The following is a 141921-nucleotide window of genomic DNA, read 5'->3' on the forward strand; positions in this document are numbered from 1 at the left end:
CTCACTTGGGTATCACGGGGACAGAGAGAGAAAGGAAGGACAACGAAGCTGCACTTAGGGATGAGATGGGGCTGTCAGGGGAAAAAGCGAGGAAGAGAAGAGGAGAGGAAGAAAGAGGGGAGGAGAGGAGGGCAGGGGAGGGCAGGGGAGAAGAGGAGAGGAGGAGAGGAGAGGGGAGAAGGGAGAGGAGAAGGAAGAAGACAGGAGGGGAGGGGAGGGGAGAGGAGAGAAGACAGGAGGAGAGGAGAAGAGAGGAGAGGGGAGAGGAGAAGAGGGGAGAGGGGAGAGGGGAGGGGAGGGAAGAGGAGAAGAGAGAAGACAGGAGGGGAAGGGAGGGGAGGGGAGGAGAGGGGAGGGGAGGAGAGGGGAGGGGAGGAGAGGGGAGGGGAGGAGAGGAGAGGAGAGGAGAGGAGAGGAGAGGAGAGGAGAGGAGAGGAGAGGAGAGGCCCATCAACTCAGGAAAGAGAAAGCTGTGATACCTGTGAATTCTAGAAGCAGTACCAGCTGCAGAGGTGCCAGCCACTCCCCTTCCCCATGCCCCCTGGCCCCTCTTCACCATCTGGACTCAGTACTATCATGGTGAAGGCCCACTCTCAGCAGAGGGATTTTTTTTTAAAAACGTTAAAACTCAGATTTATTTTTATCTAAAAAAAAGGAATTTTTTTCTTTCTACCTATTTCCTTTCTCTTTTAAAACTGTTTTTGTTTTCATTTGAAAGGCACAGTTACAGAGAGAGAAGAAAGAGGGAGAGTCTGCATCCAGATTTACTCCCCAAATGGCTACTGTCACCATGGGGGCTGGGCCAGGTCAAAAGCAGGAGCTACGAGCTTCTTCTGGGTCTGCCACCTGGGTCTTATCCCAGGTCTCCCACATGGGCGCAGGAGCCCAAGTACTTGGGTCATTTTCCACTGCTTTTCCAGACAGTTGGAGATTTAACCTGCAGCCACCACAGGGCAAGCCGGAGGTGGGATCTTCGAAAGTGATTAGGACACGACAGCAGAGCCCTCATAAGAGAGGTGCCCCGGGGGCCAGCATGCGGTGCAGTGGGTAAGGCTGCCACCTGCGAGGCCAGCAGCCCATAGCAGAGAGCCTGGCTCAAGTCACGCTGTTCTGTCTGCCATCCAGTGTCCTAATACACCTGGGAAAAGCATCCCAAGTTCTTGGTCCCCTGCCACCCGCGTGGGAGGCCCAGAGGAATTCCTGTCCCCTGGCTTTGGCCTGGCCTCGTCCTGGCTGATGGTGAGACTGGAGAGTGAACTAGCAAATGGAAGTGCGCTCTCTCTCTCTCTCTCCACCCCCTCTACCACTCTGCTTTTCAAATAGACAACATAAACCCAAGGAAACGCAGCAGCACCTAAGAGCTCCCTGGCATCTCTCTGCCATGTGAGGCTACAAGTAGACAGCCATCTGCACACCAGGGAGCCCTCACCCAACACTGACTCAGCCAGCACCTTGACCTTGACCTTCATGACTCCCCAGGCTCTGCGCTGTAGAAGTCATCCAGTCCAAAGTCTGTGCCACTGCATTAGGCAGAGCAGGATGAAGCGAGCGAGACTCGGCCCTTGCCACTCAGCACTCTGTGCCAGGGGGAGAAGAACCGCCAGTGGTGGCGGTGCAGCCTGCTGGGCACCCCGGCCCAGCCGAGACCTTCACACACAGACCAGGCTCCCACCTCCACACAGGGGGTTTCCAGAGTCTATCTTCTCCCCCCAGAAGAGGAAGTAGCGGCTCCCACACACTCTTCCCTTGTGGTCACTGACTGCTGGGTGACAGGCCTGTGGGGCTGGAGGGAAAGGGCTCAGAGTCAGTGCTGGCTTCTTCCTCCTTCCAGGACTTGGGCAAAGAAACTGGAAAGCTACAGGCCTCAAGCCTGGGGGATGGGGAGGGGAGGGGAGGGGGGGAGGGGGGGGGAGGGGAGGAAGCCGTTCATCTCCACGTCACACCAGTCCTCTGCTGAACCACATGAGGCAGAGAGAAATGAAGTGTGACCTCTGTACACTTGGGCAACCGGAGCCACACACTGCGCCTGGGGGGTTCCCTTGAGCTCTGCCCCCAAACGTCCCAAGTGCAGGCCCTCAAGGACACAGATGGCTCTACAGAGAAGTGAGCAGGCTGGTAAATGAAGAGGTGCACTACACGAACGCAACTCAAAAAGGTTTCAGAATCACACGAATGACCAGCCATTGCACAGCCCAGAACAGCATTGTTCTAAAGGCTGTGGACATCCCAAAGTACCTTAAGCCTTACCATCGCCTGTGATTCCATTGAGAAGTGAATAAAGAACTCTCTGTGACCTCGACGTAGACTCTGGCTGTGAGAGAAAGGTGGGTATGGTAGAATAAAGCTGGTGATGTCTACTGATCACAGACTCTGTTATGAGAGTGTGAAGGCAAAGCACAGAGGGGAAAAAGATATTGAGAAGCACATACACCTAAACGAGCATGTGAAGGTTACCCACACCACTTTAGAAAAAAATCCACTCACAAATAAGCAATGGGCTTGAACCGAAAGTCTGAGAAGAAGATGTCAGGATGGCAAAAAAAAAAAAATTGTTGAAGCATACTGACCATATCAAGCGCAGGCACAGATGAGGGGGCACCTGGAGCCCTCCTGCATTGCTGGCGGGGACACGGATGGCCAGCCACCCTGCACAAGGGTGGGGCATCATCTATCCAGACGCAGACACTTCACTTCAGATAAATACAGAGGACTGATCAGAGAGGACCCCACACACGACCCGGACCCAACATCTCATCAGACCCAGAAAAGGCCAAACGGTGACACATTGCAACAGTGCTGCAAGGTGACATCAGCACAGACACAATGACAGAAGCCAGAGTCCAAAGCGGCCATACACATGGGGTACAGGGTTCCACATATAGAGGATTGCAGACTGTATCTAATGAAACTCTGTTCTTGGGATCTAATCGCAGGTGGAATATTTATGAGCAAAAGCAGACACTTGCCTCTGAATTGTGAGGAGAAAGGACATCATGGCTGGGAGAGACACCTTGTATGCTTCTGGGCAGCAGGGCGGCATCGAGGCTGTATTTTGTTGTGGTTGTTCCCTCAAGGTCCTAAGTACTGGAGGCTGTGAGCCATGCCACTGCCCAGGGGTTTAGCATCTGGAGCTTCCACTGGCTGTTGTGGATGCAGTTTTGCCCAAGAAAAGGCACCAGGAAGACAGAACTGTGGGACCACCCCCTTGCCCTGCTTTTGTCCAGCACTGGTTCTGCATTCCACCAGCATCCGGTTCTCAGCCTCAGTGTGTCCACCTGTTACTGGGACATGCAGAGACCCCTCACACTGAGCTCAAACAGGAGCCCTGGGGGCGCTAGGGTTTAGCAGTGTACCCCTAGATTCCTATACAGGGAGTTTGGTCTTCAAAGAGATGATGTTGGATGGTAGGACTCATGGGAGGCACCTGATAGAAGGGTGAGGCCCTTGAGATGACTCAATGTGGCTAGAGAAGGAGTGGGCTCATTCTCACGGAGATGGATCAGGTGGGTGACCAGGACGGACCCCCTCTTATCACTTGCACTTGCTTGCTCCCCGCCCAGGTGATGCAGCAACCTACACGTGACGTCACTCTTGGACTCCCAGCCTCCGGAACTGTGAGGCGAGCCAACTTCCCTTCTTTACCAGAGACCAGTGTGAGGTATTCTGTCGCAGCAACAGAAGGTGGCCAAGGACAGTGGGTGTGGCCCAGAGCCACAAGGCGAGGGCGGGAGAGTGCCACCAGTGACCACAAGGGCAAAGCAAACAGGGAAAGGGAGGCCCAGCTAGCCACTCCGACCCCCGCCCCCAGGCTGGCTATCAGTCAGTGGGCTTCCGGGTACCTTCGCTCACCAGCCAATGAGCTGGGACAATAAAGCACTGAACATACAGCTTATTTCCTGTTTTCAAACAGGGAACTGAACCAAGCCGGCAGCCACTCAACTGACTGCCAGGAACGGAGAGCTGAAAGTACCATGTGATGCCCACCCTGGACCACTGGACCCACACAGGGTCTCAGGTCAGTGTTGGAGCCCCAACCGGGTTGGCCTTTGCCCACTGTGGCCTGTTTGAGGCCCGATGGGACAGGGAAGACTGGGGACAATCTCTGGGGGCAAGTCTCTGGGGGAGGGTCCTTGGTAGCACACCCTGGCAGAATCTGGGGCCAGCTCCTTGAGCCGCTCTCACCTGGATGCCAGCACCCCTGTGTTTCTCACAAAGTGGTGCCCTGGGGAACTCCAGGGCAAATATGGACTCCAGTACCCTCTCCAACCTGTCACATGGGACTCTCCGGGTGCTGCCAGCCAGGACCTCTGCCCTGGCACCCTCTTCCCCAGCCCCCTCCCCAACCACCTCACAGGTGATTCTGATACACACTCACATTTGGGAGCCTGTGTCCTTGGCCAGACTGCACAGATGAGCACCCAGGAGTCCAGCAGCACCCACCCCTTCCCTAGCTAGAGGGGGTGGCATAGCCAGTGTCCTGGGATCTTCGTACACAAGATGCAGGTCAAGGTCATTCCATCCTGCTGGAAGCTAGTCCCTGCGGATAAGTCCTGACCCGCTCTCACCTGGATGCCAACACCCCTGTGTTTCTCACAGAGTGGTGCCCTGGGGAACTTGAACAAGCAAGGACTGACCAGTGGTCCCAGGTGCATGTCCTTTGGAGGGAGAAGGGGTGGCCACAATATCTGTGAGATGAGAAGAAGGACTTCATTTACACAGGCCAGGGTGGGAGAGCTGGGAAGTTACTCTGTGGCCAGAGTCAAGTGCAGGCCCTACACTAATAGATTGGGCCTTTGTGGTGTTTTGTTGCCAAGCTTGGAGGTCTTGGCCACAGAGGCTGTGGAGGGAAAGGCCCACAGACTTCCAGTATGGCTATCCCCAGAGCTGCTTTCCCATTTTTCAGATGAGGAAATTGAGGCCAAGAGAGGTATGGGAAGCTGCCCCAAATACCTCCTACTTACTTTGTCATGACTCCCTCCCTCCTCTCCTCCCTAAGTGGGTGGGTCCCAGCCAGACCCACAAGAGAAAACCTAGGGGATCTGCCTGTGGCTGCTACAGTTAGTGCTGGTTCTCAGTCCAGGTCTTCCTAGGAGTGACCAGTCAGGGGATTATTTATGGGGTGCTCCAGGGCCTCCATCAAACAGCTCCCTGTTTCTTACACACTCAGGAAGCAGAGCTGGAAGGGCCAGGGCCATCGAGGCCTTGGTACCCACAGACGAGCTGATGATGGAGGCAAGTGCTTAACAGTGCACACAGGAAACACCAGGATCTGGAAATCTCCAACACCAAGAGCCCATTAGATAGCAGAGTCTGTGGTCTACCTACCTCTAGCCTGGCCACTTACAGGAATGATCCCTGGCCAGCAGGATAGGGTTGTGGGCACACTGGCCAGCCACAGAGACAGGAAGTCATGTGACTAAGGACCCATGCTGGGTCAGCAAAGACTGAGAGGCCCAGGATGTGCTCAAGCCCATGCAGCCCTGGCCAGCTGGGCCCCCACTCTGGCCCTGTTTGTCTGACCAGGAAAGGGGAAGATGGATGGAAAGGCCCTTGGGGGTCACCCCTGGACAGCTGCACAAGACCACCTAGAGAGTGTTCCAGGCTTGTTTTCATCTGACACAGCAAGAGCTGCCCACCGAAGATGGACCGTAGGCCCTGGCTGACCTCACCTCTCCCCAGCCAGGTTCTCCCCCTGCACTGGGGGACAGGCTGTGCTACCATCTACCCTGTCAAGGGACACAGAGGGAGTGGTGTTGGGGCAGCAGGAGTTCAGTCAGCCTAGAGGTTCAAACCTAGAGCCATCACCCCAATAGACCAGAATTCAACTTCATAAATAAAACAGTTATAAACATCATAAAACAGTTATAAACACAGACGGCGGGCAGATGAAGTGAGCAGACAATAAACCAAAAGTGTTCACCAGCACACTATATACACAAGGGACAAATCCAGTGCTGGTCCGTGGATAGATGTCAACGTGGAGGAGGGTATGAGGAGGCCAGGTGAGTGTGAAGTGAGTATAGGAGTCATCAGGAAATACAGATGACAGACAGACAGACATTATGGGTAGGTAGATTACCCAGATAAAACAGATGAGATTAATAACGAGGTGCTATACAGGCAGATGACCAATGATACGATTGATAAATGATCAGTATAAGAGTTGAGATGATAGGTAGATAGATGACATCAATTAAATATATAGATGAGATAGAGTAAATAGATAGTGTGATAAATACAGATAGATGATAGGTAGGTGTGTTGGATAAGATACGGATAAAACAGATGACATACATATATTATATACAGATGGTATGATATAGATGACAAATGTGACAGGTAGGGATAGAGATGGGAAGATCATATGGATAGGTGGTATATGCATGTATCCCTGAACACAGAGCTTTATTTGCACATATAACGTAAGCCTGGCTTTGACCTGGGCAAGCCAGCACCTTTCTTCCATGTCCTCACGAGAGCAGTACTTGAAATTGCCTCACTCAACACGCAGAGTAACGAAGTAATGCCAGGGTCAGAGCCATAGCAGGAGGCCCTGCCCTGCCTCAAAGTGGCCTGGCTGGCCAGGGGCAGCCCCAGGTTGGCATGTGGCCTCTGTGTGGACAGCTAAGGTGGCAAGGAGCCTGGCAGGGCACAGCAGTGGGACTGCACTCTTTCCCCTCTGCTTGGCAGCAGGCATCCTCAGCACCCCAGCAGTCAGCAGGTACCCCAACACGAGTGGCACTTACCATTCTCTCTCTGGTCTCCCTGGCAGCCCGGCAGCATGGCGAGTTCCGGGCTCTCTGGGAGCCCCCAGACAGAACCTAACAGCCAGTGTGCAGCAAGGCCTGAGCAGGAAGCAGCAGCCACGGGTCCACGCCTCCCACATCCAGGACCCGAAGGGCACACAGGTGGGCTTGAGGCATATGGCTCGATGAGGTGAGGGCAGCGGGGGAGGGGAGAGATCTGAAGCCACCTGAAGTTCACCTGTGGTGTGACTTCAACAGATACAGCTCTCTTAACCTTGGTTACCCAGGTAGATACCAAGCCAAGGAGTACGGCAAGCTGGCTCTCTGGGAGAAGATCCCAGATGCGTGGTAGGGGTTCAGGAAACCAAGCAGGTGGACAGAGCAGCAGCAAACAGGAGGTAATTGGGCCTCCGTCCCAACAGTCTGCAGGATCCAACAGAGTTGTCTCATCTGAGGTGCCGGCTGCTGTACCTAGTTCTTTCCCACACCAGCAGGGGATGCTCTTGATCAGTGCCAGGCCCTGAGAAAGCCCCCAGGGTGATAGTCATGCTCGCTTTGGGGAAGAAGCCAGCAGAGTGTTCTAGAACAATGAGTGCCAATGGGACCAGCTACAGTACCATCTCCCGGAATAAATCATTCCTTGCGATTGTCAAGGAGGTGCCCAGTGGACACCTCCCCCTTCCTGTCTCTGTGCAGGTTGCTGGGGAAACAGGCACGAATCAAACCCTCAAGCTGGATGGGAAACAGAGCCGAGGGAGGGGTTGAAATGGACATGAAAAGGGGTTCTAATCCCAACGTCAGGGCCAGTTGGGGGTCAGCAGTCAGAGGGAGCATGGTTGGGCACAGGTGTCCGGCTGATGCCCTGATGGGATCCATAAACATTAGGGTGGGGAGAGAGAGAGAGACATCCACTGCTGTCCCAGGACTCTGATGTCCCACCCCAGAAAGACCCAGCCACCTCACCCAGTCCTGGATTGGCAAGGGCACTGACCCAGTGCAAATCCTGTCTGATCAGATACCCACTGCAACCCGAGCTCCAACTCCAGCATGACCACACGGGAGCTGCAGGAGTACTGGCAGAATGAGAAATGCCGCTGGAAGCCTGTCAAGCTGCTCTTTGAGATCGCTTCAGCTCGCATTGAGGAGAAAAGGCTCTCCAAGTTTGTGGTAAGCCAAGATGGGAAAACAACGGAGCCCAGCCTCAGCCTTCCCCACTGCGAAGTGGGCTCACACACACACTAACTCCCCGAGCTCCACTGCAGAAATAACCAAAGAGCTGGATTTTACACCCGGTCCCAGGCTAGGTACCAGGATGCTCAGTAGGAAACAGCCCGGCATCATCCCATGTTAGCAGGTGTTAGTCGTCTAAGTCCTTATTGACTGATTTTGCCGGTCTCTGTAGATCACGGAATATTATTTTTTTCTTGATGCTGGATCATTTTTAGACACTAGATGGTTTCAAAGAGTAGACCGTAAGTGGAAGCCAGGATGGCATGGCATAAAGAAAAAGCAAATATAACAATAAATGGAAGGAAAGCTAAGGGTAGCTACAAAAATCCCACCTGGGGTCCCATGCTGGGGGCTGCTGGCTTTGGTAGATGGAATTCTAGCCTGTGCCAGGGAGATATGAAAGACCACTCAAGAGCCACACTCAGCCATCCTCGATCGCTGCCCTTGCACCAAGACAAGGATGGCAGCTACTAGCAGGTGCCACCTACCCATGGGGCAGCAGCTCACTCATCACCTAGTGACCTGAGCACTGTTCCTTTCTTTGTTTTGTGGATAAGAAGACTAAGGTTCAGAGAGGTTAGATTGCTTAGCTAAGACCACACAGCAAGACGGTGTGAGGGCTCAAGTGCCAACCCAGCTAGCCTGGCTCTAGAGTGAAAGACGGTAATTTCTTACAACATCATTGCCAGGATAACAGTTACATGTGAAGGTATACTTCAAACAGTTTGTGTAAAAAGAAATTAAAGGATGATTTTTGTGCAAGACATTTTAAAAATCCATTCATACAAGGGTGCTCCCAAAGGTCATGAAAGAGTAAACTGTTTAAAAAGCCTGGATTTTAAACATGTTTGTGTAAAAACAAACACCTTTTTAAAAATTTTACTTTTTTAAGAGTCAGAGAGAAACAAAGGGAAATGGGCAGAGTTCCTGTCCATTAGTTCAATGCCCAAATGCCCACAGCAGGCAGGCCAAAGCCAGGCACTGCATCTGGGTCTCCCACGTGGGCGCAGGGACCCAAGGACTTGAGCAGGCACCTTGGCAGGAAGCTGGAGCCAGCAGGGGACTTGGGACTCAACTCCAGGCACCATAGTATGGGATGAGGGCATCCTGACCCCAGGTCATAAATCTAGTAGTATCAAAAGAGGCAGTGATACAGAGAGATACTTACTACCACCACCATCACCACCACCCTTTTTTTTTTTTAAGATTTTTAAGAGGGATTTTTAAGATTTTTAAGAGGGAGATCTTTCACTTGGTAACACACTCTCCAAGTAGCTGTAATAGCAGAGACTGGGCCAGGTAGGCGCCAGGAGCCAGGGACTGGCCACCCTCCGCTGCCTTCCCAAGCCATCAGCAGGGAGCGCATGGGCAGTGGAGTCGCTGAGTCGCCAAAAGGGTTCCTAAGAGATGTTGGGTCGTAAGACATGGTTTGATTGACTGCACCACAGGGCTTGCCCTGTAATTCCAGCTCCCGCAAACTTTTTGAAGCACCTTCCTAGTAGCTGAAACCAAGTTCCCAGGTGACCCACACTTGTCCAGTACAGAAAGCAAGGCCCAGCTTTGAGGGACCCTAGTCTCTGCTGGGCGCCCCGTGGCTCTCCTCCCAGCCGCCTTTAAGTCCCCCACGCGCGCCATGACGGGGCTGCCAATGGTTAGTGTCACGGTCAAGGAGGCTCCCTGTGCGCGGCGGTGACACTGACCTACAGCCCAGGCGCTGGCCACGGACCCACAGCATCTCCCTTGCTCCCTTAGATGTACCAAATCGTGGTCATCCAGACCGGTAGCTTCGACGGCAGCAAAGCCGTGCTGGAGCGACGCTACTCTGACTTCGAGAGGCTGCAGAAAGCCCTGCGGAAGTCGTTCCGGGAAGAGCTGGAGGACGTGTCCTTCCCCAGGAAACGCCTGACCGGCAACTTCACGGAGGAGATGATCAGCGAGCGCAAGCAGGCGCTCAAGGAGTACCTGGGGCTGCTCTACGCCATCCGCGTCGTGCGCCGCTCGCGCGAGTTCCTGGACTTCCTCACACGACCCGAGCTGCGCGAGGCGTTCGGCTGCGTGCGCGCGGGCCGCTACGCACAGGCGCTCGAGCTGCTGGCGCGCGTGCTCCCGCTGCAGCAGAAGCTCACTGCGCACTGCCCGGCGGCGGCCGTGCCCGCGCTCTGCGCCGTGCTCGTGTGCCAGCGCGCGCTCGAGCGGCCGGCCGACGCCTTCGCCGCCGGCGAGCGCGCGCTGCAGTGCCTGCAGGCGCGCGAGGGCCACCGCTACTACGCTCCGCTGCTCGACGCCATGGTGCGCCTGGCCTACGCGCTGGGCAAGGACTTCGTGGCGCTGCAGGGGCGTCTGGAGGAGAGCCAGCTGCGCAAACCCGCGCCCCGGGGGCTCACGCTCAAGGAGCTCACGGTGCGGGAGTATCTGTACTGAACCATCTCGGCCACAGCCCAGGCTTCACCGGAGCTCTGCACAGGCTCCTCTGCACTTCCAGTTCCCCCATATACACGAAAACAGAGGTGCTGCAGAGACTCCGGGCAAGTCACCCTATTGGTGCCTCGTGTACCCTCACCACCGGGCTCGCCTCACCTCAGAGCACAAACGCGGCTGCTGGAACTTGCGACAGTAGAATGGGCCATTTGGCACAAGCATCAAATGGGACGCCCGCTGCCCATGTGGGAGTGTGTGGGCTCCAGTGCTGGCTGTACTCTGGAACCCCAGCTCTCCGCTGATGCCCATTCCGGGAAACAGCTGGTGATGGCTCAGATACTGCCACACACCTGGGAAACCTGGATGGAGTTCCAGGCTCTTGGCTTCCACCAGGCCCAGTGCTGGCTGTTACAGGCATTTGGGCATTTGGAGAGTGAACCAGCAAATGCAAGATGCATATTCTCTCTCTCTCTCCCTCCCTTCCTCTCTCTCTCCCTCTTCTCTCCCTCTCATGCCATCCATCCGCATCTCTTCCACTTTCAAATAAATACATGGGGTTCACAGAAAATTCTATTTCATAAAGAACTCTTTGAGACTCAGCGCGATGGCTCAGTGGCTAAATCTTCCCTTTTGCAAGCACCAGGATCTCATACAGGTACCGGTTCCTGTGTCAGCTGCTTCCCTTCCCTTCCCTGTTTATGCCCTGGGAAAGCAGTGAAGGATGGACCAAGGCTTTGGAATCCTGCACCTGCGTGGGAGACCCAGACGAAGCTCCTGGCTCCTTGATCAACTCAGCTCCCACCGTCACAGTCATTTAGGGAGTGAACCAGTGGATGGAAAGATCGTTCTCTCTTCTTCTCTCCATACATCTGATCTGCCTTTCCAATAAAAATAAATCAATCCGAAGAACTCTTTGGAGAGTAGTGTGATCTCACTGTGCTTTTGTGGAAGGCTGGAAAAGACACTGTAGACCAACCATATTCCCTCCCCAGCAGGCAGCTCTCCGCAGCCATCCAGAGGCAGACCCTTGTGTTCCTGCAGACCCTGCATTGCTGATGGATGCTCCTGCCGTTAGTCCAAGAGTCTGACTCTTCCAACTTAGCATGTGGACCCCAGCCAGCAAAACAGAAGCCCACTGGCGGCCCCTCAAGAACAGCATCCCCGACTCACCCTCCAGGAATCGGAGAGGAATACTGCCTCCCAAAGGCTGGGAGAATACAACCAAAGCACACAATTCTCCATCAATGCCATCCAGGGCTCCTGGGTGCTGGACTTGGGCCCCACTGCAAGAGGGGCTGGGTGGGGAGGGAGCCAAGACAGCGGAGTGATGGGGCGCCTTCAAGTCAGGCCAGCACAGGCCTTCCTTCCCTTGAAGGACCATGGGGAACAGTCCCCTGCTGTGAGCAGCGGTGGGGGGGAGGTGGGGGGGGACTCTTGTGAACATGTGGGTCCAGACCACGCAACTCCTGAGCGAGCCTGAGGCTCTGCATTTCTCATGAGTACCAGTCAGGGCTAATACTGCAGGTCCCCATCACCCAGGGTGGCCTGTGTTTGTCCAAGCCACGTGGGGTCTCAACAAGGCACACCAGAGATGGGTCCCTGTGACCCTGCTCTCCCAAGTCCCTCAGCCCTGTGTGGTCTCATGGACTTGGTTTTGACTTGGAGTACCCATCCTGGCTCTCAACACCACTCTCCCCACCACCACTCCGTAGTGGGCAGGGCTCAGGTTCTGACCCCAGGCTCCACACCCTGGCATCAGAGAAGACCTCCCAAAAGAAGGAAATGCTGGGGGAGGGAGGTGTTGTTAAAGGCTGAACCTGGCCGTGACCTCTAGTGGGTGTGTGTGTGGGGGGTGTCATTGCATGCATCAAGCCCCGCCTTCCCAATCCGCCCTAGAAGCCCCTCCCCACTCCCTCACTGGCCCTCCATCTCCATTCTCATCTCCATCAGCAAGTGTCAGAGGCCCTCATGCTGTATCCGAGCCCCTCTGAGAACACAGCAGTGGCCCTGTCCTCAGAGAGTTGATGTCTGAATCCCAAGCAGAGCCAACAAGAAGGCATTGGCTTAATGGCACAAGGAGGCCTCTCAGAGTTTGTGAGGAGCCTGGCACGAATGCGGGCAGGGGAAGCTGGGGCACAGCCATCATTGGGCAAGACCCTCATCTGTCCCTCAGGGCTCAGGCTCAGTGTATACCTGAAGGGGGACAGGCCCAGGATTCACCTGCCTAGCTGTGTCACCCCGGCTGTGCTGGTGGAGTGAAGAGGTTCCAGGAGGAACCTCACATCTGTGCCGTGCTAAGTGAAGGAGCCAGGGAGCTGGTGTTTGGGGCATGAAGACCCTTGTTTCTAAGCATCAAAAACTCAAGTTACTTGGTGGGGCAGGACTTCATATCTGAAATATAAAGGGGTAGATGACAGCCCGCCTCCATTTCCGATCTAGCTTCCTGCCACTGCACCTGGAGGCAGCAGATGTTGGCACAAGCACTTGGGTCCCTGCCATGCATGTGGCAGTTTTGGCTGAGGTTTCTGGCTTCTGGCTTTCATCTGGCCAGTCCTTGGCTTTTGCGGATATCTGGAGACTGAACTGACAGATGGAGATCTCTGTCTCTTCCCCCATCACTGTGCCTTGTCCCCCCCCAAAATAAATAAATAAGCAACAAAAAATAACTTAATAAGCTTTTTTAAAAAAGGTGAAAAGTCCAGATGTAGATTAACTTCCCGCTGGGTTGGTTCCAGGGACTTTCTTGGCCCTGGGGGGATCCCTCTCACCTTTGGTTTCTCCCTCTCACTTCTGCTCTCCTGTCTTGCCTTTCCTCTTAAAAACTCCCTCCAAGGTGATAAGACGATTGTAGCATCACCAAAGTCACACGGCTTCTTGGCCATCCCCAGAGGACTCCCCTATTCAGAGTTCCTATGGGCCCTCCTGCGCAGGATGTGTGGGACCTAGGAGGGCAGCTCCCCACCCACCGACCTACAGGGGGACTTCAGAAAGCTCACTGGAAATGGAACTGAAAGGTAAGTTTATTTTGGTGACAAACATTTTCGAAATCCATGCAGTTTTTTTTTTTTCATAACATGCTTTTCCATGAAATTACAGAATACCCTGATATACATTGTTTTTGATGGTTTCATTGCATCCCAATGCATAGTTATTGTTTAAAATATTTATTTTCATCTACGTAAAAGAGCCACAGAGAGAAACACACACATACACAGAAACAAAGAGATCTTTTGCTGTCTTATTTAGTCCCCAATGCTCCCAACAGCCAGGGCTGAGCCAGGAGCCGAGCCAGACCTCGTCTGGGTCTTTCCTGTGGGTAGCAGAGACCCAAACACAGGAGCCACCTTCCATTGCCTGCCAGGATGGATGAGCGGGAAGTGGAGTACCCTGGACTCCAACCCAGGCACTCCTATATGGGATGCTGATGTCCCACTCAATGGCTTAGCGCTCTGTGCCCCAGCACCTGCCCTAATGCATTTTTAACCGGTTGGTAATGTTGCGAGTTTCCATTTCAGGCAACATTGTGGCAATACCTTGACAAGTGACTTTTTTTGTATTTGTGCACTCATGGCTATTTCTGTATAAAAAAAAAATTTTAGCTTTTTAGCTGACCAAAGCTGCAAGAATGTAAGAGCTGTAACTATTTCTCCATCGTTTTGGATGCTGTGACTTGGGCCCTGTAGGGACCCACTCACCAAAGCCTGAGAGAGGAGGGATGCTGCCCTTCACATCAGCCCTGCTTTGACGACTTGGCGCCGCGGCTTCCCTTGTGCCAGCAGGTGGCGCTGCCCGCCCGGCCTCAGGGAGCAGACGAGAAACCCGATGGCGAAGGGAAGGCTGGCCGCAACTCGCGCTGGCAGGGCCTCCGCCTGGGGCGCAGCGACCCCCTTTCCTTTCCTGCCCATCTGCCCTCCTTCTGCAGTCTTGAAACCCCTAGAGGCCTCTGCATGTGGAACCTGAGACCATTAAAAACAAGGGCGCTAGGAAAAAACGGTGGCTCTCCCCAGTCCCCAATACCCTGTATATGTGGCCCCTGGCTGGCCCCTGGGCTGGGTTCCTGCTGCCCTGAGACTCAACATGGGAGGCAACGCTTCCCTGCTCCCCGGCACTGTGAACTGAGGCAGCCCCACACCCTTTTGGAGGGTCCTCATGGTGTGAGGGAGGCTGGCTGGTCCCCATCCATGTGCCTACTGAATTGGGAAATACACAATTTGACTTCTTTCAACTTTTTAAAAAAAGCTTTATTTACTTATTTTTATTTGAAAGGTAGAGTATGAGATATTTTTCATCCACTGGTTCACTCTCCACGCAACCACAGCAGCCAGGACTGGGCCAGGTCAGATACAGGAGCCCAGGAAGCCCCCTGGGTCTCCCGCATGAGCAGCAGGGACACACACACATACACACACACCCCTTGGCTTGTTCTTAGGTGCTCCGTAGGTACTGAATACAGTGCCTAGGCTACCCCTGTGCAGGACAGGTGGGAAGACTGGCCGGGGAAAGAACAGAGAAATACCTTGTTCTGAGTTGGAGTGTTTAAGTGGGTACACCCGCCTAGCACGGCCTCCGGAGCTGTCCTTCACCACGAGGAGGACCCTCGGTCCTGAGCCCTGCCAGCAGGTGGCTGAGGCATGGCAGCCTCGACTCCAAGTGGTGCCATTTCCAGCCATGTCAACACCAATGGCTTGTCACATGTTGTTCCCTGTTGCTGTTGTGGCCTGGGCTAGAACACAGGCATGAGAGCACCTTGTTCTTGACCTTGGGTGCTGGTTGCTAAGGTGTTTGCTTACTGGGCTCCCCGGCATTCAGAGTTGGAATTTGAACCCAAGACTTCTGTCCCCTGTCTCTGCTGCCCCCTGATGCTGTTGTGGGGGAGTGGGCAGGAGGGTGTGATGGGAACAGGCCTGGCACTGGTAAATGAACTGGATTCTAACACTGCATACTCAGCAAGGTGGGCGGGTCTAAAATCCACTGCGAGAATCAGCCCATGGGTCCTGGGTCCTCCTTGGGTCCTGGGGGACCATGCCCAGGCCCTCGTCCTGCTCCAGGCCTCCTGCCCACAGGCCTCCACTGCTGTCACAGCCAGGCCGAGTTGGCATCTCCACCTGGCACATCCAGGGCCAGGGGAGAAGGGATGCCTTTGTCATCACAAAATCAGGTTAGAGGTGTCCTGCTGGGGACACGAGATGACCCAGGGCCCAGAGCAGCTGTGAGGGCCCAAAGCAGCCAAGTCCCAAACAAGTGGGCAGACTCCACCAAGATCAGCCAAGTCCCGGTTACATGGCCTGTGAGCTCACATCAGAAGCGACTGCTGTGGGAAGCACCTGAATCTGCAGAAGTACGAGGTAATTGAATGTTTGTGGGAAAGTGAAAGTACAGGATCGCTTATTTTGGTGCAAAAGAAAGCTGATCTTCATGCATAGTTTTTTCATAATCTGTTTTCTCTGGAAACCAAAACACATACCACAAAGGGAACTGTCAAACTGGTTTCTTCTTAAAACCCATTTTCCCAAATTGTCCACCTGGCTTCTCATTCCATCACTATAGGGGAGCATTCCTCACTCGGTGAACCTTAGAGTCCCAGTTACAGCATCGTCATGTTAGCTTGGGATGTGACGGGACCCTGCCAACACCTTCCGTGATTCCCCTCCCTCTACCTGGCTCCCTTGCCTGGCAACCACTTCCTGGGACTGCTGTACTCCTAACCTCCTCTCCCGCCCAGCTATCTGCAGATGGGACAAGATGCATACTCCAGAACATTCCATGCATCAGGGCAGAGCCTTCCTGGCTGTCTGGAGACAGTGCTCACTAGTTCTCCTTGGCTCATGTGGGCTGGAGCAGTGGCTACCCCAGCCCAGTCCCTAGCCCCGGCATTTTGAACCCCCATCTCTCTGTCCGTTCTACCTTTATGTCTTGGGCAGCCCTCACAAACCCTCACTGGTTGGCAGCTTGAAGCAAGTCTTGCAGGCCGGGAGCCTGGGGTGGAGGCGAGGGTGGTGCCACGCCCCCTCTGAGTTGTTTGGGAAGTCTTCCCTGTTCTCACGCAGCTTCTGGTGACGTCCCACAGCTTGCAGCTGCGTCACTCCAGTTCCTGCTTCTGTCTTCACATGACCTTCTCATTTGTATGTGTGTCTGGGCCCCATTCCCTGCCTCTCATCCATCCCCTGCTTATTGCAAGTGGCCCACCTCTCATGGGGGGCACCCACTCCAGGGTGACCTCACCTTCACTTGTTACATCTTCAAGGACCCCAATTCCAAACAAGGCCACAGACACAGGGTTAGGGAAGGAATGTGTAGTTTCGGGGAACATGATTCAGCCCACGGCTGAGGAGCACCGGACGTCTACCTTCCTGACTTTCTAGAACTCCATGGAATAGAACTGAGCCAGTGACAGCTGCCTCAACTGAATGCCCAGAGGCCAAGTTCTCGCCCCTTGGTGCACTGTCCAGTCTTCTCCGTTCATGGCCTTTCCCTGTCAGGTGGCGAGCAGGGGTCTGTGGCCTGGATCCATATCTGTGGGTGGCCGAGTAGACTCAGGCCTTTGATCCACCTGCAGGTCGTCAGCTTCCTCCTTTGGGTATGCCCCCACCTGTCAGTTTTACGCCACTGGACCCTTCTTCACACCTCCTGCGTCTCTCCCTGGCCCAAGGCCCATCACCTCTCTCTTGGATACCTAGAACATCTTCCCCCAGCTCCTGGACTATCTTCTCCAACCCATTCATACAACTTCAAACCACAGGGGTAGGCTGGAATGAGGACACAGCTGGGACCAGTCACAGCTCTGCTCCCCATTCCAGTCCCCTGCCGATTCACACCCTTGGACGCAGCCAACAATGGCTCAAGTAGCCACGTCATTGTCACGTGGGAGCTCCAGGCTCATCCCGGTCAACCTAGTGCAGACTGGAGCAACAGCCCACTCTCCCTGCCCCCTCAGCAGCACCCTCCCCTTATGCCCTGAGCCCCTCATCCTCCGCTGCCTGCAAGGAACAGGGCTGGCATAGACAGCCCCTTCCCCACCGCCAGTCCCCCATGCTGCTCCCAGCCTCCCTTGCTGCCCTCCACCTGCAGCATCCCAGTCCTGTCACTCTTCCCTGGGTCTGTTTTACATGCCTTCCTTGCTTGTTAGGCCCCTGTACTTTTTGTCTGTGGTAGTGACAGGGAGGTCCCTCGCTAAGTTAGCGCAGGCACAGGGGGTCTCTGGGAGAGCCAGGGAGATGCTGCTGGATGGAGCCATGCAGGAGGCTCCAGAGCTGCTCAGAGCCCTGCAGTGGACAGCAAGGGCCGAGACCCAGCCAGAAGTCCTGCACAGGGGGTCCGCAGTGACCCTGTCCTCTTGATTTGCAGCCCAGTGCTCCCTCTGCCAGCTGACCACTTCCCAGCCTGGGCTTCAGGAAAGTCCTTGCTCCCAAGTCCCCTGGGGACCCCTATCTCAGGTTTCCTTTGTCCCGTGTAAAACCCCAGGCTTCCTGGAAGGAGTCAACAAGGCACCTGAAATCAAGTTTTCGCGTTGAGAGCCGCCTCATTCTGGCTTGGCCCCTTTCTGCTTCAAGACCGTGTTTGAGACACAGCTCCTCCTTTTGCTGAGATCAAAGGAATTGCTTGTTCCCCTGATGGGTGACAAAAGACGTCAGAGAAGCTAAGGAGCAAGCACAGTGGCCGCCCGCTGCCTTTCTCTTTGGAGGAAACCTAATCCTCCACTGGGCACCTGGGCCAGGAGGCTCTGGGGGCGGGCATGGGGAGGGCTTGGTGGGCACAGAGAGAAGGGGAAAGGAGGGCCCGCAGGCAGGGTGAGAGCTTGATGCTGGTCGTTGATGTCATCAACAGGTTGGGCCCTGTCTGCATCTCCCCTTGTCCTGGGGAAGAGCATCCCACTTCTGCATTGAGGTAACCAGGCTGCTGGGGGAGGAGGGTGGGACTGGCTGGTACTCCCAGCTCTGGCTACACTGTTGACCACAACAGTTGGCTCTTCAGTGGGCAGGGGACCCAGTTCGAACCAGGAGAAGCAGCCTGAGACAGGACACCTTTCCCGCCAGCTTTAGGGGTAGGCATATGGGCCTGGAGCTGTTGGCACAGCATCCTCTGAGGATACCCTAGAAATTCACATTCCCAGCCCCACTCCAGCTCATCCCAAATTGGAAACTCCAGGTGTGGGATCAACACTAGGCCTCCAGGTGGCTGAGGGACCTTGAACAAGCCTGAGACAGGCACCCGCATGAGTGACCTCTGCCCAGAGGTGAAGCCAACGGCAGACTATGCCCCTGGGGACACTGATCCCCATGCCTCTCCCAGAGGGCCTTGTCAAGTAAGGTGGCAGATCAAGGAGAGCCACCACTTCTCCCTGGGGATCCCTCTCCCTGTTGGCATCCCACAGAGCGGCTATCTGGCCAGGTCCACAGAGAGGAGGGGAGTCAGAAGGCAGGTGTGGACCCAAGACCTTGAACCAGACAAGCTGGGGTCATGTAGCACCTCCACATCTGTCCCCACCTCCCCTCTCTGGCCTCGGAGTCCATCCCTCTGCCTGGGACTGCCCAGGTGCGGCATGGTTTGGCAGCAGATCGCTGCAGCTGAAGGCAGAGGGTGTGCCGGATGCCTCTGCCTGGGACTGCCCAGGTGCGGCATGGTTTGGCAGCAGATCGCTGCAGCTGAAGGCAGAGGGTGTGCCGGATGCTTGGTGCTTCTCAGGCTGAGCCAACCTGGCTGTTTCTCTCCTGCAGCACAGCCTGAGGCTTCAGGGGCAGGCTGACCTGGGAGGAAACTGCTTGGCTCTCCCATGCCTGCACTCACTCAAGGGCCCCGGGCGGCTGCAAGGGGTGGGATGTATTGGGAGCTGGGGGATAGATAGACTTGTCTGCTACCCCTGCTGCACACGGTCAGGGTCATGGCCACTTGGCTGTCCCCTGGGGACTCCCTCATTCCCCTACCACTGAAGGCTGAGTTAGCCCCGGGCACCACACACGACACTGAGTCCAACACAGCAAACAGGACAGGTTTGAGTCCCAGGCCTTCAGGAGCTCACCACACACTCAGAGAAAAAGGAGAGGAATTAAGTAGAGCTCCGCTAGAGTCCCAGGGAGCTGCGTCTGATGAACCCATTTTGTTGCTCATGGCATCAGAAAACTCTCCTGCCTCCCAGTCCTTGTTTATTCAGCTTTCAATCCCCTTCTCTCCCCCGAGAGCCTCAGTTTCCTCATCAGTACAACGAGGAGGGCGGAGAATGAGAATCCATCAGGGATTGTCCGCTGAGAAAGAAGGGAACTTCAGCTTGGCGAAACAGCGCCAGAACTCACACTGCATCCTCTGATCCAGAACTTCTTTTTGACCACTCTTCCTCTTCCTCTTCCAGGGTGGACAGGCCCTGCTGAGCTTTCCTGAAACCTCTAAGCCTTCTGCAAGCAGCAGGGGGTGTGAGGCCAGCCTCCCTGCCACAGCTAAGGTCAGCTGAGCTTGGCGTTGAGCCAGTGGTGCCCCGAGCCAGCCCAATCTGACCTCCGAGGTGTCAGGTGCCTCATGCCCAGCGGCTGCCCCACCCCCTGCCCCCTGTCCACTCTGCACATGCAGATGCTGAGAATAAGCCATCCAGGGAAAGGCCACCACGGTCACCAGGAGAAACTTGATCCCGAGTGGCTGAAGCAAACCAGGAGGGGGTTTTAATCAGCCAGACCATATGCTGTTTAACCAAAGATGAAAGCGCATGTGATAAGAGCCGTCTCAGCCTGCCGTTCAAGGAGGGGCAAAGCAGCAAGTGGCTTCTTTTATCATCCCTGCAGCCCCTCGCCAAGCTCTTGTTAGGGGGCTTTCGGCAACATCTGGGCCCTGCCTATGACGCAGCACTCACAATGTCATTGTGTTCGTCGACAACGGCAGCTTCACAGCCCAAGGCACCATGCTAGACTTCTGAATTCACAATGAATGCCTATTAATTATAGTTTTCAGATCAGCAAAATGATCCTTTATTAACTTAATCTCCTCGACTGTTCTATCACGGAATTGCCTTCTCTCTCTTCCAATGCTTGCATCTGAAAATACCCACAGGCGGAGGTTTGAGGGGAGGGGAGAGGCGATGTCCTATGGACAGGCCTGCTGGTCCTCCAGCTGTCACCAACCCCTCTCCCCTTCTCACACACACATACTCCGCCAGGCATCCTCCATGAGCTCGGAAGCCCCCTGAGGACTGCTAGGGTTGTCTGCAGGGTTGGTGGAGCAGGCATGGGGTTTGGGAGACGATGAAGCAAGAACCCAAGTTCCTGGCTCTGAGACCAGCTGCAGGTGGACACTAACATAGTGTATACTGGGAGGAGCTGGCAGAGAGGTCATGGCCACCTTCTGCATCCCTGGGTGCCCTGGCCAGCCTTCATGCTGCCTGCTGGCTACCAGGCAGCTCACTCTAGCAGATGGCTGATAGCATTGTAACCCCAATGCAGAGATGGGCAAACTGAATATTTATTTATTTTTATTGGAAAATCAGATATACATAGAGAAGGGGAGACAGAGAGGAAGATCTTCCGTCAGATGATTCACTCCCCAAGCAGCTGCAACAGCTGAAGCTGCACCGATCCAAAGCCAAGAGCCTGGAGCCTCTTCTAGGTCTCATGTGGATGCAGGGTCCCATGGCTTTGGGCCACCCTTGACCACTTTCCCAGGCCACAAGCAGGGAGCTGGATAAGAAGTGGGGCTGCCAGGATTAGAACCGGATTAGATCCCATATGGGATCCTAGCGCATGCAAGGTGAGGACTTTAACCACTAGGCTACTGCACCGGACCCGGGAAGTCATTTCTTTAGGACTGCAGAGCAGCAAGTGAGCAGCAAAGCTGAGCTGCTGATTCAGCTCATCTGACCCTTCAAGGACTGGGCCTCACCTTACATCTGTCCTGTGATGGGCAGCGTTGCTGTCCAGGGCTCCTTCTGTATCCTCTCTCTCCTCAGCAGGCCTGGAGTAGGCTCCTCTACCCAACTGCTTTTGGGCTTTGCTATCTGACTTGCTTTGGCCAATGGGATGGAAGTAGATGTGACACATAACATAACTTACCCTGCTTCTTTCTCTTCTTTTCTTCTCTTTTATATAAGATTTATTTGTTTTTATTGGAAAGGCAGATTTACAAAGAGAAGGAGAGACACAGAGACATTCCACCTGCTGATTCACTATCTAAATGGTCACAATGGCCAGAGCTGCGCCGATCCAAAGCCAGGAGCCAGGAGTTTCTTCCAGGTTTCCCACGTGGGTACAGCAGCCCAAGGATTTGAGCCATTCTGTACTGCTTTCCCAGGCCACAAGCAGGGAGCTGGATGGGAAGTGGAGCAGCTGGGACATGAAGCAGCCCCCATATGGGATGCCAGTACTGCAGGCAGAGGATTAGCCTGTTGAGCCACTGCAACAGCCCCAACTCCCTGCTTCTTGCGGGGTCAGGAGATTCTAAGAAGGCGGGGAGAATGACACCAGGCACAAGCCTTTGCAGCTGATTGGACCAGATGCCTTAGACAAATTGCGTATGCTCTGGGTGTGGCCATCTTCATCTGGAAAATGGCCATGACCACAAACCTGCCTTCTTGGACTGCCGAGTTGGTTAGGCGGTGGTGCTTTCCATGCCCAAACTGTTCTTTTGCCTCCCATGGGCTTTCTGTGGCTTCTCAGCAGACCCAGAGGCCAGCTGTGCTGTCCCCCTTGTCCAGCTGCAGGTGCTCCCACTAGAAGCACTAGTTCTCCTCCCTCCACTGCAACTTGTCTTCAGCAACCTTATTGTCCTCCCCACACCTTGCAGCCTTGTGGGAGGGAGGGAAGCAGATGGGCAGGCACTGGAGGCCCAGTGGCATCTGCCCCAGGCTGGGGGTGGGGTGGAGCTTCCTGGGAGGGAAGCTAGGCAGGTGTAAGATAGAACCACGGATACCTGGGATACCTGCAATTCTAGATGCATCTTCCTGCCCGTTCCCAGGGCCTTTCCCAGCCCTGCAGGAAGTGGGGAGGTGTCAGCACCCCCAGAGGCACCAACCAAGACCTAAGTCAGGATCTGTGGACACACACACACACACACACACACCAGCCTTTCATCCTGCAGGGTGAATGCCCTCCGCCCCTGCAAGTGTTCTGTCCTCATTCCTGACGCCAGAGTGATCTTAGCAACTTGCTCTCTGCCTCGCTCTCCTGCTCACTCATGCTCTCTCCCTGTCCCTGACAGCATCTCCCCCACAAGCCTGGATCTCGGGCTGTGTCTTGGGGGAGCCAGGTTAAAGCCAGGAATGGCTGGCTGAGGGGCCAGAACAGGCCTGCAGGGAGCAGGGGCAGCATCTCCTGGGAGCGAAGCAAGGGGAGCCCGCCAGGGTTGAAGGAGAATCAGGAAGTGCATGGCAGAGGGGGAAGAGACAAAGCCATGAGTACCTTGCGGGAAACAAGCAAGGGTCGCTCACAGAGGGGCTGGAGGTTGGGAGCTGGGACCTTATCCTGGAGGCCACGCCAAGGATAGGTTTCTTGTGTGGACAGTGAAGTGCTCTGTGCCTGCAGCGTGGAAAGCCATGGGAGGCAGGGACAGCAGAGGAGCCATCTCTGGGCTGGCAGTGGGCATGGAGGAACTGGAGAGGCCTGACATGTCTTTCGGGCATGGCGCCTAAAGGTCTGGCTAGAGGTGGTTTGGAGGCAGAAGAGTGAAGGACCACACCTGGGCTTGCTGGCTGGGGCCTAGGGTTGAGCTTGGATGTGCTGTTGAGGTTTTTTTTTTGGGGGGGGGTCATGTGGTTGAGTCCCCTTCAGCAGCCTGGAGATGGCCAACAAGGGCTTGCAAATAGCAGCGATCCCACCAGAAGGGTCCAGGGAGAAGACTAGAGCACCAGGGCTGAGCTCTGAGCAGTATCCATCATGGAATCAATGTATTCTGGGAAAAGACGGGCTGATTTGAAAGGCAGGGTTAGAGAGGGAAAAGAGATGGAGAGACAGAGAGAGAGGGAGAGCTCTTCCATCTTGCTGGTTTACTCCCGAAATGGCCGCAATGGCCAGAGCTGGGACAAGCTCTAGAATTCCATCGAGGTGTCCCATGTGGGTGCTTTCCCAAGTGCATCAGCAGGGAGCTAGATCGGAAGTGGAGCAGCCTGGACTTGACTCAGTGGGTGCTGGCACAAGTGACAGGTTGATGCTGTGCCGCGATGCCAGCTCTTAAAGAAAACTTTTTTTTTTATTTTGAAATAATTGTAGAGTCTCAGGAAGCTGCAGAGACAGCACAGAAGCCTTCCTGCTCAGGTTCAATGCCACCATTTTTAAAGACTTAGGCAAAGACAGCTGCTAAGAGTAGCTAAGAGAGGCTGGAGAAAGTCCTGCAGGGCTTGGTGTTTGGAAAACAATTTCCTAACACTGGCTGCGAGTGGAGAGTGATTCAGACAAGAAATTGGTTTCCTCCCCCACAGAACAGTCTGTTTGTGGATGTCCAAGTTTGGAATAGCCCTCACAGACACAAGCTTCTTCCAGCCCCTTCACCATCTGTAAGGAATTATAGCTTTGTCCTTATAGGCCAGAATGGTGGCTAGAATTCCAGCCATCATATTTGCTTTCCGCACAGAAGACAAGAAGAGAAGAAAAGAGATGGTGATGGGTTGTCAACCAGCTGTCTTTGACCCCAGAGCTGCCACAGGACACCTGCAACTGACCAGGAGTCAGCTGCAAATAAGTCTGAAATCTATAGTCTTTATTCTTCTATATAAAACCAGAGATCCTAGTTTTATAGGGAAAATGAGAGGATCCATGAGCAGCCTGGCCATGGAGGAGGATACGGTCAACACCAGGAAAAGTCAGCCACCAAGTCAAGAACAGTGGCTGCTGCTGTACCGAGGGCCTGGGGGACAAGAAGGCCAATGGTGGGACAGGTGCCATGGCACAGCGGGTTAGGCCACTCCCATCCCAGATCCGAGTGCCATCACTGCCTGGTGGCTACTCCACACTTCTGTTACAGCTCCCAGCAAACGTGCCTGGGAGGCAGCCAGGGATTGGCCAACTGCCTGGGTTCCTGCCCCTGACATGGGAGTCCTGGATGGAGCCTGTCGCTGCTGGCTGCAGCCTGGGGCCGGCCCTCGCTGTTGCATGTTAGCTGGGAAGTGAACCAGCAGGTGGGAGATCTCCTCTCCTTCTCTCTCTCTGCTGTTCTGCCCTGCAAATAAATAAATGAGTCTTTTAATAAGAAAAGAAAGCCAGGGGCCATTTGACGATGAAGGCATTCGTCTGACCCCAGGGCCATTGGTGCCCACCACTCTGCTTTGTCCAGAGCCGCTTTTGTCAGATGGGCGAGGTGGAAAGGGGGAGGTGATGGAGGTGAGGGCAGTGGGTGGAGAGCAGCACAGGTGCTGGTGAAGAAGCAGGAAGTGGAGGGGAGGGAGTGAGGGGTCGCCAGGGCGCTGCTGCATGGGGCACAACCAAGAGGGGCTGTGAGAAGGATGGAGGGTGAGGACAGGTTCTGTCACCTTCAAGAGGCCACACTGTGACCCAGGAGGAGGTGGCTCCAGCACGGAGTGAAACAAGGGCTTCATGGGGTGCAGGCAAGCGTGGACCTGCCCGGGATGCTGGCCATCACCACGGAGTCTCCATGGAGTTCTTGGGGGTTGCCGGAAGAGCCTGTACACTGCCCCCTCCCCATCTCCAGGACACCTGCCCCAAGCCTTGCAGGGCTCCTCGGGGGTTTCCAGCAGAATGACCAAGCCCTGGGAGCCCTCCACCCCCTCCCCGACCTGGCATGGACAAGGATGCTTCCTCCACTGTAAGCAACAGACACTCCAAGTTCAGTCCTGCCAGGGCCTGGCTGGCTAGTCCAGCCTCCAGCAGGGTCTTACGCAGAGGGGGCAGCTGGGAAACCCCTTGACCCAGCCTCACTGCCACCCCTCAGGCCCATGCCCGTCCCATCCAGCCTTAATCCAGGTGCCCTGTCCTGCCCTGAATGGACACTACTAGCTCTTGGGAGTCCTGTATCACTGTCACAGGTGAGGGAGTTGGTCTTGTCTTCCCCAGCAAGGGTAAGGCCTCCAACAAGGGGGTTGCCATGTGTCCAGCTCTGACCCACAGCCTAGGCCCACCTGCCTGGCTCTAGTCCCGGCCTCTGCACCTGCCCTGCGGCTGCCTCTTCCTCTCCATGTCTCTCCCACCAATTTCTTAGTTCATAAGAATCAATTTCTGCCCCATGTTTGCCATGTACATAAAAGACTGTGGCATCAATTAGCCTGTGTTCTTTCTCTCTCTCCCACCCCCCCCCCCCTTCTCTTTTGCTTCCTTGTCTTTTTCGGAAACCTCTTTGTAGGGGAAAAAAAAAAAATCTCACATTTCAGCAATTTGCATTATCCACACACTCAGCTTTGAAGTTCTAAGTTATGGTAAGAAAAGGATCCACTTATCTGCCCATAAAAAATGTTCAAAGCTTATAAATTCCCTGAAACAGATGTACATTATCATTGGATTCGCCTCTCTTTTTGCTCGAGCATGCCTAATAGAGTGGCGGCCACCCCCTGGCCCCTGCCCCGGCCCCCCTGAGCAGCTCAGCTCCACACACGCCTGCTCCCCACTGGGCCACACCGACTTCAAAGGTCCCAGCCCAGGGTGGAAACATTGGGCCTCCTCCAACCCCCCACATGTAAGCCATGTCAGGCCTTGCTGCCTTCCTGTTGCCCAGCCAGGGGACCGGAGTCCGGACTGCCTTCCTTCTCAGGCCTTTCCAAGTGCCAGCACGGCAAGCATCACCACCCAGAGGGCCTCCTTCTCTCCCCACAGCTCTGTCCGATTTTTCTTTGTGTTCTCTCCCCACCTACCTCTGAGGTTCACCGGCAAGGAAGCTGCTGTGGATCCAGAGATTTCTATGGACTAGAAGGTTGTAAACGACTTCCCATCTGTCAACTCGGCGCCGGAGCCCGCAACCAGTGTCCCCTCTGCAGGCCACTGCTCCCAATCACTTGGGCACACAGTGGCCACAGGGTCACATCCTGTCTGACCAGTGAGCACATTCTCCACTGTGACCGTGGGTCCTGCCCTGGTCCTGCTCTCCCCACCCTCCTCCTTTTGCCTTTTGCTAAGCCATGCTGTCAGTTCATCCCCCCTCTCTTACCAAAGTCTCTCTCAGGGACTTTGCATCAGCTGTCCTTCCTCCCCACACCCCTCAATAATCGCTCAGCGTCCTTGAGGTCCCCATTTCCACGTGACTTCAGGGAGAGTTTCTCACATGTCTCCCCAATGTCCTGTTGGAGAGATGGCAAGCTCCGTGGAGCTGGAAGGATGCGTGCAGCATTTCGGGCTGATCACAGTAGTGGATCACACGTGAACTATTGACAAGGATGGCCTGGACAGAGGCTGGAGTTGAGGATAGAATAGGGACAAGTGTGACCTGCAGAGAGGCCAGTGGGACCTGAGCAGGACCTCTCTGGGAAGTGAGGGCCAAGGCTGAGGCACTCTTGGCTCTTTTCCATCTTGCTCGGAGGCTGGAGCGATCATGTCCCAGAGACTGACTTCCAGGGAAGGAGAGAGACGACGGAGAGGGAAGGCGGGCGGGAGCAGGGGTCAGGTACAGCATGCTGGAATCTGCTGGCCAGGAAGCTCTGGGCCAAATCACAATCAAGTGCTACCTCCTGAGGAATGGAGTCAAGGGGAAATGGAACCAGGTGACCTCAGCAACTGTGGCCGGTCTGGGGGATGGTGTGCAAGGGGGCAGGCTCTGGCCAGGGGAGCTGAGTCCCTCAAGGCCCCTGTGCCTGGAGCCCATGGACTGCAGGCCAGCCATGCCGCCACCAGAGAGGAAGGTTCCTGCAAGCTGGCTCCCTCTAGAGGCGGAGTCTCTATGTTAATGAGGTCAGCTCCAAGATCCTCCAATTCCCCCTGCAGGTTTACAAAGCCAATCTGCAAAGGCTCCACTGGGGCTGGGCGGGGCTGGGCGGGAGCCCAGGAACAGGCTGCTGCTTTTGCTGGGCCTTTGGGATTACTGGATGATCCCTGGTGCCCCAGGCAGAGCTCTGATAGGAAGCAAGTCACTGGGGGAGGCGTGAGCACATAGACTTACCCATAGTGTCATTGTTCACAGATTTTGGATGTGTGAGTTCGCCTACTCACTGAACTCCATGTTTAATCCCTAATATGTCATTGTGATTCTTTTCAAAATTATGTATGTATTTATTTATTAAGACAGGGGGAGGGAGACAGAAAGATTGTCCATCTGCTGCTTCACTCCCCGCTAGAGCTAAGTCAAGATGAAGTTGCGAGACATACATTCCCTTCGAGTCTCCTGCAGGAGTGGCAGGGGCCCAAGGACCTGAGTCATTATCTGCTAAATCTCAGGTGTGTTAGCAGGAATCTGGACCAGAAGCAGAGGTGGAGGTGGGACTCCATTCTAGGCAGACACATCTGGAACACATCCATGCTGTTTTTTGTTACTGCTGGTGACTTCCTGTTGAAAAGGGTACCAGGCACCAGGCTGAAGTGCTGGGTAGCGTTCGTAAGGAGAGAGGGGTGCGTCTTGCCTTACAGGTGAACCCCTGTGCCAAATGAGCTTTGTTTCAGATTGAGTTACCAGGGCCTGTAGGCGGAGCTCCGTGTTAGCACAGGATACAGAGCAAAGTCAGGTGCCTTGCAACAGAAACACCCACAAAGCTAGGCTGTGTATGGATGGGCGGCTGAGGTGTCCACCACAGGCTTGCAGGAGGCTCACCAGGGTGCGGCTCAGGCTCAGGCTGCCACTTAGCACTTGCCCATCTTTGCCTGACGAGACTCCTCTGTGATGCCCAGCACAGTCAGCTGAATGTGGGGGACCACAGGGGACTTTGAGAACATGGTATCATCTTGCCAAGGCAAGAAGCTAGGCAGGACCTGCAGTCCCCCAACATGTCTCCAGGGATCTGGTGGGAATGGTGGAATAGGACATTGGGCTGGTCATTATGGGTCCTTGTCAAGACCCATGGGCACCAGGGAAGGGAGGACTATGTGGCCACCAACTTGTCCCCAGGGTGCTGGTTCTAATCCCACCTGCTCCAATTCCCATCCAGCTCTCTGCTTGTGGCCTGGGAAAGCAGTCAAGGATGGCCCAAGGCCTTGGGACCCTGCACCCATGTGGGAGACCTGGAAGAAGCTCCTGGCTCTGGATCAGCCTGACTCCAGCCATTAAGGTTGCTTGGGGAGTGAGTCAGCGGATGGAAGATCTTCCTCTCTGTATATGACTTTCCAATATAAATAAATAAATAAATAAATAAATAAATAATCTTTTTTTTAAAAGTGAGGATTTTTGACACTCTGAATGGGTACCACATGGCATGTTGGTGGCCATGTTATGAATGACCACATCAGAGGGGTCTGGCAGAGGTTCCAAGGGAGCTGGGAGCAGAAGGGAAGCCGAGGCCTGCTCCAGACCCCCGCAGCTTGTCAGAAAAGGTGGTTCTGGACAAGGCGGGCTGGCCTCCATCCAGCCCTTGCACCATGCACCCACGAGAGACGCAGCACTAGGCCAACCACTGGTCAGGTCAGGCTGGGCCTCCGATGCTCTGGCTGCAGCTGGGACTCTGTAGGGACTGACAGTGACCGAGGCCCTGGGCAGTCCTCTCCCCCGGTAGCACAGCCTCCAGTTCACCCCACTGTCTTCTGGCCAGCAGCTGAGGACCTCAAACCAGAACAGGCTCCCAGAGCGCCCGCCTGGACTTCAGAGTTCAAGGAGAAATATCTGTTTGGACAACAGTGTGTCCAAAAACACCATGAACATTTGACCAAATGCTCACTGGCTTCCAGGAGTCACAACAATGTCAAGACAACACAAACAGAATTTTCTTCTTTTAATAGAAAGACAAAGTATGCCCTTGCTCTTTCGTTTGTTTTTCTTTTTAGTAAACGGTATGAAACTGCAGTTCTTTAAAAAAAAAATTCTTATTTAGCAAAATTAAAAGCTGGCGACACTATATTGCTTTTCCAAACTTTCATTTGAAATGTTACTGTTTTGTAAAATTCCAAAGGCAAGACTCACAGGCAGGAGGATGTCATAAATCCAAAGGAAGGGATGCGAGCTACTCCTCCCCTGTCCCTCCTCCCCCATCCTTCCTCCCTCTGTCTCTCCATTTCTTAATCACTCCGGAGGTGCCAGGCCCTTAGGAGCAATCCTTGCCCATCCAGCAATCCTATACACCAGGAAAGGAGCCTCCAGACCCAGGGTCCCATTTACATCCCTGCACATGTCAGCTGGCAAGGGTTTGGGGAGGGAGACTCCAAGGATGCTAGACCTTGCTTCCCAAGAGGAGACTGAGAAAAGAAAAGCTACTTTGGTAACTGCACTCAGAATTCTGCTGTCAGAAATCCAAGGGGGCTCCAAAATGTTTGTGGAAAAGCAGAGTAAGACACATTTCTTTTGGTACACAGCATTTTAAGATGTGGGCATAGTTTTCTTCATAATATGCATTTCCCATGAACTTTTGAAGATCCCCTTATATCTAGAAGAGAGTGATTTTAGGGGCAAAGCTCGGGGAGAGGGGAGAGGTGATCTTTTTGGGTCTAGGGTTCCTTCAAGCCTTGGCCCCACTCTGCTTCTCACCTTGACATACTGGGCCATGGTCCAGGGTTCTGAACTGCTCTTCCCTTCAGCTGCCCATCCCTGGACCCTGATGCTCCTCCAAGCCTCAGATGCCACATACTGCCCTGCCCACCTCTCTCCCCTGACACAGGGCTGGGGAAGGGCTGTCTGAAGGGTGTGCTTAAATGTGATTTCTAGGAGCTGTGGCAGCTTAGAACCAGTGCAGGGGGCAGCTGATATCTGCAGCTGATCACCACAGCTAGCCTTGACCACAGATCCCAAAGCAAGTGCAAGACTGGGAAAAAAAAACCTTTCTAGAAGCCCCTGACACCTCCCTAATTCCAGGGACCTGTGGTGGCCACAGCAGGGTCACAGTGGGGAGGGCAGCATCTGGCCAGAAGACTCTTAGCATCTCACTACATGGAGCTCTCTTGGCACCTGCAGTTTGATGGCAGGAGAGGAGAGGAGGGGTGGGTAGTTCATGGGCAATCCTGCAGTTCCATCCTGCCATGCAGTCACAGGGCCAGCAGCCTTTAGGGGGTTCCTAGTGTGGCAGGTGCTTGCCTTCCCACACGGATGTACATGTCCTAAAGGCACAGTCGCTGGCTTCCACCCCACTTGTGTCAAGGCCCTGGCCACTGGGGTTTCTCAGGAATCCAACAGCAACAGCACTTTGGCCACTTGTTCCTGGGTGTCTGCACTGACTATGCCCCTTGGGAGATCCTTACTGCCCTAAGGTTAGGCGATTCCAGCTCTCTGAGGTCAACTGGGAGAAACCTAAGGCTCTGGGAACACCCTGGCTGTGGAGGAGGTCACCTGGGAAGCACCCCAGAGCTGCAGATGAGCCTCTTCCCAAGTGGGACTCACTCACCGTGTTTTGAAACCCCTCCTAATGATGCTGAAGTGCTCCTTCCTCCCTGACCCCCAGCAACAGGCCAGTCCATGCCAAGGTTACGTCCAGAACACCAGGCATCTGGATAGGGGAGCCCCTCATGTTATCCAGGCCCATGTGACCCTACCAGGATTCTACTGTGTAGGAGAAGGTGGTGGGAGGAAGAGGCCCGTCAGACAGCCAGGAGGCCCGGCACTGCCAGCTGACCCCTCTCACCACCACTGGGCCACCTTCTGCTATAGAAAATGAGACCACAGCCACTTCCCTTTGTGGGGACGCTGCTGCCCAGTATCAGCCCCAGGCAGGGCCTGGAGGACAAGACTGCCTTAGTGTTTCCGGTACGTGCAGGCTTGGGTGTCTGCAGCCCCACATCTTCAACAAGGAGGATTGGGCGGCGGGTGGGGCCAGCACCAAACCCCGTCAGGGTTGCCTTTTATTGCCAGGAGTGCTGACAGGTCTCGTGGAAGCAGGGTCATTAGTGGCGCTGTCTGACAGGCCCCACGTTGAGGCATGAATGCCTTCTCCCCTCCCTGCACTCCCCCCCACCCCCGGCACCTGCCACCCCTGAGCCAGCTTCCCCTCAGGCCCAGTAATGATCTGAGATCTAAACATTGAGACGAGAAGGGGGAGGAAGTTGAAGAAAGCACTCCTGGCTCTTGCTTTGCCAGAACGTGTAATTGGAATGGCTGGGTGTGAAGTGCATCCGCCTCCCCCTTCCCCACCCCCGACTTCCTGCCCGGGATCTGGGACCCCTGTGCTCCCTGGGGAAGCGGAAGAGCAGACAGCTGGGGACCTCCCCAATGCTCTCAGCCTCCAACACAGTAGGCTTCCCCAGTGTCCAGCAGGAATGGGGCATCCTCCTGTGAGCAGCTAGGGCTGTGTCCATAGTGCTGGAGGCCAGCTGAGCCGCAGGGCCCACCTCCACCCTGAGTAGCAGTGACTGCTCTGTGGGGCTGGGGAGTCAGATCTGCAACCACCACCAAACTGTGGCTCACACCCGTCTGCAGGAAAACATGTGTAAACCCCACCAAAAAAAACATGACTTCCACCCTCTAGTGGGCTTTATCTCCTTTCTTACCTCCCTTCCTCCCTTCTTCCTTTCCTCCTTGATCTTTCAGTTTCTAGCTCTCTGATACAACCACTTTTACACTTGATCTTAGCCAAAGGCCAAGAAGTGAATGGTATAACCGCTTTTTAAGAGAGGTCTTTCGGGACAGCATCAACGTTAATATCACACTTGCTCTTGAACTTGGCAGTTTCACTTTGCCCCCAGCATTCTTGTTGGTGGGTGCCAAGACAAGTCATGTACAAGGACCATCCAGGCAGTGCCTCCACCCCAGGCCTGCTGGGGGGGGGGGGTTGGGCAGGGAGATGTGGGACAACTGCCACAGTGACAGGCCTCCAAGCAATGGTGGAGCAGCTGCTAGAGAGAAGGGGCCAGGGCTGGGTGACCCAGAGTGGAAGATCCCCAAATAGAAGAAGTCGCAGAGAAAGAGTGTGTGAGTGCAGATACCGCGGTCTGCCTCATGCAAAAATAAAAGGGCGGGGAGGGAAGGGGATTAAGCGGTAACTGCAGGGTTTCATGTCTTAAAAATAGGTCTGAGAGCAATGCCACGCTCGGAGTGGGGAGTCCACAGGGACAGGGGCACAACTTTGTGGATCAACAGAGTGTCATGGTGACAGCTCTGTAACACTCTGCCTCTGGGAAGGAGAGCTGGCCAGTTCTGGCTGGCGCTCCCACTGCCATGCACCTGCCATATTCCCACTGCCACTCTCTCACCACCACATAGCCACCGACTGCCACACTCGCACTGCCGCGCATCTGTCAAGTTCCCACTGCAACACTCCCACCACCACACACCCACCACCATGCACTGCGCTGGCTGAGTGCTCAAGGGGGAAGCTGAGGCATGGACTTCCACTTAGAGCACACGGTGACTGGCAGAGCGAGATGCCCCCAGGGAGCCCCTGGCTATGGGATCTGGGTTGGAGGGACGCTAACTTTCTAATGCATGAATGTGCACAGATTTAAAACATTTTTTTTTGCACCAAAATAATCTTACCTTTTAATTCCAATTTCTAAAACCGCCCTTACTATTTATACATGTGCACATTACTCTTTTTAAAGGCGGAGTTACAGAGCAGGCCATTGGACAGAAATCTTCCACCCACTGGTTCATTCCCCGAAAACTTACAAGGACCAGGACAAAGCCAGGAGCCAGGAGCTTCATCCTGGTCTTACACACGGGTATAGGGGTCCAAGTACTTGGAACATCTTCTGCTGCCTTCCCAGACAGTTCAGCAGGGAGCTGGATGGGAACTGGAGCATTTGGGACATGAACCAGCGCCCACATGGGATGTTGGCATCCCAGGTGGTGGCTTAACCGGCTATGCCAAGGCTGGCCCCAGGCTACTATTTTTATAAATAATTTTAGAAAGGGTAAATAAATCGAGTCATCAAATAACAACAGAATATTGACCAGTGTGGGGTTGGGAAAGCAGCAGAGGAATTCCACTGGAAAACCAGCTGCCCATAATTGATGTTCATTCTCGTGAATTCTGAGACTGTCATGGCTCCTACCCTGAACCCTGCTTCATACAGGTGTGTGACCCCAAACGGGCTTTGATGATTGGTCTACCCATGGGCCCTGCTCTCAGTCCAGCCAATCAAAATCCATTCAAGGGCTCTCCTCTGGGGGAAGAGCCATTTCCCATGGGCGTCATGACCCTCACAAACCATAGGGTGCCAGTACTGCTTCAGAGAGCGAGGCTCCATGCATATCCCTGGTCTTCAAAGCCAGCCCCCTCTTGCCTTCCTGGCTGGGTGGATCCTGATGGAGCAGAAACCTACAACCCCTTCAAGGGAGACTCAACCCTGGAGGTGGGGTCTCTACCAGGGCCTGCAGGATCCCACGGGACACTAGACATTTGCTGGTCTCCAGCAAATGACTTCATTCTCAGCCTCACATGAACTACCACCGTCTGCCTGTACAAATCCTGTCTCAGGCACGCCAGCACTGTATAAAATCACTAAGATGATGACAAATAAACCCTCTTTCCTTCAGAAATAACTCCTTACCAGCTACACTCAACTCGAACTCAGCGCCCTGCAGAAACAGATCCTGGCATGGCTGACACAAAGCCAAAGAAGAAGGCGGCTGGAACCACGTCCCTCTGCCATCCCTCCAGTTGCACCCCACTGTTATCTACACTGAGCTTCTCAGTCTCTGGCATCCAGTGACTTCAGAGTGGGCAGGGTTCCTGTGGCTGGCTGCACCCTTAGGAGAGGCCCCAGCACTTCCTGGGTGTCCTCCCCACCCCTTCCTGGGTGTCCTCCCCACCCCCACGTCCCGCCTGCTGCTGATTCCCTCCCCTCGGCCCCCCACAAGACCGGCCCAGAAATCTGCATTCTCTCTGGAGGCTTTGGCCCACTCTATCACGATTCTCCTTGTCCAATTCATTTTAAGAACCTAACGCGAGCCTGTAGCCCATTTTTCATGGAGGACTCCACCTGGCCAGCCCAGCCATCCTCCTGGCCTCCTAAGATGCAGGGCAGACAAAGAACACTGATCCAGGATCCCAGTGCTGGCCACTGGCCTTGGTTCCCAACCAAGCTTCTGCATCCCAACTGGTGTGTAAAATGTGCTGGATCCCAGCCATTGGTGAGAGGCAAGCGGCTTATTGGCATTTGGAGGGAGACATGCAGGGTCACAGATCTAGGCTCAGGAAGCAGCCAGAGAAGCACATCACTGATTTGTGCACAGCAGAGTGGATGCCTGCAAGCGTATATTTACAGGACCGGACAGAGGGCGTGGACCTAGGGATGCCAAAGCTTGGAGCATGGCATGTAGGGACAAAGATATCGGCTGATGGGAAAACCCCAGGCTCCCAGGTCTTCCATCACAACCAACACCACACAACTGCCCACTCCTGGAAAACCACGCTGCGGTTTATGTGGCTGGTTGTCTCTCCAGTCGTTTCCCAAAGGAGAAGGCTGGTTGTTGATGGCTCTTTCAACAGGTGCAAGTGTGTCTTTCTAAAGGGGCGAGTAGCAGGGAGGGGAAGTCTGTCCTTGTGCACAGCAGCGAAAGATGCGGCTGGTCTGGGGCAAGGGCATGAGGCCCCTGGAAAGGTGTGAGACAGTGAAGGCTTCCAGGCTGGGACTTAAGACGAACAAGAGCGAGAGAAGGCAACGTGCCTGCAGCCCGCTGAACTCCTTACAGCACGTTACAATCAGAGGAGGGTGAAATAAAATCAGAGTTAAGACTAAGAGGTAGCAGCTGTTTATCTTCTCGGAGATCTCAAGGGGCTCTGGAAGCCGGGCCAGATCAGGGCATTTGGATGGGGCAGAGTTGCTTTTTTTTTTTTTTTTTTTTTTTTTGGCCAGGGTTCTCATGGCGCTGGCCGGGGTGGGAGGTGATCTGTGGTGGAGGGAGGGGGTGGGGAGGGGACACTGCAGCTCGGAAGTCTCTGCCCCCTATAGGCCAAACCCACTTCCAAAACCCACAGTCAGTCATTCATTTGGGTGAGTTCTGCAGTCCCCAGGACATATAAATAAAAGTTTAGTTCTGTGTTTCCATATATCTTCTACATGAAGGCTAGCTAAATATTAGTGGAGTAACAATAATTATTAATAACAATAACCATCATAATAACAATAATTAATAGAATAATAATGCCTTGGGAGTGCTGGGGGCGGGGTCCTTCATATGGTGGCCGCAGGGCTGTACGGGGCTCTAGGTCTGGTAGAAGTGGTGGTAGTGGTGGTGGTGTTCGTGGTGATGGTGGTGCTCGTGTCTCTGGATCGTCTGCCCAGCCTGGCTCTCGTACACCACCACTGCGGGCAGCTCCCTGGCATGTTCCCGCCCCACCATGCTGCTGCCTGCACCCAGGGGAGCCTGCAGGCCCCGGCAGCCCTGCTGCGTCTCCTTGCTTCGGTGCTTGTGCTTCTTGGGCCCAAGAGGTGCCAGAGTGGGGAAGAGGGCAGGGCTGCTGGCCAGGTGGGTGGAGGGGGCCACCGTGGGCATGGTGGTGATGGTGGAGGCGGCTCCTGGAAGGGGCTTGCTCCTTGGCCCCCTGGCCGCATGGCCCACCCCTGTGCTCTTGCCCTGGGCCTTGGGGGACCTCACAAAGTGCTTGCTCCCATCCTGGGTGCCCCGAAGTCGCTGCTGGAGCTCTGAGACCTTGGTGAAGGGGGTGTCCAGGAGGTGAAGGGAACCCGTCTCCGCACCTTGGGGCTTGCGGTGTGGGACGTGCACGGCTTCCGGCTCGTGGGAGCGAGATCGAGGGGGGTTGGAGGTGCGCGGGGGCAGTTCTGACTTCGGAGCCACTGAAGGGGAGCCTGGGAACCAACAAATACTTGGTGAATGGCAACAATTATGATGGTGCTGGAGTCTACACAGCCCAGGGTCACCCTGACCTCCACATTGCCAAGCCAGCCACCCTTGCACTTGTCACTGCTCTGCGAGAAAACTCTGCAAGTGGGGCTTTCCCAGGTGCTAAGTGGGAAGAACTGGTTCTTTGGGGGGTGACTCTTCTGAAGAAACCAAGAAGCATGAAGACAGTGGTGAGGCATCAACATCTGCTCAGGGCATTGGCAGGGGTGAGCTCTTAAGGCCATCACCAAACACCAACAGAAGTTCCCAATGATGGAGACAGAGCAGGCTGTGCCTGGTACAGCAGAAAGCAGCAAATGGAAGGCCACGTGGCTGCCTTGGGAACAGGACTGGCTTGGACCAGGTTGAGCTGAGGGCTGGGACCCATGAGGACTATCTGTCACCATGCACAATGCCCCCAATGACAGTTGATTTGTGTCTGATTTGGGGCAGGAATGACTTTCCATTGGAAAGCATTTTCACATCACCTCCTCAGAGGTGGGGCTGTCCAGCAGACACCACCTGACATCCACACCTTGCCCGCCTCAGCTGGTGGATGCAGGAAACACTTACCGGGCCCAAACTGGGACGTGTAGTTCTCTATTCCGGCGAGGTCTAAGTAGTGGTTTCTCCTCTCAATGTTTTCATCCACGTAGTGGTGGTAGCAACCGGCCTGCTCCAGGCGGCTGTCGCCCTGGAATCTGCAAGTGGGGCAGCCCAGTGAGTACATTCCTGACCCCTCATCCGTCTCCTTCCAGGTTTTGGGTAGGGGGCAGAGGAATCATCTTGTAACCCTCGCCCCTGGTTTCTTCCTTGCCATCAGAGATAGCCTTCTGGGCTTCAAGCAGCAGTGCACTGGGACTCTGCTCTGACCAGGCCCAGAGCAGATACAAGAGGATTCTGGTGCAAACCTAGGGGCTTACTGAAGACACTTCAAACTGCACATGCCCACTGCAGGCAGGTAGGGGCCAACTCCCAGCCCAGCACTGCAGGGAGGGTAAAGTGTAGGCTGGCTGACTCCATGACATGCACCAGAGCCCAGAAAGAGGCTCATCCGCATGCATATACATGCAGGTGTGAGTGTGTGTCCGCACACATGTGTTTGAGTGGAGGGAAGAGTACAGCAAACACAGGCACTGTCATGGGCCTCCTCTGTCCCCTTCATGAACCTCTGATCTGCCTGCCAACTTCCTATATAGCCCAGTTTCACTCGCATCCTGTTCTAGCTTCGAATTGTTAGGCCTTGGCACGCTGGCACCTGCTGCTCCAATGAGCTCCTGTCTCCCAAGAGAGCGCTAATTTCAAATGCAGTCGCTTCCTTACTGCCTGCATCCCGTGTTACCACAGCCTCACACCTGCTGTGTACTCATTTACTCAATGTTTCTCCTTAAACAGTCTCTTGCCCTTTCACTCCCTTGCTTCCTTGCCACTGAAGAAATAACAGCAGGTGCGACATAGCTGCCACCTTGCCCACAACCTTGAACTTCAAAGAAATCTGACAATACTGACTCATCACAGCCCACTGGATGGCCAGGGGCACCTCAAGGCAGAAACAGTTGTTGGTGTGGTCACTTACACAACTCCAGGCAGAAATGTCCATGGGCTAGACCCTGTTGCAAGCCCCACCCTCTTCCCCAGTCCCACCGAGGCCACCTTCCTAGGTGCACCTGTCCCAAAACGTAACTGCACAAAGGGACAAGGGCATTCAGGCTGTTATGCTTAGTCGTGGAGGCCGACTGGTGAGTGCTAGGAGCCCTTCCTCCCATCCCAGATCTCTGCAGCCCTGGGAAACAGGACCAATGGCTGGCTGTACCTGAGTGGGGCACGCTGTTGCTTCTCCCAGCTGCGTAGCTCCTCAGCAGGCTTTGTCTCCGCTCTTGGCCTGGTACTCTGTAGCTCTGATAAACAAGCATGAAAAGGCCCAGGTGAGCCCCCGCAGCTCTGGGCTGGCTCTGTGGAAGGCCAGATCCTGCAGCCAGGGACTCAGTAGAGGGTCCCACCTCTTTCCTCCCCCAGACTCTGTAGCTGGTCTTGTGCCACCACCTTCACCATCACTCAGTCTTCACCATGGTCCCTGGCACACCCATGCTCACCCCTCCTCCTCTTCCCTGTCTCAGTTCTGTTCCTTCAAGGGTTCTTCTCCAGCTCCCAGGAAAGCCCCCACAGGCTCCCAGCATGCGTCCCAAGCAGGCCCTGACCCTCCCCGCCTCGCCCCTGCAGCCCCTCACCAGCTGGATGGAGGACGACACTCCTCTTGCTCTGGCTGCCATCAGGGGCCACGGTGAGTTTCACCCGTAGTGTCTTGCTGGATGTTGGGGAGTGGTTGACAGAGGAGTCAACCACCTCATAGATGGTGTGCAGCAAGCTGGTGATGTCCTGTGTGGGGAGGGAGGCAGCCACACACATGTGTGTCAGCCACAAAAGTGCGCACTACTGTGTGTGGGCAGGGCCAGGTGGAAGATGAGCCCAGAACCCCTCTGGTGTGGCAGGAGCCCTGCCATCAGAGACGGTGGTAAAGCAAGGACAGCCATGAAGAAAAACTCAAAGGAAAACAGGGAGTAGGCTGGGCCAGGGGAGCTGGGGGCCTGGAGGCATTGGGGCCCTCTGAGGTCAGGGTTCTCCTCTGGACGTGGGGGAAGGGTCGGTAAATGGGCTCCCATCCTTTCCCAGCTGACTGGTGCTCCAAGATGCTGCATCCCCCATGCTTGCAAGAGCGGTCAGTTCCCAGCACTAAACAAAGTTCTCAGGCCCGGCGCCATGGCCTAGCAGCTAAAGTCCTCGCCTTGAACGCGCTGGGATCCCATATGGGCGCTGGTTCTAATCCCGGCAGCTCCACTTCCCATCCAGCTCCCTGCTTGTGGCCTGGGAAAGCAGTCGAGGATGGCCCAATGCATTGGGACCCTGTGCCCGCATGGGAGACAGGGAAGAGGTTCCAGGTTCCTGCCTTTGGATCGGCGCAGCACTGGCCGTTGTGGCTCACTTGGGGAGTGAATCATCAGATGGAAGATCTTCCTCTCTGTCTCTCCTCCTCTCTGTATATCTGACTTTGTAATAAAAATAAATAAATCTTTTTTAAAAAGAAAGCTTTCGCAGTAAGCAGGGTCCCTCATTGGGACTGGAGAACTCATGGGTGGACTCAGGAAATTAGGGGTGCGGGGACACAGCGGCCAATGCTTCGCATTTGAAGAGCACCACATGCATGAAAGCTGGATACCTTTCAGGCACTGACCCTGGTCTCTGGCCAGCCCCACCCCAAAAGGACTGTGTCCTGAGGACATGACGAAGGTTAAACATGGTCAGGAAGGTAGGGCCCTAAGCCAGTCAAGCTAGTGCCCCTGCAGTAAGAGGAAGAGACCCCCAAGCCCTTCCTCCACCTTGTGGGCACAGAGAAGGCAGCCGACCACAGGCAGCAGGGAGGAGCCCTTCCGAGGGGTGACATGAGTTGGCCCCCGGCCTGGGGCTGCCACTTGGCAGAACTGTGAACACAACAGCACATGTGCCAGCTGTTCCCACCTCCAGCCAGCGACAGCCTGAGCCCTTTAAGAGACTATGCTGCCCAAACTGCGGCCATCTCCTCTCCTCTGGGGGCTGCAGGCACCCCACTTCCCATTCCCCAGCCCCAGCAGAGCCAGCACATCTTCAAGCCCTGCTCTGGGAGGTCTGGGAGAGTCCTGAGTGCGGGAGGAGGGATACAGATTTCCCTTGGCTCTGGGCACTTGCTGAGGTCGCTTACCAGAGGGGTGGCTTTCTGGGTTAAATGACATTAAGAACCCCTAGGAAAGAGGTTTTTCTATCTGTCAGGTCCTCTGCTCTACCCGTCCATTATTTGCCCAGTGATTAGTCACGGACACCTGCAGACTCGACCTTCCCTCCTCGCTTGCCGGTAAGCCTCTTGACCAGGGTGGCAGGGACAGGCCCAGCTGCCTCAGCCAAGCAGGGTGCAGGTGGGAGACCTGCAATGCTAGGGCAAACCAGACTTGGGCACCACACAGCTCGGCTGACGGCCACACCTGAGAAGCCAGAAATCCAGAACTCTCTGGGACCGACCATCAGATTCTTTGACGTTGGAAATTGTTTAAGAAAACCCTCCTGGGACCCAGACCAGAGGATCTGGAGGCCAGATAGGGACTATGGGGTCACCAGGTTCCAATCGCTCATTCCCGGGCTCACTTGGTGGTCCCAGCAACATGGGCCAGGCCCACAGAGGATCAACACTCTCCTTGCTGTTCCTTAAACTTCTTTGCAGAGCCCCAGGGGCTCCCAGTCTCTCTTCACCTTGGGAGGTCCACCAGGAGGTGGCAGGGAGCAGGCGGGTGGGGGGCCACCAACACCCACCCTGACAGCGTACACCTCACAGTCCAGGGCTGACTGAATGTGGGAAGGGGTGTGCTTTATCAATTTCTGCCTGAATGTCAAGGACTGCGGCTTTAACAGGGCCAGTCTCACGGGGTGGAAACCCATGAATGAACAGGTGTCCATCGGACGAACAGGGACAATCTTCCAAGCGGGGATGTTGGCCCAGGAGTACATTCTGGGCTGACGGTGGGAGCCTGTGGGTCTTGGCACATGGGAACGGGTATGCCAAAGGGGAGCAAGCATGGTGGTAAGTGGGACTGACAGTCAGATGGTCTAAAAGTAGACCCCACACCAGTCCCCGGGGCTCCTTGTCAGTTAGGTGACACTGTTCAGGGAACTTTTTCTCGGGGGCCTAGGTGAACCCCTGCCTGGGGAGCCCTCGTCCTTCCTCTGCTTCCCTGGGTGGTTAAGGGGAGCATGTGGGCAGGGGCAGCAGGGGCAGCAGGGCAGCAAGGAGAGGCAAACCCTTCGTGGGCAGCACATGAGGCTCCCCCACGTCGGGCCCAGGTAGGAACAGCAGAGGCAGCGACATGGGGAGAAGTCATTTTCAGCACTGCAGGTGCAATCAGAGGATGGGAGCATCTGACAGCAAAACACCGGGACGCTGAGGAACCTAAGCGTTTTCTGCTTTTGTGATTTCTGCCTTGCTTGCTTGGCTGGGGGCTGTGTGAACTCCAGGCCTGACAGTCTATGTGACACCCGGCAGGTCCCACGTAGGCAGAGCGCTCCTCAGGAAGGGGAGCTCTGGTGTGCTTGTTAGATAAGACTTGCTCACTACTCTATAGCTCACCAGTTTGTACTATTTGAAAGCTACTTGACTCAAACCCAGGATTAGAAGCTTGCTAACATGTTCTTTTTAAAAGTTAACAGTTAAGGGCCCGGCGGCGTGGCCTAGTGGCTAAAGTCCTCACCTTGAACGCGCCGGGATCCCATATGGGCGCCAGTTCTAGTCCCGGCAGCTCCACTTCCTATCCAGCTCCCTGCTTGTGGCCTGGGAAAGCGGTTGAGGACGGCCCAATGCATTGGGACCCTGTGCCCGCGTGGGAGACAGGGAAGAGGATCCAGGTTCCCGGCTTCGGATTGGCACAGCACCGGCCGTTGCGGCTCACTTGGGGAGTGGACCTTCGGACGGAAGATCTTCCTCTCTGTCTCTCCTCCTCTCTGTATATCTGACTGTAATGAAATAAATAATAAATCTTTTTTTTAAAAAAAGTTAACAGTTAAACTGACCCATCTGACTGCATAATTGTGTGGAATTGTCCAAAAATGTATAAAAATCCTGTGCTGTCCAACCTGGGCCCTTCCGCTGCTTCTGCCGCCCCTTTTTGCCGCTGCTACTGCTTCTGCTACTACTGCTGCTCAGCATCCCGCTGGGCTGGGGTGGTGGCTGGGAGCCTAGAATAGTCCAAATAAACTGCCCTTAGGTGTTTGCATCGACTTCAGCCCCCTGATGATTTCTGGGGATCGCAAAATCTGGGTACAATAACTTCCCTGTGGGTATGTGTGAGTAACCCCATGACCAGCGCAAGAGGGGCAGGTGTGGAGTCCAGCAGAGCCCAGCTCAGACTTCCATGCCCATACACAAGGCCACATCCATGCCTGCAAATGAGGGCCTTCTGTAGCAGGGAGCAGGAGTCCTGTAGTGACCAGGGAGGAAAATGACCAGGAGTGGCACCAGCGTTCAGGGCTTCCCTTGAAAGAATCGAATCCAGCTAACCAGGCCCCAAAGGCTCCAGACCATCTCTCCTGCCAAGTGGCCACCTCATCAGCCTCTGAGCGCTCTCGTTTCCATTGCTACCCACACTCACTTCCCTTTTCTGCATACCAGCTCTCGTGTGCCTCCTCCAGGAAGCCTTACATGCATGCTCAGGCCATTCTGTTTCTTCCCTTCCCCAAACACATCCCACCCACGGTTATTTCCTCCAACTGTTTGGAGCTGCCACCCTCATCCAAGAGAGGAGCTTTCTGGTTGGTTCCCGCTGTGTCCTCCCGCCTGGTACAAAGCAAGTGCTCAAATGACAAAGACTAATGCACTAAGAAAGGAAGGGAGGAGCTCAGGGTGTGGTAAAGGGGGCTCAGGGGCAGAGGGTGGGGAGGGAGAGACAGACATGCAGGCATGTAGAGGGGGGAGGGGAAGGAAGGGGGAGGCTTGGGCAATGGCCATGGCCAGAGCTGACTGAGGAGTTGTGGGCAGGACCATCTGAGCTGCTGGAGATCACTCTAACGGCAGCAGCGCCAGCCCCCATGGCTCCGAGCTCCTAGGCAGCGTGGCTAAGAAGGGACATGGCTTGGGGTGCTCCAACCCCCTCCCTGCCACCCTGCCCCACTCACCAGCACTAGGTCTCTCCAGCAGCTTTGTTCCCTATACCTGCCTCCCTCCCCCACCCCTCCCAAGAGCAGGACCTATGTCAGGGAGACAGGGTCCAGAGACACCATGACAAGTAGCAGTGGGCCAGACAGTCACACCCACCTCACGGGTGACCTTGCCGTTGTTGTCAAAGTCGTACAGCGTGAAAGTCCACTCCTGCCGGCTGTCCTCCTCCACAGACACGTCACACTGCAGCTCCTGGGCACAAGTAGACAGAGATGATGCACCGTGGCCAAGAGTGGGGTGCCAAGGTGTGCTCCTGCCCTCTGCCCTCTACCCTCTGCCTTCAGAGGCCCTGAGGAGGACCAAGGCAGCAAGGGAGCCAGGCCCCAGGAAGGTGGGGAGGCCCAGCCTGGAGGGGTGCCAGGTAGCCTCTGATCTCCAAAGACAAAGGACACACAACTATGAACACAGCTCCTGGGGGCTGGAAGTGACTAGGATACAGCAGGGGATGCGATTTAGCAGCTACTTCTTCAAACCGCTGCCAGCAGGACCCCACGGTGGGCTGTGGGACTGGTGGGACTGGAGAGCTTAACTTGCACTTGGCAGGGATGGCCCCAGAGTTCAGGCCCTTTTTGGCTCTCCATGGCTGCAGGATCCTGTTTCCCCTTGCACAGATGGCAGATGGTGGTGATGAGCTTGTCAGGGAGCTGACCCGCCCCACCCCACAGGCCCTGAGCCCAGCTTGGAGTCGCCCCGTGGCCGGCAGCAGCTGCATCCCACTCTCCCATCTCAGCCACCCTCTTCTCTGTTCCAGCGCAGCCCTGCAGAGCCAGGCCCAGGCCACCTTGACAACAGGGTAACAGCCCCAGCAAAGACCACCAGGGGGCATTTCTGTGCACCTTCTGCACAGCTGGCTTTGGAGGACCTCTGCGGGATCAAGCCTGGTTGCCTGGCCAGTGGCTCATGCACTCTCCCTCACCTGCCCCGGCCTCTCTCCATCTCCCTGGCATCGTCTCCCAAACTCACCCACTGCTTGCACACCCTCATCTAGGAGCAGGGGCCTGGGGAATGGGGCTGAAGTGAGGTCAGCAGTGCAGTTCAAGCATAAAATACCGGGGACTTGTGTACCTAGCTCCTGCCAGTAGCTGCTAGCTTCTGCTATAATGAATAATCCAATACCAACCTCAACTCCACTATTCACCAGTGACCTAGGCATCTGAGTGGGGAAGGAGCAAGGCTCCCTCCCTGGGGGGTTGCTACAGGGTTTAGTGGAGGGTCTAAGGATAGAAGGTTCTAGAAACGATGGTCATCTGTGGGAAAAGGTTTCACAATGTGTTTGAGAGCTGCAAGAATGGATATTCGCAAGCCATTCTGTTGTGGCCTGTGTCTCATCCCACCTCTTCTGCTATGGAGATGTGGGACCCTGGCTCGCAGGCATGAGGACAGGCTAGCGCCCCAGAGAGGCCAGGTGGACTCAGCCTGCAGGAGTTGGTGGAGTGTGTGTGCGGAGCACAGCAGGCCTGCCCCCAGCTTCTGCGGCTCCAGTCACTTCCTTCTAGCACTTGTCAGGCGGCCCACGCTGAGTTCAAAGTCAGCCTTCCCTCAGTGGTGATGTGTCCGCCTGATACCTGCCAAGTGCCTGTTCTGCTCTCCGAGGCAGTGCTTCATGTGGCCTGACACACACGCTGTGCACATGTGCCTGCAGCCATACACCTCTGCACACCTGCGCATGTGCACGCACACCCCACAGAGCATCTGTCTGCTTCTAAGGCAGCTTGGGTTTGAAGTCACCCCTGTCACGTGTGGCTCTGCTGGGTCCCCACAGCCCCATACAAGGACTTCTTGGTGCACCCTCTTCTGGAACCAGGGCTCAATTCCCAAGGGACCATGGCTTGACTGACCTGCACTTCACAGAGGCAGACACACTACCCAGGCATCTTGGGGTGCCACGTACCCCCTAAGACCCAGCTGCACCCCAGGCATTGGACTCCAGAAAACAGCTGCCACCTTTAGCTTCTCCAGCAGGTACTTCCGGGCCTCAGCTCCAATATGCAGGGCCCCGGGATGGGTGTGGCCTCTTTCCTGAGTCCCCTCCCCTTTACCACAACGCTGTTCATGCTCCCGCCCATCACTCGCCAGTCCAGTCCAGCTCCCCAGCCTTTGTGCCTGCTGCTCCCTCTTCCTGAAATGCCTTTTCTTATGTACCAGCTTTTGCAACTCCTACTCCTGCACCCCAAGCCCACCTCCTTGCCCTCTCTCAAGTCTTGCGAAGGGCGCTGCACAGTTTAAGCCGTCAGGGTGTTGACCATTCCACATCCTGACGGCCTGATTTAGTGCCTCCCTCCACCCCCTGTGCTGCCAGGTCCCCACTCGCAGTGCAGTTGCTGGGTGAGGGCAGCATCACAGCCTCTTGACCACATCAGTGAGACAGAAGGCAAAGAGTGCCCTCTTGTCCTTAGGAGGTCGTTACTACCCCATTTCACAGGCAAGGTGAGGAAGCAGGTGGCTGAGACATCAAGGGACACAGGACAGGGATGGGAGCCCCGGGTCCACGGACTCCAGAGAGGACGTGGGACAGAAAGCAGAGGAAGGAGGGGAGGAAGTGATATGGTGACTTCTGTCGGGGCAGGCTGGGCCCTTGCTCCCAGCAGCTGCTACACAGTTGAAGTTAGATGGGCTAGGGTGGGTGGAGCCGGGGCAGGACAGTCAGTGGGCTCTCAGAGGGTGCAGCTCTTGTGCTGACCACGTGGGGAAACTGAGGCTCAGGGATGTGCCTAGGGCCTCCTTCCTCTGAGCAGGTGGGTGTCAACTCGACCTGTGATTCTCAGGGGCCGGAAGGGGAGGTTTCCTGGTGGACATTGAGGCCCCATAGGAGACGACAGTAGCAGCAGCAGCAGCATGGGCTGAGTCCAGAGTCCACTCTGCTGTCTGCCTCCCCTGCAGTTGTGGGGTCCCAGCCCAGCAGGATCCTTGGGGTGCTGTCCCACACGCAGGGGCCCAAGGCCAGGCTGGGAACAGCAGGTAGCACTGAGTGCTGGGGGCTGTTCACACAGGAGAAGAAGCAGGGAAAGAAAAGTTCCAGCCTGCCCCCCCACTTCTGTATCCCACCCCAAGAAGGGGAGCTCACCTCAAACTTGAGCTGCTTCTTGGAGCCCGGACAAGGTTCACTGGCTTTCTCCATCCTCTTCTCATCTCCACTGCCCAGTGCCTCGGTCTTCTCGGGGGGCAAGGCCACTGTGGGGAGCAAGGGAGAGAGCGGGAGGCAGGGGATCCAGTTGGAGGCTGGCGGGGGGCGAGGGGGCTGCTTTGGCTTTGCCCCTGGGCATGGAGGAGATCTTACTAGAGAGTGGGGGCGCCTCTGTCTTATCTGTGTAAAGCTACTCTTTGGCCCCTGGGGGTGCCTGCGGCAGGGTACATTTTTACCGACCACAGGGGTCCCCCACTCTCTGCCACCCTCTGCCCCATCTTTGAGTGTACAATACACATGTGTTCAAGTCCTGCACAGGTGCCAGTTGGGCTCTCTGCCCCCACCCAAGGGGAGGCAGATGACAGCTTGGGGAGCTTTCAGAGATTGGGGCCCACGGCTGTTCTCTATAGCCTCATGGCCAACACGTGGACCTCCCCCAAGATGCTCCTGTCCAGCATGTGGCACGCTGCTTGGCAAGGGGGGTCAGGAGGAGAGAGAGAGTCCGGCCCAGGTGGTGAAGTGCATACACGGAGGTATACACACACACTCTCTGTCTCTCTCTCTCTCTTTCTCTGCAACTTCAGGCAGCAAGGTCATCTAGGAACTCTCCCTCCTCCAAAGATCAAATGCCTTTGCGTGTCCTGGCAAGTGTAGCAGGAAACAACACGCAATCCCGTGTCCCAATGGCACCATTTCACCATGAACACCGCCAACAAGTGTCGGGGAAGGGAGCTCAGAGTCCCACACAAGGACCTTGACCTGGACCGACCCAGCTGACAAGGCTCCATCCAACCCAGCAGGTATCCCACATGACCCTTTTGGACCTTTCCTGACTGACTGACAGGACTCAGGTGCGCCCAGGGACGCACTTTTCTAGAACATATTTACAGCTCTTGAATCATTAGATTCCCTTTATCACCCTGGGCATGCTGATTTTTGCTGTCCCATTTCACAAGTGAACAAGCTGGATCTGGCTCCTTCTTCAGGGAATCCTAGGTCACTCTGAGGCTGCCAAGGAAGCCACAGAGGGAGCTGTGACACCCAGATGGCCATCCCTGGAAATTCAGGAATCTGGAGAAATGAGGGCCAGACCAGGAAAGCAGGAAGGCACCCCGAGCCCTGTTACATTTAGCCAGCCGGCTCTGTACACCAGGACCAGGGGAAGGTTTGGCAGACTGATGCTCAGCTTGGCTCCTGCATGCAGATCAGAGCTCTGGGCCCAGCTGTCACCCAAAGTCCCTCCTAGGATGCCCCTCATCTCTTGGTGCCACTGTGCCTCAAGCTGAGGAAGCACGACTTCCTGGCACCAGGTCCTACCTGCTGCTCACGTGCAACCGTGCAAGGCAGCTATTCTCAGCAGCTCCACTTCCTAGATGGGAAAACCAAGGGGTGGAGGGGCACAGGGCTCTGCCAGTGAGTGATAGAGCTGGGATTTGAAACCTGAGCAGTGAGAATCAAGTCCAGGAGCACTCCAACAACTGTCCACCCACAAGATTCTCATTTCAAATGAGTCGTGAACATGAAGGACTCGAAGCCAGTGCAGCACTCATGCAGCACGCAGGTGCCAGCTGGGGGTGGCAGGTTCAGGGCAACAATGACCCTGACCTGCTCACCCCGGGGCAACTGGGGTGAGGCTAAGCCTCCAAGTGGAGGCTTTAGGATCCCTACCTTGCTAGGATGGGAGCAAGGCCAGAAGGGGAGATGCTAGCAGGTGGCCAGGTTCCTGGTGCAGACCAAGGAAGGCCAGGACAGCAGCTCCATCCAAGGCTGTCCTACCCACTGGGCTGGGGCTCTTTCCGTCTCTTCCCTCTGAGTTCACAGGAAGCTGCTGGTTCTCATGGCCCGCGCAGCAAGGTGATTGATAGCTCCTCAGGGCGCCAGTGGCTCCAACTGGAGAGCCTGTCTCAGGCACTGACCCCAGTTCCTCTCCTGGGAAGTTTCATGAGGCCAAAGTGGTGGGCGGGGGGAGGGGTTTGGCAGCCTCTCCACAGGGCTGGTTGCTGGACAGGGTCCAGCCGACTGCCCCCAATGTCTCTCTAACACAGACATCTAAATGACGGGAGTGTCCTACTGCACAACTCCCAAGGGAGCCAGATAGGCATTAGCTGTAGACACGGAGGTCGCCAAGCAGTCAGCCTGTGCTGCCAGGATTCTTCTACCCCAAGTCACCCAGGGCCCTGTGGTGCCAGAGCTGCCACCATCACAGGACCAGAGGTCACCATGTATGGCCATGTCTATCCAGCCAGCAGGTGCTAGGCACTCCTGTCACCCCGAGAGGGTGAGCCAGGGCTATCTCTGTTCCAAGCATTGAGGAAAGCCTCCGGTTTCAGCAGTTTACAGCATCTCTAGCAGGTGCAGCAGAGCTGGCCTTGAGTGTCACAGGGACAGGGCATACTCAGAGTCACCTCTGGGCTCAAATTCTGACTTTGGACCCTCATCTCCTCATCTGTAGGATGGGAAAACAGTGTCCAACCCCCACCTCTGCCCTTGGCACACATGGGCTTTACACCGTGGCTAGCACACAGCAAGAGCTCAGGAAATGCTAGTTTTGCAAAAGGATGTCAGTGAACCATGGTCCTAAGTGGCACCCCAGATCCAAAGGATGCTCCATGCCCTAAAATCACCCCACTGCAGAGACCAGAGGTCTCCCAGCTGCCATCACCATCACCTTGTCTTCACCGCCGCCGGGGTGAACAAAACAACACAAAGCCTCAGTTCCTTCTTCAAAGCCGCTGCCTCCCTCTGCAGAGGTCCTGGCCGGAGATGCAAGCGGCCAGGCTGATCGGCAACAAACTTCAAGTTCAAAGGAAAGTTATCAGAAGAGCACCTTCAGGTTTGCTGTTGCCTTTCATGTTCCACTTCATAAAACCCAAAGAAAGAGAACTTCTGTCCATTTGTCTTTCTCTTTGCCCTGCCACGCATGTCCTGGACAGCCTGACTTCCCTCGGGTCCTCTCTTGCCTCCTTCCATTCTTCTTGCCTGAGGGGGCTAGGGATAGAAAACATTCCCCTTGACCCCATCTCTGTCTCCCCCAAAGACCACTGAGGCCTGGACTGTCCTCTAGCTGCAGGTCCTTGACTCTATGCTGGCTCAGCAAAGCCTGCTAACCCCCACAGGGCAGTCATGGTCAGAACATGCCAGGGTCTTCCGGCAGCACGGGACTGGGCACACTTAGGTAGGAGGGTTGTGGTCCATCCCTCCCTGTTGCCTTGGGGACCATTAGCACCCATAGCAGCCATGTCAGAGGGCCTGTCATGTACCTGCTGTTCCCCTTCCGAGGGCCAGTGGAAGTGGCAGAGGTTGTGGCTGGGACTTAGCAGATCCACATCCATATTCACGGACAAAGCCTCTGTAAGCCAACCAGGGCAGATGCCACAGCCTCGGGCCACTCCTGTGTAGCCCAAACCACCCTTCCCTGTCCATGGGCAGCAGGTGTGGGAAGGGGAGGGGCAACATGCTCCTGGGGGGGCTTCCTGGGTCATAGCAGCTGGCAACAAAGCAAAGGCCTTGGTGGCAGCTGACCTGGCAGGTCCCGACTCCATCCTCTGTGCCTTATCCCTGCTGAGCTCAGGGAGTCTCCCATGGAGATTAGCTTTTCAGGAGACACTCTTAATTGACAAGAAATCAGTGAAGCAAAGGAAAAGTTGGAACACAGGGAGGCAGGAGGCAGAGGAAGGAGCAAAGTGAAAACTCTTCACTGGTTTGAGGGCGCACCCCTGGGTGACCCATAGCGGGAGGCTGCAAACTTCATCCTATGAGCCAAATTCTGTCCACTGTCTGTTTTTCTAAATAAAGTTTTATCAGGACACAGTTCACACACATTCTACAATGTACATTATCTGGCCTTTTACAGCAAAGCTTGTGGGGCCCAGCAGAATGGCTCAGTGGCCAAACCTTCACCTTGCACACCCAGGATCCAATATGGACACCGGCTCATGTCCCGGCAGCTCCACTTCCCATCCAGCTCCCTGCTTGTGGCCTGGGGAAGCAGTCAAGGACGGCCCAAAGCCTCGGGACCCTGCACCCACATGGGAGACCGGGAAGAAGTCCCTGGCTCCTGGCTTCAGACCGGCTCAGCCACAGCCATTGCAGCCACTTGGGGAGTGAACCAGCAAATGAAAGATCTTTTTCTCTGTATCTACATTTTTAACAATTTTTTAATAAAAATAAATAAAACACAATAAAAATAAATAAATATTTTCCAAGAGAGAGAAAGAAGCTTGCAGTTTGCTGCTCTGGGTAAATGCACTCCTCCACTCCCACCAGACTAGGCTTGCTTGGAAACTCTGGTGCGGTACACAACCTGCCCAACCATACCAACACAGCAACCACAGAAGACCAAAAAAAGGCATCTCTGCTTCTCAGTCAAACCCGTCTCATCGTCCTTGGATGCTGCGCCCCGTCCTGCACCTGCACACGCAGCAGCCCTGAGTGGTCGGCTCACTGTGCTTACAAATGCTGGTTCTCTCCTGCACACGCTCCCAACCTGGCAGATCTCCACCCCCAGCAACTGCCAGATTAAATGCATTACTTGACCATCTTCACCCGGCTCTCTTTGATGTTCCCTTCTCAAGCTTCAAAATACCTTTTGGAGGGAGATCAGACAGCATTAAACAGAATTACTAATTAATTAAGCAAAGTTAAATTTTAAACACTGTTTGTTGTGTTAGCCAAAAGCCTGAACAGAACAGACTTTTTTCCTCTGCTGAGATCAAAGCCAGTCTCTTCTCTTTCCCCTCCTCCAGTTTAAAAAAGGGGGAATGAAGGAGGAAGAAGGAAGAGGGAGAGAGAGGTGAGGAGATATCTGCATGGTGGCAACTTTATAAGAGTGTCTGTACTCCCAGCTCCCGCCCCTTCCCCCGCCACGACCACGCGGGCCCAAAGGAGAGGCTTCCAGGCTGTCTTGGGGCTGCATACTGAGACAGCCATTGTCACTTTCTCAGGACTGTGACTGTGGACTCTGGCACACAGCAGGGACCAAGGGTGCAGGCTGGCGTGGCTCACAGGGCAGGGCTGCTGACAGCTGGCGTCACCCAAACAGCAGCAGCAGGAGCGGCTGAGACACACTCCAGGCCCATCCCTGGGCAGCTCCACCCTGCCAAGCAACAGGGCACCCCCTCGACATGGGGTCACTTGGGGTCACAAGGCCCCGGGCTCAGAGAAGCCGCTGGTGCACAGTCCAACCCCAGGGGGCGCCACTCACCATGGGTGGCTACCGCTCAAGACATCTCCCTGAACAGACGGAGAATGTGTCTTCCTCTAATTTGTACAAATGCGTGTGGTGCCGGCAGGGTCCTAGCTGGGACCTCCTGATTACTTCAAAGCAGCCTGCACACGAGGTACCTGCAAGCTTGGGCCCTGCTGGCTAAGTGTTCCTGGGTGGCACTTGTCTGGCGTGGCCCACCCCCACCCCCCAACGCATGTGCAGAGGATCGGCATTCTGCCACCCACCGGATCCTATAGGTGGGACCTAAGGAAAGCCTTCCGTGGAGCAAACACACCAGAAACCCTGGCTGGCTCGGGGAAGGAAGGAGTCAACTTCAGGCTAAAATCCAAACCCTGGGTGACAGCAGCCAGGGCCAACTCACTTGAACATGAGGCAGAAAAGTCTGATGGATAGTAAACTTACAGAAAAGAGACAGACCCAGAATGAGGCTAGGGTTGAATCAGCCCCACCAAAGACCAAAAATGACTCTCACTTCAAGTGCCTCACGGACGCCTCAGCCAACCCCACTACCTGCAAGTCCTTCTCCGCTGATAGGACATGAGATTAAACGCAAGCCGGAGCTCCGCAACACGGCCACACGGTCCCTCTCAACTGACCCGCCACGTTCTCTGTGGCAAGTGTTTCAGTTTCAGAACGCTTCTGAGGCCCCGACCCTTGGCCAGCAGCTGTTACAGGGAGTGCAGATGAGTTTTAATATTAGCCTCTGCCAAATATAATTAGGCGGGGGAACCTGCTGCCTGCCAGCAAGGAGAAAGGTATTGAGTGCACATTCCAGCCAAATGGTTTCTCACATCATCTGCCTTGGGCCCTCACGGAGAGCCAACGTCCTAGAAACGTATGGTTTTGTTTGTCAATGCCCTCACCCGACAGGCGGTCCCAGGGACATGCAGGCACTTGCCAAGTCCCCATGATAACCCCACACAGGACCTGTAGGAAACGAAGCCATGCGGGTCCTCTCCTGCCAGGGGCCCTTCCTTCCCAAGGTCAAGTCCAAGGGCCTCAGCCCCATCTTGGGAATTGCTTTCCCCTGGATCGATTCCACCCAGGGGACTTTGTCTCTTTGCTCCGACTCTGCTCATCCTGCAGGCAGCCCTTCCTCCTCCAGGAAGCTCGCCATGATACCCACGGGAGCTGGCATGTCACCTGTATCAACATCACCCTCCTTTAGCTGCCTGGGCCCTCCAACTGCCATGCCAGAAGACACTGCGGGCGTCCTTTCCACATACAGGATAGCTACAGCACAAGCAACAAAATGGAACAAGGGTGAGCAGGCAGCAGAACCAGGGTTTGAACCCGGGGGTGCACACTTACAACGGCCACTCTGCCCTGTCACACCTGTCCTAACAGCTGTAGGCCAGCATCCCATGTGGGAGATGGTTCAAGTCCTGCCTGCTCCACTTCTGACCTACTTCCCTGCTAATGCGCTTGGGGGAGCAGCAGCAGATGGTCCAAGTCCCTGGGGCCCTGCACCCATGCGGGAGACTGAGATGAAGCCCCAGTCAATGGGACCATCTGAGAGCAAGCCAGTCTCTCTGTCTCTCCCGTGTCTCTGTAGCTCTTTCAAATAAATAGTTTTTAAAAAGGAAGGAAGTACCTGGTATGCCCCAAAACGCACCCTTCTCCCTGTGCTCTCCCAAAGCCTCATCCTGTGACAGTTCACGGATGCCCCAACATCTCCAGGGCACACCCCCAGCCCTCTCACGGGTCCCACGGTCTCTGCGACTAGGCCTGGGCCAGAATCTAGGGAGAGGGGGCTGTGGGGCAGAGGAACGGGCCTTTTCAGCTTGTGTTTTTATTCTGTTTTTACGGTTCAGCATTTTAGCCACAGCTGGGTAAGATGGTTGTCTGTTCAGACTCTGCAGGCTTCCCCAGAGGCGCTTGGGGGGAATGAGCTAGAGGGCGTTAGGGCTGGTGAGCTCTGTGTTTAACGGCCAAGAGTCTCTACAGCTACCACTCATGGTCATAAAAGAATAGGCTTTTTTTTTCCCCAAGAAGGGCCCCTCAAAATGGTGTAAGCTTCAGATCCCACAAAACCTAGATTTGTGCGAGGCAGTAAAACAAGAACTCTGCTTGTGCTGGAAACAGAGCAACTCAGGAGGGACCCTCTACCTTGCAAAGCCTTGAGCTGGGAGAGGCGACCTCAGGGCGGGTTGGGGGAGGCGCCAGCAGGAGGGCAGAACAAGATGATGGACTGGGCTGGGGTGGGCAGCAGTAGGTGGGGCGTGGGGAGAGTGACTAGCTGGTGTGCATGTGAGCTGATGACATGGTTAGAGTGCCTGGATGCAGCCATACCTCTAAGGGCACACGCTCCACCCTGGCATGTCTCAATTTCACACACCCAAAACTTAAACATGCTTGGGTTGAGTTTGTCAAAGAACCCACAGAAGCCCGACTTGCCAAATCCGTGGCTTTGAGTTCTTGCTTTTCAGGAAAACTGGCGGCTTCCACCGCCCCCATAACAGCCGGTGGGTGACCCAAGCAAGGCAGGGCTCTCCCAGGGGGCTTCCAGCTTCTGCCCCTGGGAGCCCTGCTCCTAGCCCTGCTTCCCCCGGTGGTTCAGGACCAGCTGTGTCAGGGCCTTGCTGTAGGATCAGCTGTGGCTGGGGAAGAAAAAAATGAGCTTTCTGAAGGAAAAGCACCCTGGTCCCTTTTCTCCTCATCACACCGTAAGGATGCTTGACCACTTTGCTTTGAGCCTGAGATGAAACATCTGTTTCTGGAGGGATTGGGGCAGACTGGGAAAGGGGAGGGTGGGAGGGAAACCTCAGGGCCCTTCCGCTCCCTGCCCCCACCCCGCTGAACGTGGGTGATGCAACTTGGCTTTTAGGGTCTAGCCCCGAGCTACTTGAAGCTAGTAAAAGCTCCTTGGGATCGGACACAGAGTTTCCACTGCTCCGGCTGGCTCTTATGAAGAGCAGATGGGAGAAAAACCGCAGAGGTAACAAACTCCACTTGTTCCCTGTGTCCTGGTGGAAACTCAGCTCATGGTGGTGTAGCAGGCTGGCTGCTGAGTCTCCCGACAAGCTCTATCAGGGATCCCTGCTGCTTCCCAGTACATGTTCAAGTTTGGGATCTCCAGGGAAGCAACCCAGACAGCCTGATGGATCACCCTGGACAGCCTGGCGGATCACCCTGGACAGCCTGGTGGATCACCCTGGACAGCCTGGTGGATCACCCTGGAGTCACGTTCCCCTCTTTGTGCTGGCGACGCTCATGGAGGAAGTGCCCATGTCCTAACCCTGCCAACCCCAAACTCCGGGATCAACTTGTCAGGCAGCCTGATGCCCACACAGCATCTCCATGTGGATGTGCAATGGGCATCACAACCCAGCACATCCAGAACCAGAGGAGGGTGGATGGCCACCTGTCACACTCTCTACTTGGGAGGTAACTTGGCAGCTCCTCCCCTGACTCCCAGGTGCCCATGACCCCACCTGCTCCCTGCACTCCTCTCTAGTCCCCACACACGTCTACACTGCTCCAGTCTTGTGGCCTCTGTCCTCCCTCGACGGGGACCGTCCTCTATAGAAGCTGGCATTATCTGGTGAAGCAGGTGGCACAACTGGATGCTCCTCTACCGGGCCACCCTCATCCTCACTGCTGGTCCCACTCTCATGCCTGCCATCTCCTGCCACCCCTGTCACCCGGACAATGGGCTCCTTTAGCCTTGGGCTTCCTCCTCACTCGCTACTCTTCCTCCACATCCTCCTGTGGCTGGCTTCTGCCCCTTGATCGAGGCATCCCCTTCTCACAGGGGCCTTCTCTGCCCTCTTCACAAACTTGTGTGCCCAGTCTTGGGCTTATTTACGTATTGACCACCTATCTCCATCCGGGGAATGCCCTGGCAAGTACCACACTCATGGCTGTGAAGCCTGGACCCAGAAGGGCCTCTCAGCAGCAGCAGGCACTTGAAGAGCAGGAGTGGGAGGTCTAGATATGTGTCTCAGTCTGCTGTGTGACACTGGATGGGCCCATATCCCTCTCTGAGCTTCAACTTTCTAGCTACAGATGAAGGGACCAAAGGCTTCTCAGCTGTGTCAGTGGCCGTGACACGTGTCACCTGGGAAGCTGGCAGGGACATGCAGGAGCCACCACCTGACTACAGTGCACAGCTGAGGGGTTTGCACGCTGTCCAAGACCGCTGAATCTGCAGTAGGTCTCAGCTCCAACACAAACGACAGAACCAGCTCCCATGGGCACCTGCTCCTTGAGCCGAGGAGGGCCTGGCCCCCCAAGAGGCACTGGAGGTGAGAGCAGCAGGTCAGACAGGAATCTGCAGAGCCAGCTTCTGTAGTCAAAGCCACAAAGTCCACAGACCAGAAATGAGCATGCTGGTGTGGAAGGATGGTGGGGCCAGGCTGGGGGTTGAGACACAGACAGGAGGGCCAGGGCAGGACCAGTGGGAAGGAAGACCAGGCGGACCTGAGGAGGTCTTTCACTCCTGTAGCAGGGACAATGCTGGAACTGTAGCCAGCGACGGACGTGGGGGATGCCCCAGGATCCAGTGATTGTTGGGAGGTCCCAGAGGGTGACGTGGAGATGCCCAACAAGCTTGGCACCAGGTTCTACTCCAGGGTACAAGCCACAGGCTGCTTGCTGCCCCTTGGCCTCCTGCCCTGTTGGACCCTGGGGTCACCTCCTCATCCTGAGCCTGGGCTGGGTCAGCAGAGGGAGGGTCCATTTCCCCTTCCCCCATCCCTGCCACACCCAAGTGGCTCTGGGGCTCAGGACTTTTGATGTTTACTTTGTTCTCTCCTTGGTTCAAAAGGAGCTCTCAGCAGCGGCCCGCATGGAGCCCAGCCTTAATCTCCCATCGCTCCCGCTCCCAGCTGGCCAGTTAAGGCGGTTAAGACGCTGGATTAGGGCCGGCTTTACATAACAGCGCAGGAGCTTCAGCCAGCCTCTCCTGGGATGGCTAAAAGACTTCTTTTTATCTTCACGCTTCACATGGCCTTTTTTTTCTCTCTCCTAAAGAGCTCTCCAGCCCGCCAAGAGGCAACAAACTTGGCCAACAAGAAGACAAAGGAGAGATTCAGGACTCAGCTTGTCTTTCCTTGGCCAGCAGCACAGAGGGACAGACACCCGCAGGCCAAGGGCCAGGGCAGGTGGATGGTCCCCAGGTCACATTCAGCCCGCCAGCCTCAGCTATGTCCCCATCCTGGGGGTTGGTCAGAGACCCACAACTACTACAGACAGAGGACAGGTCCAGGTACCCACCTGGCCCAAATCAGCATCCCCACTCTCTCGACCTGACTTAAAATTTGTTCTCACTTTCACATCTTGTTTTCTTTCTTCTTTTTCTAAAAGATTTCATTTACTAGAAAGTCAAAGTGAGAGATGGAGAGACAGGGAGATAGAGGGATTCACTCCCCCCAAATGACCACCAAAGCTGGGCTGGGGCCAGGCTGGAACAGAGTCATGAATTCCACCTGGGTCTACCTCATGGGTGGCATGTGTACTTGGGCCATCTACTGCTACCTTCCCAGGCTGTATGCAGGAAGCTGGATTGGAAGCAGAGCAGCCAGGATTTGGCCCAGTGCATATGGGATGCTGGAAGACTCAGACAATGATCTAACTCAGTGTACCACAACATGAGCCCCAAACTCCACTGGTTCCTAATCTTGCAAGAAACATATGACTATGTGCTCGCTTTGGCAGCACATACACTAAAACTGGAATGACAGAGAAGATTAGCACAGCCCTCGCACAAGGGTGACATGGACATTTGTGAAGCATTCCATATTTTTTTTTCCAAAAAAGAAATATATGACCACACTTTTCTTACAGGAGTGAAACAAGCAAGTACAGCAGATAGCACAGCCTTTTCTGACGACCCTCTCCAAAGCAGTCTCCTCTCCATCCAGAGGGAGCGCAGGCCATCCAAGCCCATGTCCACACAAGGCATTCACAGGAAGACTGCGGATGAGTCTGTGTCTTCTGCTTGCAGGGACACCGTCACACCATGTCCACCCTTCAGGAGCCTGTGGTCACATGTACACGTGCCACTTCTATGCATGTTTTGGTCTGCAGGAAAGGAATCATGATGCTTGGCCAACAATTGAACCCAGCCCATCCTCTAATTGGGAAACTGAGGCAGGTTAGTGGTACCCAACTTTCACTAGACACCCCCAGTGACTGGTTAGATGCCTGATAAGCAACTGGGGGGCTGTGGGCTCAGTCCAGGTGACACCACTGTCACTGTTGCATGCTCTGTTTGACAGGAGCAGGGCCCTTCACACAAGTCACCTGTGCCTCCCCTATCCCTTGCCACCAAGACTCAAAAGTGCCACCCCTGGCAAGGTGTACCCTCTGTACAAAAGGTATACACTCCCACATCCCAAGTGCCTACCGAGTTTGACTCCGTGTCACCATCCTTCATGTTACCAGGAGGCAAGGGGGACCCAGAGAGAGAGAGAGAGACCTGCCCAGGATCACACAGCAAGTCATGGCCAGAGCTGGGAGGAAGCAGGGACTTTGGCTCATTTCCTGTTTGTTTGCAGGCAAAAACATCTCAGTGGAAACCAATCACATGATTTTAGGTTGAGCGTCAAGGCACAGAAATGTCCCTGGTTTTCTGGCTTTAAGCAGAGACCCAATAAACGATGGGCATTGCTAATGAGTGCATGCTGATGGATGGGTAGAAAATGGAGGGGGAGGCAGGACTAGAGTGATAAGGCTAGCTGGCACATGGGTCAGGACCAGAAGAATAGGCAAGTGAATAAACTCACAGTGGTGGAAGGATGGGTGGTGATAGGTATAGCAGCAGCTGGATGGATGGATGGATGAATGGATGGATGGATGGGTGGATGGGTGGATGGATGGATGGATGAATGGATGGATGGATGGGTGGGTGGATGGATGGGTGGGTGGATGGATGGATGGGTGGGTGGGTGGATGGATGGGTGGGTGGATGGATGGGTGGGTGGGTGGGTGGATGGATGGGTGGGTGGATGGGTGGATAGATGGATGGGTGGGTGGATGGATGGGTGGATGGATGGATGGGTGGGTGGATGGTGGGTGGGTGGATGGATGGATGGGTGGGTGGATGGGAGGTGGGAGGGGTGGGTCACAGGTGAGTGGGAGGATGGGTGGTTGATGGACAGATGTGGGTGAGTGACAGGTGGATGGGTGGGTGAACAGTGAATGGATGATGGATGCAGCAGAAGCAAGGATGAGTGGATAGAGAATGGACCTGGTAGTAAAGTTACCATACAAACGGACAAAGAAGTAGCGACATGGATTGGATGCTGAAGCAGATGTCATGGGTGTGTAGGTCACCTCGTTCCCCAGGCCTGCATGCTGCAGACCCCTGGGTACCAAGCCATAGGATCTCTCCCTGGAGCCAAGGATGACAGCTACACCTTGGACAGCTGAGTCCCTGTGCGCAGGCACCAAGGACACACCTGCACACAGCTTTCTGTCCAGGCTGTTCCATGCCCCTGAGTCAAGTTCGACAGCTAGCTGGGTCCCCAGGCTGCTGCCACCTCCAAAACAACTAGAGTCCCTTTACAAACAGTGCTGTTTAGCACCTCAGGTTACCCTGGAGGTGACTTGAAGGGACAGTGGAGTCTGTGGGCCTGGCGTGGAGCTGTGATCTAACACACAGGACAGCTCCCAGGCCGGCTGCAGCCATGGCCTTTGGCTCTGGCCCCAGCACCTTCTGACATCCTCCTGGTCCTGTCTGCTCTCTGCTCAAATCACACAGGACATCTTGAGGGCTGCATCCTGTCCAGACTCCCTCCTTCCAACTCTGTCTCTCCCACCGTCAGGGACCCTTGCACCCCAGCCTGCCAGCCAGCTGCTGCGATGGCTCTCCTAGGATTCTACATCTAGGAACCTTGTCACCAACTCTGAGGGAGAACCGAAAACACTCTCCTGTCCAGCACACATGTGTGCTCTGGCTTCGTGACGCCATTCACTTCTCGCACCCAGCACAGGGAGCCACAAAGGGGAAAAGCAGAGTGTCTCTCTACTCTTCAAATTTTGCTACAAAATGGCAATCTTCCAGGCCCAGCACAGTAGCCTAGCGGCTAAAGCTTCACCTTGCACACACTGGAATCCCATATGGGCACCAGTTCTAATCCTGGCAGCCCTGTTTCCCATCCAGCTCCCTGCCTGTGACCCAGGAGAGCAGTTGAGGATGGCCCAAAGCCTTAGGACCCTGCACCCACGTGGGAGACCTGGAAGAAGCTCCTGGCTCCTGCCTTCAGATCGGTTCAGCTCCGGCTGTTTCAGCAACTAAGGGAGTGAATCAGTAGATGGAAGATCTTCCTCTCTGTCTCCCCTCCTCTCTGTATATCTGACTTTCCAATAAAAATAAACAATAATTAAAAAAATGGCCCCCTCCCTTGAAGGGAGGAAGAGGTGTGCTCTAGATGCTAGAGGTGAGGGGCTGAGTGTGTGCGCCCCAGGTGAGTGACACATATGGGGACACAGGGAAAGAGGACAGCTACAGTATGCAGGGTTTAGTCTCAGCCTGCTGTTGTGTGGGAATGCTTCCCACAGCCCCAGGGGCTGCTTCACTGACACCTGTCCCAGGTCACAAAGTCCACAATCCCTGGCTCTTCATCCCAGCCCAGCTCCCCAAGAGCCGCAGCGTCCCAAGAGTAGACAGGGTACACGGTGGACCAACAGACACTCCCAACCCCCTCACTGTCATAGGAAGGAACCAGGGATTCCAAGTACCTTCCAGCCGGAAGTCCTCCTCTTCCTCCTCACTGAGGGTCTCTCTGAAAACCTCGCCCACGAGCTCCTGGAGGAAGACAAAGTAGGGAGTTGAAAAGGGTTGTGCTGCAGATGACAGGGGCGGGAAGGCCCCCAATTCTGAGTTGAATTGGGTCAGTGGGGAGCACCTTCTGGTACTTGAGAATTCAACCCCTGGGGTGCTTTGGGGCTGGGGGCATGCTTCTGCTTCAGGAAGTGCATCCCACCCTGGAAGTATAAACACCAGACAAGAAAACCATCTCTTATGGATGCCACTGAGCCAGCTCGACAGACAGGCGAGCTGCAAGCCTGCCCCACCAGCCTCCAGCAGGAGTCCCAAGGGCTGGCTTGTGGCTATGCTCCACCCTAAGAGCCTTTCCCCCCAATGTGAATGTGCAGCACAACATGTAGGACTCACTCCCCAGGCCCCGGCTCATGTCAGCCCCCCATCCTACAGACCACCTCATCAACACACACTCAACACACCCTTTCAGAAGGCAGCCAGCTCCTTGCACACACCATGCCTGTTCTCCCCCCGTGAGGGCAAGGTGTCTGGCGTCTTGCCCCACCAGGCCCACCTGTGACTCAGGGCATGTCCGGTTAGCGAAGGGAGTTTGGTTGAAATGCAGGCTGGGAAATTCCTGGGATGTGAAGAGAGGCCCCTTCCAATCCCACAGGGGGATGGGGCTAGCCACCAGGAAGATCAGCTTAGGGTTTATCGGACAGCCCTGTGGCCTTATCAGCATTCTGCCAGGAGGAGTTCTTTGATCAGAGAAGGTGGTTTTCAACAAAGTTAAGCCAGGTCGTTGGCCACAGGACTTATCAGAGCTTTTATGATGCTTATAAACACCATGAATCTCCCAGCATTGACGTACCAGGGTACTTCAAAAAGCTTACTGGGAAATGGAATGAAAAGATAAGTTTATACTGGTGCCAAACCAACTGAAATCCATGCAAAATGTTTCCATCATCCACATTCTCTGCGGCCTTTTTGAAGTACTTTGGTGTACTATGTTCTGCCAATCTACTTAAGCCACAGTTCTGCGGGTTTTTTTGGTTTTTTTTTTTTTTTTTTTTTGGCCTTTTGAACACATCAGGTGTTCCAAGGAACCCGCTTTGGGAAACACTCCCCTTCTGGGGGGACAAGCAAGGCTTGGGGAGCTGCACCCTCTTCATTCCAGCTGTACCAATAAGGATGCTCTCTCTCACAGCGTTCCTCAAGCCACACAGTGACGAGCAACACAAAAGCCCCTGAGCAGCGGTTGCCAAACTTCTCTTAGTGGAAAGAAAAAAGAAAAAAAAAAAATAGGAAAGAAAGAAACGCTCTCTCCTTGGGGGAAAAAAAAAAACCTCAAAACCCACAGCTCCGTGGCTTAACAGGCAGTGTAGATGAACTGAAGGAGGCCCCGCCCAGTTGGTCACACAGCAAGGGGGCAAACTGTGGGGCTTGGGGTTTGATTCAGAGACAAGTGGATCTATGCCTCCCTCTGGGACAGGGCATCCTCTCTGAGAAAGGTTGTTCAAAGGTGGCTGTTCGCCCTCGTTGGCATCCCCTTTCCTTCACAACCAGGCCACTTTATTCCAGGAGTCAGCCGCGCTGTGTCTCCTCCTCTGCCAATTACTGTAATCACCCAACATTTCCCAGGCTTGTAAACTGGCTGCTTGTGTAAAACAGAGCCCGAGTTGACAGGGGAGCTGGGAGCCGCTGACAGGAAAGGCACGCGCACAGGTGGCATCGTCAGATGGCTGGGACGTCCTGGCAGCCAATTAAAGCTCATCTTTCAAGCGTTTGCAAAAGACGCAGGCCGCCTGCCCCTGTGAGGCCGGGAGGCGGCGGCTCCTGGCAACAGCAGGCGACAATCTTCAAGGGATAACACACACCTCTCCACGCAGAGTGCTTCTGCAGAGGGGGGCCCTGCCCTCAGCCACCATCAGACTGTGTCAAGCCGCCTGCACCCGTGAGACTTCACACCCTTGCAATGCTCCGCAGAGAGGAACTAAGTACACACATCACTGTGGACAAGGGCATCCTGTGTGAGATCCCTACACTGCAGGCTGCCCACAGCTTACAATGCACCATGGCCCACGGGGAGGACCAAGCTGTCTGACATACTCACAAAAGCGGGCTTCCAGCAAGCTCTGCGTTGGCTTCTTACTGCTACACATCAGCCTGCCCTGTGAACACGACCTGCTTGTCCCTGGTATCACCATGGTGAAATTACCTCATCTACTGAGCCGCACAGCCCAGGGGTTGTAACGAGCAGTGTCTGAGGTCCTAGCTTCCTGTCCCTAGAGCAAAAGGCAACGAGGGCAGGGAGATATGGAGCCAGACACAGAACCAAGCCCTGTCTCCACTAGCTTCTGTTGGACCTCAGTCTACTTATCTGTAAAATGGGCACAGGGATAATTCACAACAATAACAGAGCAGCAGACATGCATGCATTTGCTGTCTGGCACAGTGCAAGCTGCCTTTTACATTCAACAAACCCTTTACATTGTCACAACAGCCCTCCTCCAAGAAGGAAGCCTCCTAACATGAACTGCGAATTGTCAAGTGACCAGGATCACTGTCACCACTGTTTGTACACAGGGACCTTAAAGATCAGGAAAACAGCGCTAAGGCAGTAAGGCAGTAGTGGGGCCACATGGCGGGGTGGCCATGCAGTGGGGGTCCTGGCAGGGATCCTCGTGGTGAGAGCTCCTCATCACTCCATGCTTAAGTGAGGAGGTGGCTCTGAGAGGCGGTGTCAAGAGCAAGCCCTGGGCTACCCTGGCTCAAGCCCATGGATTACACGGTGACTGGGTTAAGCTCCCATCCATCGCCACTGTGACAGAGAAGGAAACTGAGGCCAACTGGTGGGGTTGGGGTCTGAGGCAGGATTTGGGGGAGCGATTGGGATTTGCGAAGATCATCAGGGTGGAACGCCTGTGATAGAAGCCTAGTGGCTCTCTAAGGAGAAAGACCAGAGGGGACACACACACACACTTCACACACACACACACACACACACACACACTTGATGTCTCTCCTCATGTGACATCCTGCTTCACCAACAAGAGGGTCAAGGTCGTATGCAGACCTCAGACCTTGGACCAGATGCCAAGTCCATGGCAAAGTAAGCAGGACGCACTGGAATCACGATTCCTGGGACCAGGCAAGGGTCACATATAAAGCAGTGCTACACCACCAGCCCAGCCAACAGGCCAAGCACTCAGTCTATCCAGCAGGCCTCAAGGGTCCCCACGGCTCATGGCCTGTGAACCTGGTCACTGCACAAGGCCCTACATGCCAGGTGCAGGAGACAGGCCTTCATCAGCTCCTGCAAGAAGCCAGGTACTTGTAATTGGAGTTGGCTCTGACACCCATGGGCCTTGCCCTACAGGATCCCTGGCTCAGAGGGCAGGGAGCTGCAGTAGAGCAGATGTCAGTTCAAATCCCAGCTCTGCTAGAGGCTCCCTAGGTCAAAGGAGTGCCCTCACCATACCCACTTCACAGGAGAGAAAACTGAGGCTCAGAGAGGGACTTACATGAGGTCACACTGCTAGTAAAGGCCAGGGCCAGAGGCCACACCCCTCATTCACTGCTTCTGCTTTCCACTGGGCCTTCACCCTGGCTCCTCCTCTGTCCTGGCCAACTTAGGCTCAGAGCAGCAAGTCACAGTCTGACCAGAGCCTTGCCCCCCAAGACCTGATGCCAGGCTGCCCCTGTTTGGTAGGATCTCTGAGACCACACAGCCCAGCTGTGCTTTCTTCCACTGCCCCAGCACTGCCCCCTCTGCCAGTCCTGGGCCCCAGGAAGTGAGGCCAGCTCCCACGGGCACTGGATGTGCAGCCAGGGCCAGCCCAGAGCCCAGAATTGCAGGCACAATGCCTTATAAGGCCTCCGGGGACGGGAAAACCACATCAAAGAGGGGCCTTGGGGAGCAGACTGGAGTTGGGCTGGGGCTTTTTCCTCTTTGTCTTTGTGACTTCAGCCTCCTGAACTTAATATCCCCACCGCCCTCCGCCTGCCCCCACCCCCAGCCGTTCTTTGTCAATCTTTCTGTTCCCTGAGAGCTAACAGATGTTGGTGCCGCGGCCTCAAAGCAAACTCCGGGTGCCCACAGAATACAGCCCAACTCACAGATGCCAGCAATGTGCATGGCTGGGGCATGCTGAGGGAAGAGAAGCGGGGGCCAGGGGTAGGACCCAGCCACCCCCAGAACCCTACAATCCATCCATGCAGCCCGCCCTGGAGCCACCCCAGGAAATTCCTGGCAAGTTCTCTCTTCCCAGCAGGCTGTATGGATGTGGGTTGGCCACGCCTCCCAAGGCCTCAAGGAAAGGGAGCTGGGCTGCTTATGCCTTGCCTGGGAGGTAGGCCAGGTACTCTGTTGCCCAACCCCCACACAGGCCCCACTCAGCCACAGCAGTTGCACGGCAGCAGGCACGTGACTTGATGCAATGGGGATTTCATTGTCAAAGAGGAGTGGGCAAGCCAGGGTTGACCAAATACCTGGGCTCACGCCAGACGCACATGTACAGTCACGGACACAGAATGTCAGCTTCCCTCCCACTTCATCTACTCGCAACACGCATGCCAGAACATTCTCACATATCACCCTGGCAAGCACCATGACACCCAGCCATCCAGTGCCTCAGTCTCCCCGAGTCCTCACCCTCCCCCCCCACCAAGGGCAAACTCAACACAGGTGGACCAGGAGACGCATCCAGTTTCACAGAGATGTCAACCGACAGCCAGTAACACCTGCACACCATGGAAGGCCACAGGGTCAGCGCACATTGCAGGATACAAGGCGAGCACATGGATGAGGGTGACTCCAAGCAGCAGAGGCAGCGTGGAGAAGGAGGGACAGTGGAGCTGGCTGACACGCAGTGGGCCCACGCCTCGATCTCCAGGCTCCCCATGTCTTTCCTGTAACATGGCATCCCAATGCCACATAACCTACGGATTGGACTCCACTAAGTCTCAGCCCCTGGTGTCTTGAAGGGGGCAACTCCAGGCCAAGGCGAGGTCTGTGGTGCCCACAGGCACTGCCCTGGGGTTTCAGTCACACCCCTCTTCAGCAGAGCAGCCTCCCCTGGGGCTAGTCCCAGAAAACAAAAGGGACAGGGTCAGCCATTCAGGGGCCTCCACCTGAGTGTCTCTAACCTGTACCTCTCCTGCAGGCCTCTGGTCCTGCCTCCACTACTTTCTCACCCACCTGCCTCCAGGGCCCAATGTACCTGTGGGCACAGCAGACCAAGCCCCAGCCTGAGCGTATCAACATCGAGACCAACCATCACCCCAGGGAGCAGGGGCAGGAGGAAGAAGGAGCTTGGATATCCCCCTCCCCAGGGATGGGAGGAAGAGTGGGCCACTTTTCTCAGGAAACAGCCTCAAAACCCAGGCCTCACTGGGCAGCTTCCCAAGCAGATGTCATCTGCTCTGTCACTCATCTAGCTATTGGTGGCCACTCTCCTGAGGAACCCTGAGCTCCCTGCCATGGCCACAGCCACCCACTGGTACCTTTGGGACCTAAGTGCTCACTAAACAAGTGTTGACTGCCCCAGGACCAGGCCTGATCCGCCTCATGGCTACGGAAGCCACTAGCTCTGACACTTATAGCCTCCCAAAGCCATCTGCAGTTTCCAGCCCCACAGCCAAGCCCGGGGGCTGTGGAAGGAAGCCCCAACCCCCACTCCCAAACACCAGTTTGGCTAAGTGGAGGAGAAGAAGAGGCTCCAGGGCTGGTGCTCAGCCTACTGAGGAGCAACAAAGATGTGGAGCCGTAATTAAAATTCCTCACATTTCTCCATGCCTATTTCAATCTGCTACAGATGCCATCAACATGTTCCCCACAGCAGACCCAGCCGGCAGATCCACATGGCCTGGGGACCCCAGCCTCACCCATTTCCTGGACATACGTGACACAGGGGGCTGGCATTCAGACCCCTGGCCTTCCCTTTCTCGGCCTTGTGGGGTGCAAGTAGTCCTAGTATTGGACTTCCCTCCATCTGGAACAAGCCAGTTCTAGGTAGCAACAGGTCAGCCAAGTCCACTTCCTGGGCTGTCACCCCAGCAAGCCACCGTTGTCCATGTGCCACTGTCACTACCTCCTCCACTGCCAGGTGTGGGGACGCAATCCAGGCGTCCCACGCATGTGTGGCAGTGACCCAGGGACGTGAGCCATTGCCTGCTCCTTCCCAGGGGTCTGTGCCAGCAGAAAGCTGGAGGTCGGAGCCTAAGGCAGGGCTAGAGCCTAAACCCAGACACTCCAATGTGCGCTGCAGGCATCTCCAACAGTGTCTTCACGGCCAGGCCGAACGCCCACTCATACGTTTTAAAAAATACATTATCTACATTTCAGAAACACAGATTCCACCCCTGAGTCTAAGTTCCAACTGCCCTGAAGGCAGACCATGCTTTGGGAACTCTGGGATTTAAATAAAACCTCAAAGCTTCTGGTCTCACCTGTCCCACACCCTTCCCAGGGCCAGGCTGCTTCCAACAGGTGGATAGGACATTCAGGAAGACAGAGAGAGACAGGGTGAGGCCAACACTCTTCCCATGTGGCCACTGGTCCTGCTCAAAGTCTCCTATTTTTAGAATATGATTTGGGGGTATGCGGAAAAAATGGTTAATGGTGAAAAAAAATTGTTATGGCAAAACCAACAGGAAATGGTAAATCCCAGCCTTCCCCAGAATGTTCTCTAGTCTCCAACAGGTGACATTTCAGAGGACCCGGTACAAAGTGGATGAACAGGGCAGGACACGGGGCTTAGTGGCTTCACTGCTAGCCTGGTGGGGACCTTTCCACTGGACGGCATCCACAGGCACCGCTACAGAGGAAAGCAAGACTCCAGACTTGGTGGGTGGGGGAACTCAGTGGCAACAGCTGGCACAACATCTGCCAGGCCCTCTGCAGAGTCTTCAGGGTGCGTTTCTAGAAAGTTCACTACTGTTGATAGCCCATAAGGAGTCAGGAGGAAACAGGCACTCTGAATGAGGAGTGGGGAGGAGTAAAGCAAACACCTGCTGTCGGTCTGCTCTGGGAATGAGCCCTGGCCCTGCCGCTCTACCGGGTGACTGCATACAGGCGATTTCACCCTGTCCATTCCTCAGAGTGCCCCACTGAGAATGGGAAGGACAGCCTGACCCGCACACCTGGGAGGGCACCTGTGAAAGGGATGGCAGAGCATGCGTGTGAGACCCTGGGCCCGTGGCTGGGTGCAGTCAGCTCGTGTAGGGCGGCAGCTGCTGCTCCAGGGTCTTTGTGGGGAGCTCAGACTGCCAATCAAAGCTGGACCCGGCACTGCCTTAACCACCCCAGAAGGCCTCGGGTGCCCCATCACTGCCTGCTTTCCTATATCAGTGCTTGTTTGTGCTTCTGCTGTCTTACCAGGCCACTGGCATGTCCCACCACCGCCCACCACACCACTGCCTGGCACGTGGCTGACCTGCCCAGCTGCTGGCCTGCCTCATGGCAAGACCAAGTGCTGATGGCAGGAGCGGCCCTAGGGGCCACACAGCTGTGTGGCTGCTTCTGCCAGCCAAGTCCTGGCCCTGGGACAAGGTCTGCGTCTGTTGCCAGGGGCCAGCGCGTGTGCCCTGCTGAGCAGGGTGGCCATGAGCCAGGCACTTATGACAGACGGCACTGTCAGCTACTGACCAAAGAGCTGTGCCCCCACAGCCCACGGTCATCTTGCTGTGGGGGAAGGCCTGGCTCTCTGGCCTGGGGCCGAGGCCATCTCTGGGTGCCTGGGGCCCACGGGAGCCTGGAGTCATCCCTCCCAGCCTTGCATGTACAGGGTTCTGGCTTCTCACTTCAACAAATTGGTGGAATAAGAGTCTCCTGTCTGTTACGACCCTGATTCCTCACCTGCTGCAGAAGACACAGAACAGTAGTCTGGACTGGGCTCAGGGGCCTTCCTCCTGTATGTGTGTACATACATACACACAACCATGCGGTTCTACACACACACATGGGCATGCACACACAGGAGCACTCGATGCATATGTGTGCACGCAGCACACACATGTAAGTGCATACAGAGCTATAGACACATGCACATAATACATATTACCACCACACAGATACATGACACACATACCCATGTAATAACCAGATACATCTATGCACCCACACATGTGCACAAACACATGTACATGCTTGGATAAACCGCTCCCTTGAGCCCCACACCCTTGCCTGAGCTATACTCTTCCCTTTCCTAGGGTGATGGCTCATCCCTCCCCCAAGTTACTGTGACTCCTCACCACCCCAAGACTGCACCTGGGCTCCCACATGACAGCCCGTCCTGACGACTCAGCAGTTACATGTCACCAGAACTGTGCTCGTGGGCCCCAGGACTCCTAGCTGGAAAACGGGGGTACCTCTGACTCCCGATCAGTGGTCTGGGGTTGCTTGAGCGTCACGTAGTAGGGAAGACATGGAAGAGAGCAGAGGAGTGAAGAGAGAGTCCAGCTCACTGTCAGGCGGGAGGGCCAGCTAGGACGGCCCGCAGCATCCATCAAAAGCCTTGCATATCACTCTGCAGAGGGGGCCCCAGGCTGCGCCGGGACAGAGCCTCTCTGGGAGGAAGCAGTGCCTTTCAGGACGTGGGCTCTCTGGACCATTCAAATGTGTGTTGCCTTTTTTCTTTTCTCTCCTTCTTTTTAACCAAGAGCATGCAATGATCTCATAGGAAAAAAAAGAGCTTATTTTTTAAACAGTAGCTGCTTCATTGAAAAGGACACTGTGGCTCATGCCTGGCTGACGTCACCAAGGTGTGCCATGGGCATCTGAAATCTTGTGTGTTCCAAACCAATGCCTGGTGCCCCCCCACACCTGTCGCCCAGCACCTCCTAATCCACATGGCTCAGGCTTAAAGCCAGAGCTCATCATGACATAGTTCCTTCCAGCCACAGGCACAGCCTATAGGCTCCACCTTCCAAACACACTGGAAACCAGCCATTCCCACTTCTGCCAAGCGTTCCTGCCCCTGCCACAGCCCAATTCCTCCCCCATTCTCCCCAGTAATCCCAGCAACGCCCTGCTCCATTGTCGCCCCAGTCCCACTGACCCAAGGCCCTCACTCACTTCTTGCTTCTGCGGGAGCAGCTCAGGCACAGGCTGCCTCAGGGCCTTTGCACTCAAGGCTCCCTTCAGCCTCCAATGCTGTTGCCGTGACGATGGTGTTTCTTGTTTCGCCAGCTGTTACCCAACTTGTCAGTGAGGTGATGTGACCAAAAGGGTCCCACAAGCTGGGCCTGGTGTCCGATTCTGGGTCATCCACTTGCTAGTTATGAGGTGTGTTATTATTTCTATAAGCTGCCATGCACCGAGAGGTATGGCATCATCACTGGTTCTAGAATGATCCACTCACAGGAGGTGACCAAGAGAGCTGGGGCCTTAGTAGTTCAACTCGTTAGTAAAACCTCAAATCAAGTGCTCAACTCCCCAGTAAAACCAGAAGGTCTAGTGGTTCCAGGTGGGGGAGAGGGAGGCACCAGGCTTCTGTGCCCCTCAGACTGCATGTGGTCCTCTGCCACACTGCACACGGCCACCCAAAGCCCCCACCAGGAACTATCTGCTCCTAGCTGTACCTGCTCAGGAAGCTGGGTGTGGACTGTGGGTGAGAGGGGACTGCAAGACCTTTTTTGTGCTCAAGTAATACAGACAAGGCTCTGAGCACAGAACCAGTAGCAAGCCAGCTGGGCCAGCCACCATCCTCCACCCCTACCCTTGGGGCTGTTGCCGGGAGCCCAGGGCAAGAGGACAGGCAGGGCAAATTTCAATCTAAGAACCATAGAGTCCAGACAAGGACATTGTTGCTTAAAATGAGAAGGGACAGGGCCCAGCATGGTAGCCTAGCGGCTAAAGTTCTCACTTTGCACAAGCCAGGATCCCATTTAGGCGCCGGTTCATGTACCAGTGGCTCCACTTCCCATCCAGCTCCCTGCTTGTGGCCTGGGAAAGCAGTAAATGACAGCCCAAAGTCTGGGGACCCTGTACTCATGCGGGGGACCCAGAAGAGGCTCCGGGCTCCTGGCTTCGAACTGGCTCCACTCTGGACGTTGCAGTCACTTGGGGAGTGAATCAACGGATGGAATATCTTCCTCTCTGTCTCTCTTCTTCTCTGTATATCTGACTTTAAAAAAAACTTTGAAATAAAGAAAAAAAAGATGGGATGAGGGTCCCAAAGCCGACAAACTGTGGGTCCAGATTTCAGCCCACCGGACCACAAGGCTGCAGTCAAAGAGCCATCACACCTGAGGAGGTGGGCAGAAATAAAGGACCTGCTTCCCCAACTTTAGCGACAGCCAGGGCACACGTGCCTCCAGTCTCGGTGGGCAATGCTGTGGACAGGGGCCTGCCATCATGACTCGGGGACATCCCATAGACTGCGATCCCCAGCTTCTTGAGCCTGGACCCCCAGGAAGGGCTCAGCACATAGGGGATCTCCTGGCTTCCTCCAGACCCTGTGACTATGGCCACCAGAGGCAAGGCACATGTACATGGACCACTAGAGTCCCTCCCCGCCTTCCTGTGTCCACTGTCCTGACTCCCTGCAGCCCATACCTGTGAACTCCTTCAGAGTCCTGCCCTCAGGCACTGCCTGCAGGTTCAGAGAGCTGCAGATGCCTGCACGCAGCTGGCCCCAGGGCCTGGTGCCAGCCCCAGTCCTCCAGGAGGGATAACCTCAGAGGAGGATTACGTTACAGCTAGGGCTCGGTGCGCGCTGTGCTCCCCCAGCAGCACAGGAAGCCACTGGACCCTGCCTGCATCGGCACCTTTGCCTGTGGGATTCCTCCCCCCCTGCCCAGCCTCCTCTCCTCTCTCCATTACAAGCCTGCCTGCAAGCAAAGCCCTTCATCAATCACTTACACACACACACACACACACACACACACACACGATCCCTGCCTCAGGCCCTGAGTCTGGGGAACCTAAGACAGCACACTCAAGCTGAGTCCTGGGGACACTAACAGACCCATGGAGATGCGAGGTGGTTTACCTCGGACAGGCCGGATGGGGCAAGGGCCCAGCTCAGGAAGACCAAAGCTGCTCTGTGACTGCAGCAGCTGGATGAGGCCCTCCCGCAAGGTCAGGGCTCAGGCCTGATGGACAGGCCAACAGGCAGGAACATTGTCTCGCCTTTCAGTGCATCTCACCTCCATTCTGGAAACCCTGGCCCCAACTTCTGGGGTCTCATTCAGTCCTAGAAGGCTCCTTCTGAACCCCACCTGCAAAGAGCCTCTCTCCCTGAGCATCCCCCCAGCACTCAAGGCTGACCTGCAGGAGGAAGCCACAGCACCTGCAAGCTCTCTCCTCTGCATTCCTATCTCAGCCTCGGCTGGGGATGCCCAGGCAGCACAAGCCCAGCCCCTGGCCCCATTCTTCCATCTTCAGGGAGATACTTTGTCTTCCTTTTCCAATGTTTTTCTATTTGAAAGGTGAAGAGATATGGAAAGGTATTTCTATGAGCTGGTTGATCCATCTCATGCCCACAAACAGCCCATGGTTGGGGCATGATGAAGCCAAGAGCCTGGAACACCACTCGGCTTACCCACGTGGTTGGCAGGAACCTGAGTCTCGATGGATCATCACCCAAGGCCTTCCAGGCACCTTGGCAGGCAGCTGAAGATGGAGGAGGAGCCAGGACCCTCACCCAGGCACTCCGAGGGCTGACCCCATGGCTCCAAACACCTGTCCCTTCAGGTAACATGTGGAAGTCTTCCCTCTGTGGGCTTTCCAGACATCACAAACACAGGACACTCAATGAAATCTGAGTCTCTATAAACAACCGGTACTTCAGTACACGCAGTGATACTGAACAAAACTGGGCATACACTTGATCTCACATGAAAACGTATCAAGCTGTCCTCTGCTTACACCACCCCCTCTGCTATTATCATCCACACGGAGTGGGCAGGGCTGACGTCTCCCCTTAACCCTAGCAAAGAAAACATCCAACGCAGAGGAAAACAGGGTCAGGCAATGCAGTATGGCGAAAGGTTTGTGACACCATCACTTGGGCCCCTGGATCAGGCCATACCTGAAGCTCCTGTTTCCCACAGAACTCTCAATGACATGAACTTCCAAATTGTCCCCCGGTTCACTTCAGGCACTCTGGGGTGCTCCAGGACCCCAGGGATGACTACAGAGGGGCCCAAGGTTGCCTCCCCTTAAAGAATCTGTGCCTGCCCGCCCCCTTAACCTTCACTGTACACCTTGGCTGCCCCTGACCAGGACGTGCTCCTGTTGGCTAGTGCGCATTGCCTCCCGGGGCCACTTCTCCAGTCTGACCAGACAGGCCACCCCGAATCCCCTACTGTGGCCCCCCTACCAGCAGCAGCCCTCATGCTCCTGTGCCTCTCAGGTCTCTCTACTTGGCTACACTCCTGGAGGACAGGGTCTGTACCTTGCTCTCCCTCCCTGCTGCAGCCCTTAAGAACTGGCACAGGGCCCAGAACACACAAAATGGAAGACCAAAAAGTCAGCGCCAGCCCTCCCCCGGGCCTCCTCCCCAGGACCCCTGGGTTTGCTCTGTGTCTCCACAAAAGCCTCCTGGATGAGCCATGGGCCCCACCCAGCTCAGCAGTCCTCAGGCGGCTGCAGCAGCAACACACTGGCCCCCAAGACAGCGCTCACTGATCTGAGGCCAGCGTGGACTGGACCTGAGCCGGCGGCCTGTTCCAGCCTCCAGCCCTGGCTCCTGCTCAAAACACAGGCCCGACATCTCCCTGCAGCCTCTGCCAGCTCCAGCCTCAGCGGCAGCCAAGTCACTGCCCAGAATGCAAATGGGGCAGGTGCAAAGGGCCTCTACACTCCGAGCCTAACTCCTCCATCCCACACACAGCCCCGGACAGCCCACCCCTGAGCCGACAGCGGTCCCCTCCCACGCAGTGCTCCTGGCCTGTGCCAGGCCAACCTCCCTGCTGGCTTTCTTGGTTCAGCCAGGCCCATGGCCTGAGGTCAACTCCCTGCCCTGTACCCTGGTCCAGATGGCACGCTCCTGTCTGTTCACAGGATCCCTGCCCTGCTCCACCCGCCTCAGCAGCTCCTAGGCCAACCAACTCAAAATGCCCTCAAGCCCTGTATGCCCTGCTCTGCCTGCTCACTGGGGAGACGGTGGGGAGAACAGCGAGCCTGGGAGCTGAGCGTTCTGACTCAGTTTACCCATCTGTCAGAGGGAACAGGCAGGGCAAGAGGAGGATCTGCAACAGCTGTCCCAGACTCTGCTCCTGACTCTGGGTTCCCGCCAAGGCAGACCCCAGAAGGCAGCAGGTGATGCCTCCAATGATTAGGTCCCTGCCACCCACATGAGAAACGTGAAGTTTCCAGTCCTGGTTGTTTTGGGGTGTCTGGGGAGTGAACCTGAAGACAGCTCTCTCCCTCCCTTTGAACATCCATCCATCAATCACCACTTCCTATACAGGAATGTATGGACGCATGCGGGCATTTTTGCAATGCTATTAGTCAGTTTTTTCATACCTGTCCCCAAATGCCTAAGACGAGCTACTTATGAAGGGAAGAGTCTCACGCTGGCTCACATTCATATGTGTTCACACACCAAGGCAGGTTGGATCCCAGGAGCCAGGCCATCAGGGGAGGCCTAGGGTTGGCAGACTATACATGGAGGCAAGCAAGAATGCAGAGTGGCTGGGCCCAATGTTCTCCCAAGAACTCCCTTCCTAGGGAGACGTCCCTTAAGGATGTCCCGCTTGGCCCACCCCTAGACACCATAACTGAATCAAGACCCTACCCCTTCCACACCAGCCCACAACCTTGGGTTTAGCCATCTACAGGAGTACAGCAGCCAAATCCTGCCCAAACCACAGCAATGAGGTGTGGATGCATTCTAGGATATGATCAGGACAAGGAAAAGCACGTCCTGTTGGGTCGTCTCTTTCATATATGGAAGACCAGACTGGCAGCAAGGTCACCTATGACACAAGGACCAAAGGGCATTCAGGGATTGGTTCTGTGATATAGCGGGTAAATGGTGCCACCTGTGGCACCAGCATCCCATGTGAGTGCCAATACCAGTCCCGGCTACTCCACTTCTGATCCAGCTCCCTGCTAATGCACCTGGGGAAGCAGCGGAGGACAGCCCCATGCTCGGACTCCTGATGTTGGAAATTCATAAGAGGCTCCTAGTTTCGGCCTGGCCTGATGCTGGCCATTGTAGCCATTTGGAAAGCAAAAAAGCTGATGAAAGATCTTTTCTCTCTCTCCCTCTCTCTGCCTTTCAAATAAATTAAATAAATCCTTTTCAAAACAAAGGGGGGGGGGTGATCAAACATTATCTACTGGCCCCAGTATTTCCAGAAGTGCAAGAGCTACACAGACTGGGATCTCTGGACACAACCCCTCCAGCTAGCTTTGTAGATGCTGGGTGGAGTCCGCGAGTCACGGTTCTGTTGCAGCCGTGATCTGACCAGGCTGACAAAGCAGGCTGCAGGTGCTGGCTGCACCAGGCTTTCACCATGCAGCCCCTCTGAAGGATGCGGGTACGGGCACTGGGGGCAGCAGGAAGAGCTGCCAAAGCTCTAACCACACACACAAACAGACTGACTGTGCGCCCAGGGGCCTGGTGTGAGGGGACACACTTCCGTGTGCTCCCTTCTTCCGAGCTGAGTCTGAAACATTCCATAACAAACAGTTGTTGAGAAGGCATGGGAAACTAAGGCCAGCTGGAGTGTTTCTGGTGAGGCCAATAGAGGCTCATCACCTATCAGCAGACCAATAACCAGGTGCTGTGGGGGTGGGCCTGAGGTTTCCTTGTGGGTACCCCTGGGCGGCAGTAGAACTGAGGGGAGGGAGGCACTCGCTGGGGAATAAGCTGCTGCCCAGGACACCTGCATCCCAGGCCAGAGCATCAATTTGAGTTCTGGCTGCTGTGCTTCCAACTGAGCTCTCTGCAAATGCACCTGGGTCCGAGTGTTGGAATGCCACCCACATAGGACACCCAGCTCAAGCTCCAGGTCCCTGGCTTTGGCCTGACCCAGACTTCACTACTGTGGTCATCTGGGGAGTGAACCAGAGGGTGGAACATCTCCCTGCCTCTCAATTGCTCTGTCTTTCAAATAAATCTTTCTAAAAACAGAAAACAAGAGAGGACCACATGAGGTGCCACACTGACTACGGACTAGTCAGTGTTCACAAACTCCTCTTATTGTCCTAGTAACTGTGAGCGGTCACTGCTTCTTCCCTCTTCTACACAGGAGGAAATGGAGGCAGAGAACAATTAAACGGGCACAAGTGGCAGCTTCAGGATTCAGACTCAGCCACCTGCTGCCAGAGGCTGTGCCCTAACCCTCATGCAGAACTGCTGCTCCACCCCAACCCAGACACTGTTTCAATTCAGACACTGAAGCAACAAAACAACAGGCGAAAGCTTCAGCATCAACACCTAACTTGGCAACAGGTTTAATGGTATGTGTCGTGGGTGGCTGATCACTACTGTTATCAACGATATCTTCTTATATTGTACTTTATTCTCAACCCCAACTACTTCTGGGAGGGTAACTTGAAATTAACATTGAAATATTTAAGAGCAATCAGTGCAGGTAATCCCTTTTCTCCCTAAGTGTTACAATGTTAGGTTACATAACCAGCAGTATAAGGTCTGTATCATGGGAGGTGATGAGACCTCACCTGGAAAGGGACGTTCCACAGGGAAAGACAGACACAGGTACACGAGCCCCTGCCGTGCACAGGGTGGGCTGAGGCCCCATCTGACCTCGGACCCTGCATTTGCACACGATCCCCACGTGATCCAAATGCACATTCAAATTCAAGAAGCCCTGGTTGAGGGCTGATGCTTGAATGACTGACATTTGAAATTCTGATGTATAACAAGTCTTGGCTTGCATACCTGTGATTACTCGACACGTAATGTCCATCAGATGTCTAAGGTGGGAATCACTGCCTTGGCTACCCTCCATATGAAGAGGCTAAGAGCCAGAGCAGTTCAGTGTCTTGCTGCAGGGCACACAGCTCAGATGTCGTGGTGGGTAGAATGACGGTGAGGGGTGGGACCCCATGGGGCCCTAAGGCTGAGCACCAGAGTACTCTGGATGACTTGCGAGGAAGCAGGAGACGCCTTGACCCCAGCAGAGAGAAGTCTGGGGGCTTCTGGAAGGCAGGGTAGGACTGATGGCTGGGCAGGCTGAACTCTGCTCTTGAAGCTACAAGGATAAGGACACAAGGTAGTGACCTCCCTGTCACAGGAGCGGCCACACAGAGGCCAGGTGGCCTTCACTACAGAGTGTATGGAGCAAAGAATGTGTTGGGCAAGCTGGATTATCCTCTGGGGGCCCCAGGTCAATAAGATGCTCCTATATCAGCTGGGAATCCCAGAAGGTAGGTGTGCCCTGCTTCCATGCCCACAGCCGGCCACGGGCAGCAGTGGCCCCTGGTCTCCTATGGAGGCTCTGCAGCTTTATCTGATTAGACAACCACAGGGCCTATTCTTAATCCTGCAGCCCAAGCACCTCCTAGAATGTGGCTTTCAGACACGTGGCACGTAGTGGACCTGAGACAAAAGACCTGCAGGTAGGGTAGAAGGTGGAGAGATGGCTGCCCCACCCCAGCCAGGGAGATGCTTGGAACTCAGGGACCCCAACTTTCTGCAACAAAGTGACCCTCCGGAGAAGTTCCCACCCCCCACTTGCTCACCAGTAGGCTACAGCTTTGAGTAACCGGACCCCATGGCCCAGCATCCTTAGGCTGCTCTGCCCACAGAGGAACAAGATGGAAATGAAAAGTCCTGGTGGAAACCCATCCTCTACAATGTCCTCTGACCTCCACAGCAGTGCCCGGGTTCAAGACCTGGCTCTGTTCATGACTTGAGCTCGCTGCTGCTGAGACATGCATGTGAACTCTCAGAGGTAGCAGTGATGTCTCAGAGCTGGGTCCCTACTACCCATGTGAAAGACCTGGATGGAGTTCCTGGCTCTGGGCCCTGGCCTGTCCCAGCAGGCACTGGAGGAGTGAACCAATAGATGGGAGATATCTCCCTTCTTTCCTCCTTCCCTCTGCTACTCTAATAATAATAATTCATATCATGTCAAAGACCAGGGGAATTTTGTACAGGAACAGAGTTGGCCAATGGAGGCAACACAACTGAGGGACTGGTGGCCAAGAGAGCTCAAACCCCAGTCCACACCAGGCCTCGGGCTCCAAATGCACTACTCGTCCCAGGCACTTGGTATGGCTCTGTGCCACATCTGATAAAGGAAGAAACACAAAGAGGGCAAAAGTACGCAGGCACGTCCTCTTCATGCAGAAGAAGGGAACCCAGCGTGGGTCACTCCTGATGCTCAGAGCATAGACTCCAGAGAATCATGCACTCGGCAGCGCACCCGGCACGCCTACAACATGTGGGCATCTACCATGGCCGTTAATCCTGCTGTTCCTGCCCTCAAAGCAGAGGAGAGTCAACAGAGGCCCCAGTGTCCAGCCCTGAGGGCTGCGGAACAGAGCTGGGGCTGCAGAGGACTGAGCAGGGCAGGGCCAGGGGCCAGGGGGCTGTCCTGTCTTCAGAGGCCAGCTCTGGGGCCTCAGAAGTGAAGCCAGCTCTCAGTTCCCGGCATTCCAGCCCAAGTCCCCGGGCGGGCGGGCCGGCTGCCCAGGGATCTCACATTCTTCCAGGCCCAGGCTGCGCTTCCAAAGCAGCTCCATCTCCGAGTCAGCCCGGAATTCCTTGGCTGGCAGGGACCCTGTCTTCTTGGGGCTGACAGAGCCCAGCTGCGGGAGCCTGCTCTTCCACTCCCATTGAGCTCTGGCCAGCCCCCCAGCACAGGAATCAGATCTGCCCAGGGCTTCCTCTCCCAGCTCCTGCTGCATTTTGGGTGTAGATGTTAGCGAGGGATTTGGCCCTCCCTCCTGGGCTCTTGTACCTGCTCAATGGCAGGTGGCAGTTGTAGAGAATCTATGCATGACAGGTCCCTAACCATGTCCTTGGAGACCTTCTCTGTCACCTTACACACAGAGGCAAGTTTTTAGGCAGAGCCATCAAAAAGGAGCCCGTCTTGCAACAAGGTGGCACCCCAGATTCTTGGCACAGCTCAGAAAAATGCCAATCCTGGGTGCTGATCCTGTGACTAGATACAGGTGACAGCCCAGACCCCTGGGGACACAGGTACTTTGGGGCAAGAGGAGGGCATGAGAAAGCCCACTCCACACACAGGCAGAGAGAGGAGCCTTAACAGGGCCCACCCTGGACAGCGCCAATCCATGTTTAGCCCTGGGGGCACAAGAGAAGGAACCCGAGCAAGCAGGCTGATGGTGATTGTTCACACAAGTGCCCGTAACCCAGGGGTGCTTCCCAGTTGGCTGGATGAAGATGATGATGATGATGATGATGAGCCAGGCGCTCTGTGCCATAGTTTACATTTCTCCTCTTTCTAAACTCTTGCAACACCCTCTATTAGCGTAGTCATTTAACACACAGAAAATAGAGACCTGGGCCAAGGCAGGGTTCTGGCCAGGCCCTGAGCCCGTGGGCATGGAAACATCCCCTCACTCCAAGGGCAGTGGTGTGATCACACAAGTGTACCCTCAGTCTAGATGTGGCTTCAGGCTTGCTCTGGCCAATGGGACAGCAGCAAAAGTGACACAAACAAAGTTCTCAGGATTCCCATTCTGTCTCAGACCTGTGAAGAGAAGTATCTGGACTTGTCTGTTGGGGCACATGTCAAATGCATGAGGGTGGTGGAGCAACTTATGCCAGGCAATCCTACTGCAGCCCGGCACCTCCAGCCAATCTGCCACCCGCCTCTGAAGCAAGCACCAGTCCCAGGTGGGTCAGCCCCACCCAGCCTCACCACGGCACACACATGCGAGGACATCCAACAGCTAAGCCTTGAAGTCTACAGCTGGGTTGTCACACACGCAGCAGCAGCCAAGTGGTCTACCACTTCTGCCACCTGTTCTTGCTGAGAGAGAGGCAGGAGACAAAGAGAGAGAGGAAGAGACAGAGGTCCCATGCATTGGTTCACTCCCCAAACACCTGCCACGGCCGAGGCAGAGGCTGGGAACTCAATCCAGGTTATCCACAAGGGTTACCCATTCTCTTTCGACAAAGAGATAGACACTCTGGGAGATGAACAGGATAAGTGGGCTGACACTTGGAGGCTCTCAGTGATTTCATGGGCTCAGACTAGAGTTTCAGCCCCAGACTTACTCAAAGGAACTCACCTCCACAGTCACAACTCTGCTGTTGCATCCCCTACCTCCGGTGCACGGGGTCCTGCAGCCTGGTTCTCAGACACACTCATGCAGCCACGTTTTGTACAGTGAGCACCAGAGGAAGCACAGTGTCTTCCTGACACAGGGGGGCGGGGGGAAGACACCCTTTGCTTTGGCTATGTTCCAATTCAGAGGCACAAGATGGCCACTTTCGCATCTCCCATGAGGCATGGGGCAGCTCTGCCACTTACACCTGAGGCTGCTGCCATCCACAATACACACACCACACTGTGTCGGATGACTTGGCAGGGAGGCTAGGACCTGCTAGAGCCAGGGATGCTCGGCTTCTTGCCTGCCCCACTCTGTCTCCAGCCCAGGAGCTGGACTTCCTGTCCATGGGGCAGAGGCTGCCAGGTGTCCCTTCTAAGACCTGCTAATGGCTGAAACAGTTCTAGAAGCTCCGCAGATTCAAGGGAGGAGAGTAAACTCTTGGTGGGAGAGCACCCAAGAAGGTACAGTCACTGGATGTACCATGGCCCTCATCTCTAACACACCCACAGTCCACTCAGCCTAACCCCCGAGCTAGTAGTAGCGTGGGTCCTTAAGTGGAGCGGTAATGTAATTTATCCACTAACCCTCCCTTGGCAGCATGCCTGGCCTGGGGCAGCAGCATCCAGCACACTGAGTAAGGGAACGGAGCATTCCCGCCAGAAGCAGAGATGGCTCAGCAGGTGCGTGCCAACACACAAGCAGCAGCCCTGGGACTGAGAATGGCCAGGGTGACCACAGCAAGGCAGCCTCCCTCCTCATGCACACACTGGGATGCGAAGAGACAGGCACATTCTTTACTATGACCTTAGTCTACAGATGGGCACCTCCTTGGGCCCCAGGAGAGGGCAATTCTGTCCCCGAGCAGAAATGGGTTTCATCTAGGCTGGGGCCCTGGGCACAGGCCAGAGGGACTGCTGCAGGGAAAGCGGCCCTTGGAGAGCTTTTAATCGTTTAACTAAAATCACATTGAAGGCCTAATTAGCAGACATCTCCAAATGCATGATCTGAGGCCCATCGGCTCTAATGGGCTAATTAGTTGAGACATCCTTGGGCGGGCAGCGCATTCTGGCCTTCTCAGAAGCAGCCCAGGGAGCTCGGCAGATCAAGGCTGGCATCTGGTTCATGCGCTGCCTTACGATAGCTGGGCACAGGGACAGATGCAGCATTGGGCCAGAAATGCACCTGATGGTGCACACAGCTCGGAGGGGAAATTGGCAGCAAGTTCCCCACGCCCGCTGCAACCTGTGTTGGCAACATCCCAGTCCTGGACACAAAACCCTTCACTCTCGGCACTCAGCAGCAGGCTCTGACTCCTGAACAGAGTGCTTAAAGTCTTGCGTACCTACACACACACACACACACACACACACACACAACTGCTGCCTCCTCACATTCCACGTCATCTGCCCTACAGTTTCCTGACCATGGAGCATATAGGATCAGAAAAAATGATGTGTCCATTCTATGGAAGCCCAGAAGCACTGTGAGCCACCAACCCCATCCTGAGCTGCTTCTGCGGGATAGAAAGGAGCCCTTGAGAGCTCCAACAGCCCACTGGCAAGAGACAAGGCCTAGGCAGAGGCCTTACCTGCACCTTAGGGAAGCCCTCAGTATAGCCTGCACAGCAGCAGGTGCACACAGGCACACAATTTAAGACAGCATCCAAGACAGAGTTGGGAACACTCAGCCCTACAACACTGTGATCCCCTCCAAAAGTGCCCTGGCCAGAATAGCCTGAGATCATTACAACACGTGTCGTCACAAAATGGCATTGCGTCAGCCTCAACTCCACAGTCAAGATTCACAATGCTCATTAGCACCACTTTTGGGAAGTCTTGTAGGAAGGAAAGTATTTCATTGGCAGCTGCAACCGGATGTTTCCCAAACTCACTTTTGCACAGACTACTTTTCCCTCCAGAATTCCTAGTGAGATCATCAAAGGTGGCAACTGTGTTCATAGGAAGCAAGGATTGGGCAGGGCAGACACCCCAGCTGCAACTGCACAGGAGCCGAGTTATTTGAGTAAGTGAGGCCGGCCAAGAAGGATATGGGATCCGACTCCAACTCCATCTCCTTCAAGAAACTTTTCATTTTCCTTAAAGAACTTTCTTACTTCAACTCTGCCACCCTCCCACTTGTCTTAGATAGCACTTCACTTACAAAGAAACATCTCTAGGGATGCGTGTCTCAGCCAGTTACACTGCCACCTGTGATGTCAACATCCCACATGGGCACCAGTTCAAGTCCCAGCTACTCCACTTTCAGTCCAGTTCTGTGCTAATGCTCCCGGGAAGGTAGTAGAAGACAGCCAAAATGCTTGGGCCTGTGCATCCACATGGGGACCAGGATGGAGATCCAGGCTCCTAGTCTAGTCCCAGCTATTGTAGCCATCTGAGAAGTGAACCAACGATGGAAGAGCCTACCCTGTCATCACTCTACTTTTCAAATGAGTCAATCAATCCCGGGGTGGAAAAAAAGGAAAAATGTACAAGAGAAGCAAGAATGGCAATAGGGAGAGAAATGAGAAACAGCAGGGCTGGGTACTGTGGGGGGCTCTTGGGGACACAGGCCCCATCCTGAGGCACAAGGTTGCCAAGCTGATGCTAGTTTCTCCAGGCAAATCTGAAATCTGCACTTCCAAATGAAAGCCTTCACTTTAAAGTGTTGGCTCAACTGTTTCAAAAATCAAGTAGGTCAAATAAAACACTCCCTGGGAGGGTGTGTGCCCGCGCGCTAGATTCAGCCCACCACGCAGGAATTTCTGCAAAAAGGGACGGGGCCAGCCGTCACCTGCTTCCCAAGTCCTGGCACAGGAGCTGCCTGGGAAATAGCACTGGAGGGGTTTGCAGTCCCACTCTCTCCAGCACAGTCTCTCGTACTTGCTGGCTCCCTGTGTGCACCTGCTATGTTGCCAATGCATCAAGGGCCTCCTTAGCTGCAGCATCACCTCAAGTCTGAGACCTCTCCCCTCCTTGAGTTTCCCTAGCACATGTGGTAAGGGATCAGCTATGAGAACAGCACAGGGAGTGGCCTGGTGGGTGCGGGGAAATGTCACCTACAGTGTCACAATGATACCCCTGAGATTCCTTTCAGAAAAGCAACTCATCATCAAACTGAAGATAACTAAATCTAACCTCCCCAACCCAATCTGGAGAGACTCACTAAGGCAGACACATCCCACAGGTCACAGACGAAGCATGGGGTGGCAGGTGAAACCCCAGGAACTCACGCACAGCCACAGATCCCCCAGCTCTTCCTAGCAGCCCGCGAGACACTCGGCCTAGTCTGGTCCAATGTTGACCTCCTGATGACTTCTGCAGGGACACCGGGGCACTTACCTCCCCAGCCACCACACATCCAGTGGCCCAGGGCCTGAGACTGGGGCCTGTGAGGACAAATTAGCATCCAGGCACAACTTTAAATAGAGGCAAAGAAGCTAGCAATCAGGTTCACAGTCCCAGAATCCTCTAGAATGTTTGAATCACAGGCAGCGGCACTGTCACGCTGGCACCAGAGCATCCTTTGCAGGAGGGCTTGCCCTGTGTGCTGCAGGATGTCAGGAGCCTCCCAGGTCTACGCCCAATGGGCACCAGGAGTACCCGGCTGTCATGAAGGGAAAAATGTACCAGGACCACCCCAAATGCCCTATGTCCCAGAGAGAACATCTGTTCAAATGGGGGCAAACACTGGTGGCCACGCCACACTGCGAGAACTCTCGTCTCTGGGTCTGGATGCTATGTCTCCATGTTAAGGTGTCTTTTTCAGTTATTTGAAAGGCAGAGTTACAGAGAGAACAGAAAACAAAGTGGAATCTTCCACCTGCTGGCTTGTTGCAGTGCAGCAGCCAGGACTGCCTAGTGAGACGGTTTAACACCTCCCTGACACATCTCCATGGTTAAACATCAGTAACAAACGACATTTTTTGAGGCTGTGACAGCCACCAAACAAGCACACCAGTTTCCAGCCATAGCCCCCTGTGGGGGACAGGCGGAAAAGCCGCAAGACCAGACCCTGCTCTCGGTGTCCAACACCCTGAGAGGCAGCACCCGGATGCCACGGCCCTGTCCACGAGCCCTGGGAAGTGAGACAGAGAAGCACGAGGAAGCCAGGTTATTGCCCTGAGCAAGTGGCTCTTCAGACCTCATCTCCCAGCAGTGCAGAGGCAGGGACCATGCTCCTTGCCTGCCCAGAGTACTGTCCACATGGGAATGGCATTGCAGGGCTACAATGCGCAACCTGCTATGCACTGTCCCTGCCATGCCCAGCTGCGGTCCTAAGTGCACCCATGGGTGCCTGCCCAGCCTCGTACTGCTCTCTCGCTCTCTCCCAGCCCCCAGTGCAGGAACTCATTTTGAGCAAGTTTTCTTTACTTGCAGCAAAAATCTGGGTTACTAGGGAGAAGCAGAAGAGCTTTAATAAATCTTAGAATATACTTCTTGGCTCAAGGGCAGAACAAAAAAGCCACCTACTTACTGGTGTCACGAAACAACTTTGCAGCTGTGTCTGAAGTCAGTGGTTCAGAAGTCGCTATTGTCCTCGGGCGGCATTCAATCAAGCTGGGAGAAGCACCAGGGGTTATGCTGCTTAAGAATGCCCTGAGCCAATTCTGCCAGAGGAAAGGGAGAAAAGCCGTGGCGGAAGAGAGGAAGTCCCGAGTTCGGGCGTCTGCAGTCTGGGGCCCGTGCATGCGGAGCTGGGTTTCATGTATTTGGTTTTCCTGTGCAGACTTCAGGGTCTTTTCACTTTGTATTTTCACAGGACTCAAGAAAAGGCTGAGGGAACCATTTGCTCACCCAGTGCCAAAGAAAACCCCAGCGCTTCCCTTGGAGGCCTCTGCGTGGGCCGGCAGTGAGGCAGGGAGGGGACCCCCTGGCTGCCGGCACACTCCGGGGCCACAGCTCCTCCTACCAGGCTAGCCACTAAGGGGCTCCGAGTGATCAATCCAGGCCAGGGCTGGTCAGTGGAGATGGGCAGGGTTGTGCCTCGGCAAGTGCATGGAGCTTCAGACAGTGGCAGCAGGAGACACAAAATACACACTTTCCAAAAACAAGATGAGGTCCAGCCAAGGGGCAAGAGATCCTAAACTAGGTCCGTGGGGAAGACACTTGTTTTTGCTCAGTCAGGGCCCTGACGAGGCACTGTGTCTGAGAAATGTCACCTAAACAGGCAGCCCTCCTGGACACCTGAACCCAAAACAGGGACTCCAGGATGACGCTACGAGCGACAATGATATACACACGTCACCTCCAAGTCCTCGGCCCCCACTGTGCCAGTGCTGGGCATCCAGGACTGATCCAGCACGGCCACTGGATGGGAAAGGAAACTGAGTCCCCATAGAGGTAGAGAGGCAACACAATGCATACAAACAGGGGAACCAGCGTTTCACACCAACATCTCATCTCACTCAGCGCACAGGTTCAAGTCCTGGTTGCTCTGCTTCCCTTCCAGCTCCCTACTAAAGCGCCTGGGAAAGGAGTGGACCCTGGCCCTGCCAAGTGCTTGGGCGCCCGCCACCCTGGTGGAGGACTGAAATGGAGCTCCCAAGGCTTTGGCCTGGAACCGCCCTGGCTTTGAGGCCACTTGGAGAGTAAACCAGATGAATAATCTTCACTTCTTCCCCCATCCTTCTGTCACTCTTTAAATAAATAAGTTGAAAAAAATTAACACTGTGTACAGGTGGTCAGTCTGGATCCCCTACGGCATTCACTCACACCATCCCTGCAGGGTCTGGATCCCCTACAGCGTTGTCTCACACCGTCCCTGCAGGGTCTGGATCCCCTGTAGTGTTCTCTCACACCATCCCTGCAGGGTCTGGAGGAAGGCCCTTTATCACTGTGAGCCTCAGTTGTACCACCTGCAAAATGGAAGTGAGAACATCTACACAAAGCTGTGAGATACACACAACGTTATAAAATGTGTAATCATGAACACACATGTGATATGTATGTATATACTGTATACACAAATGTGTGATAAGGTATGCCATACTACAATGTGATGGAACACACATACCACACATGTGTGATATGTGCCATACTACACATGTGATATACATACTACAGTGCACACGTGATACATACACACACCACACTTATACATATGATGAATACGCACATGCACTACACTGTGCACATGTATGTTGCATACACACGTGTGACAATATGCACTATACTGCACATATATATGTGATATAGATGTGTTTGCAAAACAAAAGAAACGCCTGGGCTGCCGGCCCACTTAGTGTCAGCAGCTGTTGTTCGTGTCAGTGCGGGGTCTGCCTCCTCCACACCAGGGGCCAGGTCCCTATCAGGGCTTTGGATCCCCAGGCCTCCCCTCTCTCAGCCCCCAGGGCAAAGGCAGACCTGGGCCTTGTCCATGGGAGGTCTCAGACACCTGCTACCGCAGAACCACCTGGTAGACCCTAGCTGCTTGATTGAACTTCCTGGGGTTTTCTGGAGCACACGGAGCTGTCTGAAGAACAGCACAGAAAAGCTTGTGGGGCTGGGTTCCAAGCAACCCCACCTCGGGCCCAGGAAGCTGCACATATGCGGCATCTTTGGACCATGCCACCAGCTCTGTCCCTCAACACGCAAGCCCCCTAGGGCAGTCCTGGCAGGTAGAGGGAGGTTAGAGCACTCAGGGGTCCGGGGAACACACAGGCTTAACCCCTCCCCTGCTGGCTTATGGGGCATGAGGAAGGAGCCAGAGTCGGTAAGCAGGGCTCCCCCAAAACACATAGTGGGGGAAGGGGTGCATAACACCCACAGGGCAGCCTCAGCACCTCCCAGGCAGGGGAGTGAAGGGGCGGCCAGGGGAGGGAAGGGGGCTGAGGGTACTGGAGGGTGGGAGTGGGGATTTTGCAGCAAGGAAAGAAGGAAGACAGTTCTACAGGAAAACGTGTCCACAGGGACTTACCCTTCCTGGGGTCATTCATTCATCACTGCAGGAACAGCTTGAGTAAACACCTTGTTCATTCCAGGCCTTGCTGAATTCCTACACTAACCCCCCTACGGGGAGGGTCAACTGGTGGTCCCATTTTACACCTGGGAGCCTGAGGTCTCAAGAAAGATTAGAAAAGACACAGGCATGTGTCACAGGGGCTTAAGTCATTATGTGGGATGCCTGGATTCAGTGTTAGAACACCTGTTTTAAGCCCCAGCTCCTCGGCTTCTAACGCAGCAGTCTGCTGACACCCATCCTAGGAGGCAGGTGGATGGCGGCCCAAGCACTTGGGTCCCCACCACCCATGGGGGAGAGTTGGATGGGTTTGCTGACTCCTGGCTTTAACCTGGCCCAGGCCTGGCTTCTGTAGGCATCTAACACACCAGTGAATGGAAGAATTTTGTCTCTCATCTCTCTATTTCAAAGAATATAAATATTAAAGTAAAAGTGTTGGAAATACACCCTAGGAAAAGTGTCCAGGGCAGCTTAGCTGGCGGAGATCGGGCCCAGGACTTAACTTGCCCTGTCGGCAGGGCTTTTCTCCTAGCCTCCAGTGCTCTGGGCAAACAGCAGCCGCCCAAGCCCACCATTCTCTGGGTTCAGCAGACACCAGCTCAGATGCTCCTCTGGGTAACTCAGAGACACACTCAGGTCCCAAGGCCACCCTGAGAGAGCCCCCCTTTTTAAGGACAAGCAATGAGGACTTTTCTTTCCCAGGGCTCCCCCAGCAACACACAACTCCCCAACACGGAGCCCTTCCAGGCAGTCCCAAGTCACAGGAGCAGCTGATTCCAAACCACTGTCCAAGAAGGCAGCCCCACAGGAGGCCCAAGGCCTGCTAGTTCTGGTCCTATTTTCATTCCAATTTTAGTATATGTGCTGACGAAGTGAGCGCAACCCCAGCCCTATGTTCTAGAGAAGGACAGCAGGATTCCATAAAGTGGAAGGGGCTCACGCAAAGAACAGAGCAAGACTCTCGTATTTCCCAAGGGCAAATGACACCAGCTCCAGTAGTTAAAGACAAGAGCCCTGCCCCTGCCACCATAGCAGCCTGTCCCCTAGGAGGTGAGAAGTAAGCCTAAGCCACATGCAGCGATGAGCACCCCACAGCCAGAAGGGGAACTGGCTCCAGCGGGGACTCGGGAAGGCTGTCCAGGGAAGCTACTCCAGAAGGGAGAGCAGGGCAGGACCAGGGAAACGGGACTGGGCAGCGGCGCCAGCAGCGGAAACAGCACATGCAAAGGCCCTGGGGTGGGACAGACATGAACAGAGAACAAGAAGGAAGAGCAGTCAGGGCTGAGAGGCGGGCTGGGGACAACTGGCACCTGGTCCTAAGGACCCCAGACAGGGATCGGCATGTTGCTCTAAAGGTCATGGGAAGGTGTCCAGGTGAACAGACAGTTCAGGACAGCAGGGGCAGTGGTAGACACGCTGCACTGGGCTGTGTGAGTAACACTGAATATGGTCATCAGGCTGTGTGGGGACCCTGGGCATCAGGCTCATGCAACACCCACCTCCCTGTCCATCGCCCCTCCCGAAGGAAGGCCACACCTGGGCCTCGCTGGCCCCCATAAGCAGCAATCGGAATAGACAGGTTTGTCGCCGACAGCAGCGTCTACACCTCCTGGGCCTTGGCAGGGAACAGATGCCCAGCCTGCCCTGCACAGCCAGGAGGGCCACCAACAGCCCGGTGAGAGCCATGGATGGCTATCCTTGGTGTAGCGAAGACACTCCTGGGGTGGGGTGCCTCGACACTCAAACCCCCTCCGCCACATGTCCTGGACCTCACAGCAACACAGCACACTCCCTGGGCTCACTGATACTGTGACTGCCCTGTCAATCCAGGGCATGGAAGTCTGCTGCTGGTCTGCTCCCAAGGCCATACTGGTAACACGACCATTCATCACTACCCTGTGTGTCACTTGTTTGCCCAGGGAGTCGGGGACTGGGCTGAGTATCCACAGCCACTCTAACTCCATGGGACAGATGAGGACACACGAGACACAGTGGAGTAAAGGCGCATGCTGAAAAGTCATGCAGCCAGGTAAAGTAGGGCCTGGGTCTACACCAGGCTGGAGGTCTGGAGCCCCAGCTGCTCCAGGATCCTGCCCCACCTCTCCCCCAGACACAGTCTGTTTAGACACGCAGTTTTTTCCCTAAGCGTCCCACTATGAATGTCTCCTACCACACCTGTGCTGTGGCTCTCTGCCCATATAGAGGAAGGCACTTTTATCCCCCAACGACCAGTTGTCCCCTCCTTGGGGACAATGTTATTCTCTTTGAGAATGGTTTAGAGTCGAGACCAGCACTCTTCCACCAGAAAAGAACACAGTACCTTTAGAGATCCTGTGAGATTATAATGGGGCCAGCATTGTGGCACAGCACATTAAACCAACACCTGAGCTGCTGGCATTCCCTCTGGCAGCACCAGTTCAAGTGTGGCTGCTTCGCTTACAACCTAACTCCTTGCTAACGCAACTGGGAAGACAGCAAATGATGGTGAGTACTCGAGTCCCTGCCATTCATGTGGGAGACTCAGATGGAGTTCCAGGCTCCTGGCCTCAGCCCAGCCCAGCCCTGGCCGTTGCAGGCATTTGTAGGGGTAAACTAGCAGATGCAAGATCTCTGTGTCTCACTCTACCTTTCAAATAAATATATATCTTTTTAAAAATGAAAATTAAAAATGAGTTTTCTAGTAGTCTCTGCAAACAACTTGAAATTGTAGTAATGTTATTTGAGCCAATGTATTTCAAGTATTATTAAATGTAAAAATTGTCAACAATGACTAGCAAACATTTACAAGCTTTTTTTCCACACACAGGCTCGCATGGGCCACACTTCAGTGCTCACAAGCCACCTGCAGAGAGCCCATGTACCCAGAGTGGGCGGTGCCCAGGGAGTTCTCACCACCCTGCTCTTAGAGTCAGGCTCTGAGGGGCTGTCCCATCCAAGAAGCCCTGTAGACCCGGAGCGGGGGAGGGGGGGCACTTCATAAGTCCTCAGGACCTACTCCAGATGACACATGGGCTAACAGGTGTCTCGGAGAAATACAAGAATGAACAGGACCGCCCCTGCTCCCCAGCAGCTTGCCAACTGAAGGTAAGGAGTTGCCAGCCAGCTAGCCAGCCTGCCAGTCCTCTGTACCTGTAGACACTGTAGCCATGGCCGCCACCAGCCCTGGGCAGACAATGGTCAGAAAGAAACCATGGGCTCTGCACTGGGCATGTGTGGACTACCTTTTCCTGCCACTATTTTCCTAAACGATAGAATAAAATGATTAATGACAGAGCTTTTACATTGCTCTAAGTGTCAGAGGCACTTGGGAGAGGCAAATGGGAGAGCACGCCTAGGCTTAATGCAAAGACCACCTTAGCATGAGTGGAGTGTGGAATCTGAGAGGTCCTGGTACCAGTCTCCACGGGTACCGTGGGACAACTGCAGTCACCGCACCCTACTGCATGCCAGGCCGAGGGCTGTCACCCTTATCTTTTTTTTTTTTTAAGATTTATTTATTTTTTATTGGAAAGGCAGATTTACAGAGAGAAGGAAAGACAGAGAGAAAGATCTTCCATCTGCTGGTTCACTCCCCAAGTGGTTGCAATGGCTGAAGCAGAGCCAGTCTAAAGCCAGGAGCCAGGAGCTTCTTCTGGGTCTCCCATGCGGGTGCAGGGTCCCAAGGCTTTGAGCCATCACCGACTGCTTTTCCAGGCCACCAGCAGGAAGCTGGATAGGAAGTGGAGCCGCCAGGACACAAACTGGTGCCCATATGGGATCCCACCACATGCCAGGAGACACGTTAGCCACTGAGCCATCATGCCAGCCCTGTCACTCTTTCTCTTTTAATCCTTCTATACAGTCAAGGACATAGGTTCTCTTAGCAATCTCATTCTACCCAAGAGGAAACAGGGGCGTCAGACCATGGCTGTTGCCCAGGTCACACTTAGGTGACTTGGCCAATCCCCTAGGCAAGACAAAGGTAGTGCCAGCAAAGCAAAGCAAGGCTCCAGGGATCCACGGGGCAGCCTCCAGGCAGGTTACAGCAGGGCTGAGTGGACAGGGAGGTGGCAGGAGAAGGAAGGTGGAGGGAGGCAGGGACCCAAGGACAGGAAACAAGCATTTGCACCTGCAAAAGTTGTACAAGTCAAGGGCGGGGTCCCTGATGGCCTGAGCCCTGGAGGCAGGGATTCTGCAAGCCCTGGCACAGGGCAATGTATTAGCAAAGTTCAAGTTCACGCACAGTCACAGCAGAAAACTACCCACCTCCCAACCCGTGGGCCACTGTGCACCAGCTGAATCCAACTGCCCAAAATATTTACCGACGGCTCTGGGCACCAGATTCCACTCTGTAAACGTGGATGCCATTGCAGAGCCGGCGCCATCCATCTCCCAGGAACAAGATAAACTCTTGCTCATGCTCTAAATAACTGGTGAAGTGGGGGCAGGAGGTAACACATCAGCCCCCCAGCCCCCCGACTTAGAAGGGATTACGATGGCAAGAGAAAGCAACCCTGACACTGTGTCCATGTGGGACACACCCACGGCTGCTCCAGACACAAACACGACTCTAAGCAGGCATCCTTCCCCCACGCTGGGGCAGGGAGCACCAAAGCTGGGCTGACAAAGGGCCAACCCAGCCCCCTTGACCAGAACCAGGCCAGGCATCCCACTCTGTTTCCAGCAGAAAGCAATCCTTGCTGTGAACTTACGGGTTAAGTAGTGTTACACAGGGAGACACAAATTTCCCACTTGTTCAGGTGGTCCAGCTGCCAAGTGCCCTACTGCACGGGCATTCTGGGTTCACAGGCATGGTCAAGGGAGGGAGGTTGAGAATGTGGCTATAGAGACACCCTGCCCTGCCCAGTAAGTGCCCTTAAAAACATGGATGGAGTAGATGAGAACGTACAGAGCCGACTTCATTCTCTGATATGGTTGGCACACTGAGATCCCTGGCTGACAGGTACTTCCAAGCTATGTGCTGGTAAGAGGCAGAGCCAGGGCCAGCATTGTGTACAGTGAGCTAAGCCATCTCCTGCAACACCTGCAATCTCACGTCGGTTGTTATTCTGGCTGCTCCGCTTATGATCCAGCTTCCTGCTAATATTCCTAGAATTACAGCAGAGGATAGTCCAAGTGTTTAGACTCCTGCCAACCACATGGGAGAACCAGACAGGAGTTCTGGGCTTCTGGCTTCAGCCTGGACCATTGCTGGCTACTGCAGCCATTTGGAGAGTGAACTAGAGAACGGAAATTTTCTCTGTCTTACCCACTGTGTCCCCAACTAAATCACTCTACCTTTCAAATAAGTAAATACTAAGAGGGGGGGAAAAAAAGAAGAAAGAAAACAGGCAGCAGGGCCAGCACTGAGCCCAACATCCTGTCCCTTCCATGGGGGCCTCACATACGGGCGACTCCCCCATCCCACGCCATCCCACCACCGCCAATTCCTTCCCCTCTCTACCACCATGCACCCTCAGGTTAAAGCACCACTCTGACCTGCCCCCTCCCACCCAAGCCCAGCACCCTTGGGTTTCCTGATGCCTGCAAAGCAAGTTCCCAATCCTAGGCCACCCCAAGCCACCCCATATCATCCACTTTAAAGACCAGAAATGCAGCACAGCCTGTCCAATAACCCATGCAAGATGCAGGCCTCCTGGCCGGAGATGTTCCTCCCTGGGAACCTGAGAATAAAGGGTTCTTTGCTTGTCGCCTGAAATAACCGGCCCTCCCCAACAAGCAATCTTCTGCCCAGTAAAAATATTTCTGTAGAGCTTGGTAACTCTAGCTGCGGTTCCTTTTCTGAAAGTTAAAAAATCCTGGAGAGTGAAATACGGCAGGGGCCGGCACTATGACAAGCTCATGAAGTCATGTCTGCCTGAGACAGTCCTCCCTCTCGCCGTGATTGATATGCTGTTAACCAGGGGACTCTGGGGCTTAACACACTCAAAGCAAAGCTCCAGCTCACATTGCTGCCAGAACAATTCCCGCCAGCCCTGACTTGCAGGCCAGCCTGGCAAGCGGCAGAAGTGCAGTTGGACTTCAGGACCTGTGAGGGCCCGGAACACCCTCCAGAGGCCACCAGGCACAGGTGAGCCGTCCCTCTGCCTTGGCAAGACTAGAATGCCAAAGCTCACGATCGAACTGGCCTCGCTCCAAAGACACCCAGAGAAGCCTCGGCCTTAGTTTCCCCAGTTATGGATGCAGAAGCACCCAGGGGAGCACCTGTGCCACACATGCGATGCCCTTTTAGAACCTCTTCATCCACCAAGCCACAGTCGAGTCCCAAAATCAGAAAGGTGGATTTAGCAGGAATCTTCCAGAAAGTATCAGCAGCTCCAGACAGGGCTGCTGGGCACCTCTCCCAGCTTCTTCCTGCGTGCTAAACCTCAAATGGTCCAGTGCATTCTTTCCTTGCATCCTGGAAATCACCCCAAGAGGTGGGTCTTGCCCTGCCCATGTTACAAAGCGAAGATACAAAGCCCAATGTCAGCACAGCTCAAAATGAACCCAAGGGGGAAGCCCAGGCCCAGAGCTCTCTGCCCCCTTGAACTGAGTGAAGATTTGCGCAGGTGGAAAAGCAGTTAAATCATGCAACCAGGAATTCTGAAAAAGCCATTCAAACTAAGCAGGAGTCCAGAACCTGGGGCTAGGGAGGCCTTGGAGTGCGGGATGGAAGAGCCTTCCCTGAGAAGACCTCAGTAGATTCAGCTGTCTACAACTGCATCCACCTGTACCTGCACCCACAGGATGTAAAAAGAAGGCTGTGACCCACATGGGCTGCCTGGAGGAGGTGGCAAGCCCCTGAAGATTCAATATATCAGAGGGTGAGTGGTTCTCCCCCGAAAGTCAGCTCATCTTCCTAGTCAGGCTGTCCTCATCTACTCTCCCCAGCTACAGCTGCTGGTCCCACCCACACGGTGCACAGCCCACAGGTCTCTCATCCCAAGTCGTTTTCTCTTTAGAGGAGGGGCAAGGGGCAAGGCACACGGCCCAAGACCGTCAGAGGCACAGGGATTGGTTTGAAACACGCATGTGAGTCCTGCCTGGACATCTGCTAGAACATTGTCTTCCTGCTGAAGCTGCAAGTCTGGTCTGCTGGAAGTTCACCCAAAGGCCCTCCTGCTTGACCATAATCTCTCCCCTACCCTGGGGCTGCCTCCCTAATGCATTCTGAAGACACCAAACAGGGCGCGAGACATTGGTTTTGGCAGAAAAGTAGGACACCTACATCTGGGGGTCATGTCAGGGTGTGCAATGCTCGCACTGGGCACAAGCAGGTGTGGACACACACCCACAGTGACACAAACCACGGCTCTAAAGCCACTCCAGTGGGGAAGCACGGAGCCCAACGGTTAAGATGCCAGTGAGCTACATCATACATGCTCTTGAAGATTTATTTGAAATGCAATTATGGGTGCGGGGGTGAGGGGAGACATGACACAACAGTCAGGGCTGGGCCAGGCAGGGGCCAGGAGTCAGGAACTTCATTTGGGTCTCCCATGTGGGTGCAGGGTTCTAAACACTTAGGCCATCTTCCCCTTCCCTCATAGGTGCATTAGCAGGGAACTGGGTGGGAAATGAAGAAACCAGGACTCAAACCAGCACTTGTGTGAGATGCTGGTATCACAGGCGACAGCTTATCCCACAGTGGCACAACACTGGCCCTGTATCCCACATCATAATATTCTGGTTCAATTCCCAGCTCCAGCCCGGTTGCTAATGAGGACCCTGAGAGGCAATGGTGATGGCTGGTTTACTGCCACCCCTGTGGGAGCTCTGGGTTTCGGCTGTTGTAGGCAGTTGAGGAGTGGACCAGGAAGGATGGGAGCTCTCTCTCTCTCTGTGTGTGTGCCTCTCAAAGAAATAAATAAACCCAACTATAGGCAAAAGTCCATAAAGGATCTAAATGCCCAACAACAGGGGATGGGTGCAACAAACTATGGCCCATTCTTAGAACGGAAGACTAGCTGCAAAGCCTGTAAGACTGCATTATATATAAATGTGCTCTGATTTCCAAAATACAGTTAAAATGGCAAGGTGCAGCATCAGATGCGTAACATGCATCATTTAAAGAAAAAGCCTAAGGTTCCTTACACAGAGTTTTCTATCAACCTACAGGCACCAGGGCTCTGCAGCCCCGGCAGCTGCTGCCATTTGGGCAGGGCAAGAAGCATCTTCAGGAATTTACAAGAGCAGAAACCTCAGCAGAGGGGGTCTGGGAGCTGCAGGTAGGCAGGGGGCTTCTTGGGTGCTGCATAGCCCTTAGCATGACTTTAGAATTTCTTGATGTTTTGTCTGACCAGGTGGACAACTTCACTTACCAGAAGGTGTAGGGCCTTTCTGAAGGGCAGGGGAGAAGCAAGCAGAGTACTCCCTCCGCAAGAGGAGACGGGCCTGGTAGGGATACGATCTGACTTCCTATCCCTCACTGATTGGGTGTCCTCGGCCATGCTGCTAGGCTTTTCCTGGGCTTTATCCACCTGGCAGACACCCCTTGAACCAAGCATCACAGAAGGCTTCCCAGACACAAGGCAGAGACACAAAGCTCCTGTCCCAAGCACTTGGCAGCCTGGCCTCGGTTTCCCCACAGTCACAATACTGATTCAGGCCAGGTTTCTGCAAGTATTAAATGCCAGACAAGTTCTGTGAGGGAAGCACTGTGAGCCGCACAGTCCCAGACAAACAGTGGCTGCTGAAAAGCCAGCTTAATGCCTCACCCAGCAGAGCCAGGAGAGGTGGTCAAGGGCGGGGCACAGCCCAGGTTAGGAAGGCTGAGATGACCCCAGGTACCAGCCTTCAGAGCAGGTGCCACACCACCCACTTATCTGCAACAACACTTATGAGCACTCCAAGGTGTACCCATGGCAGTGGCCTGCCACCCCGCGGTGCTGGGTCTTCTCCACTAGCTGGGAACTGCACAGTCTGTCTGACACGGTAGCCTCCTGGGGATGCTAAATCTATAGGTGAATCGCTTCAACAGAACATACCTCACAATCCAGTTCCTCCAGTATGGCAGCCACACTCCCTGCTCAATAGCCACAGGCAGGTGATGGCTACGGCCAACAGATTGTTTCTAGCCCTAGAACATTGTCAGTCTGCATGGTCTAGAGCTTTTCACATTTTCCTCCTTCCAGCTTGACATCCCTTCAAAGAGAGGCATCATTAACTATCAGAGAGTCCTCGACCCCCATCCCCTCACCCAATGCTTTAAGCAGACACGGCCATGGTGGCCGACATGGGAGGCAGCAGACAAAGCCATCAACAGGGAGCTTGTTACAAGCCAGGAGCTACGATGGTCCCCTGCACGGTCACCCGCTGGGTCCTCACGGCTCCTACAAATGGGTGGGCATCACCAGCACCTCTGAAGCCCCTCTCTCTTGCACAACCCATTGCCCTTCCCAGCAGGCACAGCTGTCACCCAGGACAGAGCAGCCGCAGCTCAGGAAGTTGGGGAGGAGGTCTCTGGCTGCTGCTTTCTCTCCAAGTCCTCGCCACGGAGCCCTGCAAGGCCGCCTGCACACACTACCCTTCACTTCCCTTCCCAAACGGGATAATTTTTTTTTCCCCGTAAACAACAAAAAGCAGCTGTTTAGTGTAGAAACACTTGTAGAAATGGATTGTGTGCAACATGAAATTCCTCACTTCTTGAGAAAAGGGGTCTGGCAGTGTTATCCTTCTGGACCTTTCTCTAGGTCCCTGTACATACAGAGAGACTCTGGCCTGGGAAGCCTTTGGTATCCAGCAAGGCCTGGGAGTAGGATCCATTTGGGTTTTTGCACCCGCATCTCGGGGCTCCTTCCTGCCAGTGGGCAAGGTGTGGCCTCACCCTGCTCCCTCGCCCGCTACACAGAGCATCGTGTGATGGCTGTACCACTGCCTCTGGGCCTGTTCAACACAGATGGCTACACCTGTCACGGAGCTCCTGGAAAGCTTCTGCTCACAACCAAGCAGTTCTGATGTCTTGGAGTCTTCTTTCTACTGTCACTCCCTCAACCCAGCTCCTGCTTACCCCACAGTGACCACCAGGAGCCCAAATCCACTGACCACACAATACGCGCACCTATGATCAATCCTTTCTCTGCGTCCTGCCTCTCGACACCTCTCTCTCTCTCCCTACCAGAGAGGCCCCATCCTTCCCGGCAGACCACACCAAGGACCCCAGAGAGTCCCACTTGCCAGTATTCATGCCCCTGGCCAGGCCCTTCCCCTCAACCCAAGCTGCACTTGTAAATTGCTTTGGCTGAGGGCACGCGGCCTTGCCAACTGCAGGCCTGACCCCTGAGCAGCTCTGGCAGTGCCCACTTTGGCCTTCTTGGGGAGCCGGCGGGCGTCAGGAAACTGAATGTCTGAGACAGCCATGCCGGGGGAGTTGGGTGGGGGTGGCGGCCATCTGAGAGCAGTAAGACCTGACCTGAGCAGGTCAGAGCCTGCAGTTCCAGCTGCCCCAACTATGTCACAGACAAACTGCCCGCCAGGGGGCATCCTCTGAACTGTGTCAAATGTGAAGTTTCAGACCAGTTTTTAGTCATGGAGATAGCCCCCTACCCCTTGCCTCAGGCCACAGAGCACACCACAGACACCCCACGGTCAAGGAATGGCCACCACAGGCTCAGGGTCCCCAACCCAGAGCTCTGTCCCATCCCCGACCCCAGCCATGTCTTCCCCTGCAGGATACAGCCTGCAGGTCCTGGCTTCCCAGGTAAGAGGCTGCCAGCATCCCAGTCTCGGCACTCTCCCCCTCCCCTGGGGCAGGGATGGGTCAGTAAGAAAGCAAAGTCCAGGAGCATCTGCAGTGGCCAAAAAGACAAACAGCCAAAGGCTCACAGGCCAAGAAAGAAAAGGTAGGCATGCCAGGGCTAGTACCGTGGCACAGTGAATTAAGCTTCCACCTTCAGTGCCTATATCCCATAAGGGTGCTGGTTTGAGTTCCGGCTGCCCCACTTTCCTTCCAGCTCCCTGATGATGTACCTGGGAGAGCAGCGGAGGTCCCCAACCCTGCACACATATGGGAGATCCAGAAAAAGCTCCTGGCTCCAAGATTCGGGCCAGCCCAGCTCCACCCATTTCAGCCATCTGGGGAGTAAACCAGTAGATGGAGGCTTTCTCTCTGTCTCTCCGTCTCTCTGTAAATCTGCCTTTCAAATCAAAATAAATCTCAAAAAAAAAAAAAAGTCACAGAGATGGTAGGGAACTTGCCCAAGATCACACACTAGTGAGCAGGAAAGCCAGGGGGTCAAACTAGGTATTCAAGAACTCCCCACCTTGGTCCTGGCATTGTGGCATAATGGGTGAAACCACCGCCTGCAATACCAGCATCCCAGATGGGCGCTAGTGCAAGTCCTGGCTGCTCCACTTCACAATACAGCTCCCTGCCAATGTTCCTGAAAAAGCAGCAGAGGTTGGCTCAAGTACCCGGGGACTCTGTGTCGACGTGAGAGACCCAGGTGAAGCTCCTGGATCGTGGCTTCAGCCCTGGCCACTGTGGTCATTTAGGAAGTTGATCCAGGAGATGAAAGATCTCTGTCTCTCTCTCTCACTGTAACTCTACCTTTCAAATAAATAAATAACTCTTTTTTAAAAAAGGCCCTCCCCCTGCACCAGTGATCAAATAGTACTGTTTTTCTTTTTTAAGATTTTATTATTGTTGGAAAGCAGGATATACAGAGAGGAGGAGAGACAGAGAGGAAGATTTTCCATCCGATGTTTCACTCCCCAAGTGAGCCACAACGGGCCGATGCGCGCCGATCCGATGCCAGGAACCAGGAACCTCTTCCGGGTCTCCCACACGGGTGCAGGGTCCCAAGTCTTTAGGCTGTCCTCGACTGCTTTCCCAGGCCACAAGCAGGGAGCTAGATGGGAAGTGGAGCTGCCGGGATTAGAACCGGTGCCCATATGGGATCCTGGGGCGTTCAAGGCGAGGACTTTAGCCGCTAGGCCATGCCGCCGGGCCCCTGCACTACTGGTTTTTTTTTTTCTCACATTCTGATCACCCCCCCTCAGTGAGGAGTACATCTTCTAACAAGCCTTTATATGAACGTGTTCGAGTATGTAACAAGAAGTGACATAAAACAAGATTCACGTCACCTCCCTGGGATGTTTTCTCATGGTTTTTTATTATTTCCCATTTCATCTTTTAAAATGCTGATCACTAAACTGGCTACATGAGCCACGAACAGAATTGTACCACCATTTAAAAAAAACCTGTACTAAGTTAAGAGAGCTCTGAAATCAGACTGAGATGAACTTGAATCCCACAAGAACAGGAAGTCACCTCCCAAAGCCATGACCTTGGGCAAGGCAGAAGGCTTCTTCAGAACCTCAGTCTCCCCCAGGGGTGAAATTGGGGTCTTAATAGTAACAGCTTCCTCCTAACCGTGCTGTGAGAATACAGCCGTGCAAGTGGACTTTCAAAAACTTGCGGAAGAATGGGATCCAGGGCCCGGCGACATGGCCTAGCGGCTAAAGTTCTCGCCTTGAACGCCCCGGGATCCCATATGGGCGCCAGTTCTAATCCCGGCAGCTCCACTTCCCATCCAGCTCCCTGCTTGTGGCCTGGGAAAGCAGTCGAGGACAGCCTAAAGACTTGGGACCCTGCACCCGTGTGGGAGACCCGGAAGAGGTTCCAGGTTTCCGGCTTCGGATCAGCGCACACCAGCCTTTGCGGCTCACTTGGGGAGTGAATCATTGGATGGAATATCTTCCTCTCTGTCTCTCCTCCTCTCTGTATATCTGACTCTAAAAAAAAAAAGAATGGAATTCAAAGATAATTTTATTTTATTTGGGGGACAAAAACAAACTTTTGAAATCTACACATGAAATGCACACAGTGCTTGGCACAGGACCTGGCATCAGTAGGTTCGCAGGTGGCAATGCCTGAGCACAAGGCCGCACAGAGTGGGCAGTGACCACGGCTGGAGGCCTGCAGCCACAGCACAGTGAGAAAGGGGCTTTGCGGCCAGGACCTACCGAGCCAAAGTGCCCCTCTGGACTTGGCCGGGACCAGGGCAGCAAGGAGAACCCCATGGGCCCACTGCAAAGGCAACCATCTTCTTGTCTTTGTGGCCTTCCAGATCACGGCAGGGAAAGGAAGAGGAACAAGTCATGACCTCTGGAAGCTAGACACAGGGAGGGAGGGTGGCTACCTTCCTGACACCCCAAACCCACTGAGGGCAGCTGCGGCCAGCCCAGGCCTCTGAGAGGGGCCCAGCAGCCCCAGCAGCCTCCTGTGCACACAGAGCCACCCTGGGCCTTCCCCAACCCTCAATGCTGCCTGCCTTGCCACGCAGGGAAGTGCCTTTAGGCTCTGCTGTATCGCACCCTGGACTCCTGCTCCATCCTCACAGGCAGGGGGCATGGGCAGCACAGGGCACCTCCAGGATGACAAGATTCCTCCTCCCAGCCCTCCCTAGTTCGCACCAACCTGCAGTGGGTAGGCTGTGATACCACTCGCCACTCCCGACTGCTGCCCCAAGTCACACACCAGGAAGCTGGCTGAAGACGTTCTCGGCACGGCAACCTGCACACATACCCGGCCTTTGCATATCCTGTGCTTTCTGCCTGGACCACTCTCACCAACCCTGTCCTCACGAGTCCCTCGTTACCCTCTGAGATTCCACAACTTCAGTGCCGCTGCCTGGTCTGCTGTAGAACCTCTCCACCCCATTCTCCTTCCACATGGCCTGTTCTTCATCGCACTTCAGCACACATCTGGGAGATCACTAACCAGCACACAGCAAAAAGAGGGACAACACTTGCTGTATTTTCTATCAACTCTGCAAGGTGCCAACTATAATTACTCTACCCATTCCACAGATGGGCAGACTGAGGATCATTTACGACCATACCAACATCCGGCCCAAAGCCACCCAGTTAGGAAGAGGTTCACTAGGCAGAAAGTCTGATGCCTCACAGCTCTGGCCACTCTCCGGCATCTCCAATACGCACATGCTGGTCCTTGGGGTACAGCAGCCTGAGCCCCTTTGTCACTGCGCCCGTCCCATCCACATGCCACTCCCACACTGCCCTACTGTTAAACACAACACGGCTGCGGCCTCCAGCACCCGGCCTTGGTGCGGGCTGCACCTCCCGACTCCCAAACTGAATCCCCGACTACTGCTCTAGGCAAGAGGGCGGTGAGGCACAGGACAACGGCAAAGGCTCAAGAAGAGAATGCCTGCCAAGTCTCAGAGTGGCACCACACTTTGGACCCCTGCTTTTAAAATGGGTATGGGGGGTGGCGGCCATCTGGTTCCACTTTCAGATGGCTGTGCAGACACAATTCTAAAATGCCACCTGGAATGCCCATAGCCGGTATGGGAATGCCCAGGTTCCAGAACTGGACCTGACCCCAGTTCCAGCTTCCTAGGCAGCAGGAGGAATGGCTCAACTATGTGGGTTCCTGCCACCCATATCGGAGGCCCACACTGGATGGCAGACTCTCTGCCTCTCTCACATGCACACACGCACTTTAACCTCCTATGATACAGCACTAGCCCCACATTACACATTGTCATGAACTTTTTTGAAGACTTCCATGTGCACGTATTTCAAAACTTTTGCCTCAAAATAAACTTATCTTTCTGAAGTCACCTGCCTTCGTGGCATCATCACAAACATACAGATGCGCCACCTACCATCACCACCAAACTCCCAGGTCCAAATCACCAAGCTCCAGCTAAGTGTGGCTGTACAGACCATCCCAGGAAGTACTATTGGACAACAAGTTTTTCAGTGGGGAAGGTTTCACATAAAATCCAAGTGGCTAGACTCTCTTTAATGACCAGCTGACAAGGCCACACCAGGTCTATGGTTGAGCGGCTCTGCCCCCTTGAGACAGGAGATGTGTTCCCCAGGGCACCCGGCCCCGCCTCCTGGAAGTCCCCCATCAGCCTATTGCTTTCATTCATGAATGCAACCTCTGGGGCCCCTGATCTCAGTCTCCCCATCCTCCAAAGCCTTACTCTCCTGCCACCTCCTTCACAGAATCCTTTCCCAATCCCCCAAGCCTCACTGGTGTTTTTATAACTTCAATAATGCATGCCACGCGCTGGTTTGGCACCAGGCAGTTGCAACCACCTGATGCTGCAGGTCTTTCGAGCCACTCCAAGAAGCAGGGAGCAGAGTCAGCTCTGCTGGCCAGGGTCAGACGCTGGGGCCGGGCTGGTGGTTCTGTTCTCTGTCCCTCCACCTGTCCCAGAAGTCCACCTCCAAGGAGGACTATAGGCTCCTGGATCCAGTAGATGGTCAGAGACAGAGACTGGGGCCTTCCTCCTCAGCTGCTTCCTGCCTCTGCAATACATGTCCAATACAGCGAGGTTCCCATGGCCACAGCTTTGACTAGCTTTGGTCACATTCTTGGTCTCTGGCCTCCCCTGGCCATTTCTGCCCTGGAGGTGGTCACAGGTCCCCACACTTGCCAGTTCCAGCTGCTCTCCTGTCCACGCCCCCACCCCGCCACACACACACATACACACACACGCACTGCTCACCCACCTCTGGAAGCTCTGCAAGGCTTCTGAGTCTTACAGGGTCCCCCAGGTGCAGCCAGGATCACCTGTCCTCTAACCGAACCTCCAGGTCTACTCCTCTTGGTCCCCTGCCTGCTGTCACCTCCCCAGGGCTCCCTAGATGACCCTGGGTCCACCGAGCCCCCAGAGCACTTCCCTCAACTCCTCCTCATCCTCCCAAGCACTTCTTCCTCCTGCCCTGGCCCCACCCCACACACCACCACCCTGCTGCTCACACGAGGTCCCCTTTTCAGTCTTAAAACCTCAAGCAGCACCGCACACATCACATAGTGCTCTTCACCACAGGCCTGTGGTGCCATGACCATGACCGTGGCTATAACCTTTGATAGGCCCTTCCTCCAGCTCACCTGACTCTCAGCTTTAATCCCTGACCCTAGACCTCTAAGCCCCTGCATCCCAGGACACTCCCTCAATGCTGTCTTGGTTGCTCAGGATCCATCCTCCCAAACCCAATGCAAATCTAACTTGCAAAGACCCAAGCACAATAAACTCTGGTGTGACAGTAAAGGGCACAACCACATTTCTGCACCTGTCAGAGAAGGTTCCAGAACTCCCCATGGGTACCAAAACCCACGTCCCCTTCTTAAAGTGACACAGACTTGCTTGGCGCTTCCACACAGGCTCCTGTAGCCCTAAAATCCTCTCTGGGTGACCCATAACACCTACTACAATCTGACTAGTTGTCACACGGCATCGTTTGGAGGAGTCAAAACCAGAGAAAAACATCTGCACATTGCACATTGGTGCAGGTGCAGTTTCCTTCCCCGCCCTGCCCCGGGGATTTTAGATCTGCAGCTGGTGAAAGCCACAGGTGTGGAAGCCACAGGTAAGAAGGGCCACCTGCAATCCATTCACCAGAGAAGGATGTGGCTATGTGGTTGGGAGCGTGGAGGAGGATGAACACTAGGAAATCCAACCTTGGTGATCAGGCTTGCAAATCAGCCAGCCCACAGGACGGGGGAGCGGGGAGGGGAGGAAGCAAGCCCCTTCAGTACTGATCGAATCCAATCATTAACCCTGATTTTCTAAACACTACTAGCAAGCCGCGAGTTGAGGAACGCAGACTCTCGATGAGCAACAGACACCATACCGGGTGGTTAGGAAACAGAGTGTAGGAAAAGCTAAGCAACATAGTAAGAGCAGAGAAGCGGGCATGTAGAACCCTTAGCTCTCTAGGCTGGGAGGCAAGGGCTGTGTGCTGCCCATCTCCGTGGTTTTGTAAGCCCACGTCCAGGAGGGCAAGGAGGTCAAACACCCAAGGAGTGGCTCACCACCCAGATGGGGATTGATCCCTATTTTCATGTCCTCAAAGTACCCAAGAGTTTTCCAAGGCACACCTCACAACCTAAAGCTGACCCATCTGTCTTCAACAGGATCTGCTGCTTCTGACCAGATTGTAAATTCCATGAACACAGGACTGTGTTGTTTCCCAGAGCTGGGATGAACCTGTCTCGAGGGGCCACCGGCGTGACCCATAGTAGCAGCAGGAGCAGACAACAGATGATGTCACCTGGCTTCTGAGGGGAGGGCCCTTCAGCCAGCATCACTGTGCGGCCACGCCCTCCAGCAGCACCAAGTGGCACTCTTAAAGGTGTCACACACACACACACACACACGCCACAGCCTGAATGGCTTGACCAGGAGGGACATGAAGTCCAGCCAGATTTCTGGGAGCCCCCTTAAACACACAGACCCAGGACCCGCCCTGGCACGGCAAGCAGACAACACTGCTGAGTGCCCATGTGTGCAGCGGCCAGTCCAAGGATGACTTCAGCAGAGGGGCCCACCTTGACCGGTGCCCACACGCACAAACAGCCCGTCTGCTTCCCTGGGAAGTTATCAAAGGGTTACTCATGCCTGGGGAGTGCTTGTTTGTGGAAAAGCTTCCCCTCCAGGCCATTCTTCGCCTGAGTCTGCGGCAGCCTCCCAGGATAAACGGAGCCAGTGACATCAAAGCCCCACTTCCAGATTCAACAACTGAGGCCTTCAGCCCTCACTGGCGCAGCTTCCAGAACATTCTGGGCGCCTGCCTCAGTTCTCCTGCGGATAGAATGGCAGCGATTTTGTTTGTGAGAGTCTGAATTTTTTCCTTCCTTGGGGACTCAAAGGGGCGGGGGGAGGAATGAGGAGAGCGAGAGGAAGAGAAAGAATGTCTGTGAGGGACAAGAGAGAAGGAATGTGTGTGTGTGTGTGTGTGTGTGTGTGAGAAAGGGAGAGAGAGAGACAGAGAGAGAGAGAGAAAGTCAAGAAGGCAGCCGGAAGTGCCGGCTTTGGAATCCAACAGGCGACCTCAAAATTCCAGAAGTTTCTAAACCAGAGCATGCCGGGAATCCACAGCCGCTGAGCGAGGCTACATAAGTCCTAGAGTGGTGGGGCAGGAGAAGTGGGAGATTCAGGGTCCTGGGCTCCCAGCGTTGCCTTTTCCCTGCAGCCAGCATAGCTGTCCTTTGGCTGCAGGGTGCCTCAGCAGGCTTCTTAGAGAAGTGATATGAGGCCAGGCAAGGAACCTTCTCCCTTAGACACTGCTGGGGCAAGATGGGTTCGCTCTAGAGTTAGCTGTCATAACCTCTTGTTACCTGAGCCCTGGAGATGCTTCCCTGGGTCTCTGAGCTAGCCAGTGTCCCCGTCCCCCACAGCTGCCCCTGCATCCCCAAAGCAGAGCGACTGGGCCCTCCTTACCAGCACCACAGCTGCAGAGTGCCATCAATCTGCTCCAGCCGTTGGGCTCAGTGCCCCCCTCCTACCGCCCAAGCTGTGACACTGTACATTCATCAGCCCAGAGGAACGTGCCTGTAGCCCGAGCCACACACGAACTGGCCACCCTGCTCTACCCCACACACCTGCCCAGAGGAGCAGGGACTTGAAGGTGCCAGTAACCAGCAACTTTCAGGGTTTTCCAAGAAGACGGAGTAGCAGGAAGGGGCTCCATGCCCCACAGGCTGCAAAGCCACAGCCCTTAGCCAACCTGCAGGCCCAAGGCCACATGCCAGGTTCCAGGCCAAGTCCACCTTCCAAAGACAACAGCACCCCACCCCCGCCATCCCCTCCCGCACAGGTGCCTCTTTGAGGCCCACACCCGCCACTGCCTATGTGGTGAATGTCTGCTAGCTGCCATTTGCTTCCTTCCTTAGACAGGAAGCCCCCAAGAGGAAATCCGCCATGTCTCCATCATCGTCCACTATATCCCGCTGCGTGGTAGCCTGGTAGCCTGGGGACTGTCAGGATACTGAATAACAATTCATTCTCAATACTCGTTTAATGAGCTAATGAAGTAGAGTGCCTGGAAGGAGAGGCCTGGGACCACTCCTGCACTTCGCGCAAGAGACAGAACTTGGAAGCAAGGATATAGGGAAGGAGCTGGCTGACATGGAAGGAAGCCAGGATGGGGGACCGTTCCTGTCTTCACTCATTTATTCACTCATTACACACCAAAGGCTTCCCACGTGCCCTGGGCATTCCGAGACAGTTCAGCCTGGATGTGTGAAGCCCTCGAGGACACAGTCCAGTCCCTGCCTGAACTCCCCGTGCAGGACACGAGGACCCCCTGCAGCCACCCCCTGCAGCCACCCCCTGTACACCTGCCCACTTCACCTTCCTGACAGGCCTGCTGGGTGACATGCAGCAGATACCTCTCCCGTTACCTCTTCTCCAGGTTTTCTACAACACGATGTCCCTGAATCCCCAGGCCAAGAACACACCTGCCGCCTGGCTGAAAGGCCCCAGCCTCTCTCTTTCCAAGAAGAAAAGTTTCAACAAGAAGGGGTTACCTCCCCTTCTCCTGTCCCCATCAAGGCCTTCCCCAGAGACCACCAAAATGCATCGACACACCCATACCCTTGCACACGACCCACCATTCCAGAGGGACCCGGATACCCTGATACTCAGGTGCCCCGCCTAGCACTTACCCGGCTCCAGCTTCCGGTCCCACATAGAGAAAGGACAGGGTGAGAGTGAGGTCCCAGCAGGCAGGTGACCCACTACGGAACATTCAGATGCCACATGCCTCACCCCGAGTCCTCCACCAGCCTCAAAGCAAATTATCTTTTAATTCTGAAACACCAAATATTTAATTTATGCTCTACCTCAAATGTCAAGTCCACCTCCCGGCACATAGCTTTGAAACCACGTAAGGAGGCCTAACACTTTCCATATGGTGAAGACATGGGGCCTTTTAATTGTGCCAACTGGTATCATTCAAGGATAATTCCCCTGGAATCCACGGCTCGGGCAGCAGTTGGGCTGGCCTCCAACCTCATCACCCAGTCCCATACATCCAACAGGGCCTGTACCCTCCTCATCCCCTCCCAACAAACAGCAGAACACACTGGGTGCCCCCTAATCAAATTACCCACATGCCTGGCAACCACCTTGGATCTGCAGGCAGGCCAGCCTGTACCACCGCTGGCAGCCTGTTCCTCCAGGTAGCTCTTTTCTCTCAACCAAGGTGGTGAGCGGAATTGAAAACCTGGTGGGGCACACACGCGTGCGCACGCACATACACACACACTCCATGGGAGCAGGGCCCCAGGCACCCAGGGCTGCCTCTGCCACTCTCCTCACTTGGGTCCATCCAGCTCTCCCAGCCACAGATTCTCTGACTGCCCAGCTTATGCCTGGTACTTCCAATGGGCTCCCTCCGTGACCCCTGGTGCCATTGCTGCACAGTATCTGGGGAACCACGACACTGGTCTGATTTTCTCATTCTGACAACATGGGTCCTGTTCAGTCGATCCCGGTTGTCCTACGAGCTCAGGCACCCTTGGCCTTCATTATGCACACATGCAAAGGTCAGAAGCCAGTCTTAGCCTCCCTCTGTGCAAGTGAACCAGCAGGCAGAAGGGACTCAGTGACACAGCCTGATTCTGCCCCTCACAGCCCAGGGGTCGAACCTGTCAGGACCTGGCTGCCAGGTCCTACTCCCTCTGAAGAGTCAATCTAGCCAAGGAACAGATAGCCAATGCTGTGGCATAATGGGCTGAACCTTCAACTGTGGCACCAGAATCCCATATGGGCAACAGTTCAAATTCTGACTGCTCCACTTTCTATGGGTTCCCTGCTAATGTGGCTGGGAAAGCAGCAGAAGATGGCCCAAGTGCTTGGGCCCTCGTACCCACATAGGAGAGCCAGAGAGGCTTCCAGCTGTGGATTGGCTCAGCGCCAGCCATTATGGCCATTTGGGGAGTGACCAGTGGACAGAAGATCTCTGTCTCCCATCTCTCTGTAATTCTGCCTTTCAAAACAAAATAAATCAATAAAACAGTTCATAAAATTTAAAAAGAGAAAGAGAGGAGAGAATACATCAAAAAGCTCACTGAAAAACTTGAAAGTTAAAAGTTAAGTTTTGTGGGACTGGTGCTGTTGCATAGCAAGTTAAGCTATGCCTGCAGTGCCAACATTCCATATGGGTGCTGTTCCAAGTTTCGTTATTACATTGACCTGGCTCCCTGTTAATAGCCTAGGAAGGCAATAGAAAATATCCCAAGTGTGCGGGCCCTCGCACCCACATGGAAAACCTGAAAGAAGATCCTGGCTCGTGGCTTTGGCCTGGCCCAGCCTTAGGTCGTTTCAATCATTTGGGAAACAAACCAGCGGATAGAAGGAATCTCTCTCTCTCTCTGAAACTTTGTCTTTCAAGTAAATAAATCTTTAAAAAAAAAAAAGACAACTTTTGGTATTAAAAAAATCCTGAATCTATACAGTTTTTTATAACACAGATTTTCCATGAGTTCTTTCAAGACCCTTCATATATGTAGACTTCAATTTTTTTTTTTTTTGCAGCAAAATAAATATCTAATTCCACTTGCCACAAACTTTGTGAAGCACCTCTGTACCAAGGTAAAGTGGCTCGCTCCAGGTGACAAACAACCGTGGCCGAGGCTGGTCTCATTAACACCTGCACTCGGAAGACAGAAGGCCTAGCCTCAGGACAGAGTGGTCGCCTTGGCATGTGGGACCTGGTGTGGTCTTAGACCCACCCCGAACATTCACCAAGCTCCTGAGACCCTGCCGAGCAGACAAGAGAGCACGTGGGAGTTCTTTCGCCTCTGCCTGCCCCTCATCAGCCTGTGTCAAGCCCCTCAATAGCTGGTCAGTGTGGCCCTCTTTGGGCATGCATAAACACCACTTCCCAGGTCCACGCTATGCAGCAGGACCTGGCCGTGCAGGACTTCCTGTCCACAGAAAGGAGGAAAATCCCCAGTGCACACTAGCTGGCTGGCAACTCCAGGAGGCTTTGGGGAGGATTAAGATAATGTAAGCAAGGTGCTTGACACACACAGGCACTTAATAAACAGTCCTTATCAGTGTGATAAAGATAATGTTAGTCTGACAAGCCACCAATGTGACCTGAGCAGCTCTGGGGACAGGCTACTCCCTGAGGACGGTCCAGGGCCTGGCTGGAGGACCCCTGCCAGCCCAGGAACCCAGCCGACTTTGGAGCCCACGCCCTCCTGCATCCTGATGCAGGATAGTACGGAAGGAAGTGTCAGCCAATCCCTCCTCATGCTTAAACTAGACGGGCAGGACAGGGGCGAGGGGTGTCACCTGCTGCCCACTGCCCACTTCCCAGTGCCCTCGGCTCAGCATCTCAGTGGTTCCCAAGCTGTGGGCATTCCAGCCGGACAGACTCTCGCATCTTCCTCTGAACTCAGCATCTTCTTATCCAATAACCTCACAATCAGAGGTGTAGCATGCTAGTTGCTTTTCTTTTTCTCTGGTGAAAGACACAGAGAATGATGAAGACGAAAACCCACCCTCCAGGGGCTCCCAGCACTGTCCCACACCTGGGCACACGCTAACCAGCCCCCAGGGCACACCTGCTGCCCACCCCCCTCCACAACACACACACCCTGCAGGCTTGGCCAGTTAAAGCCTCAAGAGAACACCAGGACCCAGGTCCCAGGCACTCCCAACAATGCCCAAAGAGGAAGGCAAACCACCCCTCCTCCTGTCCCCTCCCCCCTCCCCCACCTCACACACACCACACACACTTAACATCTTTGATGCCTGGGCCCACCCTCCAAGCACCGGCCACATGTCACGCCGATGGCTCTTCGCCTCACATCTTCAAACGTACTTTGAACAAATATTAATGACTCCTCAGCATTTCTTGGTGGTGGGGGGGGAGACAGGGAGGGAAGGGGCCATTCCATGCTGTCTTCAGCTGGAGGAAGAAAGCAGGCAACTGAATTCCGTGACTTCACCAAAGCCACAGACTGAAGCTGGGCCACCTCCCCACCCACCCTCGCCCTCACTTCCCCCCCATGGGCAACTTTTACTGGCGCGGTACCCCCTCCTGCTGGGAACACTACTATTTAATTAAAAACGACAGACTTTTGTTTGCCTCTCCTTCTTTCCTCCTCCCTCCCATCCTCCGAGCCTGGATGCCAAGGAGACACACCAAAAACATGCGGGGAACATTTGTTATGGCTTTGAAGATAAAAGTCAATTGAAGTAAGCCCTCGCCGTATTTCAAGTCTCCCCTCTAGCATGGAGCAAAAGCTGCCTGGCAGTTTAGGAGAAAAAGAAAAGGGGGAGAGAGAGAGAGAAAAGGAACTGCAAATAAATGTCATTCCGCAGGAATACTTTGTAAAAATAAACAGGCTGAAAAAACCCAAAACGTGATTAATGGAAGCCCATTCACTTGGCCTCTGCCTTGAGCTGCATTTGTTCCTATGGCTAAATTGGATCATTTTCATCGGGCCTTTAAATAAATACGGAGATCAAAAACGAGCAATGGTGGGGGGAAGAAAGGCAAGTTTGTAGTTCTGTTTTTAAAGGGCGCCGGCTGCCGCGCCCCCACCCACCAAGTTCTGACCTTTCACTAGGGTTTAGCAGCTCCAATTCCAACCCAGCCAACAGATGAAGAGAAACGGAGAAAAGACACCCAGCTAAGCATGGCGGGGGAGGGGCAAGGGGCTTCTCCCAGACCCAGAGGTTATTTCATCTGTGCACAGGAGTTGGCGTGCTCCGCGGGCCTTCCCCCACCCGATCTCAGTGCCCCGTCCCCCACCCAAGCACACACACACACACACACACACACACACATCTGAGGACTGCACCAGCTTCTCTCCAGCCCATGGACAAGACCAAAGAACTAACCAGACCTGCGACTCAGTCTGTTCCCCCTCTAAGTTAAAAAAAAAAAAAATTTAATGTCACATCAAAAAGTTGATTCATCCTTTGATCCGCAGCCTGCGAGAGTTCCACGCAGCCTGCGCCTGAAAGCCCCATGCCGAGTTCCGGAGCTCACAGGCCAAGAGCTGGGGCTGCAGCCACCGCCCCACCCCCTTCACCTGCGTGCACCCTCCTGGCTCTGCCCATGGGGAAAGACTAGGGTCGGGGGAGGCCTGGGGCCACAGCACAAGGAGGCCCCTGCGCCTGTGAGGTCCCAGGGCTCCTGACTCTGCCAGCCAGATGGCAGCCTGCTCTACTGGGGGCCCTGGGCACATGGCCCAGAGGAATACTGCAAACACTCAAGACACAGAAGGAGGCTGGCACTGCCCTGCTCCCCCATGTTACCCCAATGCCTACTCTCCCCATCGTGGCCTCAACTCCACCTAGGAGCAGTGGCCAGTGACAAGCAAAAGTGACACCAATACCTTCAGACCCTTCAGGCACAGACAAGCCCCCCCTTCTCGTGGGCTTGCCGGTCCTCTTCACCCGGGACCTTGCTTCCAGAGCTCCCTACACACGGTGAGGGTGCCTGCCTGAGCGCTACGGATCTTCCCAAAGCATAGGGCACAGGGTCATGAGGAAGCAAGGGGTAGCTCAAAGGGAGTTTGGGGTTAACGAGCTGTACCAGAAGGGTGCTGAAAGTTGGGGTGAGAGGGTTTGGGGGCCCAGGTCTGAGTCTGAAATGAAGTAATGGGCAGAGGAGGTGGAAGATCATACCCGGGTGCCTCGGCCAACGGTGCCTGCCAACCGCAGCTGTCGGGGTGCTGAGACACCACCTGGACAACGCTGCCTCCCGATCCACTCCTCGATGCCCTTCCTAGCCCAGGCGGCGCTCACGGCGAAGCTGTCACCTGCGGCGGGCAAGACGGGAAACCCCTGAGTCTGGCCCACCCGTGCCCAAAGTTACCCCGGAGCTAGAGGGAAGGGGTGTGTACAGCAGAGCGCTGGGAGCGCGGGGAACAGGTGAGCAGGAGAACCCCAAAAAGGAAAGAGGGGTGACCTGTACCCCAGCCCAGAGGAGGAGCTGGCGGGAGGGGGAGGGAGAACACCAGGATTGCGAAGCAGAGGGATGGTGTCAGCAGAGGGAGCGCAGTGGACCGGAACCACGACCCCGGGAGAGGGGGCAGGGCTAGGGCCAGCGAGGGTTGGGGGGTCAAGGATTTGGGGGAAGGCACTTAGGGGTCTGAGCACTGAGTGGGGACGCGAGAGGGAGAGGGGGAGTGGTTGTGGGGTCAGAAGAGCAGCGCAGGACCGCGGGCAGGGGGCTGAGGGGCAGAAGAGTGGCACGCCACCCTACCCGGGGAGCGGGGCGGGGGGCAGTAGTTGCGAGTCCAGCGCGCTGGGCCCTTTGGCTGCCCGGTCCGCACCGCCCACCCACCCCCAAACCCCAAGTGGCGCCCCCACGCGCCCCTACCTTCCGGACTCTCCCTGCGCTTGCACACGGCGGCTGCAGCACATCGCGCGCGGCGGCGGTGGCGGGAGCCGGAAAGAAAGGAGAGGGAGAGAGTTAGCAGAGGCGGCGGTGGCGGCGGCAGCGGCCGAGGCCGGGGCTGGGGCTGGGACGAGCGGCGGGGCCAGCGCGCGGCGGGCGGGGACACTGACCCGGCTTGGAGTGAAGTTTCCCCATGCTGGGGGGGCGCGGCGGCCGGGGCCGTCCTAAGCCATGCGCCCGGCCCGCCGGCCCTGTGCCTCGCCTCGCCTTGCCGCGCCCTCTCCCTCCTTCTCCGGAGCACACCCAGAGCCGAGCGGAGCCCGAGGCGGGGCGCCCGGACGCGTTCCTGCCGCCGTCGCCGCGGCCCGACTGACGCCCGGGCGCCGAGCCCCCAGCCCGCCGCCGCGGCCCCGCGCCTCCCCGCGCGCCCATTGGCCGGGCGCGGCGCATCAAAGGCGAGGCGGGCGGCGGCGGGGGCGGCCGGGGCGGGGCCTGCGGCGGCGCGGGAGGGGCGCGGTCCGCGCTGGGCTCCGGGCTGCGGCGGTCTTTTCTATCCCGGGGGCCCCGGACTGGGGACCCGAGTGGGGCGGCTCCAGCCGGGAGGCGCCCTGGGACGGACCCCGGCTACCCTCCGCTCCTAGTTTGGGTGCGGCCCCCGTCCTCGCGGCCGGGCCTCCGCCTCCCTCTCCCTGGATTTCATCGAAGAAACGGGCAGGGCGGGACTTGGAGGTTCCAGTTTACAGGTGGGCAGACTGAGGTCGGGGCGAAGAGCCCACGCGGCAGGGTCCCTTGCTGTCGTCTTCCCACCGCTGTCTCCCGCAGAACTGCTCGCTTCTCCGCCCCCAATGGCCCCCTTGCCATCCTCTCTAGGGTTTCGGATGGACGACCCCCGGAGAAGCCCTCCCCCCAACCCACCACTCGAGCCGGCGTGGGCCAAGCCGGTCCCCAGGGGCGACGGACGGCAGTGAGCGTACCAGAGGCCAGAGTGGCCCAGAGTGTCCCTGGCCTGTGGGTGCCCACCCGGGGTCGGGGCGCACTGCCAAGCTGCGTGGCCCGGAAGGGGGTAACCGCCAAGGCTTTGATCTTCCTCGGTTTTCGCTCCTCCCTGCAGTTCCCCAGACCTAAGGGTTGGTTTGTTTTGTCTGGGGAGGTCTCCGTGGAGCAGAGGGCAGCGACACAGAGGTTCCTCGCTACCTTTGTGGCTTTCAGAAAGGATGCCTGCCCTGCTGGGGGGACACGATGGCGGAGGAGGGGGACTGTGTGAAACTCCCCCTAGGACCAGGTCGCCTGAGGACAAAGTGACAGGAAACCCCTAGCTGGGAGGAAGCGAGACCAGCTCAGCCCTTTAGGGTGAAATCCTCTGTAGGAACCTCAGTTTTGTGATCTGTAAAATGGAATCTTGGCTCTGGGCAATAGAAATCCACTATGTAACAGTACTGTGTTTTAATCTTTACAAAAGGAAATTGTTGTGAATATTCATATCTTACTTATCCCAGATATTATGATTTCAACACAAGAGTCGCTTCACACTGTTTCTTCTGCCCTGTTCTGAACAGGTCAGTCAGACCCAGCCCCTGGCACACTGGGTGCCCCGCAAGCGATGGCTGTGGCTACTGCCTCCTCTATTGGACAGTACAGATCTGGAGCGTTCACATGTTTCAAGAGACCTGGGGCTTCCTGGCCCTGCAGAGGCCTAAGTCTTTCTACCCAGCTGGATCTTCTTCACCCTCCATCCTCCCACACACTCTGTTGTAAGCAGGTGCGTGGGTGCTGTCCACAGAACACGTTCATCCAGGGAGGGCTGGGCCACACAGAACACTACTGTAGTCATGTTCCTTATCTATCACCTGCTGTGTTTCTGGTCTTGTCCCAGGTCACAACTGCTCATGGAGGCAGACTTGGACTTATTCTGGAAAAATAGCAGCTTTCCAGAGCCAGAGGTGAGTTCACTTGTCCAAGACCACGCAGCCCATCAGCGACATCATCAGGAACCGAACCGGGTCTGCTGACTGCCTTTTAGCACGCAGAGCAGTCCCAGAGCAGCCCGAACTGAAGGACTATCCCACCACTAAAGAGTGTCCTACGTGGGAACACAGGTAGGCAGTGCCAGCCTTGTTGAAGACCCATCCAGGAATAAAAAAGGCAGTTGTCATAATTGTCATCCTCATGGGACCTACCCTGTACTGGGGCAGGAGTAGGGAGAATGGCTAGAAACAACGTAATGAGTGAGCCAACAGACGGTCTGTTTGAAGGCAACCCCAGCTATACCAAGCAGTGTTGTCCTGCAGCATAGGAGTTGCTGCTAAACCTCCTCCCCTCTACAGGGCAGCGTCCCCCTCCCCATGCTGTCACTAAACAGCCCCAATCATCAGGAGTGACAAAGCAAGGACCCCTGAGCTACAAGAAAATGTGAGAGCAGAGCCAAATACCAGGGTGGGGGCTGGCAGGGGTGTGCATTGCAGGCCCCTCGCCAGGAAAAGGAAGTGGCGGGGGCTGGCTGTGTGTCTGTCTCCTGCCGATCCCCTACCCCATCGTACCAGCATGCCTGTAAATCAAAGCAAGACGCCCAGGGTTCTTGCTCCCAGCACTTAGAAAGTTGGTTACTTCCTCCAACCGGTCCTGGCTTTCTTCTTTCAGGATGAAAAAAAAAAAGTATCCCTCCTCCCCCTTGGGGATTTCTTTTTGCAGTTCAAAAAAGAGATAAAAGCAAGAACTAAAACTGCAGTTACTACTTTGAGTCTTGGGGGAAGTCAATCCCAAATGTCCAAACACAAAGCCCCCACCCCCACTCCCAGCAGGCACCCGGGCTCAGCTGCCCTTGGGACCTTGACCCCACCCTCCTCCTGACCAGCTGGCCCCAGAGTGAGGAGCCAGAGAGGTGTCTCAGACTCGGAGGAAGGACTCCCCAGAAATCACCAGGGTACTGTCCACCATGGAGGGAGTGCGGGTGCCGCAGCTCGGCCGATGAGGGCTCCTAGCCCGCCACTCGGTGTCTTTTCATGTGTTTTAATAATTTATCTGGCCCATTTCTTGGGCTGTATCCTTACAGTGATACATCTTCTTCTTTGAAGATTTCCCATCCTTTGGGGGAGGAGAATGGGAAGGGAAGGCAAGGGAGAGATAAGAGAGGGAGATTATAACAGCCACGGTTTCATGGGGCTGAGATTTAGCCAGGCTGGTTTAGGTGAAATCTGTCACATGGCACACTGGGAGATTTTTTTTTTTTTTTCGAAACTACAGGCTGCCCCTGTGCTCCAAGTTAAGCAGTCTGAATTGGCCCTTCACATGCCACTTCCTACAGGAAGCCCTGCTTGGTCTTCTAGCCTGCAGAGCTTGCCTCTGCTGGGGACAGCTAAGCCACCTCCCAGCCTGGCTCCTTAAGGCTGAATAAAAAAACGAAGCTCCTATCCCTCTCCCACACCACCCCAGGGATGGGCGGGCAGTGGGTGAGCATCTGAGGTGGGATCCTGCCTAACTGGCATCTCTGAATGTAGCTAGAGCTGGCTCAGCCTTTATAGGGGCTCTATGGGAAAGGCAGAGTGCCCCGCCCCCTGCCTCTGCCTTGGGGTGTGCTGTACCCAGTGGGAGGGAGGGAGGGTTGCTTGAGCATGATGGGTCATGCTAAGGAACAAATGTGTTTCTGAGTCTCTGCGGGTCCCTGGGCTTACTTCATTTTGGTCTCCTGTGTTTGGTTTGGATGTGGGGGGGGGGGGGAGGATCTGGAAGGGTAGGGAAGGGGCAGGTGTCAAGAGAGAAGAGAGGACACCTGACTCACCGTCAGGACAATGGGTGGCAGTCGGAGGCGGCTGTCACCTGCTCGGCACTGGGCCACACCCTTCCCCCATCCCCATTGCTCTAAACCCTCAGCCACATCCTAACCACAACCCCCGGCCAGAAGCTCGGCTGTGCACAGGTCGCAGTGGAGCCCAGGCTTAGGAGCAGGAGCAACAGCAGGTGAGGCGAGAGACACTGACCCTCCCCGGGGGCCAGGGCCAGGGTCCCTGAGCCTTCCATGTGGCTTCATGGGGAAAGCGGCCCCAACTGTCAAAGATGCCTCTGAATGCCGGTTGCATTAAACCTCATGTGCTGCTAATTCCACGCAGGGGGAGAGCGGTGCAGCAAGTTCTGAGTGTGGCCCCCAAGGTGAGGGAGGGAGGACTGAGAGAGGGAGACAGCCAGCCCAGCCTAACCATCTGCTCCCATCCTCCCAGCCCACCTCTCTGCTCTTCTCTGGGCTCAGCCGAGAAGGTCTTCTAGGCCTGAAACCAATCTCGTCTCATTTCCAAACTTCCCTCCCAAAAGAGGAAGGGACTGCTGTCTGTGTATTCACTGTGCAATGTGTACACGGCCAAACCTAGGCCTGACCCCCACCTAGGTCTCCATCAGTAATGACGGGCAGTGGGAGGCTCAGGCCGACTGGCCTTTCCCAAAGTGGGTTCCTGCGAACCCTGGTTCTGTGTGACATCATCCTGGGAGAGCAAGGACTGTGTCAGCAACTTTGGGCAACCGTGGCTTAGCTGAAGGGAGACAGGTTCCTTGACAGGACTTATCAGAGCCTTGCACTAGGGGCAAGGGAGTTCCCATGAAGATAAGTAACTGTGAACCTTGCTTTAGAAAACGCTGGCCTGGAATGACCTGTATGGTTCCTTCCCACCTGAGATGCTAAGGACTGGCTCCCAGGGCCTAGACTAGGAGTGTAGAAGAAGGCGAGTTCAATGAGAACAGGGCCAGAGGAGAAGAGGGTTCTGAAGCAGAACACTCACGTGCACCTACAGTGTGCACCTTAATATGTTTTAGGATATAGTTGTCCATTTATAATATATTCATTTCAAAGGCAGAGTGACAGAGGGAGGAGGAGAATCAGAGAAGCATCTGCCACCTGCTGCTTCACTCCCCAAGTACCTGCAACAGGTGTGACGCAGCAAGGCTGAAGCCAAGAGCCAGGAACTCCGTTGATTGGCATCTCCCATGTGGGCCACAGGAACCCATGTGTGCGTGATAGGAAGACAACAGCCAGGCAAGACGGGCCGGAGAGATGTAGGGGAGGAAAGGATGAGATGAAAGTTATCCCCAGAGGCTGGCTGTGATGTAAAGGTGCCTCCTGTGATACTGTCACAGTGACCAGTTTGTGTCCCAGTTGCTCCACTTCCAATCCAGCTTCCTATCAGTGCACCAGCAAAAGTTGGCCCAGTTGTTTGGGGCCCCCTGCCACTCACACAGAGACCTGGATGAAGTTCCTGGCTCTTGGTTTCAGGCAAGGCAAGCTCTTTTTATAACATTTCTTTTTTATAGATGGCATTTTTTTTTAAAGATTTATTTATTCTTGTTGGAAAGATAGGTATACACAGAGAGAAGGAGAGACAGAAAGATCTTCTGTCTGCCGGTTCACTCCCCAAGTGGTCACAATAGCCGGGGCCTGAGCTGATCAGAAATCAGGAGCCAGGAGCTTCTTCTAGGTCTCCCATGCATGTGCAGGGTCCCAAAACTTTGGGCCATCCTTGACTACTTTCCGAGATCACAAGCAGAGAGTTGGAAGGCAAGTGGAGCAACCAGGACATGAACTGGTGCACTTATAGGGTCCCGGAGCATGCAAGGCAAGAACTTAAGCCACTGAGCTACCATGGCAGATTCCTCTTTTGAACACATTTTGTAACACCCATTCTTAGAGGCTCTGAGGTCCCATGAGGATGATGTCAATTTCTTTTGAAAATGGTGTCCCAGTTCTTGGGAGGAGGCTTCCAGCCCATGAAGTTTGGGGAATACCCTCAAGCCAAATTCAGGCCATTACAGATCCTTACACATAAGGGTCAGTGTTAGTGCCTGGGGCTGCCTAAGGCTGCAGCTCTAGAAGGAAGGGAAACTCATTTCTGCAGAAAGGGCAACGTGGAGCTGCCTCTATTGAGCACCTTGCTACCAGCTTAGTTTCTTCCTCTTTCTCTTCCCATAGATCCCAGCATCAGGGTAGCCCCTGCTGCCGTGGCTCCCACATGACCCCTTTAGTCCTTGGCCACAGCTGATTGGAGGTCTGACCCTTGAGCCCGACCAATCAGCATCTGGACAATATCTGTATAGAGAGGCCAAGGCCTAATGTTCAGCGGCTGGCAATCGCTAACGCTTGAGGACCCCAGAGTCCCAGGGACCTAGTCCATGTGGATAACCAGGAAGAAGAAGCAGAGTTCTGAACATTTAGAGAGAGGCAGAGGGGGCAATCCTAATGGAGATACACACACAGTCTTGGTCCCTGGGGGAGTAGGGGCCAACTTGCCTAGGAAAGGGAACTCGGAAATTCTTTGTGCCTTGGAGTCCTGCCTATGAGCACTTGTTAAAGCAGGGTGAGTGGGGCCTGTGCGTCTGCCTTCTCAGTGGCTACTAGGATTGCACAACTTACCCCAGCATCAAGTAAAGTAGCCGCACTGGGCAGGCAAGGCTGAGATAAAGCTACTGAGAGGAAGGGGGGAAGAAGAGGGATGGTTGGTGTAGTGGATAAAGTTTCCGCCTGTGATACTGGTATCCATATAGGCACCAGTTCGTGTCCCAGCTGCTCCTTTTCCTATCCAGCTCCGTGCTGATAGCCTGAAATAAAAAAAAAAAAAAAGAAGATGATCCAGATGTTTGGGCCTCTCACATGGGAGCCCTTTTGGTCATTGCTGACTTCACATTGGCCCAGCCCTGGCCCTCCCATACCGCTGGGAGTCAAGTCAGCAGTTGGAGGATCTCTCCCTACTCTCCCTCTCTTTCTCTTTGCAAGTCTGACTTTCAAATAAACAAATGGGAAAAGAAGAAGTGGGGAGGAGAACCAACAGGGCAGAAGACTATTTTAGACAGGTCAGGGAGAGCATTTGAGCAAGTGAGCCACATGAGGCCAGAGGGAAGTGCATCCAGGCAGAGGGGCCAGCAGGTGCAAAGCTCCTGAAGGAGGGACAGGCTGTGAACTGGTTCAGCAAAGAGACCATAGACTCGGGCCCGGCAGAGTGGCCTAGCGGCTGAAGTCCTCGCCTTGAACGCCCCGGGATCCCATATGGGCGCCGGTTCTAATCCCGGCAGCTCCACTTCCCATCCAGCTCCCTGCTTGTGGCCTGGGAAAGCAGTCGAGGACGGCCCAATGCACCCACCGTGGGAGACCTGGAAGAGGTTCCTGGTTCCCAGCATCGGATTGGCACGCACCAGCCTGTTGCGGTCACTTGGGGAGTGAATCATCGGACGGAAGATCTTCCTCTCTGTCTCTCCTCCTCTCTGTATATCTGACTTTGTAATAAAAATAAATCTTTAAAAAAAGAGAAAGAGAGACCATAGACTCTGAAGCAAAGAGAGCCTTGGGTTGGAGGCAGAGAGGAGAAGATGGGCTTGATAGTGACAGGGTCAGCCATTCTAGGAGACTCTTGTGGGCCTCAGCCAGGGCTTTAGCTGAACCAGAAATGGGAGCCCTTTGGGGAAAGCTGTGACCTGCAGCAAATGGGCCACAGTGGCTGGGGCAACCGCAGGAGTAGGCATGGGCTGACAATTGAGGGGGCAGGAATGTGGGATATTAAGTGTATTTTGAAGAATGACCGGGATCAGATCGTGGGCCACTGGAGAGAATGGCTCCAAGGCTGGGGCCAGCAGCAGGATGGTGCTGCCTTGAGTGGAGAGCAAAATTTGGAGCCTGTTTTGCCAAGAGGCCTGTGAAGTCCCATGTGGGCAGCCTGCTGGCTCTGTAAGTTCTGATTTGAGACACAGGCTGCAGGCTGTGCCCACAGATGTCACAAGCTCAGAGATGGGACTGACAGTCACCTGGCACTGGGGAAAGTCTCCCAGGAGTGAGGGTGGACAGGGAGCAGGACAGGGTCAAGGGTAGAGCCTGCAAGGGCTCACAGACACGTTCCACACAGCCACCCTACAGCCGTCCCTAGGGTCCATCCATGGCCCATCATGCTGTCCCCAGAAACCCCTTCTGTGCACGTGCTAGTGACCATCTCCCACCTCCCCACTTCCCACCTCCCCATCCTTTCACTTCCCATCCTCCCCACCTCCCTCCCCAACATCTCACTTCCCCATCGCCCTACCATCCAACCTCCCTATCTCCCGCCCTCCCCATCATCCAACCTTCCCGCACTAGCCAACCTCTCCACCATCCCGCCTCCTCACAGGCAGGGTTGCTGGATTTGCATCTATCTGAACTCTCAAAATCTTTCTTTGTTCCATGCAGTCCCAGAAATGAAGGAAACCGAGTGTCAAGCACTCAGGGTGGCCAGCACCCCCATCTCCTCCAAGGCGTGGGCCGACCCCCACCTGATCCCCCCTGCAGTCACACCCTGCACTGCCTACAGTGGGGACTTTCCAAATGAATGAGGGGAAAGACTGAACCATTGGGCAAACGGGCCCCGCACCCCCGGCCTTCCCTGTACCCAGTGTGCCTGCTTGGGCAGGGGGCTGTTGCCAGTGTGCTGGGCTGCCGTCAGCCCTCCTACTGTGACGCCAGAGTGACGAGGGTTTACTTGGCCAAGGCAAAGCTGGCACTCCTCCATACGCGCGTCTTCCAGAAGCAAGCTGGGGCCACGTCCTCCACCTGGCGCCTCGTTGAACATCATCTTCGGCAGACTTGCACGGGTGACAAGTATCTTTGTCCCGAGCCCTCCTGCCTGGTCCCTCCCTCTCTCCCTGGACTCTCTCTCGCTTTGCAGGCTTCCGTCAGCCCCACACAAAGGGGCCATTGAGCGGCTGCCCGTGGGATGCCGCCTTTGATCTGGGCTTCTAATAACGTGTGTATGTTTGTGTCCCCAAACAAGACGGCAGCCTCACCAACTGCCAACTCGGTAGAGTCAGGATATGTCACATGGGGGGGTGACTCAGGCGGCAGCTTGGGCACACTTGGGCATAGCCCCCCACGTTGGCAAGGGCAAACCCTGGTGTGGGCAGGATTTGCCTAACTGAAGCCTGAGGGATCACAGCCAGAGGCCACAGGGTCCTTGCCACCTGGGGGAAGAGGAGGCAGCAGGAGGAAGGGCCTTGTGCCAGAGAGAGTGGTGGCAACTGCCCGGCGGCAGTGTCTGCCCAGCACAAAGGCCAATTGCTCGCCCACACCTGCCACCAACTGAGGGCTCACCGTTGCTGGAGCTTTGATTTTCCAAGAGTAGCTGGAAGTCCAGTTTTCTAAGCGAACTCTCTAGATACTAAGGCATTGACGACTAAGCTTAAAAGCACTGGGTCACCATCGAAGCTGAGTGGAACGCGTGTTCCTGTGGGAATCTGTGCTCCTGAGTTTTGCCCTGTGCTGGGGATGGGGGGTGGAGGGGGTAGGCAGATGATACTCACCAGGCTCCAGTCATTTCCAAAAGGGGAAAATAGATCAGGACAAGCCCTCCACCTGGGGCCTCAGTATCTGCCAAGTACCTCCACTATGCTCAGTGTTGTTTTTCTGTTTGTTTTCCTGGAGCCCCTTAGCAAATGGTGCCTCATCCCTCCCATGTGCCAGGCAGGGCAGGGTCGGCACAGGGGCTACAAATGGGAAGACATCTGTGAGAAAATAAGCAATGCCCTCCATGGGAAGGACTCTGTACAAGCTGTTATTCCAGGTGCTGTCTGCACCTGAAGAGGAAAGGGATGTAAGAAGGACCATGCAGCTGCCCAACAAAGTAGCAGGAGTGGATTCAAACCCACTGTTTGTCAGCCAAGCCTTCACTGGTGATAGCTACCACACGCCACTGTTGGTGCAAGATGAATTGGCCAACTCTTGGAGCTGTTTAGTGTTAGATAAAAACCACACCAAAACAGCAGGACTACCTAGACCAGAACAATGATAAACCCAGGCTTTATTGGGGTCTCCCCTGGGTGAGATTCACAGGTCTGCAAGAGGGCGGGCTGGCGAAGTCATGCCCGGGCTGAAGCGCACATTCCTTAAGTACTGGTGATGATGGGGCTTGAGGTAGAGGTACGTGTTATCTTCTGATTGGTTGGCTCCGTTTGAATGAGTCCCTGGCAGCTATTCTTGGAGGGAACTTTTGGCACCACCTAGTAAATTTCCACCTGCCCCAGGACCCTCCGAGCTAACATTTGGTACCTGCCAGTTCTGTAGTGAAGAAAATTAATGGAGACAGGTGTCAGTCCAGGGATATTGTGGCTGCGGCCTCCTCCCAAGATCAAGTCTTGCTTCTTTTTTTTTTTTTTTTTTTTTTTTTTGTATAATCCATTTTATTGTATTGTTGTTGACAATCTTTACATAGTTAACTATAGTTGAAGGAAAATCAAGAAAGAGAAGGAAAAAAAAAAAAAAGGTTCAGGGGGATAGGGAGGTGGGCAATGCTATTATGTCCATATTGTTTCCATCATGTATCTGAGGTAAAAGGGGATATTGAGGGAGAAGCCCCACCCGGTTTCCCGCCCACCCCAAGTCCCATATGTGGGGCATGCTCTGAGATATGTGCTCAAGTGGAGTTAATAGTTCTCCAGTTATGAGTCACTGCCAGTTTCGCTCGATGAGGTGGTCCACTGATTGATATGGTCCATCATGAAGTCTCCATTTGTCCCATATTTCGCTGCCAACATGTAGCTGAGATGAATGATTGTCCTATTCTGTCTTCTGTCTTTTCTTGGTTAGAATTCTGAGTCCAGCAGTTCAAGTGGGGAGATCTCCAAAGATACTTTGAGGTATTCCCAGACCAGATTCTTGTATGTTCTAGCAAGCACAGGGCCCGGCACAGTCCATCACCCTGATCAGCTGGTGGTTGCAATTGCTGTGTTGGTTCTGTTTTCAGTCCCGAGTTGCACTGGAACCAATGGGTGTTGCAGTCCAGTCTGGTTCAGCCCTTACATCAACCAGTGGGAGCTGCAGCCTAGTCGGGGCGACCCACAATAACCCCCACCAAGCCTGCCCCCTACCCTGGTTTGCCAATTTGTGTAGCAGAAGACCAGTCTGTCCCCCATCCCATTTGGCTCTGGTACTTGTCAATGGGTATTAAAGCTTAGTTCTATCTAATCGACTCAACCATCCAGCCCTCACAGATGTTGTTGAGTGCCTCTGTCTAGCCATCCCAGCCCCCGTCCTAGTTTTCATGCCCTCCCACGAGAATAGTGACCCAAGAAGGGGGAACCCACTTTTTCCCTCCCAGGTCTCTCTGTCCCGGTTTATGCACTCTTTAGGTGGTCCTGTGATTTGACTCGACAGAATTAGTCCCCAGTGCCAGCTTCTGCCAGCTGATGCTGTGGCCCTGATCTTGTCCACATGCAGCGCACAGGTGTTGTAGCCTTGCTTAGTCGTGTCTGTCTCTATCCCAGCCAACACTCTCCAGTGGGAGTGGTTGTCCAGCGAGGGGACCAGCCCCTTAACCCCCCCGCCAGCTCTGCCCCTCCCTTCCTGGATCTCACGTGTGCTGGATGGGTGTTGCATTCATATCCAGTACAGGCAACCACGCCCTGGCGTTCCAGAATGTGTACTGGTTTTGTCGCAACCAAACCCGGCCCATTCCACACTCTGTTCTGGTGATCGGATTTGCCAGAGGATGACATGAACTGATTCAGCCTGGCCTGCTCCTGACCCATGCCGAATGCATGCCAGTGGGAAACTTTCCATGGCCTATTCTGGGCTGTTTCCAATCATGCTTCTCGCGCTTACCTGCAGGGACTGTGTCCTGCCAGAGGAGTTGCCCAGGCTCCTCCATCAGAACCCCTCCCAATGCCAGATTTTGCGCTTGCCAGGGGGTTCTTGAGCCAACCCTACTCAGTTCACCTCCTGTCCTAGCAGGAACAGTGGCTTTTCCTGGCTGGCTTTCACCCCATTCTGACTCTTGTTGTTGGATGTTTCAGCCCAGCCATGGCTCGTCCATACCCACATACAGCTCACACATGGCTCAGAAGGGGATTGAGACCCAGCCTAGCCAGTCCCACATCTACCCTGTTTCTCCATAACACCAGATGGTGCTGGGATCTGAACCGGCCTGGTGCATCCAATCCCAGCCCACACTAGTGCCTCGGGTGACTGCAACTGTTTCCTAGATAGAACGCAGCCCCCATTCCAGCACATACACCCCTTGGTGGGAACCTCATCCCAGCTGTGGCTTCCCAGATTGGGACCGTTCCTAGCTGTAAATCACACACCTGCACGTGGTTGCTCCGAGGACCATTAGGTGCCAGCCTGCTACACAAGCCGGAGCTTATCTTTTACTTGATAGGTGTTCAAAGCTCAGCATTGTTAAGGGATTGGAAGTTCTTCAAAGGAAGAGTTACTGGCATTGGGAATCTTTAGGATTGACTCAGATCCCAGAAACAGTGGGGTCACTCTAGAGCTATCTCAGCAGCGATTCAGATGTCCAATACCCCAGAGCTCCCCGGCCGGGCGGCCAGTAGGCACAGCCTGGCGCCAAATGGCGCACTGGCCGCCCTGGCCCAGCCCGCCATGAGCCATGGGCACATGGCGGACTGGGTTCGGGATCCGAGCTAGACGTCCTCTCCCGCAGCCCTCGGCTCGCCTCTGGCAGCCGGAAGTTAAATCCTGCAGGCCCGAGGTTGCGCCCCTCCCCAATCCCGTTCACCCACCACCCAATGAGGGTGTTGGGTGGGTCCCGGACATGCCCAGTCACGGAAGCCTCCCCCCTCGGCGTACTCACCCCAGAAGGAAGCAGGCCGCACCCAGGCATGTCCGGGCCCAGCCCGCCATGAGCCATGGGCACATGGCGGACTGGGTTCGGGATCCGAGCTAGACGTCCTCTCCCGCAGCCCTCGGCTCGCCTCTGGCAGCCGGAAGTTAAATCCTGCAGGCCCGAGGTTGCGCCCCTCCCCAATCCCGTTCACCCACCACCCAATGAGGGTGTTGGGTGGGTCCCGGACATGCCCAGTCACGGAAGCCTCCCCCCTCGGCGTACTCACCCCAGAAGGAAGCAGGCCGCACCCAGGCATGTCCGGGCCCAGCCCGCCATGAGCCATGGGCACATGGCGGACTGGGTTCGGGATCCGAGCTAGACGTCCTCTCCCGCAGCCCTCGGCTCGCCTCTGGCAGCCGGAAGTTAAATCCTGCAGGCCCGAGGTTGCGCCCCTCCCCAATCCCGTTCACCCACCACCCAATGAGGGTGTTGGGTGGGTCCCGGACATGCCCAGTCACGGAAGCCTCCCCCCTCGGCGTACTCACCCCAGAAGGAAGCAGGCCGCACCCAGGCATGTCCGGGCCCAGCCCGCCATGAGCCATGGGCACATGGCGGACTGGGTTCGGGATCCGAGCTAGACGTCCTCTCCCGCAGCCCTCGGCTCGCCTCTGGCAGCCGGAAGTTAAATCCTGCAGGCCCGAGGTTGCGCCCCTCCCCAATCCCGTTCACCCACCACCCAATGAGGGTGTTGGGTGGGTCCCGGACATGCCCAGTCACGGAAGCCTCCCCCCTCGGCGTACTCACCCCAGAAGGAAGCAGGCCGCACCCAGGCATGTCCGGGCCCAGCCCGCCATGAGCCATGGGCACATGGCGGACTGGGTTCGGGATCCGAGCTAGACGTCCTCTCCCGCAGCCCTCGGCTCGCCTCTGGCAGCCGGAAGTTAAATCCTGCAGGCCCGAGGTTGCGCCCCTCCCCAATCCCGTTCACCCACCACCCAATGAGGGTGTTGGGTGGGTCCCGGACATGCCCAGTCACGGAAGCCTCCCCCCTCGGCGTACTCACCCCAGAAGGAAGCAGGCCGCACCCAGGCATGTCCGGGCCCAGCCCGCCATGAGCCATGGGCACATGGCGGACTGGGTTCGGGATCCGAGCTAGACGTCCTCTCCCGCAGCCCTCGGCTCGCCTCTGGCAGCCGGAAGTTAAATCCTGCAGGCCCGAGGTTGCGCCCCTCCCCAATCCCGTTCACCCACCACCCAATGAGGGTGTTGGGTGGGTCCCGGACATGCCCAGTCACGGAAGCCTCCCCCCTCGGCGTACTCACCCCAGAAGGAAGCAGGCCGCACCCAGGCATGTCCGGGCCCAGCCCGCCATGAGCCATGGGCACATGGCGGACTGGGTTCGGGATCCGAGCTAGACGTCCTCTCCCGCAGCCCTCGGCTCGCCTCTGGCAGCCGGAAGTTAAATCCTGCAGGCCCGAGGTTGCGCCCCTCCCCAATCCCGTTCACCCACCACCCAATGAGGGTGTTGGGTGGGTCCCGGACATGCCCAGTCACGGAAGCCTCCCCCCTCGGCGTACTCACCCCAGAAGGAAGCAGGCCGCACCCAGGCATGTCCGGGCCCAGCCCGCCATGAGCCATGGGCACATGGCGGACTGGGTTCGGGATCCGAGCTAGACGTCCTCTCCCGCAGCCCTCGGCTCGCCTCTGGCAGCCGGAAGTTAAATCCTGCAGGCCCGAGGTTGCGCCCCTCCCCAATCCCGTTCACCCACCACCCAATGAGGGTGTTGGGTGGGTCCCGGACATGCCCAGTCACGGAAGCCTCCCCCCTCGGCGTACTCACCCCAGAAGGAAGCAGGCCGCACCCAGGCATGTCCGGGCCCAGCCCGCCATGAGCCATGGGCACATGGCGGACTGGGTTCGGGATCCGAGCTAGACGTCCTCTCCCGCAGCCCTCGGCTCGCCTCTGGCAGCCGGAAGTTAAATCCTGCAGGCCCGAGGTTGCGCCCCTCCCCAATCCCGTTCACCCACCACCCAATGAGGGTGTTGGGTGGGTCCCGGACATGCCCAGTCACGGAAGCCTCCCCCCTCGGCGTACTCACCCCAGAAGGAAGCAGGCCGCACCCAGGCATGTCCGGGCCCAGCCCGCCATGAGCCATGGGCACATGGCGGACTGGGTTCGGGATCCGAGCTAGACGTCCTCTCCCGCAGCCCTCGGCTCGCCTCTGGCAGCCGGAAGTTAAATCCTGCAGGCCCGAGGTTGCGCCCCTCCCCAATCCCGTTCACCCACCACCCAATGAGGGTGTTGGGTGGGTCCCGGACATGCCCAGTCACGGAAGCCTCCCCCCTCGGCGTACTCACCCCAGAAGGAAGCAGGCCGCACCCAGGCATGTCCGGGCCCAGCCCGCCATGAGCCATGGGCACATGGCGGACTGGGTTCGGGATCCGAGCTAGACGTCCTCTCCCGCAGCCCTCGGCTCGCCTCTGGCAGCCGGAAGTTAAATCCTGCAGGCCCGAGGTTGCGCCCCTCCCCAATCCCGTTCACCCACCACCCAATGAGGGTGTTGGGTGGGTCCCGGACATGCCCAGTCACGGAGGCCTCCCCCCTCGGCGTACTCACCCCAGAAGGAAGCAGGCCGCACCCAGGCATGTCCGGGCCCAGCCCGCCATGAGCCATGGGCACATGGCGGACTGGGTTCGGGATCCGAGCTAGACGTCCTCTCCCGCAGCCCTCGGCTCGCCTCTGGCAGCCGGAAGTTAAATCCTGCAGGCCCGAGGTTGCGCCCCTCCCCAATCCCGTTCACCCACCACCCAATGAGGGTGTTGGGTGGGTCCCGGACATGCCCAGTCACGGAGGCCTCCCCCCTCGGCGTACTCACCCCAGAAGGAAGCAGGCCGCACCCAGGCATGTCCGGGCCCAGCCCGCCATGAGCCATGGGCACATGGCGGACTGGGTTCGGGATCCGAGCTAGACGTCCTCTCCCGCAGCCCTCGGCTCGCCTCTGGCAGCCGGAAGTTCAAGTCTTGCTTCTAATGAAGGAACGCATTACTGCCTTGGCTAACCGTCTATCTTTCCTGAGTGTCTGGAAGCAAAGACCACACAGGCTCTTAGCGTGTCCTCCCTCTATGGTGTACTCTCAGCTCTCCCTTCTTCATAGTTCAGCTCTCACCATCGTCATAGTTACCGGCAGGAAATAAATGGAACAGCCTAGAGCAGTGGGCAGGAATTTGAGGCTGAGGCAGTTCTGGCTTCTTCACCTGCCAGCTGGCTGACTTTGTGAAGGTGGCATCTACTCACCTTCACTTTCATCTATGGTAGGTATAGAGTATCCATGGACTCTCAGTGAGGATTAGCCACCACCAGTGTCACCTTGTTGGCATTACCATTGGCTCTGTGACCTACCCCAAATAGAACTATAGTCATGGAGGGCTGAGGGTCCCTCTCCTGCATACAACTTACCATGGCTCCCACTCATTGACCTTTCCAATAGAATCTGCAACACAGGAACAACGTGAACAACTCTCCCCAGTGAGAAGTGAGGTATGGTGCTCACTGTCTAATATCACCGCCTTGGACACTATTCCTCCAAGCAGGTGGGAGTAGGGGGTGGGGTGTGGCAGGGCCTAGGGACAAGGCTCCTGCTTCCATGACCTTGAATGTCTCCAGGGAGGATGCTGGAGGCCAGGGCAAGATGGTCCCCAAGAGAATGGAGTTGACCTCAGGAAGAAAACGTCCTGTAAGCCCCACCCCCTGTGCACCTGCTTTTTACCAAAGCATGTTTTCTGTGGAGTCCTCTGGAACTATAGGGGCCCAAGGGGCCCTGGGGGCTGCCGAGAAAATGCTGAATCTTCATCATAGCCCTCAGCCTCATTGCAAATCTGTGACAGGAAACTTAACAGCAACAGGCTGTCTAGAAAGGCTTTCTTTCTTTCTTTCTTTCTTTCTTTAAAGATTTATCTTTATTGGAAAGGCAGATTTACAGAGAGAAGGAGAGACAGAGAGATTTTCCCTCTGCTGGTTCACTCCCCATGTGGCCACAATAGCTAGAGCTGAGCTGATCAGAAACCAGGAGCCAGGAGCTTCCTCCAGGTCTCAAATGCTGTGGGGCCCCAAGGCTTTGGGCCATCCTCTACTGCCTTCTCAGGCCACAAGTAGGGATCTGGATGGAAAATGGAGCAGCCAGGACACAAACTGGTGCCCACATGGGATCCTGGCACATTCAAGGTGAGGATTTAGCCCCAGGCCATTGTGCCAGGCCATGGAAAGGTTTTCAAACAGAGGACAGCTCCATTCCAGTGAGCACTTGAATGCACATGTAATAGTTTGGATATTTTGAATTCAGATGAGAAGCATTTATCTTTCAAAAAATTTTAATTGCCAACAAAAATGCCACTTTTTCTACTTGCAAAAAGCAGCAAGGTGCACTGGGACATTGAAAGTCAGTGCTGGAAGGATCTGAGTCTTTCTGGTCTCACCTCAGGCCATCATGAGCTTTGCTATTTGTACAGTTCCTTTGCTGCTTCTCTTTGCTGTCTTGACCCCAGGCTCCTGCCCACTCATCAGTCCTAGTCGGTTTTGGCACAAACACCAGGTCTTCCCCTAGAAGTGAGCCAGAGCCCTGGGGGAAGCCTCACCTTCATCCCAGTGGCTTAGCAGAAGCAGAAAGTCCCCTATAGTCTCTCTTCCTTCATAGCCTCCAGCAGGAAGGCTAAAGGCACCTGTTAAAATAATACTAGGAAAGGCTGTGGAGGGGAGAGAGGTTGAGTCTGGGGTGCTCAGGTTGAGCAGAAGTGAGGACCCTCCCCACTGTTATACAGCAGGCACTCCTGGAAGATTCCAGATCTCCAACAGACCCCATGTGCCTATGGACACCCTCTGTGTATCCTCATGGCTGCCCTGAGCCTCTTGTGTACACCAAAGTAGGTGCCTGGAACATCAGGCTCACATTCTCAAGTTGACCTTCCTTCTAGATTGGCTGTAGTCACCATTTCAAAGGGTTACGTGTAAACCCAGTGATGATCTTGTTATCCTGCTGCTCAGAAAATCTTCAATGGCTTCTCATTATCCATAGCAACGGGGCTTTTCCCCTGGGAGTACACCTCAGGATCATGAGGATGCCCTTTCCAAAATGCAGGTGGGGACCCTCAAAGTCTTAGATACAACATGTCAGATTGCAAACAGCCACCCCTGATGTGGTACATTACATGATTTTCTCACAACTATTCACCATCGAGTGCTACCATGATTCGCTGTGAGGAGAGGAGCTGGCCTCCCCAGGGAAAATGGCCTTGGCCATGTGACCTGGTTTACTCAGCTGAACACAGGTAGAAGAGACGTTGTACCAAGTGTAAGCCAAGGCCTTAAAAAGCATTGCCTGTTCGAATCCCTCCCTCTTGCAGGCCTGCTGTTTACCAGAAGAGAGTTTATCCCAACCTACAGCCTGGACCCAAGCTCAGCCAATACTGGTTCAAAGATCAGAAGACTTACCTAGCTGAATTGCAAATCTGTAGGAAGAAAAAGTAACTTTTCAGAGTCAGCATTGAGATGTAGTAGAGTAAGCCACCACTTCCGATGCCAGTATCCCAGGGATTCCACCACTAACCTGGCTCCCAGCGAATGCCTGTGGGAAAGCAGCAGGTGGATAACCCAAGTGCTTGAGCCCCCCCTGCCACTCCCATGGGAGACCTGGATGGAGTTTCTGTCTCTTGGATTTAGCCAGATACACCTCTGGTATAACAGCTATTTGAGGAGTGCACAAGCAGATGGAAGATCTCTTTCTCTCTCTCTCTCTGTAACTATGGTTTTTGAATAAAAATAATTAAAACCTTTTTTTAAATCAACCAACCTCATCCTAATTAGAGGTCCACACGAGCATGCATCTATCTCCACTATGTAAACAATATTAAAAATTAATCAATGAATAGTTCATTTTTTGAAAAGGCACAGAAAAACAAGAGTGAGGCAGCAGGAGCCAAGGCAGTAGTGGCACAGGTGTGGGCAAGAGAGGCCATGACTGGAGACCCTAACACAGGGTTCTGGAGCTGCAAGCCCCTGCCTTCAGCAAAGACTTTTCTAGCTCTCTGTGTGTTTGGGGAGGGACACATCCCACACGGGCCAGCCACCTCCCAGCGAGTGGGGATAGAGAGAACAGGTGTAAAACTCCTGAGAGGGCAGGGGTCGCATGCTCAGCAGCTCACATCCTCACAAATGTGCCCCGTCGCTTCACATTGGCAATGAATGCTAACTGAGTTCACACTTGTAAAGCTCTTGAAGTCTTTCTGCTACAGAGTCAATGCCACATGAATGTCTTTCAAAAAACTATATTAAAATATGTAATTTCTATGCCATGGGCTAAAAAGGGTCCTTTTGATTGTTCTTTTTCCAATGTGGGGTCTTTGAAGGCCAACTCAAAAGCCACCCCATCCCCAAGGTTCTCCCTGATCTGCAGGTAGAAGGTGACATCGCCTTCCTCAATATTCCACACACACCTGACCTTCCTGCCTTCTGTACGGAGGGCAGGGACAAGAGTGATCTATGGGCTTGGGAGGCCAGAGGTCTCCTGGGTGCCCGACTGCTTATAGGAAACCCCAAGAGAACTCTTTTTTTTTTAACTTCTTCCATTTTTAAATTATAGTTATTATAGTTTTGACAATCTTTACATAGTTAATTAGGATAAAAAAATTCAAGGGCTACAGGAAAGTGGGTAAGACTATTATTTCCACATTGTTTCCTTCATGTATCTGAGTTAAAGAGGGTTTTAAGGAAGAAGCCCAACCTAATTTCCCACCCACCCCCCGTCCCTGATGTGGGGCAAGCTCCGAGGGTCTTGCTCAAGTGGTTTTGATAGTTCAAAAGTTATAAATTGCTGCCAATCTCGCCACTCCAAGCACAATGGGGTCATTGAAGAAATCACTGATTGACAGTCCATCTTAGAGTCTGCCTTTGCCCTGTTTTTCACTGCCAACATATAACTGAGGTAGTTGATTGACTTGTTCTGTCCTCTGTCTTTCCATGGTTAGGGTTCCGAGTCCGGCAGTTAGATTGAGGAGATCCCAAAAGAAATTTTGAGGTGTTCTCAGACCAGATTCTTGTGTGTACTAGCAAGTACAGGGCCTGGCACAGTCCATCGCCCCAATTAGCTGGTGGTTGCAATTGCTGGGTTGGTTCTGTTTTCAGTCCTGACTTCCACTGAAACCAATGGGTGTTGCAGTCCAGCCTGGTTCTGCCTAGCACACACTCGGCCCTCACATAACCCAATGGCAGCTGCAGCCTAGTCAGAGCGACCCACAATAACCCCCACCAGGCCCGCCCCTACCCTGGCTTGCCAGTATGTGCAGCAGGCTAGTCCAGTCTGTCCCACATTCCATTCGGCTCTTGTACATGTCAATGGGCATTGAAGCCTAGTTCCATCTAAGAAGCTCCACTATCCAGCCCACATAGATGTTGTTGGGTGTCTTTCTGTCCAGCCACCCCTGCCCCAGTTCTGGTTTTCGTGCCCTCTGGTAGGGGTGGTAACCCAAGAGGGAGGAGCCCACTACTTCCCTTCTAGGCCACTCCCACTCCCGGATTATGCACTCTCCAGGTGGTTCTGCAAATTAACTTGACAGAATTAGCCCCCCAGTGGCAGCTTCTGCCAGCTGATGCTTGGCTAAGTCCAGTCAACCCTCACCCACTCTAATTTTTTATTGCAACAGTAGGAACAATCCGCCCAGCCTGGCTTTTCCCTGATGTGGTCCACATGAGGCCCACAGGTGTTGTAGCCCTGCCTAGTCTGTTCTGCACCCACCCCAGCTCATGCTCTCCAGTGTGAGTAGCCTTCCAGCAGGGGAGCACCCTCATATTCCCCCTGCTGGCTCCACCCCCTCCCTTCCTGGTTCTCACATGTGCTGGTTGGGTGCTGCGGTCACATCCAGTACAGGTAACCTCACCCTATCATTCTGTAATGTGCACTGTTTTTTTGTCATGACCAAACCTGGCTCGACCCACACTCTGTTCTGGTGCTTGGATTTGCCAGTGAATGACATGAACTGATTCAGCCTGGTCTGCCCCTGACCCATGCCAAATGTATGTCAGTTAGAAACTTTCCATGGCATGTTCTGGGCTGTTTCCTATCATGTTTCTTGCGCTTACCTGCTGGATCTGTGTCCTGCCAGAGAAGTTGTCCAGGCTCCTCCATCAGAACCTCTCCCAATGCCAGATTTCGCGCATACCAGGGGGTCCATGATCCAGCTCTACTCAGTTCACCTCCTGTCCTAACAGGAACAGTGGCTTTTCCTGACTGGCCTTCAACCCAATCTGGTTCTTACTGTTGGATGTTTCAGCCCAGCCACGGCTCATCCATATCCACATACAGCTCACACATGGCTCAGTAGGGGCTGAGACCCAGCCTAGTCTGTCTCACATCTACCCTGGTCTTCCAGAGCACCAGATGGTGTTGAATTCTATCCCGGCTTGGTGCTTCCAGTCCCAGTCCACACTTGTGCTGAGTGAGACTACAACCAGATCCTGATCAGAATGCAGCCCCCATTCCAGCTCCGTGCTCCTTGGTGGGAACCTCAACCCAGCTAGGCTGTCCCCTTAGCTCCCCAACTGGGCCTGTTCCCAGCCGTAGATCACGCGCCTGCCAGTGGCTGCTCTGACTCCAATTGATTCAGCCCCTCACCTGTCCCGGCCTCTGCCTTAGACACTGTGTCTTAGTGTCCTTGTCTCATGCAGACCAGTAGGTGCCAGAGCCTAGCTTGGCATGACCTGTGCTCTATCCTGATTTCTAAATTTGCTTGTGGGCTAAGGTTTGCTCAGTCCTACCCGGTCCACCGCGTTCCATTACCAATCCACACGTTAACCAGCCATTGGAGCTACTTTGCCCAGCTTGTCCGACCCCCAGGTCTGGACCATGTGTTCACCAGCGGGAGCTATGACTCGCCAGGGGAGTTTCCCAAGTTCCTCTACTTGACCCATTCCCAGACCCAGTTTTCATACATGCCATTGGGTTTTAGTGCAGTGTCCGGCATAATCTGGCCTTCCAATTGGCCCTGCATGAGTTCGTGAACGTTGCAGCCTGACTCACCCCACACCCTATTCAGGATGCACATTTGGGTGCTGCTGCCTTGACCAGTCCAGACTGTTGTGGGTTCCTTTACCTGTGAGTAATGGCAGGCTCCTTGGTCAAACCTAGTTTAGTCCATCACTCCTTTAACTCTTGAGCTAACCAGTGGGGCTAGTATTTCCACGGGGTTTGGCCCACACATCCCCCACTGATTCTACCCCCAGATATGGTTCTGTCATGTGCTACTTAATGTCATGACCCTGCCTAATATGACCTGTTCCCTGATCCATCATCATGTCAGGTAACAGAATGTGATCATGCTAGACAAGCCCTGAGTCTTAGGTTTTGCGTGGACTGGTGTTTGGTAGTCATTATTGTTCAGTGATTACAAGTATTACACAGGATCATAGGATTTAAAGGACTTTGGTATATCAGTCTTATCCATAAAGATCATCTGGTCCCTCTCCTCCAACTTACTAGGTTTTTCTACTCTCCCTTACCTTCAAAGGAAACGTTACTCTGTCGTTTGGGAGTCTTTAGGATTGATTGACATCCCAGAAGTACAGTGGGCTTAACATGGAGATACCTAAGCAGCAATTCAAAGAACCAAAACCCCAGAGCTGGCCGCCGGGCGGACAGCAGGCAGATCTTGGTGCTGAATGGCAAACTGGCTGCCCAGGGATAGGTCACCGTGTGGACGTGGTGGCTGGAATCGGGGCTCCACGTATGGAGACGATCCAGGCCTGGCACCCACCAGCAGCCAACATGCTGCTGGAATTTTTTTCCCAAGAGAACTCTTAGGCCAGGGCTCTGCTGCCAACTGCGAACCCCTAGCCTGTCTCCTCATCCCAGATGTGAACTATGGGTAATGACCATGCTGAGCCTGGGCCTGCTGTCACAGGGCAGGCATTCATCGGCTGGGACTTTAATCAACTTCTCCAGCTTTGGAGCCAAGCACATCGTGTCCAGGTGTGCTGAGCCTCCTCTTTGCCAACTGGCAGCTCCAAGCAGAAAATCCTTGAGACTGCGCGGGAGAGGGGCTGCTGGTTTTGGGCTCCATGGCTTCTTCAGCACCCATCCCTTTGTTAAAGTTTTTTCTACTTCCAGTCCATTGTGTAAATAAGATAGAATTGCTAAGGACAGCTGGGGTGCCCCACCCACACCTCCTTTGACCCTTTACCTGACCCCTGGTGTGCTCTGATAGCCTCTGGCCAACGCCTGTCTCCTCCTGTCTGGACCTCACCCTGACACAACCCAACCAGTGTCCAGCAGTGTGGGGGTGTCAGTACCCCAGCTCCCTAGCTCCCTGCTCAGTAAATCTGAATTGTGACTCACCTGTCTCCAGAGCTCCCAAATGGGATGGAATCCAAAGTCTCCCTGTGAAACTCTGCTTAGTATCCCATCCTTGCCTGGCCTTCTTCCCTTGCTGCTTCACTCTCCCACCCCCTACACATTTCTTCTTCTCACTGTCCACTTTTGAGAACTCCCTAAAAAGAGGGGGAGGGAGGAAGGAAAAGTAAATGATTCAAGTGACCACCAGTTATTCAAAGTTTATCTCCATGGAGATGCTTTCATGTCTTAGCCATCTTGATTATCTCAGCTATTCTACAAGGAATATATGAAAAGTTCTTAATTTATTTGAAAGTCAGAGAGAGGGGGATAAAGAGGTATCTTCCACCTGGTTCACTCTCCAAATGACCATAATGGACCAGACTGAATCCGGAAACCAGGAGCTCGTCCTGGTCTCCCACGTGGTGGCAGAAACCCTAGCAACTAGGCCATCCTCTGCTGCTCTCCCAGATGATTAGCAGTGAGCTGGATTGAAGTGAAGCAGGTGGAACTTTGATATGGGACGCAGATGCTGCAGGCAGTAGCTTTACCCCCTTTCCCACAATGCTGGCCCATTATGAGGAATTTTAACTCCCACTTTAAGCTGAAACAGTAAGAGTCTCCAAGAATTTAGGTAACTTGCCCAAGTCCCTAGAGTTAATAAGAATTAAGTCAAAATGTTCTAACTACTACACGTGCTTCATTCTATCAGAAAGACTTCTGTCAGTAGGATCTAAACATGCACCTACACATTACAACTTAAGAACAAATGCAGCCGAAGCATTAAACAACAGATAACACAGAATGCATTTATAGGGGAATGGAATTGAGACAGTGATCGTCTTGCCTGTCACTCATCCCATTTTCTTTAATTATCAGAGAGATCTGAATTTCTGACCCCAGACAAGGAATGGAAGTGGCTGCAGAGGAAACTTTGGGTGGCAAAGTCCTCTGCTGCCAACACTGTTTGAGACCTGAGTTCCACTCTCCCAGTCTATCCCGCTACACGCAAGGCTCAGGTTGGCCAAGACACCTTCAGGAATGCAGAACAATGGGCTGGGAGTGGGAGGGTTACATGTGACGTACCTCAAACTGTGGCATGAAAGCCAATCAATTCCTCTTCACTGTGGAAGTAGGTGTGAGTAGGAACACTGCACCTGCAGCCCAGGGGCTCTTGAGAGATACATGAATGAAAAGGAGTGAGAAAAACCTCTTCCCAGGAGGACCTCCCTGAAGCCACATCTCTGCTGGTTCTTCTTGACGATGGGACTTTGAGACAGCTTTACTTCTTTCCCATGTAAGATAGTCTAGTTTTTTGAAGTAATGCAGGTTGAAGAATCAGAGGTTCAGGTGGGAAGTTAATGGATATGCCCTGTAGGGACTGGGCCTTGGGACCAGGAGAGCTAGGTTCTAGTCCCAGCTCCAACTCTGACCCATGTGGTGTGTCATCACCAAGAGGATTCCCCTTTGGGACACAGATTTCCCCATCTATAGAATGAGGGGCCATCACCCTAGGCCTCCTCTGTCTCTACTGTGTTCGGATGTTTGGGGCACCATAAGGACATAAAGACTAGATCACAGGCTCGGTCTGACATGGTGAGAGGAGGGGGCAGTATGGGAGCCCCCCAGTGCTGGGTCTACAATGACTCCCCTGGACTTCCACTACAGCCTCTCTTGGAAAATGGAGGTGAAGACAAAGAAATGGAAATGCTAATCATCAGATTACAACCATGTGCCCATCATTGAAATATTGCCTGTGTACCCTATAAAAAGCACTCAAGTTTTGTGTGCTAATTTATTTTTTAAAGATTTATTTATTTTTATTGCAAAAATCAGACATACAGAGAGGAGGAGAGACAGAGAGAAAGATCTTCTGTCTGATGATCCACTCCTCAAGTGACCACAATGGACGGTACTGCGCCAGTCCAAAGCTAGAAACCAGGAACTTCCTCCAAGTCTCCCACATGGGTGCAGGATCCCAAGGCTTTGGGCCGTCCTTGACCACTTTCCCAGGCCACAAGCAGGGAGCTGGATGGGAAGTGGGGCTACTGGGATTAGAACTGGTGCCCATATGGGATCCTGGGGCATGCAAGGTGAGGATTTTAGCTGCTAGGCTTCGCGCTGGGCCCCTGTGTGTTAATTTTTAGAAATGCAAAGATTGGGACCGGCATTGCGATGTAGCAAGTAAAACTACTGCCTGTGTATCTGCAACCCATCTGGACTCCAGTTCAAGACCCAGTTGGTCCACTTCTGATCTTGCTCTCTAATAATCCACCTGGGAAAGTAACAAAAAGATGGCTCCAGTGGTTGGGCCCCTGCACCCATGTGGGAGACCTGGAAGAAGCCGTAGGTTCCTGCTTTCAGTTTGGCTTAACTCTGGCCACTGTGGCTATTTGGGGAGTGAACCAGTGAATGGAAGATCTCTCTCTCTCTCTTTAACTCTGCCTTTCAAATAAATAAAACTAAATATATCTCTAAAAAATAAAAGAATGTTCCTTGTAACTTGTGTATATAGTTAACCACTTAAAAAAAAGGATGCCGGGGCTAGTGCAGTGACTCAATAAGCTAATCCTCCATCTGCATACACCAGCATGTCCTATAGGTACTGGTTCTAATCCCAGGTGCTCCATTTCTGATCCAGCTCCCTGATAATGGACTGAGAAAGCAGTGGAGGATGGCCCAACTCCTAAGGACTTGAAAAAACTCCTGGCTCCTGGCTTTGGATCAACTCAGCTCTGGTCATTGCAGCCACTTGGAGCATGAACCAGCAGATGGAAAATTTCTATCTATATATCTCTCCTTCTCTTTGTAAATTTGCCTTTCAAATGAAAGTGAATAAGTCTTTAAGATTTATTATACTCTAGACCCCAATTTTTTTGAAAAAAAAAAAAAAGAATACAAAGAGCAAAGGGAAAAGAAAAATGGAGGCACCACATTTTTGCTATTCCCATGTAGTCTTCTTCTGATCCCATATCTCTCATCACAGCCCAAGCTGTTATCTGTCCCTACCCCCCCTTCTCCCCATATTCTCTTTAGTAATAGAATGGTGACACAGCAGGAGCCTGTACTTCCCAGGCTCTATGGCAGCTGAGAGTGGCCATGCGTGAATGGGAGGTAAACAGCCATGTGTTTGCCAGCTGCCACTCCCACCCTGCCCCACCCAGGCCCTGCCACCATGGGGAGCGGGCTGCTAAAGCCGCTCCTGGGACTGGGAGGGGCCGTTGCAAGATGGCGGCTGGCCCAGGGCCAGGAGGCGGAGCTGGTCTCACCAGCAGGTAAACAGGATAGGCTAGTTCCCTGCGGTGATTACTGGCCTATCACGTAGCGCCAAGTGGACCCTCGGGGAGAAGTGATTGGTGGAGAACTATATAAAACTAGCGGGTAAAAGCTAGTGGGGGACAGACAGATGAAGACGGACGGACGCAACAGACGACAACGAAGAAGAAAGACTGGGGGGCGATGAGGAGACCGGGGGGGGCAATGAGGAGAAAGACTGGGGAATGAAGCAGAGTACAGGAAGAAATGTGGGAAGAAGGGTGGCGGAAGAAGTGGGTAGGAAAGCTTAGACCAATGGGTACAGGCGCAGCGGAGTGAAGGTTTTAAACGCAGCCGCTTTTGGCAGTGAAGGGTCCAGTTGCCAGCTTTTCTTGGACCCCCAAGAGTATGACTCGGTGTTTTTAGTGTCGCCACTGCTGGGCGGCGGCGACATGCCACTACATCCTTGCAGATTGGGATGGAGTCACAGCTCAGAGAGCTGGCTTCATCTTAGGGAGGGCAGAAAACAAGATGGAAGCCAGCTGATCCCCTGACCCACTGCCTGATGTCAGACTGCCTTCCTCTCCCGACTTGGGGCGTGGCAGGACAGGACTAATCATCTGCTTTGTCCAAGTGGCTGTTCTTGGGGGACAGTTCCGGCAACAGCTTGCCCTGTGCCCTAGCCAGCACCTCCTCCCAATTTCCCACACAGTTCAGGGCCAAGGAGTTCCTCGGGACCATGAAGGAAGAGAGGGGAAGAGAGGAGTGCAGGTGAGGAAACCTCAGCATTTACCAGCCACCTGCTCTATTCCAGGCATTTCTCTCCATTACCTTGAAAGCTTGAATTGTACCTTTAGCAAACTATGGCCCATTATTTCCTGTGAAGAGAGAGGCTCACTGCTTCGTTTTCAAGAGAACATCTTCCAATACTTGAGCCTAAATAACCATCATTTCTCTGTTATCTTCCCCCCTTCTTTTTTTTTTTTTTTTTTTTTTTTTTTAACTAAAATGATGTTCAGCTAGGTCAGCTAACAATTCAATTGCCGGAGCACTTTTCCCTAAGATGACAATCACACTTCCGGCTATGGGAGGAATCTTTTATATGCACTTCCACTTGAATGTACAGAATATTAAAATGGTTCTATCAAGGGTTAAGAAATGAACCAATTAATAAAATTTCCTGCTTCAAGGCTCATCTTAAGCAGTTCTGTCTCCTTGTCTTTCCTTCTTCGGATTTTGTCTTCCTGCAGAGTGCCCTAGCGATTCACATGCTGGCACCTGCAGGTTTGCCTGCCACTGCTCTTGCACCATCCGTGCAAAAGTTAACACAGTACAAAGGGCAAATAGCACCCTCATGTGATTATGAAGATACTCCTGATCTTGCAGACCTCCCCGAGAGGGTGCTTGGCAGCTCCAGGCACTCTCAGACCACGATTTAGCGAGCTCTTCTTTCTGTAAGCACGTGGACATGTACACACTCATACACACACACACACAGTTCCCAACATGTGATTTGGAAAAAGGCATCTGATTATTCAAGAGAGGAAGGACCTCATCTCAGAAGAAAGCAGAGGCAGATGTTGGCATGGAAGCCTGAAGTTTTAGAATAACCCCCAACCTGACACGCCCCTTCCTGAACCGATGAGCAGGGCTGTGCACTAACAGGGGCACCAGAGCGGGGCACCAGCTGAGCTGGCCTGTGGCTTGGCCTCAGCGTCCAACCCCAACCGGCAGCACGGCTCTGAGTGAGGCTTCCCGTGGGTCCACACGCACAGTTCCTGGCAAGGTCACGAGCTCATCTGTCCACTGGGACCCCCAGCCCCCCGGCCCTGCAAGGTCTGCATGGAAACGAGCTGAGCTGGGGGTGTGCAGAGGGCATGCAGAGACCTCAGTGCCCTGAGGAGGCTCCCACAGGATCAGGTTCATTCACTAGCTAGCCAGGTCCCTTCCCCCACAGAATCCTGAATCCGTCGGCTGACTTTCTGTGTAGGAGCCATACAGGATCACCTACGGATGTGTGCATGCATTGCGCAAACACACACACGCGCACACACACACACACACGCACACACACCCCTGCCCCATGCCCACAGTTCACATGCACATACCCTTCCATCCCACCTCCTAATCATGTCACTGACATTCTCTTCAGTATTGTGCCCTCAGTCCTCTGCTTGCCACTTCCTACATGCCCTGGAAGGCCAGAACTCCAGGACCTGATAGCCACCCCAGGCAAGTCCTTCTCCCAGCTGGACGTCAGGTGGCAGCTGTGAGGAAAGAGTGGACAATTGGAGAGGATTGTGTCTCCCAAACCCCTGCCAGCTCCAACAGCCTGCGATGAAGTCAGAGCGTCATGAAGGTCACCCTGACTGGAGAGGTAGGATAAGGGCAGGGTGACCCCCTCCAGCAGGTACAAGGTCACAAGGTGTCAGCTGTGAGGTGTTGACACCACTGGGAACAGCCCAGGCCCTGGGATGGATATCGGGTGGAGGGGGTACATCCAGAGGTGAGAGGCCTGGGGTGGGTGGGGAGAGAGAACAGAGCTTGGGAGTTGTGGGGTGGCAGTCAGGGGGTGCAGAGGCTCATGAACGAGGATGCCCAGAGTGCAACCCACATCTACCTTAGAACACTCACACAAACCCACAGAATGGCAAGCCTGCCCCACCAACTCAGCCCTCCCCTACCCCTAGCAAGACCATGCACAGGTCAAAGAAAGCAGCGCTCCACCGCTTCTAGAAGGATATGGCTTGGGTGGAAGGCTGTGGCATGAGTTTTATGTGTTCTTTGGGCTGGGTCGTGGGGTGCCCCGATGTTCCATCAACTTGATCATGGGTGTCTTGGGGGAGATTGGCATTGGGGTCAGTGACTAAGCAAGATGAGGTGGGACAGATGCCTCAGCCAGCCCGTTGAAGACCTGCCGTGAACGAGGAGGCTGAATCAGAGGGTGCTTGGGCCCGGCTGCCTCCGGCTGGGGCTTGGGCCCGGCTGCCTCCGGCTGGGGCTTGGGTCTGGCGCTTCCCTCCCATGTGGACTGTAGCAGCTTCAGTTCTTCCTGCATCTCCAGATGGTCAGCTTCTGGCCTGGAACCTGCACCCTCACCTCTCCAAGCTCTCAGTTACTCCTCAGATTTCCCCTCCTCCTTCTTCTACAACTCATTTATTTGAAAAACAGAGGGAGAGAGTTCATCCATCTGCTGGCTCATTCCTCAAAGAGTCATAACAGCCAGAGCTGGGCCAGGTCAAATCCAAGAGTCTAGAGCTCCATCCAAGAACATGGGCCATCATCTGCTACCTCCCAGGCGCTTTAGCAGGGAGCTAGATTGGAAGCATGCAGTAGCTAGGACTTGGTGTGCCTATAGTCCTTATTGCAGTGCCCAGTTCAAATCCTAGCTATTCCATGCTTCCGTCCAGCTCCTGCTAATGCGCCTGGGAGCTAGCAGATGATAACCCAGGGGCTTTGAGCTGATCCTCAAATTTGATCTAGTGCTGCCTGTCAGCCCTTTGAGGCCTCCAGCAGTCCACCAGTCTTGGGACTTCACAGCTGCGTAACTGCATGAGGCAATCCCTAGCCATAAATCTTTATCTTGACATCTGTACTTGCACACAGCCATCAGCTGGGCCTCTCTGGCGAGCCCGCACCAATGCATGTAAGATGCCATGTAAGAAGACACATGAGATGCACACCGATGCGGGGGCCGCTCGCCTGGGCGCAGAGGCATGTGGGCACCAGCAGTCTTCGCCAGTCTCACCCTCCTCCTCCCCTCATAGTCACCGTCATCTTGGTCTCATTCCCAGTAGCAAGAGGGTGTTGCAGGCAACAAATGCCGGGATAGAGTAAGAGGGCAAGCAGTTGACTGGTGGGAGACCCTTGGGAAAGCTACAAGGACGCAGGGTTGTAGGGCCGGGGGCGCCTCAGATGACAATGCAAAGCTGCTGAACTCTCCACCAATGTCCTAGGGGCCTCACACACAAAGACTTCCCTCAGGGAAGGAGCCCCACCAGGATAAACGTCCCACTGCCAGGCCCCAGTGCCATGGTGCTGCATAACTGGCTAGGAGATTCCTGAGTAGAGTGTGGCCTGGGCTGGAAAGCTGGGGAGAGACACAGGGTGCTGGGGCTGGGGCTGTCTTCCAGCTATACTTCCTATTGCTGAGGGGCAAGGGCCTTTCCTTAAAGGGAGACTTACAGGGTATGTCTCCATGGCAGCCACTTTGTGCACATGTGTGTGTATCTACATGCATATGCATATTTTCCCTTCTTTTTTTTTTCAATAACATACAATTGAGTTAAATGCGCATATGAGGAGTCTTGAGAAAATTCAGGGTAAATGTATATTCCCAATGGCTTATAGGTTAAAATGCAGGATATTTTAGTTGCAGTCCTATCTCAGACTCTCAGCTGCAGCTGCCTGTAATGCACACCCTGGGAGAACGCAGAAGACAGCTCAAGGACTTGAAGCCCTGTGACCCATGTGGGGGACCTGGGTTGAATTCCAGGCTCCTGGC

At 54.7% G+C, this 141921-nt stretch overlaps 2 protein-coding genes and 1 non-coding gene across 3 annotated transcripts; 2 read left to right on the plus strand and 1 right to left on the minus strand.

Moving 5' to 3' along the window:
* The first annotated feature begins 3881 nt into the window (after positions 1-3881).
* Positions 3882-10496, plus strand: SNX20 (sorting nexin 20). Its single transcript, XM_058674791.1, has 4 exons — positions 3882-4015; positions 6773-6908; positions 7762-7913; positions 9729-10496. Exons 1-4 carry the CDS (start codon positions 3977-3979, stop codon positions 10395-10397), a joined length of 996 nt encoding a protein of 331 aa, XP_058530774.1. The 5' UTR covers positions 3882-3976; the 3' UTR covers positions 10398-10496.
* Positions 10497-35320: 24824 nt separating this feature from the next.
* On the minus strand, positions 35321-111622 carry NKD1 (NKD inhibitor of WNT signaling pathway 1). The gene is made up of 10 exons (XM_004583838.2): positions 111409-111622; positions 111221-111253; positions 110524-110657; positions 59916-59982; positions 45944-46050; positions 42976-43071; positions 38378-38525; positions 37963-38047; positions 36723-36850; positions 35321-36115 (listed from the first exon to the last, which is right to left on the minus strand). Exons 1-10 carry the CDS (start codon positions 111431-111433, stop codon positions 35511-35513), a joined length of 1428 nt encoding a protein of 475 aa, XP_004583895.2. The 5' UTR covers positions 111434-111622; the 3' UTR covers positions 35321-35510.
* LOC118757743 (U6 spliceosomal RNA) lies at positions 56873-56977 on the plus strand. The gene has a single exon (XR_004995350.1). It is a non-coding gene; the product is annotated as a U6 spliceosomal RNA (small nuclear RNA).
* Positions 111623-141921: the final 30299 nt, after the last annotated feature.

Source organism: Ochotona princeps, chromosome 16 (assembly GCF_030435755.1).
Source record: "Ochotona princeps isolate mOchPri1 chromosome 16, mOchPri1.hap1, whole genome shotgun sequence".
Taxonomy (NCBI): Eukaryota; Metazoa; Chordata; class Mammalia; order Lagomorpha; family Ochotonidae; genus Ochotona; species Ochotona princeps.

Bases quoted from the DNA above. Each gene is read 5' to 3' on its own strand.
- SNX20 (XM_058674791.1), top strand. From the start codon at position 3,977: ATGCCCACCCTGGACCACTGGACCCACACAGGGTCTCAG. The intron at 6,909-7,761 runs GTGGGCTTGAGG...CTGTCTGATCAG, and splicing joins AGGACCCGAAGGGCACACAG to ATACCCACTGCAACCCGAGC. The intron at 7,914-9,728 runs GTAAGCCAAGAT...TTGCTCCCTTAG, and splicing joins AAAGGCTCTCCAAGTTTGTG to ATGTACCAAATCGTGGTCAT.
- NKD1 (XM_004583838.2), bottom strand. From the start codon at position 111,433: ATGGGGAAACTTCACTCCAAGCCGG. The intron at 111,254-111,408 runs GTCAGTGTCCCC...GATGTGCTGCAG, and splicing joins GAAACTTCACTCCAAGCCGG to CCGCCGTGTGCAAGCGCAGG. The intron at 38,048-38,377 runs GTGAGGGGCTGC...CTTGTTTATCAG, and splicing joins TGTCGTCCTCCATCCAGCTG to AGCTACAGAGTACCAGGCCA.